Source organism: Pseudophryne corroboree, chromosome 9 (genome assembly GCF_028390025.1).
Source record: "Pseudophryne corroboree isolate aPseCor3 chromosome 9, aPseCor3.hap2, whole genome shotgun sequence".
Lineage (NCBI taxonomy): Eukaryota > Metazoa > Chordata > Amphibia > Anura > Myobatrachidae > Pseudophryne > Pseudophryne corroboree.
The window spans coordinates 441,540,456-441,684,634 of NC_086452.1; the positions used below are offsets into that span (position 1 = coordinate 441,540,456).

The window sequence follows — 144,179 nt, forward strand, 5'->3', positions numbered from 1 at the left end:
CATCCTGCGTGACACTGCAGTGCCACTCCTAGATGGGCCCGGTGTTTGTGTCGGCCACTAGGGTCGCTAATCTTACTCACACAGCTACCTCATTGCGCCTCTTTTTTTCTTTGCGTCATGTGCTGTTTGGGGAGGGTTTTTTGGAAGGGACATCCTGCGTGACACTGCAGTGCCACTCCTAGATGGGCCCGGTGTTTGTGTCGGCCACTAGGGTCGCTAATCTTACTCACACAGTCAGCTACCTCATTGCGCCTCTTTTTTTCTTTGCGTCATGTGCTGTTTGGGGAGGGTTTTTTGGAAGGGCCATCCTGCGTGACACTGCAGTGCCACTCCTAGATGGGCCCGGTGTTTGTGTCGGCCACTAGGGTCGCTAATCTTACTCACACAGCTACCTCATTGCGCCTCTTTTTTTCTTTGCGTCATGTGCTGTTTGGGGAGGGTTTTTTGGAAGGGCCATCCTGCGTGACACTGCAGTGCCACTCCTAGATGGGCCCGGTGTTTGTGTCGGCCACTAGGGTCGCTAATCTTACTCACACAGCTACCTCATTGCGCCTCTTTTTTTCTTTGCGTCATGTGCTGTTTGGGGAGGGTTTTTTGGAAGGGACATCCTGCGTGACACTGCAGTGCCACTCCTAGATGGGCCCGGTGTTTGTGTCGGCCACTAGGGTCGCTTATCTTACTCACACAGCGACCTCGGTGCAAATTTTAGGACTAAAAATAATATTGTGAGGTGTGAGGTATTCAGAATAGACTGAAAATGAGTGTAAATTATGGTTTTTGAGGTTAATAATACTTTGGGATCAAAATGACCCCCAAATTCTATGATTTAAGCTGTTTTTTAGTGTTTTTGGAAAAAAACACCCGAATCCAAAACACACCCGAATCCGACAAAAAAAATTCGGTGAGGTTTTGCCAAAACGCGTTCGAACCCAAAACACGGCCGCGGAACCGAACCCAAAACCAAAACACAAAACCCGAAAAATTTCAGGCGCTCATCTCTAGTAATTATGCCAATGGCTACACCGGTGGCTCATACAAGCAGCAGACTCTTGTATATTGGGCCTAATTCAGTTAGATTTGGGTGGGTTATATTGTTTCTGTGCAGGGTAAATACTGGCTGCTTTATTTTTACACTGCAATTTAGATTTCAGTTTGAACACACCCCACCCAAATCTAACTCTCTCTGCACATGTTACATCTGCCCCACCTGCAGTGCACATGAGGCCTAATTCAGATCTGATCGCTAGGATGCGTTTTTTGCTGCCCTGCGATCAGATAGTCGCCGACTACAGTGGGAGGGTAAAATCACTGTGCAAGTGTGCGTTCCTATGTGTTGCAGAGCTGCTCAAATATCAGTTTGTGCAGCCCAGGACTTACCCAGTGCGATTGAATCCTGCTGATCGGGGGCCGGAGCTGACGTCAGACACCCTCCCTGAAAATGCTTGAGCCCACCTGCGTTTTTCTGGACACTCCCTGTAAACGGTCAGTTGCCACCCACAAACGGCCTCTTCCTGTCAATCACCTTGCGAACGCCCATGCGAATGGATCCTTCGCACCATCCCATCGCTGACCGCCGATATCCCGTTGTAGCCATCCGACGCGCCGGCGCATTGCGGCTCATACGCATGCACAGTTCGGATCTGATCGCCCGCTGTGTGAAAACGCACAGCAGCGATCAGATCTGAATTACCCCCCATGGTTTTGCCCATTAGAGAACAAATTTTCTCCTGCGATCAGATCCGAATAATAAAACTGTTTGTACGTTTCCATATCTGCTAGAAAGTTCCGCACCTCCCTGCTTATGTATAAGGGCAGCACTTGCACTTTCGTGGCTGCAGGTTACAGATTGAGAACAGAATGTTACATGATAATCACAGCTCCTGTACTCGTTCCAAGCAGTCACCGCTCACATCAAACACGGCCCCGCTATTTACACACCAGTGCGTCCCTCGCCCACAGTGTGCACATCCCAGACAGTGCAGCAGCTGATCAAAGAGCACAGTATGTAAGCATGGCCTGCTCCTCTCTCCTGAGGGGGCCTCATCCTCCTGGAGGACGCCCAGAACCTATTCCTATAGACCACACAGAGACAGAGAGGGCCAAACAACCGTATGCTGACAGACACAAGAGACCACTCAGCCAAGGCCTTGCAGCGTGGAGACAGGGGGCTGAGTGTCACAAGGCAGACATGTGGAGAACGACACTGACAGACATACGGGGTCATTTACGCAGTTGGCAATATTCACAAGAGCTGGGCATCTTTTTGGCATCCTGCGCACCCATTTCGAATCTGGGTCGTGCCTCTGTGTGGACGCTTTGCGGGGTTGCAGACGGACTTTTTCATGCTCCTAAATGCTAATTCCGCCCCAAAACTAATTAGGTAACAAAGGGTACGTTTTGCGACCATCAATGCTAATTGCATTGTCCCCAGAGAAGTAGAGAGGCGCAATCGCATGGTTTTATTTTTTGCGTGTAATTCTTTTTTTACTTGTTTGATTATCGTTATATAAGTCTGGTTATTTTGGTGACAATGGGGGAAATGTTTCAAAACTTGGAGAGAGATAAATTGGAGAGAGATAAAGTACCGGTCAGTTTCTAACTGCCATTTTACAGGCGGGATTTGAAAAGTGACATAAGCTGATTGATTGGTACTTTAAGGCTGGGTACACACTTGATGATGCGCATAAGATGTGACATCATCAAGGCAAACGATATCGGGCATACACATTGAACAATGGGGGTCATTCCAAGTTGATCGTAGCTGTGCTAAATTTAGCACAGCTACGATCATGAACTCAGACATGCGGGGGGACGCCCAGCACAGGGCTAGTCCGCCCCGCATGTCAGTGCTGCCCCCCCTAGAAGTGCAAAGGCATCGCACACCGGCGATGCCTTTGCACTTCAAGAGTAGCTCCCGACCAGCGCAGCTTTAGCGTGCTGGCCGGGAGCTACTCTTCGCTCCCTGGCTCGCAGTGACTGCATGTGACGTCAAGCAGCTGCTGCGGGCCACTCCCCGCAAGGTCCGGCCACACCTGCAGTGGCCGGACCTCGCCCATGAAACGGCGGCCAAATGCCGCCATTTCGCCCCCTCCCCCCCATCGACCGCCTCTGCCTGTCAATCAGGCAGAGGCGATCGTACCACAGCGACGGGCGGCCATGCACCGGCGCACTGCGGCGCCGCTGCATGCGCAGTTCTGACCCGATCGCTACGCTGCGACAAACCGCAGCGTGCAATCGGGTCAGAATGACCCCCAATATCGTCACCGATATCGTCAGTGACGGCATCCACCCACATCCAGGTGTATGCGGTCTTGCCCAATATCTTTAGATATCAAAGCTGGAACTGACGATATTGGACATTGGGGGTAATTCAGATCTGATCGCTGGGCTGCTAATTTTGCTGTCCTGCGATCAGATAGTCACCGCCTCCAGGGGGAGTGTAAATCCGCCGTGCAAGTGTGCAATCCCATGTGTACGCCGAGCTGCGAAAATCCACATTGTGAAGTCTCTGCGCATCCCAGGACTTACTCCTACAGTGTGATAATAACAGGCTGATCGGGGCCGGAGCTGACGTCACACACCCTCCCTGAAAATGCTTGGGCACGCCTCCGTTTTTCCGAACACTCCCAGTAAACGGTCAGTTGCCACCCACAAGCGGCTTTCTCCTGTCAATCACCTTGCGAAGGCCCGTGCGATCGGATTTTTCGCACCATCCCGCCACTGACCAGCGATGCCCGTTGTTGTTGTCCGACGCGCGTGCGCATTGCGGTGCATGCGCAGTTGGGACCTGATCACCCACTGTGCAAAAACGCACATCAGCGATCATATTTGAATTACCCCCATTGTTAACGACCCACAGAAGCGTGCATCGTTAACAATATTGTACACACTGAACGATGTGAACGATATATAGTCCAATCTGTCGGATCGGACGATATATCGGCTGCATATCGTCATGTGTGTACCCAGCCTATCTCTCTCCAAGGTTTGGTACATCTCCCCCAATGTCATAATCAGCTCACAATTTGTCTATCCTCGCCTGATATGCCCGCAGGGTGAGATGAAAAATACATGGATCTGATGGTAATGTAAGGACCCTGGCATCTAGTTTTAGTACGCTGCAAAGTCCCCATTTTGTGTCATCTCTTCTAGGGTTGTCTGTTCCACCCAGGGTAACCTATGTAGCGAGCTCAAAATGGCTGCCTCGTCAGGTACCTTTCAGGGGTGGGATGTGCATTCTGTGAAAGTTATTAGCCAAAATGGCTGCACCAACCCTGCGTTATGTTTATTGTGCCAGTTATGTTCATTGTTATTTTGTTCTCTTATTTTATGTAATACTAAAAGTCTGTGCTATGTTTTTTAATTTTGTAAAGCGACTTTGAGTCCTGCGGGGGAAAATCGCTATATAAATAAAATTATTATTCTTATTCTCTACAGCCCCCACCATACACCGCACCGCGCTCCGAGGCCTTGACTTCTGGATGTGACTCGTATTGCAGCTGGTGGCAACAAACACCTGTTTTGACTACGGAGATAAAACACTGCTGATGTGGATGTAAACAGATTAGTTACCTCCATCCCCCCCTTCATCTTCTCAACCACTACAATGAATCCAGAGCAGTGTGATGCAACAGGCAGGTGTCGTGACCATTGTACACGATGATGAAACTGTTGCATTATGGGAGAGACAGAGAGCAGACCGACTGCCGCCCTCTCTTACGGGGACACTGACAGGGGCCACAGGTGGATGTAAGGTTACACCTGTTGTCCAGTGTTTTGCGGAGTGAGAGGGAGTGACAGGCCTAAAGATGGGGGATACAATAACAACGAGGAGAAAAGAAACAGCTGCGTGACTCTATGGCCTGACATCAGTCATTAGGCCTCGGAGGAATGGTTCCTGAAGTACAATAATATCAGCACAGAGCAAATGAAAACACAGGCGCACGCAGAGACGCCTGGGAATATTGCTACACGCACAAGTGCAATTATTTGTCACTTAGCGATGTCATCACTTTTATTTGGTGTCTCTTTTGTCAGATAAGGCAGATCGGACCAGCACATCAGTGATACACGCATTGTCGTTGTCACCAAAATAAACCACAGTCACACACATGTACTATAGCTGCACCCATCCTCCTAATATAGCGTTTTTGTTGTTTATACAGATGTGGCTGTAGGTTTATGAATGAAAGCAATTCCCTTCATAATATAGTTACTTCATTTGTATAAACAGATGTACTAAAGCATACTTCCCAACTGTCCCGATTGTCGCGGGACAGTCCCGTTATTTGGGGACTGTCCTGCTGTCCCACCCGCGGACCGCAGTGTCCCACGGTGGGGGGGGGGGCAGTTGGGAGGCTCCTGCACTCGCTGCCCTGCTTAGCAGAGCGGCGGTGAATAGACGCTGGAGTCAGAGGGAGAGGGGGCATGCCAGCAGCTCACAGAGCACTGGACATGCCACCTCAGTGACTAAAATGGGGGCGTGGCTCGCGATCGTGGGCCCTCTGTGAAGCCACGCCCATTTTACTTAGGTCACGCCCCTTTTTGGGTCAGCACGCGGCTTTGCCGCGCGTGTGTCCCTCTTCATAGACGTTAACAGTTGGGAGGTATAACTAAAGCCTTGGAGAGTGATACAGGGGGGAGAGAGAGATAATGTACCAGCCAATCAGCTCCTAACTGCCACGTTACAGACTGTGCTTGAAAAATTATAGGAGCTGATTGGTTGATACTTTATCTCTCTCCACTTTATCACTCTCCAAGGCTGAGGGGTCTATTCATGAAGCAGTGAAAAGAGTGGAGACGTGAGCCTGTGGAGAAGTTGCCCATGGCAACTAATCAGCTGCTCCGTACAATTGTATAATATAAAAATTAAAAATGTTACTTCAATGCTGATTGGTTGCCATGGGCAACTTCCCCACTAGCTCACTTCTCCACACTTTTCACTGCTTCATGAATAGACCCCTTAGTACATATGCCTCATAGGGTTTGTTCATGTATTACTTAGTGATGAGAGGATTCGGTTTTACTCGGTTTTACTCGGTTCTCAAAACCGAATCTTATTGGCTATCCAAAACACGTGACATCAGTGAGCCAATAAGATTCGGTTTTGAGAACCGAGTAAAACCGAGTATATTACTGCAGTAAGTAGTCTGTGCAAGAGGTACTGTACATGGGTGTAAATAGTGCCCTGAGACTCAGTGATCCTTATGGCACGTGATAATGTGGGTGCCAAGCCAATGTTCCTGTAATGCTGCATGCAGCGTTTTCAGTGTGTTGGATAGTCAAGCACAGAAGCACCTGAGGACACAGCCAGACACAGAAATAATGAGACCTGCGGATGTCCCTTCGGATAACCTCACTGCAAGCACAGTATACTTCTGCTCCGCTGTCTGAATCAACCTTGAACATTTGCTAACCCTATAAGCTGACATTCTTCTTCTTTACTTCTTACATGGAAGAAAGAACACGGAGGGAATGAGATATGACAGTAGTGTCATAAACCTCCCCAGGCCTGTAAACTAGTACTCCGACCGGACACTCAGTGGTTAAGGTTTTTGTGAGGAGGGATTAGTTTTAGATGGTAGGAACTGTTGAGTGGTCCATTAGTTGGGTAAGGCTCTCTTCTCTTCTGGACATTTGCCCTCCTTGTTGTGTTTGTATTGTGGACTTTCAGAGCTGTTCAGTTTGTGTCAGCTTTGTTGGGTGGCCGGTGTCAGAACAGCTGTTGATGGTTCTGGTATAATTTCTGGTTATTTCCCTGGGGGGGCCGTTCTGTCCAGGTGAAGGTTTTAGGCATGGATTTTAGTCTCGGGCAGAGGCCACCGCTGGTCCAGATGGGGCCCTTTCCTTCGCCGTGGATGGGCAATCTCCTCAAGTCGATGGTGATGGGCGGATGGCCTCATTGCTTGGTGATAATGCCCCACAAGGGTTGGGCATTAGGTTCTTCCCTTGCGAGTCGTTGGGGTAAGGATGGTGGCAGAAGGCCTCATCCTTGCTGAGGTGGGCTGTTGGCCTTTGTTCCAATTTCAGTTTAAGTCATTTGTTTACCGCTAGGCCGTTCTTTCCCCCGCCACCAAACTTTAGTTCTTTTACCACTTGCCTGGCATGGTCGCTTCAGATGCGACCACACCAGCAAGTGTTTTATTTGACCTGGTCACACAAGATGCGACCAGTCAGATAAAGTGTGTTAGCAGCGGCAAGGAAGTGAAACTTCCCTCCGCTGCTGCTCTCAGAGGGACCGGAAGGTCCCACTGCCTCCCTGCACCCTCCCCTCAGTGTTGCCGTGCCGCCGATCACTGCTGATCGATCTGCACGACAGGACCCCCCCATCCAGCGCCTGCAGACAATGGCAGCCGCTGGGAAAGTGTAAAACAACCCCCCCAAGTCACCCCCAGATCCCCCACCTGAGTACCTGCCAGCTGTCTTGGGGGTAAAAAGTAACGTTGCGATGGTTGTGATGTTACAGATGTTCCGATGTTACCGATCTTCCTGACTGATGTTCTGATGTTTGAGAAAAAGTTTTTTGTTTTTTTTATTGTTTGTTTTAACTAAAATAATTTTGGATAAGGTTAAATTCATGTTCTTCACCTAATTCACTAATTTAAAACAATTTCAGAGCGTTTTTTTGGGAAAATAATCATCAGTTAAGTGGTTAAAATCATTCTAAAATTAAAATCCCTCTAAATAAAAAGCTGTCCCCTTTCACCGCATATTTAGTTGTCCGTGTCATTATTTTATTTGGTTACGATCGTGTGAATGGAGTGCGAGTGTATATCATTTTTAATAAACACATCTGAGCCCCTGTACAAGAGGGTTTTCTCAGTCCCTGGAAGGGGCTTTGTCTGCACCGTGTCCCGTTGATCTAGAGCGGTTTTAGTGTCACCAGATTATTTCTTATTTTGATGGCCCAATCTGCATGCAACAGTGCCTAACGCAAATGGAGGATATAGGGTCAATGCAACAAATTGTCAGTGTGTACCTGGCCATTGGGAGATGGTGCAGAGCTGTAGCACAAGGGCATAAATTACATGCTGCCCCTCAAACCGCCACATTGACTGCACTATGCCCCATGACATCGCCAACCTGGCTGAACCTATGCATGTGTGCCCACTCAATAGAAGGCATATATGTGTCTTTCTGCAGGTCTGCATGAGCCAGATATGCATAACCATGCCTTAGCCATGTTAGAGAACGCAACTTCCCTTCCCAATTCTGCCTTATTATAGTTATAGATAAAAAAATAAAAACACTAATATATATATATATATATATATATATATCAAAAGATAAAGTACCCCTTTTTTTTGCGCTAATGTACAATAAAGCTCGTACCACTGAGAAATGCCTCCTGTCAGACAAGGCACAGAATTAAGAATAGAAAAAAGAGATTCTCATGGGAGCTAGACCACCTCAGATGTCATAAACAGATGTGTTTATTTTTAAAATTTAACAGTAAAAACTGTAACCATATAAAAAAACATCAGTAAAACATACACATGGCTTTGTACTATAAATGAACAATACAGACTGATAGTTATCTTGATGAATTTTGTATTGGTGATATCCACAATTTAATCCAATATCAATTCTTCCAATAAAGCGTTCAGATGTATGTTCAATTCACAAATGCGTGAATGCCCAACGCGTTTCGTCCATACAGGACTTCATCAGGGGTCGTAATCAATAAGGTCAAAGTTTGTAGGATTCAATATCCCATCCAGCTTTTGCCGTGGGTGTGTGCAATATTCTCAAAGATAGAAGATATTCCAATATTCGTGTCTATCATATAAAGTTCATCAATGTATATAAAAAGAAGAAAAATTGTTGTGACAGTGACCTTTTGGGTGTAAATTGACAAATCCAATTCTGAATGAGTATATTATAGTAGACTCAAACTGAGTCAATATCCCTAGTGCTCTCTCAGGATTCTCATTCACAGCTATACTAGCTGTTCTACCTGTTCTTCGCACAGCAGTTTCTGATTTTCACGGTTGTAAATATAAATGAGTGTTAATAATTTGGTAAATCTATAGAGATGTAAGACTGAGACGCCTTAATGTATGTAAATATTAATCCGTGGTTCTTGCCGTTACCCGAGGAGCACTCTTAGCAGATACGGTACAAAGTGACAGGACCATTTTTGTAGTTTATTAAATTCTACACACTGGAGGCGCAATCCAAATTATGATTGTGATCGTTCACGCAACGCAAGCCACGCATCGGTAATGACGTCATTATGTCAACCCCCTTTTCATACCCTTAGGGGAGGTTTATTCAAATTCTAATTATGTAGTTTTTCTATTTCCCACCTGACGAATACCTATGTTACATTTCAGCTGCCTAACATATATATTTATATAGATTTATATATACACACACACAAACAAACAAACAAACAAACACACAAACACACACTGTGTACATTTGACAAATAGTCATTCTCCATTCTGTAGCGTGTAGAATGTCAGCCCATAGGTCTACTATTTTAGCACCTACTGTAAAAGCAAAGCAGTCATTACTGGTGACCTTGCATTTACAATATTATTAATCAATCGCTATTTTATATAAACCATTGTTTTTGCTTGTTCATTATAGTGCGTGCATGTTTGTGTATATAAAGTCACTATAACAGGATGTATACTGATATGGGTTACAAATCACTGTCACATGATGCATCTTTAAATTAACTAGCAGTAATATCAGTATCCTGTCATTTCTAGTATACTTATAATTTACAGAACGAGCTACTTATAATATACAGCCGGAGATGATGTTCCTTCTATTGTCCATTTCTTCAAAGTCTGGCTCTGCATTTTCCCACACTTTGGAATTTTATTTTGTGTAATGGATAAATGCAATAATATCTATTATTTATATGTGTCAGGATCACATAACGCTGTAGTGCACACAGCTAGCCGTAAGTAGATCCCATGTTATATACAGTATGACAGTGACCCACCACCTGCTGCAGATTATCACAGGCTCCTACCTGACCATAAAATCATTTGTCCTACAACAAAAGGGAAAATCTGTCAGAGGGGTAATTTAATACAGCAAGTATACAGCCCTAGCTATACTTCACACTGGAGGTTGACACCATTGTTAAGGAAGTCTGTATGGTACTAACTGTTGGAACATATCTCCCATATGTTGTCTGTGCTGGAATAACAGCTGTTTTTAGTCAATAAATCAGATAGTGCTCAGTGCATGCTTCCATATTTTTGTGAAACTACTTCACATATAACAAATCACAAGGGTAATTTACCAGGTCACTAGAGTGCAAAATGTACATTTATCTGTATAGGGCAAGTTAGAGAATGAAGTAAAGTGTCTAATTGGTTGCTATGGTTTAGTGAACGCTATGCAACTACATGTAACGTTACTAGCGAGCCCTGCTGACTAGGATCAATAGAGTGCCCTGTTATCAGCAATAATGCTGCAACAATCCTTTTTCTTTGCTTCATTTGCCTGTTTACACACTACACCAGTGGTTTCCAAACTTTTTTGAATCACGGCGCCCTAGAATATCAGAATTTTTTTCACGGCACCCCTAGGCCAAAAATTTCTTATTAAGAAATTTTTAAATAAATATTACATTAAGTAGATCGCGTTTATATGTCATCCTTAGGGTCAGGTGTGTGGTGAGGGACACAATTTGCTTCTGTTTGGCCACATATTTTATGACTGGCAGCCAGAGCCGGCGCTAGCCACTCAGCAAAGGGATGCAGTGCAGGGAGGCTCCAAACTGAAGAGGCGCTCAGCCTCTCCCTGCTCTGCATCCCTTGCTGCTGCCAGCTGCCGCTGCACCTGTCACCCTGGATGACAGGAAGCGGAGCTGGCAGCTTGCAGCGCGGCTCCCCCTCCTCCTCCCCAGAAAGTGTGCACGCAGTGTGTGGCCACCCACAGCCTACACACAGCGCCGCTGCCGCTGCCATCCCGGCCCCAGCTGCCTAGAGGGTTGGGGGCGTGGCCTAATCGCGGGAGCCGAGGCCACGCCCCTTTATGAAAACAAAATCTTTTTTTTTAAAGTGTTTGCTGTTCAGAGCAGGGTAGATGTAGTCTCTGCTCCCTGAGACCCCAGCACTTAGCCCCTGAGCCCTTCAGCCAGGGTCAATTCAACGGGGGACTGTGATCACTGTGATCACAATCCCACCACCCACCCATACAGGAACAATAACATTAGCAGCAGCCTCTCAGCCCCACTGCAGCACAGCACACTGCAGCATGTGCTGTGCTGCCAAGATGAGAGCTGCTGCTGCCCAGTAAGGTGGGAGGGGGTTGGGAGTGCAGGGGACCAGGGTCCCCTCGGGCCCCTTCATCAGTCCCAGGCCCGGGTAATTAGCACCCGCTCCCGCCCCCTCTCGGGGTCACTGACAACATCCTACAGAGCCAGTGGAGTATCGGAGCCTGCGAGAAACCGGAGAAGAAGGGAGAGGAGGAGCAGCGCCCGAACCGGGACCTCCTGCAGGTACCGGGGCCGCACTGTGGAGGGAATGAAGGCTGTACCTGACATAGGGGGTCATTCAGAGATGAACGCAGATCGCTGCATACGCAGCCGGATCTGCGTTCACCTCTGCACATGCTCAAGGCCGACCAGCCGGACACTACTGTGCGGTGTAATGTGACTAACAGACGCAACTGTGCAGTGTAATGTGACTAACGGACACTACTGTGCAGTGTAATGTGACTAGCGGACACTACTGTGCGGTGTAATGTGACTGACGGACACTACTGTGCGGTGTAATGTGACTGACGGACATTATTGTGCGGTGTAATGTGACTAACGGACACTACTGTGCGGTGTAATGTGACTAACGGACATTATTGTGCGGTGTAATGTGACTAATGGACACTACTGCGCGGTGTAATGTGAAGTGGCATGTGTAAGAGGGAACTCTAACTGGCTCAGTGTAAAAGGGAACTCTACCTGGAATAATGTGTGGCTGGCTCTACCTGGTACAATATGTAAAAGGGGGCTGTATCTGGCGTAATGAATATAAAGGGCACTACCTGGTGTAATGTATATAAGTGGTACTATTGTGTGGTGTAATTTTGAATAATGGAGACTACTGTGCAATGCATCATAATTATTTTACGCCCCTATACTTTAGGTAATTTTTTTATGACCATATATTGATGGATCTTGAGTGGGGGGCACCTAAATGTCTAGTGACAGCTCTGAGGATGAGATCGGTCACATTTGTATTTGTAGAAAGGCGCAAAATTGATAGGTTGCAGGAGGGCGCCGAACACCCTAGCACCGGCCCTGCTGGCAGCCACCAGCACTGGTTTTGCCAATTATTGACAACTAGGTGCTTCATCGCGCCCTACGGACGCTCTTCACACCGTCGCAAGGGGCTACGCCCCCTTAACCCTTGCATGCCTTTCTGGGGTTCAATATTTGTATTATATGGAGTATTACCTGCATTCCTTTGTTAGTGGTTAAATATTGCACAATGAAAGTGCGTGCGATGGTGAAGGAGGCGCAGCCCCTTGCGACGGCGTGAACAGCACCTGCAGGGCATGATGTACTAAATGTAGCGGGTGCGGGGGGGACTGCGGATGGGGGAGGGTGTCTGTAGATGCTGCGGGTGGAGGGGGGGCGGAAGCGGGGGGGGGGCCCCGGATGGGGAAGGGTCGGGAGGTGCTGCGGATGGGGGAGGGGCAGAGGAGTGGGGGCTGCAGATGGGAGAGAGGTCCGGAGGCACTGCAGGTGGGGGAGGGGCAGGGGTGCCACGGGTGTGAGAGGGGCAGGTGCGGGTATGTTGCGGATGAGTGAAGGGTTCCGGAGGTGCTGTGGGATGGGAAGGGGCGGGGGTGCCGTGGGTGGGGAAGGGGGTCCGGAGGCACCATGGGTGGGGGAGGAGCAGGTACAGGTGGTGCGGCGGATGGGGAAGGGGGTCTCGAGGCGCTGCAGGTGGTGGAGGGGCATGTGTGGGGGTGCCGTGGGTGGGGGAGGGGTGGGTGAGGGGGGGGACCATGGATTGAGGAGGGTGTCTGCAGATGCTGCGGGTGGAGGGGGGCAGGTGTGGGGGGAGACATATATGGGGGGTGGATGGTGGAGGGGGCCTGGAGGTGCTGTGGGTGGTGGTGGGGCGGGGGAGTGGAAGCCGCAGGTGGTGTAGGGGGTCTGGAGGCACAGCGTGTGGGGGAGGGGAAGGTACGGAGGTGTGGTGTATTGGGGAGGGGTCTGGAGGCGCTGCGGGTTCTGTACCTGCCAAAAAGGTAGTTGGAGGGTATGCAGTAACAGGGCCAGGACAGGGGTGACAGGGTCAGAACAGGGGTGACAGGGTCAGGACAGGGGTGACAGGGTCAGGACAGGGGTGACAGGGTCAGAACAGGGGTGACGGGGCCAGGACAGAAATGATAGGGACAGGATAGGGGTGACATGGCCAGGGTAGGGGCAGCATGACCAGGACAGGGGTGACAGGGCCAGAGTAGGGGCGGCAGGACCAGGACAGGGGTGACAGGGACAGGACAGGGGTGACATGGCCAGGGTAGGGGCGGCAGGACCAAGACAGGGGTGACAGGGCCAGCATAAGGGTGAAAGGGCCAGGATACGGGTGACAGGGCAAGGCCAGGGGTGACAGGGACATGACAGAACACAGGGCACGGGAGAGATTGGTATTAGGGACAGAACAGTGGTGACAAACAGATGTGTATTACTGGAGTCACTGCTGCTGGCTGCTGCTGTTCCACTCCAACCTGTTGGGATCTGCTGCTGGTGGAGACTTGGCATGGCTGACTCTCTCAGGCTGGAGTCCTGCTTCCTCTGCCCGTCCGCATCCCTCCCCCCTCCTCAGTCACACAACGCGGACCTCGCGCAGCTGCCGGGCACTGTGGTAAGGGGAGACTGGGAGTGACTGGTTAGCCCCCAGGAGACGCTGCGGCTGGAGGGAGGAGGGGGTCATAGCATGCACGCGGCATGGACCTCGCGGCTGCCGGGCACTGTGGTAAGGGGAGACTGGGAGTGACTGGTTAGCTCCCCGGAGACGCTGCGGCAGGAGGGAGGAGGGGGTTCGGAGCATGCACGCGGTGCGGACCTCGCAGCTGCCGGGCACTGTGGAAAGGGGAGACTGGGAGTGACTGGTTAGCCCCCAGGAGACACTGCGGCTGGAGGGAGGAGGGGGTCATAGCATGCACGCGGCATGGACCTCGCGGCTGCCGGGCACTGTGGTAAGGGGAGACTGGGAGTGACTGGTTAGCTCCCCGGAGACGCTGCGGCTGGAGGGAGGAGGGGGTCAGAGCCTGCAAACAGCACGGACTTCTGCAGAGCTACCCGCCGGCTAAAGTGTGTGAAGGAGCTGGGCGCACCTCACTGCGGGTGGCAGCGCTGCAGCTAGCGGTGGGGTTGCCGGGGCTGGAGATAACAGAGGCAGTACGGAACCTGCACAGCGGCAGGTGCCCCACAAAACTGCAGCTAAGAAGCGTGGAGTGTGCCAGAAAGTGACGCTCCTCCCCGCCAGAGAGACCCTGCTGAGTTTGCTGATGTGGGGGGTCAAGCACACAGTAAGCCGGTGCCCGTCTGTCTGTACAGCATACCCCCTCACACACCCTCATACCTCCCCACTGTCCCGATTTTCGCGGGACAGTCCCATTTTTTTGAGTCTGTCCCGCTGTCCCACCCGTGGGCCGCAGTGTCCCCCGGTGGGGGGGCAGTTGGGAAGCTCCTGAACTCGCTGTTCTGCTCAGCAGAGCAGCGGTGAATAGATGCACACAGCGTCTATTTAGTGGAGACAGGAGGAGAGGGGGCATCAGGGGGTACGGATTAAGGGGGGGTTCCGGCAGCAGAGCTGGATTAAGGGGGGGGGGGGGTGCAGGGGGTACGTACCGTGGGCCCCACAGTTTTAGGGGCCTCCCCGGCTGGAGTAGCTCTGTCCCAGCTCTGAAGCTCCCCGTCCTGCCAGCAGCAGCATTGTGCTACAGTCAGCACACGCTGCTGCGTGTTGGCAGGTCTGTGGTGTTGCAGGGAGGCAGCAGTCTCCCTGCTTTCTTCTGACTGTGCGAGTGTGTAGGGGGGAGCGACCACCTCCTCTGGATTTACCCCTAGCTGAGAGGCCAAAATCCCATAAAAAAAAAAAAAAAAAAAAAAAAAAAAATCTGGAATTTGCATAAGTGGGCGTGGCCACGCGTCCGCTATTAGGCCACGCCCCTAAACCCACAGCAGGCACAGCAATGAGATAGGGCCCCCCTGTTTCAAGTGCCCTGGGCCCCCCGGACTCATAATCCGCCCCTGGGGGCATGCCAGCAGCTCACAAAGCGCTGGGCATGACCCCTCACTGACGAAAACGGGGTCCCTCCCGTGAAGCCACGCCCCTTTTCGTTGGCCAAGCCCCTTTTTCGCCGCCTGTGTGTCCCTCCTTCTGCCTGAAGAAAGCTGGGAGGTATGCACCCCTGCCTGTGCCATGCCCATACCATCTGCTTCTGCTCCTAGTCTCCTATAGATTTGCCCAGATCTGTGACTCATTTGACTAACTCAGCCCAGTGTTGTGACTCCGCCCAGCGTTAGCAAATGAGTCACAAAGTCACAGATCTGGGCTATTATATAGGAGATGAATAATTTGAATTGATCCTGGACCACCAACCCAGGGCACCCCTGCAAGTGTCCCGAGGCACCCCAGGGAGCCACGGCACACAGTTTGGGAACCTCTGCACTACACTATAAAACAGACAATAGGAGAAAATCACTTACACTTCTAGGGCAAGTTCGACTTTGAAAGCAAGTGTCTCATTGGTTGCTGTGGCTCAATACAAAGTTTGGCCCTAAGTGCAAAATATATTATACACATGGCACATCGGATGAATGAATGTATCCAATATGGCATTCGAAAGTACATAGGCTGCCTCATTTTGGCTCTCTGTGAGGAGACCTGGAAAACATGAACTGCTTGGGGTCCTGAGGACCAGGTTTGAGCACACTTGCCTACTTTTGAAAAAGCATTTCAGGAAGATGTGAAAGTAACAACTATCAGATTCAGCACGGACGTGTACTGCTACATCTGAGAGCCGTCATGAAAATCATATGCTGCGCTATATAAGAAACTGCTAATAATAATAAATACATCCAAATGTAAATGAGTCCCAAAGTTAGTAAGATCTATTTGCAGGATATGTTTGTGTATTGTGTTTTAGAAGAAGTTCCATATACTGTAGGTGGCCACGAGAAACCTTATTTAAAGTGCATGTAGCCATAGGGATAATTTTAACCAATACAACCAATATAACCAATACAGGAATTGGCACAAATTATCCCATGTACTATATATATATATATATATATCTCTGATCAGGGGCGTAGGGAGGGTGGTTCCGGTGGAGCTCGAGCTCCAGGTGTCCAAGACAGTACAGGGCGCCGCAGCTCAACTCCACCGGGACCTCCGTCTGGCTGCACAGAGCTCGCAGCTGTCAGTGACTGACAGCTGCGAGCCGGAGCAGTGTCAGCTCTCTATCTCCCTCCCCTGCTCCGCGCTTGTGATGCACGGGAGGCTGACGTCATGATGTCAGACGCCCGACAGGTGGAGAGTGGAGACGCACCGCAGCCAGACGGGACAGGACTGCGGAGACGGAGCAGCAGCAATGTCAAGCAGGAGTGGGGCAGGTGAGTATTGTTTTTCTGTGAGTGTGTAAGCGGCGCTACCAGGGGGCACAACTACTGGGGTCAAATATACAGGGGGCACAACTACTGGGGTCAAATATACTGGGGGCAAATATACAGGGGTCACTACTACTGTGGGCAAATCTACAGGGGGCACAACTACTGGGGCAAATATAAAGGGGGCACAACTACTGGGGGCAAATATACAGGGGGCACTACTACTGTGGGAAAATATACAGGGGACAAATCTACAGGGGGCACAGCTACAGGGGGCACAACTACTGGGGGCAAATATACAGGGGGCACTACTACTGGGGGCAAATCTACAGGGGGCACAACTACTGGGGGCAAATATACAGGGGGCACTACTACTGTGGGCAAATCTACAGGGGGCACAACTACTGGGGGCAAATCTACAGGGGGCACAGCTACTGAGGGCACAGCTACAGGGGGCACAACTACTGGGGGCAAATCTACAGGGAGCAAATCTACAGGGGGCTCAGCTACAGGGGCACAACTACTGGGGCAAATCTACAGGGGGCACAGCTACTGGGGGCACAACTACTGGGGCAAATCTACAGGGGGCACAGCTATGGGGGAACAACTACTGAGGGCACAACTACTGGGGGCACAAGTACGGGGGGCACAACTACTGGGGGCAAATCTACAGGGAGCAAATCTACAGGGGGCTCAGCTACAGGGGCACAACTACTGGGGGCAAATCTACAGGGGCACAGCTACAGGGAGCACAACTACAGGTGGTAACTCTACTGAGGGCACAACTAAAGGGGGCACAACTACTCCGGGTACAGCTACAGGGGGCCTTTTTTTGCCGCACTATGTTTCACCTGCGGGTGTGTGTGTGGGGGGGGGGGCACCAAAGGAAACTTTCGCTCTGAGTGCCACATGGTCTAGAACCGGCCCAGGTGGCCATGCCTCCAATTCAGTACAGGGGAGGGGGGTGCCGAAACTTACCTTGCTCCAGGCACCATGACACCTTGCTACACCTCTGTCTCTGATTTCTTTCCCCCCCAAGAATATAACAGCTATATAATGGGGGTAAGGTGCAATCAGGGAGATTGCGGGTCTATTCAGGGAGTGAGGGAGATTGCTACTATTTCAGGGAGTATCCTGCAGAATGAGGGAGGGTAGGCAACTATGAGTTTGAGGTAGCTATGGTACATATGAAAAACACTGGCGCACAATCAACATTTTGCATGTGCTACTGTGTTTTTCTAGACATCATAGTATTGCAGCTCTATATTATGTTGGCGCTACATAAGTAGTGGATAATGGGGGTAATTCCAAGTTGATCGCAGCAGGAATTTTGTTAGCAGTTGGGCAAAACCATGTGCACTGCAGGGGAGGCAGATATAACATGTGCAGAAAGAGTTAGATTTGGGTGGGTTATTTTGTTTCTGGGCAGGGTAAATACTGGCTGCTTTATTTCTCTTACGTCCTAGAGGATGCTGGGGACTCCGTAAGGACCATGGGGATAGACGGGCTCCGCAGGAGACATGGGCACTTTAAGAAAGACTTTAGATCTGGGTGTGCACTGGCTCTTCCCTCTATGCACCTCCTCCAGACCTCAGTTTAATGCTGTGCCCAGGGGAGACTGGGTGCTTTTCAGTGAGCTCTCCTGAGCTTGCTGACATAAAGTATTTTGTTAGGTTTTTTATTTTCAGGGAGCCTGCTGGCAACAGACTCCCTGCATCGAGGGACTGAGGGGAGAGAAGCAGCGCTACTCATGTGAGTTGCAAGGTCCTGCTTATTAGGCTACTGGACACCATTAGCTCCAGAGGGATTGGTACGCAGGGCCGGCTCCAGGCACGTTCGACTAGAGCGGCCGCGCGGGGCGCCACCTTAATGGGCGCCGCCATCTTTGTGCCTGGAGCCAGCCTGCAGTGCTTCCTGGCCTGAACTTTAACTCCTGTGTACGCGGCTGTGCGGCCCTGGCGTCTGACGTTAGACGCCGGCGCCGGGCAGCGCACACACAGGAGTTTTAGAAGAGCCGCCCGCGTCCTCGGCGGCACTCACCCTCCCGCCACCACCGCAGGTATAAAGGAGTACTTTATGGATCGGGCACATTGTGGGGGCATATCTTGCACTGTGGGGGCATATCTTGCACTGAGGGGGCATATCTTGCACTGAGGGGGCATATCTTGCACTGTGGGGGCATATCTTGCACTGTGGGGACATATCTTGCACTGTGGGGGCATATCTTGCACTGTGGGGGTATATCTTGCACTGTGGGAGTAATTATGTATCTGGAATTGTGGGTGCATATCTGCACTGTGGGTGCATTTATGTATCTGGCACTGTGGGGGCATTTATGTATCTGGCACTGTGGGGGCATTTATGTATCTGGCACCGTGGGGGCATTTATGTATCTGGCACCGTGGGGGCATTTATGTATCTGGCACAGTGGGGGCATTTATGTATCTGGCACTGTGGGGGCATATATGTATCTGGCACCATGGGGGCATTTATGTATCTGGCACCGTTGGGGCATTTATGTATCTGGCACCGTTGGGGCATTTATGTATCTGGCACCGTTGGGGCATTTATGTATCTGGCACCGTTTGGGCATTTATGTATCTGGCACCGTTGGGACATTTATGTATCTGGCACCGTGGGGGCATTTATGCATCTGGCACTGTGGGGGTATATCTGCACTGTGAGGGCATTAATGTATCTGGCACTGTGGGGGCATATCTGCACTGTGGGGGCATTTATGTATCTGGCATTGTGGGGGCATATCTGGCACTGAGGGGGTGAGTTTTAGAAGAGCCGCCCGCGTACTCGGCGGCACTCCCCCTCCCGCCGCCACCACCGCAGGTATCATGGAGTAATCTTGCACTGTGGGGGTAATTATGTATCTGGAATTTTGGGTGCATATCTGCACTGTGGGGGCATTTATGTATCTGGCACCGTGGGGGCATTTATGTATCTGGCACCGTGGGGGCATTTATGTATCTGGCACCGTTGGGGCATTTATGTATCTGGCACCGTGGGGGCATTTATGTATCTGGCACCGTTTGGGCATTTATGTATCTGGCACCGATTGGGCATTTATGTATCTGGCACCGTTGGGGCATTTATGTATCTGGCACCGTTGGGGCATTTATGTATCTTTCACCGTGGGGGCATTTATGTATCTGGCACTGTGGGGGTATATCTGCACTGTGAGGGCATTAATGTATCTGGCATTGTGGGGGCATATCTGGCACTGAGGGGGTAAGTTTTAGAAGAGCCGCCCGTGTACTCGGCGGCACTCTCCCTCCCACCACCACCACCACCGCAGGTATCATGGAGTAATCTTGCACTGTGGGGGTAATTATGTATCTGGAATTCTGGGTGCATATCTGCACTGTGGGGGCATATCTGCACTGTGGGGGCATTTATGTATTTGGCACTGTGGGGGCATTTATGTATCTGGCACTGTGGGGGCATATCTGCACTGTGAGGACATTAATGTATCTGGCACTGTGGGGGCATATCTGCGCTGTGGGGGCATTTATCCATCTGGAACTGTGTGGCCATTTATGTAGCTGGCACTGCTGGGGGGCATGTTACATGTAGCTGGCACTGCTGGGGGGCATGTTACGTGTAGCTGGCACTGCTGGGGGGCATGTCATGTGTAGCTGGCACTGCTGGGGGGCATATCATGTAGTGTTCCCGCAAGGCGTCTGTGGCTGGGCAGTGTGTCTTAGTGCTCTACCTGGCGCAATGTGTCTAACGTGCTCTGCCTGGCGCAAAGTGTATAGGAGGTTCTACCTGGTGCAATGTGTATTAGCTGCACTACTGTGGGGTGTAATGTGAATTGCCACTATAATGTGGCCACGCACCTTCCCCACGAAGTAACTCCCCTAAATTTTTGCGCACTGTCCATGCTTTAGCGTGTGGAAATGGGAACAACAAGCATTACAGTATGTACATCATTTTGCCCACCTAACTTAAAAATGTGCCCTCCCTGTGATCAGCAACCTGCCCTAAAAAGTGAACACTATCATGTGTAGCTGGCACTGCTGGGAGTCATGTCACGTGTAGCTGGCACTGCTGGGGGGCATGTCATGTGTAGCTGGCACTGCTGGGGGGCATGTCATGTGTAGCTGGCACTGCTGGGGGGCATGTCATGTGTAGCTGGCACTGCTGGGGGGGGCATATCATGTCTATCTGGCACTGCTGGAGGGCATATCATGTCTGTCTGGCACTGCACATTATGTGTATCTGGCACTATACTGGAGACATTGTGTGTATCTGGCACTATACTGGAGAGATTATGTGTAGCTGACACTATACTGGAGACATTGTGTGTAAGGAAGACTACTGTGACTGTTATGTGTAAGGCTGCTAATTGTGTGCGTAGAGGGGGTGTGAAAATATTAGTTTATAGTTTGATGATATGAAGTTACGCCCACTTTTCCAGGAGGCCACGCCCACTTTTCCAGGAGCGTGCGCGCCTTCGGCGCGCGCATGGGGGTTGGGGGGGGGCGCTTTTCCATTTTCTTGCTCAGGGTGCTAGTAGGCCTGGAGCCGGCCCTGTTGGTACACAGGATCTCACCCTCGCCGTCCATCCCAGAGCCGCGCCTCCGCCCCCCTCGCAGAGCCAGAAGATTGAAGCCAGGTGAGTATGAGAAAAAAGAAGACTTCAAAGGCGGCAGAAGACTTTACTGATCTTCACTGAGGTAACGCACAGCACTGCAGCTGTGCGCCATTGCTCCCATACACCTCACATACTCCGGTCACTGTAAGGGTGCAGGGCACAGGGGGGGGGGGGGGGGGGGCGCCCTAGGCAGCAATATAAACCTCTTATTTGGTAAAAGAGAGCATATATACAGCTGGACACTGTGTATATGCATGAGCCCCCGCCAATTTTACACTTTTAGCGGGACTGAAGCCCGCCGCCGAAGGGGCGGGGCTTCTTCCTCAGCACTCACCAGCGCCATGTTTTTCTCCACAGCACCGCTGAGAGGAAGCTCCCCGGACTCTCCCCTGCTTATACCACGGTAGATGAAAGGGTTTTAAAGAAGAGGGGGGGCACATAATTCGGCGCAGATAATAATAACAGCGCTACTGGGTAAACATTAAATTGCTGTGTTTTTTCCTGGGTCATATAGCGCTGGGGTGTGTGCTGGCATACTCTCTCTCTGTCTCTCCAAAGGGCCTTGTGGGGGAACTGTCTTCAGAAAGAGCATTCCCTGAGTGTGTGGTGTGTCGGTACGTGTGTGTCGACATGTCTGAAGTAAAAGGCTCTCCTAAGGAGGAGATGGAGCAAATGTGTGTGTGTGGTGTCTCCGTCGACAACGCCGACACCTGAATGGATATGTGAAATTAAGTGCTAAGGTAAATTTATTGCACAAAAGATTAGAGAACAGACAGGGAATCTACCCATGTCTGTCCCTATGTCGCAGAGACCTTCAGAGTCTCACAAAGCTCACTATCCAAAATAATAGACACTGATATCGACACAGAGTCTGACTCCAGTGTCGACTACGATTATGCAAAGTACAGCCAAAACTGGCAGAAAAGTATTCAATATATGATTATTGTAATAAAAGATGTTTTGCATATCACTGATGACTCATCTGTCCCTGACACGAGGGTACACATGTTTAAGGGGAAGAAAGCTGAGGTAAATTTCCCTCCTCTCATGAAGAAAAAGAGCGGAAATCTCCAGACAAGAAACTGCAGATTCCCACAAAGAATTCTCATGGCGTATCATTCCCTGCTAGGGCCAGGATACGATGGGAATCTTCCCCTAGGGTGGATTGACACGTTTACCCAAAAGGTAGAGCTGACTTAACAGCTATCCTCAGGGATTCTGCAGATAGCATGCAGTAAAAGTACTATGAAGCCCATTTACACACATTCTGGTACACTACTCAGACCGGCAATGGCGTCGGCCTGGGTGTGTAGTGCTGTAGCAGCATGGACGGATACCTTATCAGAGGATCTTGATACCCTAGATAAGGATACTATTTTATTGACCTTAGGGCATATAAAAGATGCTGTCCTGTATATGAGAGATGCTCAAAGAGACATTAGTCTCCACATACAATGCATCCCTTACTTCTGCTCTTGACTCTGTTGCTCCACCAACCACTATTCACCCTCGCAAATTAACACCTCAACCCTGGCACACCAAATGCACCAGATATCTGCAAAAATGCTCACATACTGCTGAGCGACACTGGAGGAAATCACGCTCTAAGGCAGACTTCCTCCATTTCAAACTTATGCTCTCATCCTTCAGTGCTGCCCTTTCTCATGCTAAACAGTCATACTTCAAGAACCTCATCTCCTCCCAGTCTTCCAACCCCCGGCGCCTCTTTGCCACTCTCAACTCACTCCTCTGCCCACCTCCACCTCGTCTCCCTTCCTCACTCTCTGCTCTTGACTTTGCGACTTACTTCACATCCAAAATTGACTCCATACGTCAGGACATCACATCACACCAGACCATCAGTACCCAGCTTTCTCCCATCCCTTACCAACCCTCCCCATCCCTCTCACCTACTCTGAGATCTTTCTCCCATGCATCTGGAGAGGAAGTCATGGCCCTCATTCGTTCCTGTCCCCTCACCACCTCCCCACTTGACCCTATCCCCTCCCGCCTCCTCCGCTACCTCTCTCCTTCTGCTTGTTCCCATCTTTCCCACCTTCTCAATCTGTCCCTCTCATCAGGCACTGTCCCCTCTGCCTTCAAGCATGCACTCATCTCTCCTATTCTTAAAAAACCTACACTTGATCCAAACACTCTCTCCAACTACCGACCCATCACTCTCCTCCCTTTTGCCTCCAAACTCTTTGAGCGTATTGTCTACAACCGCCTTACTTCCTTTCTTTCCTCACACTCACTGCTTGACCCATTCCAGTCTGGCTTCCGTCCTCTCCACTCCACTGAAACTGCCCTTACAAAAGTATGCAATGACCTCCATGCTGCTAAATCTAAGGGACACTACTCTATACTTATTCTACTTGATCTCTCTGCTGCTTTTGACACTGTGGACCATCCTCTCCTACTGCAAATTCTTCACTCCATTGGTCTGCGTGACACTGCCCTCTCTTGGCTGTCCTCCTACCTTTCTGACCGTTCTTTCTCTGTCTCCTATTATGACTCCACCTCCCCCTCACTTCCACTAACTGTAGGGGTACCCCAAGGTTCTGTCCTTGGTCCTCTTCTCTTCTCTCTCTATACGTCCTCACTAGGTAAGCTCATTAGTTATTTTGGTTTCCAATATCATCTCTATGCTGATGACACCCAAATCTATCTTTCCTCTCCAGACCTCTCCCCTGCTCTCCTCACTCGTATCTCCAACTGTCTCTCTGCTACCTCTTCCTGGATGTCCCAGCGCTTTCTTAAATTTAACATGTCTAAGACAGAGCTGATCATCTTTCCTCCCTCCCGCATAACCTCACCTCCTACAATCTCATTATCTATTGATGGCACTACTATCTCCTCTAGCCCCCAAGTGCGCTGTCTTGGAGTAATCCTTGACTCCTCCCTCTCCTTCAAACCACACATTCAGCACCTCTCACAAACCTGCCTTTTTCATCTAAAAAATATTTCCAGGATCAGACCCTTTCTGACCCAGGATGCTACTAAGACTCTTATCCACTCACTGGTCATCTCCAGACTGGACTACTGTAATCTGCTCCTGACTGGCATTCCTGACAAATACCTCTCTCCACTCCAATCTATCCTCAATGCTGCTGCCCAGCTCATCTTCCTCACCAAACGCACTACGCCCACCTCTCCTCTTTTACTAGACCTTCACTGGCTCCCCTTCCCTTTCAGAATCCATTTCAAGCTTCTCACACTCGCTTACAAAGCCCTCACCCACTCCTCTCCCATCTACATCTCTGACCTTATCTCCCTTTACACTCCCACCCGTCCTCTTCGCTCTGCTAATGCACGCCGACTCTCCTGCCTACGGATTACTTCCTCCCACTCCTACCTCCAAGATTTTTCACGTGCTGCACCACTTCTTTGGAATTCCCTACCACTCCCCCTCAGACTCTCCACCTCTCTACAAAACTTCAAACAATCTCTCAAGACCCACTTCTTCACCAAACCCAGCCAAATCTCATCCTAACCCTCTGTTCTACGCTCTCTATGTACCCCATCTGTGTCACCCCTGTCTGTCTACCCCTCCCCTTTAGAATGTAAGCTCTCACGAGCAGGGCCCTCTTCCCTCATGTGCTTATCCTTTCTTACTTTAATAATCTTTAACTGCACCACATCCAGCAGTCTTCTGCCACCTGATACTTATTCCAGTGTCATCTGCTGATGTAACTATGTTTATTTACCCTGTACTTGTCCTATACTGTCATCAACTGTAAGTTGCTATTTTCCTGTTTGATTATTTGTTTATGTATTCTGTAATTGGGCGCTGCGGAACCCTTGTGGCGCCATATAAATAAAGGATAATAATAAATAATAATAATAATTAGTCTTCTGGGTTCTAGAATAAACGCTATGTCGATTTCTGCCAGAAGAGTCCTATAGACACGGCAATGGACAGGTGATGCCGACTCAAAAAGGCATATGGAGGTTTTACCTTACAGGGGTGAGGAATTGTTCGGGGAAGGTCTCTCGGACCTAGTCTCCACAGCTACAGCTGGAAAATCTAATTTTTTGCCTTATATTCCCTCACAGCCTAAGAGAGCACCGCATTATCAAATGCAGTCCTTTCGATCACAAACAAACAAGAAAGTGCGAGGTGCGTCCTTTCTTGCCAGAGGTAGGGGCAGAGGGAAGAAGCTGCACAACACAGCTAGTTCCCAGGAACAGAAGTCCTCCCCAGCCTCTACAAAATCCACCGCATGACGCTGGGGCTCCACTGGCGGAGCCGGGCCCTGTGGGGGCACGTCTTCGGAGTTTCAGCCACATCTGGGTTCACTCCCTGGTGGATCCCTGGGCAATAGAAATTGTTTCTCAGGGTTACAAGCTGGAATTCGGAGAGGTGCATCCTCGACGATTTTTCAAATCGGCCCTACCAGCTTCTCCCCAAGAGAGGGAGATAGTGTTAAATGCAATACAAAAGTTGTATCTCCAACAGGTGGTGGTCCAGGTTCCCATCCTTCAACAAGGAAGGGGTTATTACTCGACCATGTTTGTAGTCCCGAAACCGGACAGTTCGGTCAGACCCATATTAAATTTAAAATCCCTGAACCAATACTTGACAAGGTTCAAGTTCAAGATGGAATCGCTAAGAGCGGTCATCGCAAGCCTGGAAGGGGGGGATTTTATGGTGTCTCTGGACATAAAGGATGCATACCTTCATGTCCCCATTTATCCACCTCATCAGGCCTACCTTAGATTTGCGTACAGGATTGTCATTACCAATTTCAGACGTTGCCGTTTGGTCTCTCCACGGCCCCGAGGGTTTTCACCAAGGTAATGGTGGAAATGATGGTGCTCCTGCGGAAGCAAGGTGTCACAATTATCCCGTACTTGGACGATCTCCTCATAAAAGCGAGATCAAAAGAGCAGTTGCTGAACAGCGTATCACTTTCACTAGAAGTGTTACAGCAACACGGCTGGATTCTCAATATTCCAAAGTCGTAGTTGGTTCCTACGACTCGTCTGCCTTTCTTGGGCATGATTCTGGACACGGACCAGAAGAGGGTTTATCTCCTGATAGAAATGGCCCAGGAACTCATGACTCTGGTCAGGAACCTATTGAAACCAAAACAGGTGTCAGTGCATCCCTGCACTCGAGTCCTGGAAAAGATGGTGGCATCATACAAGGCCATTCCCTTCGGCAGGTACCATGCGAGGACTTTCCAATGGGACCTACTGGACAAGTGGTCCGGGTCACATCTACAGATGCATCGGTTGATCACCCTGTCCCCCAGGGCCAGGGTGTCACTCCTGTGGTGGCTGCAGAGTGCTCACCTTCTCGAGGGCCGCAGATTCGGCATTCAGGACTGGTGACAACGGACGCAAGCCTCCGAGGTTGGGGAGCAGTCACACAGGGAAGAAATTTCCAAGGTCTTTGGTCAAGTCAAGAGACTTGTCTTCACATCAACATCCTGGAGCTAAGGGCCATATACAACGCCCTGCGTCAAGCGGAGACCTTTCTTCGCGACCAACCGGTTCTGATCCAGTCAGACAACATCACCGCAGTGGCGCATGTAAACCGCCAAGGCGGCACAAGGAGCAGAGTGGCGATGACGGAAGCCACCAGAATTCTTCGCTGGACGGAGAATCATGTAAGCGCACTGTCAGCAGTGTTCATTCCGGGAGTGGACAACTGGGAAGCAGACTTCCTCAGCAGACACGACCTACACCCGGGAGAGTGGGGACTTCATCAGGAAGTCTTCGCACAGATTGCAAGTCGGTGGGAACTGCCACAGGTAGACATGATGGCGTCACGCCTCAACAAAAAGCTACAGAGGTATTGCGCCAGGTCAAGAGACCCTCAGGCAGTAGCTGTAGACGCTCTAGTGACACTGTGGGTGTTCCAGTCAGTCTATGTATTTACTCCTCTTCCTCTCATACCCAAGGTGTTGAGAATAGTAAGAAGAAGAGGAGTGAGAACAATCCTCATTGTTCCAGATTGGCCACGAAGGACCTGGTATCCAGATCTGCAGGAAATGCTTACAGAAGATCCGTGGCCGCTTTCTCTAAGACAGGACCTGTTGCAACAGGGACCCTGTCTGTTCCAAGACTTACCGCGGCTGCGTTTGACGACATGGCGGTTGAACACCGGATCCTAGCGGAAAAGGGTATTCCGGATGAGGTCATTCCTACGCTAATAAAGGCTAGGAAGGACGTGACATCTAAACATTATCACCGTATATGGCGAAAATATGTTTCTTGGTGTGAGGCCAGGAATGCTACTACGGAGGAATTCCATCTGGGCCGCTTCCTTCACTCCCTACAAACTGGAGTGAATTTGGGCCTAAAATTAGGCTCTATTAAGGTTCAGATTTCGGCTTTGTCCATTTTCTTTCAGAAGGAGTTGGCTTCTCTCCCTGAAGTACAAACGTTTGTGAAGGGAGTACTGCATATTCAGACTCCTTTTGTACCTCCGGTGGCGCCTTGGGACCTTAACGTGGTGTTAAGTTTCCTTAAGTCACACTGGTTTGAACCACTTAAGACGGTGGAGTTGAAATATGTCACTTGGAAAGTGGTCATGTTATTAGCCTTGGCTTCGGCTAGGCGAGTGTCGGAATTAGCGGCTTTGTCACATAAAAGCCCCTATCTGGTTTTCCATATGGATAGAGCAGAATTGCGGACCCGTCCTCAGTTCCTGCCAAAAGTGGTCTCATCCTTTCATATGAACCAACCTATTGTGGTGCCTGTGGCTACACGTGACTTGGAGGATTCCGAGTCCCTTGATGTGGTCAAGGCTTTGAAAATTTATGTAGCCAGAACGGCTAGAGTCAGAAAAACAGAAGCACTGTTTGTCCTGTATGCAGCCAACAAGCTTGGTGGCCCTGCTTCAAAGCAGACTATTGCTCGCTGGATCTGTAACACAATTCAGCAGGCGCATTCCACGGCAGGATTGCCGTTACCTAAATCGGTCAAGGCCCATTCCACTAGGAAGGTGGGCTTTTCTTGGGCGGCTGCCCGAGGGGTCTCGGCACTACAGCTGTGCCGAGCTGCTACTTGGTCGGGATCAAACACATTTGCAAAGTTCTATAAGTTTGATACCCTGGCTGAGGAGGACCTCCTGTTTGCTCAATCGGTGCTGCAGAGTCATCCGCACTCTCCCGCCCGTTTGGGAGCTTTGGTATAATCCCCATGGTCCTTACGGAGTCCCCAGCATCCTCCAGGACGTAAGAGAAAATAAGATTTTAAACCTACCGGTAAATCTTTTTCTCGTAGTCCGTAGAGGATGCTGGGCGCCCGTCCCAAGTGCGGACTACTTCTGCAAGACTTGTATATAGTTGTTGCTTAAGTAAGGGTTATGTTATAAGTTTTCATCAGTCTTGGACTGATGCTATGTTGGTTTTCATACTGTTAACTGGGTAGTATATCACAAGTTATACGGTGTGATTGGTGTGGCTGGTATGAATCTTGCCCTTGGATTAACAAAAATCCTTTCCTCGTAATGTCCGTCTCCTCTGGGCACAGTTTCTCTAACTGAGGTCTGGAGGAGGGGCATAGAGGGAGGAGCCAATGCACACCCAGATCTAAAGTCTTTCTTTAAAATCTTATTTTTTACACTGCAAATTAGATTGCAGATTGAAAACACCACACCCAAATCTAACTCTTTCTGCACATGTTAAATCTGCCTCCCCTGCAGTGCACATGGTTTTGCCCAACTGCTAACAAAATTCCTGCTACGATCAACTTGGAATTACCCCCTATGTGTCTGCTCTAAACTGGACAAAACACTTGTGTGAATGTAGGCCCTCATTCCGAGTTGTTCGCTCGCTAGCTGCTTTCAGCAGCTTTGCACACGCTAAGCCGCCGCCTACTGGGAGTGAATCTTAGCTTTGCAGAATTGCGAACGAAAGATTAGCAGAATTGCGAATAGAAATTTCTTTGCAGTTTCTGAGTAGCTCGAGACTTACTCCTTCACTGCGATCAGTTCAATCAGTTTCGTTCCTGGTTTGACGTCACAAACACACCCAGCGTTTGCCCAGACACTCCCCCGTTTCTCCAGCCACTCCCGCGTTTTTCCCAGAAACGGCAGTGTTTTTCCGCACACACCCATAAAACGGCCAGTTTCCGCCCAGAAACATCCACTTCCTGTCAATCACACTCTGATCACCAGAACAAAGACATTTCTTCGTTAAGCCGTGAGTAAAATACCAAACTTTTTTGCAAATTTACTTGGCGCAGACGCACTGCGAACATTGCGCATGCGCAGTTTGCAACTAATCGCTCCGTTGTGAAAAACACTAACGAGCGAACAACTCGGAATGAGGGCCACTATCAGGATGCCGTGATGTGGGTTATTTTGCTAGTTTTACTAAAAATCCAAAGATTGCAGCTATTTGCATACAAAGAAATGTGAGAGACTAACATCTTTTAAAAGGAAATAAAGTTACGGAATTGTTTGGGTGTAGAAAGTTCTTACATGAAAACAGGCTGAGACGGAGCAGTGTTTTATGAAATTTCCTGCTTTTGCTGGTGGTCATATTATTATGACGATTGCAATAGAGTATTTTGTGTCATTAGCAGTGTAGCTGATACCAGTGTAAACAATCTCATATGATGGTATCCAGGAGAGTTTGGCTATAAAATTACAGAATCAATCACTTTAACCGTGGAGTGTTTTTTTTCTTTCTGTAATGTATTTTTTGTCTCTGGGCCAACGTTATACATTATAGGACTGAAGGCGACAATATGGATTAGGATTATCTTATTTTTACAGTTTACTTCAAAGAAAAGAAAACCAGACTTCAGCAATAAACTCCGACCGTGTCCCCTACCCCCCACCATTATGTCTCCTACCCCCCCCCACCACCACCACCACCACTATGTCCCCTACCCCCCACCATTATGTCCCCTACCCCCCCATCACTATGTTCTGGGACCTCAGCATCCAGACCCTCCCGCACACACATTCTTATAACCCTCATCCCAACCTAGGATTAAAGTCAACTCTGTATTAATTGAACTACCATTAATCCTAAAATATCCTTAATACTAATCTACCTTTAACCCAGTTTTAATGCTAACTCGACTTTAACAATAACCCAGGGTTTCCCAACTCCAATCCCAAAGAACATTCTGGGATAGATGTATCATCGGTGGAGAGTGATAAAATGGAGTGAGAACAACTACCAGCCAATCAGCTCCTAACTGCCGTGTCACAGGCTGTGTTTGGAAAATGACAGGAGCTGGTTGGCCGGTAGTTTATCACTCCATTTTATCACTCTCCACGCGATGATGCACTTAGCCCTCCATAGCCCAGATTTTAAGGATAACCATGATTTAATTAGTGCCTTATTCATTACTGATTGCTAACACAAGGGTATTCCTCAAACCTGGACTATAAGAGGAGACTGCGAGATGTGAACCATTGCTCTAACCAGAATTTAGCTACAGCTGTGTCCTAATGCAGATTTTCCAAAAGTTAAATTAACCCCATACATCTGGCCACCGTTTCCCCAATCTGACTGGAACTGATAATCTGCCAATCGGAACCAGTGATCAGTAGCCATTGATGATCGCCAATCCATTGGGGAATCGGGGTCATACTTCACGTTAGAAATCCCCGATTTGCCGATCCCGATTATTTTTTGGTTGGGATGGTGGAATCGAGATTCCCCAACCCGGCGTGACATCATGATGTCACAGTCTTAGGGGGGGCGGAGCCCGCATAGGGCTCTCTGGATTACTGTTACGGTGCTGCCAGATGATAGGATGATAATACTCGTGCTTGTGATCACCCAATGGTGTAATGAGTTTGTCACTGATGATATGGCGTGCTCAGTCACCAGATCTGAAGCCAGTTCATCGATTACTGAATATACTGGAATGACATAGGATACATCATTATTTACTGCTATCAACCAGGCATCGGTTGAGTGTCTTCCTTGTGTAAGAATGGCCTGTATCCCTCCTGCACTCATTCAGCCATTGGTAGGCACAGTGCCATTGTACATACATACAGGACATAACTGGTGACCCATTGACCCAGCCTTAACGCCAACCCCATCCCAGGTATTATCTCACCTAAGGGTCTATTCATGAAGCAGTGAAAAAGAGTGGAGAAGTGAGCCAGTGGAGAAGTTGCCCATGGCGATCAATCAGTATGGAAGTAACATTCATAATTTGTATACTATAAAATGATACAGAACAGCTGATTCGTTGCCATGGGCAACTTCTCCACTGGCTCACATCTCCACTCTTTTCACTGCTTCATGAATAGACCCCCTGAACCCTTACCTAGTCCTAATCCTAGCCAAACCCCAACATTAGCCAAGCCTTTACTGAGCTTCATCTATCAGCTTGCTCAGTGGTTCCTAAACTGTGTGCGGTGGCAACCTGGGGCACAGGCAAAGATGCCACGAGTGGCTGTCCTGGTCCCAAATCAAACAATATGGGCAGGCATCTCTGCTGGGGCGCATCTAGAGAGGAGGAGGCTCATGTGCAGCGCTGTAGCTCTGGGCACTAGGGTCACTAGAGGACATATGGAGGTCTTTGGGAAAATGGCGCGATGGCCATTTTGCCAGTGATTTTCCTACTGCACATGCGCAAAACACTTGGAAAATGGCCGCTGTGCCATTTTCCCAGTGATTTCTGCAGTGCTGCTGCTGCGCCGCGGGACTCTGGAGGGTAAGCTTTGAAAGTAATGGGTGCAGGGTGTGTGGTGTGGGACCCCGGGGGCCCGTGTACACCGCACCCATTATAATAAATACGCCAGTGCATCTCTGTAGGCTGGGCAGTGTGCAGTGAATTACATAGCCTGCACTGCTTAATGTGCGCTTCTCCTCCGCCAAAGTGAGGCAGGAGGCGGGGCTATGATGACGTGATTCAGCGCAAAACGTGTCATCGAGACGCCACGGACCACCCCATTCACTCAGGCGTGGGTGGAAGTGGCGGGGTGGCCTGTGGGAGACTTGCCACCTTTTTCCACCTCAGTTTCGGGAGTATCACAGACATTTTGGGAAAGTAGGCAGCTATGTGTAGGGGCCCCAGGGTGACCTCCCCGGCCTCTAATCCGACACTGCAGGGCATGCTGTAACTTGTAGTACTAAAACAGCTGGAGAGCTGCTGGTTTGTTGCCATCCGTGACCTGAGATAGTAAAAGTAGAAACATCTAATAGCGGGATGAAACTAAGGACTGACAGCTGCTTCATGTCCCGGGGCTATTGTTTAATAATACATCTCTATCACTCCTGCTGGTAGTTTTGATGAAGATGACGGGTTTGTGTGCTCGGTAGTAATGAATGTGCAGGTCTGCAAGTCTCCGCGGCAGGACGGGAAAGCTGGATCACAAAGGAAAACGCTCATCGTATCTTTGTAGGTCGTCCCCCTTATTGATACGAGTCCAGATGTTACCCTCATTCCTCAACATGAACGGGCAACGTGTGTCTGGGACTGATGTCATTCGCTTTATAAGGAGCGAAAACACACTTCGTGGCAGACTGAAGAGAGTAACAGCTGCTGCTATTGATGTCTGGAGTGCACGGATGGAAAACAGCCGTACCTGAGCCTGAGCTCTTCCTTCCCATGAGATAAAGTGGTTACACTGCTGCCGGACTGATCTCTCGCAGCCGTCATCCTCTATGATTAGAGAGAAGAATACAATGTATGACTGTCACGTCACCGCCGAGGAACGCCGATAGTGGGAATGCTATATGTGGGAGTTACGCACTCAGAACCGCTACTATTTCTTTATATATAACAGAGGATGATTATTACTGAGCTGAATAAGAGGGGTGTAGTCAAGACGGTGACGATAACAACGTTGACACCACAATGTCCACAATTATGATGCTGAAATTGCCAAAATGTCGACAAGCAACACGTCGATATTCTCAATGTCGACAGATTTAATGTTGACAGCGTTAGGCTGTGGGAGGGTTAGGGTTAGGCTGCAGGGGGAGGTTAGGTTGTGGGGGGGGGGGGTGTTAGTCTGCAGGGGGAGGTTAGGGTTAGGTTGTGGGGGGTTAGATTGTGGGGGGAGGGTAGGCTTAGGTTGTGGGGGGGGGGTTAGGGTTAGGCTGCAGGGGGAGGTTAGGTTGTGGGGGGGGGGGGTTAGTCTGCAGGGGGAGGTTAGGCTTAGGTTGTGGGGGTTAGGGTAAGGCTGCAGGGGGAGGTTAGGGTTAGGTTGTGGGGGGTTAGATTGTGGGGGGAGGGTAGGCTTAGGTTGTGGGGGGGGGTTAGGGTTAGGCTGCAGGGGGAGGTTAGGTTGTGGGGGGGTTTAGGCTGCAGGGGGAGGTTAGTGTTAGGTTGTGGGGGGTTAGGGTAAGGCTGCAGGGGGAGGTTAGGGTTAGTTTGTGCGGGGGGCTAGGTTGTGGGGGGAGAGGAGGGTTAGGGTTAGGCTGCAGGGGTAGGTTAGGCTGTGGGGGGGTTTAGGCTGCAGGGGGAGGTTAGTGTTAGGTTGTGGGGGGTTAGGGTAAGGCTGCAGGGGGAGGTTAGGGTTAGTTTGTGCGGGGGGCTAGGTTGTGGGGGGAGAGGAGGGTTAGGGTTAGGCTGCAGGGGTAGGTTAGGCTGTGGGGGGGTTTAGGCTGCAGGGGGAGGTTAGGATTAGGTTGTGGGGAGAGGGAAAGGTTAGGTTGTGGGGTGGTTAGGGTTAGGCTGCAGGGGGAGGTTAGGGTTAGGTTGTGAGGGTGTTAGGTTGTGAGGGAGGGGAGGGTTAGGCACTAGAGGGGGGTTAGGGATAGAGGTTAGAGATAGGGGAATGCTGGAGGATTAGATGTCTGACCTGGAAGTGTTCGTCACATGACCACTAGGACCCAGAAGAGGCCACTAGAGCCACTGCAGCCATCGGGGGCAGGTTAGTTACCACTGGGCCACCAGTACGAAATGTTGGCATTCTAACAAGTCAACATTCTATCACTGTCTACATGATGAATGTCGAAAAGGTCAACATCAATATTATTATTTATGACCATGTTGACATTCACATGTCGAGATAAATGTTGACATTCTGACTCTCAACATTCCGTACCCAATCCGAATAAGATACATGAAGCCTAAATTATACTTCCCTCGGAATGTCTGGAACCAGAGACGTAACTAGGGTAGGGCGAGTGGGGCACGTGCCCTGGGCGCCTTGGCAGGCCCAGGAGAGGGGGCGCCGCCAGCGGCCAGGGCATCATGCCCCACTCGCCCCCGTCACACCGAAATGTGAGGGGAGGAGAGTGCAGCGTCTCTCCCTCCCCTCACCGCCGCTGCCAGCACTAGCAGCGCTGCGTGTGTCCGGTCTCCGGCGGCGTTAGCCAATCAGAGCTTGCGGACCGGCTCCTGATTGGCTGCCGGTCCACGACCTCTGATTGGCTAGCGAACCGGCGCCACATAGCCGCCGCCGGAGACCTGTAGCGGTGAGGGGCAGGAGAGGCGCTGCGCTGCGCTCTCCTCCCCTCACATAGCAGAGGGAAGCGCCGCAGCGGTGAGTGACTGACGGCCCGACTGAACTCTCCCCCCCCCCCGCCGCTGCCGCTTACTTCAGTGACTGAAGCAAGCGGCAGCGGGGGGGGGGGGGGGAGTCTTGTAACTGGCCCTGTGGGGCATGTATCTGGCACTGTGGGGCATGTAACTGGCACTGTGGGGCAATGTAACTGGCACTGTGGGGCAATGTAACTGGCACTGTGGGGCATGTAACTGGCACTGTGGGGCATGTAACTGGCACTGTGGGGCAATGTAACTGGCACTGTGGGGCATGTATCCGGCACTGAGGGGCATTGTAACTGGCACTGTGAAGCAATGTATCTGGCACTGTGGGGCATGTATCTGGCACTGTGGGGCATTGTATCTGGCACTGTGGGGCATGTATCTGGCACTGTGGGGCATTGTAACTGGCACTGGGGGCAATGTATCTGGTACTGTGGGGCATGTATCTGGCACTGTGGGGCATTGTATCTGGCACTGTGGGGCATGTAACTGGCACTGTGGGGCAATGTAACTGGCACTATGGGGCATGTAACTGGCACTGTGGGGCAATGTAACTGGCACTGTGGGGCATTTTAGGTGGCCACACCCGTTCTGGTGCATGGCCACACCCCTTCTGGTGTGTAGCCACACCCATTTTTTCGCCACACGCGCGCGCGCACATACTTCTTTTGGTGTGTGTTTTTTTTTGTGTGTGTGTGTGTGTGGGGGGGGGGGGGGGCGCCACTCTTAATCTTGTCCTGGGCTCTGAAAACCCTAGTTACGCCTCTGTCTGGGACACTCCCAAATTTCAGCAAACTCTCCTGGTCTGAGAGTTTACCAATTTCTTGGATCCCGCCCACTTCTCAAGTGAGAGCTCCAGGTCTTTCAGCTGTTTGTATTAGTGTTGGGAGGTAGTATTTTGAAAAATGATTCTGAGTCGGACGCAGTTGCGTCAGTCTCTGCGTGTTTTGCGCAGACGCGTCTATGACTTTATACAAATGCCGCTACAAAAGCCCTTCCCCGGTGTATATCTATGCGTCCACATGTGCAAGGGCTGAGATGCCCACTGTCAGCATCGTTCATCGCTGAAAAAGTACAGAAAAAAATCACGTTATAGGAGCAATGCGGAATAGCGATCCAGGATCCGATCTGTGTCTAATTTAATTGTCTCCTAGGTTTCAACACCATGGAATTGTCTACCTTGTTATGGTTTCCATCCTCAGGGAATCCAAAATCTGTGAGGAACCTTTTCCATCGACAAGAATCCCGGGTTGTTGCCTATTCATGGGCAACAACCTGGGATTTGCAAATCGGTGGAAAAGGGGTATTACACTCATTCTAAAATATCCCACCACTATGAATGTAATTGATCGTTTGAGAATTTGGTGGTTTAATCACTGATTGTGCGTCATTATTTGTAGACCCAGTGTGATATCTGACCACAGCGGTGGCTCTTTTTAAATAAACTGGCCCAAAAAAGATATTCTAGAGCCATGATGAGTGGCCACGGAAAATCTGATAAAAGTCTAACAAAATTTCTGAGCAAACCAGTTACCAGAAGCCACACATGATAACGGTGGACAGGTGCTCTGGCATCCAGGACGGTATAATGGTTAGCATTACTGCCTCACAGCACTGAGGTCATGGGTTCAATTCCCACCTTGGCCCTAACTGTGTGGAGTTTGTATATTCTCCCCGTACTTGCGTGGGTTTCCTCCCACAATCCAAAAATATACTGGTAGGTCAAATGGCTCCCAACAAAAATTAACCCTAGTATGAATGTGTCTGTGTGTACATGTGACAGGGAATATATATTGTAAGCTCCACTGGGGCAGGGACTGATGTGAATGGCCAAATATTATCTGTAAAGCGCTGCGGAATATGTGTGTGCTATATAAATAACTGGTAATAATGATATGCTCATGGATGGGGTTTGCTAGTACGTACAGATTGATCCGTCTATTGATGGAACGCACTATCCGTAAAATGATCTTTTCTGGGTGGAAATAGAACTTGAGAATGCGAAGAGAAGTTGATAGGTAAGTACTATTCCTGAGGGGAGGAGGAGCCAACCTCTAGCTGCCAGTGGGGTGACTGCGATGGCAATATACTCCTGTCCAGTAGGTTTAAACTCTCAGGGTGAGGACACCTACATTGTAATGTAAAAAGCCATCCAACTAGATTCACTTCATTTATAGATAAAGACAAATTGACTGATTCAGCACAGTTCCATCATGGGCACTCATTCCGAGTTGTTCGCTCGTTGCCGATTTTCGCTATGCTGCAATTTGTTGCTAATTGCGCATGCGCAAGGCACGCAGGGCGCATGCGCTTAGTTATTTAACTAAAAACCATCAGTTTTGCTGTGGATCCTGCGGCGCTTTTCAGTCGCTCTGCTGACCGGTGAATAATTGACAGGAAAGGGGCGTTTCTGGGTGGTAACTGAGCATTTTCCGGGAGTGTGCTAAAAAACGCAGGCATGTCAGGGAAAAACGCGGGAGTGTCTGGAGAAACGGGGGAGTGGCTGGCCGAACGCAGGGCGTGTTTGTGACGTCAAACCAGGAACTAAACGGACTGAGCTGATCGCAATCTAGAATTAGGTCTGGAGCTACTCAGAAACTGCAAGGAATTATTTAGTAGCAGTTCTGCTAATCTTTCGGTGTTCATTCCGAGTTGTTCGCTCGGTAATTTTCTTCGCATCGCAGCGATTTTCTGCTAATTGCGCATGTGCAATGTTCGCACTGCGACTGCGCCAAGTAAATTTGCTATGCAGTTAGGAATTTTACTCACGGCATTACGAGGTTTTTTCTTCGTTCTGGTGATCGTAATGCGATTGACAGGAAGTGGGTGTTTCTGGGCGGAAACTGGCCGTTTTATGGGAGTGTGTGAAAAAACGCTGCCGTTTCTTGGAAAAACGCGGGAGTGGCTGGAGAAACGGAGGAGTGTCTGGGCGAACGCTGGGTGTGTTTGTGACGTCAAACCAGGAATGACAAGCACTGAACTGATCGCACTGGAAGAGTAAGTCTCGAGCTACTCAGAAACTGCACAGAGAAGTCTTTTCGCAATATTGCAAATCTTTCGTTCGCAATTTTGATAAGCTAAGATTCACTCCCAGTAGGCGGCGGCTTAGCGTGTGCAATGCTGCTAAAAGCAGCTTGCGAGTGAACAACTCGGAATGAGGGCCTTCGTTCGCTATTCTGCTAAGCTAAGATACACTCCCAGAGAGCGGCGGCCTAGCGTGTGCAATGCTGCTAAAAGCAGCTAGCGAGCGAACAACTCGGAATGAGGGCCATAATCAGTTTAGTAGATCAGCTTCAAAACTGACATCTAGTTGTGTGATCATAAGATAAAACTTACAGATGTGTGGCAGTGCCACACCGCGGCAGGAAATGGAAAGCGGCTGATAACAGGGGCTCTTATCTATAGTGATTCCAGGGCACAAGATAACCTTAATCTTCCCCTTTTAGCTGCAGACAAAAATATTGCAAAACTCAGATTACAGGGTCCTGCGATAAACAGTAACGGGAGAATTTTTTTTCTTTTTCTTATTTTAGCTTTGACCCAAAAAGTAAACTAAAAAAAGACCCCGTCAGATGTGTCCATAATCAGAATGAATTTGTCGTTATCTATATCTATCATCAGATGCTAACTGGGACTGTGACAATACTTAGGCACTCTGCAATTTGCAATCAGTTACATCTAAAACAGGCCGATCCGGCGTCAGTTTGGTAGCGTATGTGCGGCGCTTTCGGATTAGATACTGAGAATACTGTAGAGCAGATGGAAGTGACACTTGCCGTATGATGTCTCATATTGCCGTTACCCATGGATGCAGAATAAGCACACATGTGTTTGATTCTATGAGCCTGATTCAGATGTGATCGCTGCTATGCATTTTCCCGCACAGCGGGGGATCCGGTAATAACTGCGCAGGCGTATGCACCGCAATGCGCACGCGCGTCGGCCAACAACAACGGGCATCGCCGGTCAGTGACAGGATGGTACGAACATTTCATTTGCACGGGCGTTCGCAAGGTGATTGACAGGTGGAGGCCATTAGTGGGTGGTAACTAACCGTTTACTGAGAGTGTCAGGAAAAACGCAGACGTTCCCAAGCGTTTTCAGGGAGGGTGTGTGACGTCAGCTCCGGCCCCGATCAGCCTGTTCTCATCGCACGCATGCAGCCATAGGGATCATAGGGCCTAATTCAGACCTGATCGCAGCAGCAATTTTTTTCTCTAATGGCAAAACCATGTGCAGTGCAGGTGGGGCAGATATAACATGTGCAGAGAGAGTCCAATTTGGGTGGGGTGTGTTCAAACTGAAATTTAAATTGCAGAAAATAAAATCTAAATTTTAAAAATAAAGCAGCCAGTATTTACCCTGCACAGAAACAATATAACCCACCCAAATCTAACTCTCTCTGCACATGTTATATCTGCCCCACCTGCAGTGCACATGGTTTTGCCCATTAGAGAAACATTTTTGCTGCTGCGATCAGGTCTGAAATTAGGCCCACTGTGCCTTATAACCAATGCAGGGAAAAGATCCCATTTAAATGTTTATATCTGATTTATTTTTTCCCAAGTATAAAACAGCTACATAATGGGGGAAAGGTGCAATCAGGGTGATTGCAAAACTATTCAGGGAGTGAGGGAGATTGCTACTATTTCAGGGAGTCTCCTGACATTCAGGGAGAGTTAGTAGCATGCCTAATCGCCCCCCATTAGATGACATTCTCTGCCGGAGATTCTGCACCTAGCGTACGGCTGGTGCAAGTTTCGATGGTGCGATTGATGGTTGCATGAAAGACGCACTAAGCAGAATTGTAGCATCTAAGGACGCACGAAGTGGGATGTATACTAAGGAAGGGCTTGTTCTAGTATTTTAGCTTAAAGTCGCAGACGCACACGTAGACGCCGATGCACGACTCAGAATCAGACCCGTAGGGGTAATAACACTACAGACATAATATATAATAACAAGAGTGACGCCGTGCATTTTGTTCTTTTTTAACCTAAAAAATTGGAGAGAAGATGACAGATATTGCTCCGTATAATATGACTCTGACTGTTCTACAGGAGCGAAGGCTGTAATCCAATCAGCAACCAAAATCTCAAAATAATTTGTTCAACGTATTAACTGGGTGGAAGGTTAGTCCATGGTCCTCACGAGTAGCTGAGATGTTCTTGTGACTATATCAGTGAGATCTAAGGCAAGGTACAATCACACCCTCCCCAGGAGTGTACAGGAATCTGTGACAGGGCTGAACTTTAGCCAGTATTACAGGAGAAAGGTCATGCAAACATCAGGTGCAGAGGCGTTCGCCTTAAACCATGAGAGGGATATCAGGAGACTGGGTTAATAAGATGAGCAGTAATCCTGCACAGTTATGTGTGTGAAAGGTGCTCCGCAATCACATCCAGGCCTGCCTCAGTCTAATCACTGCCCCAGTGACACCCACATATAACACTGAATAAAAGCGACTGGCGCCAGACATATGAAAACGTCTTCTATTCTAATAATAATAATTCATTTTAGCTTCCTGTAAAAAATAATATGAAACTTGGTCGTTTTCTGAGCCGTAACAATAGGACTGCAATTATTCCTGGAGCATTTGCCAAACTAGGGTCTGATTCAGGTTGAATCGCAATACGCGAACCAAACGCAAAAGCTACAAAGAGGATGCGGGCGCATGCGCAGGGCACTTTTTCTGCAGGAACGCTCCATTTTCAAGGTGGAGACGGAGCGCTGCGGGGGCGGTGACTGAGAAACAGCGGCGTTGCGGCGCGAATGGGAGGACAGAAACCTCCCGTGGAGCAGAAGGGTGCTCCCGTGGAGCACTCCGAAAGTGCCTCCCATTCTCCCTGTCTCTCCTGGACGGTCTCCTGCCGGCCTCGCTCCGAGTCTGCGCTTCTCTCTTGCCCTGTGAGACTCGACTTCTCTCCCGCGCTCTCTCTCTCTCTCGCTCTGACCTCCATGATCAGGGCAGCCACATCACTAAAATGGCGGTGGGACTTCTGCGGGTACAGCCAAGCTGTACCGGCAGGCGGCTACCCTATTTTTAGCGATCACGCCGAGATTGCGGTGCGACCGCAATTTCAGCGTGGTCAGGGAAGGAAGGGTGGCGGCGGTTAGCATGCTGGACGGCCTTGCCCTGCGATGGGCGGCCCCCCAGCTTGCGATCCAAAGGATTGTGAATTCTGCTACTGAGCAGAATTGCAATCCTTACTGAATGAGGTCCTAATTCTCCTCCTTGTGTTTCATGCGCTGTAAATATGGCGTTCCCGAGCGCCGCAGCAGATGTGATGTGGACAGCGCTGGCAATTCTTTAGCAGGAGAGATGAATTATTATAACCCAGCAAGGTAAATGTTTAGCGGAATTCCTCTTGTGGATGATGCCCCTGTGTAGAGACCGCACAGAGACTACGACAGAGACGGGCGCAGTTCTACGCACTGTACTGTTTTCGCCCTTCGAAATCCATATAGACATTGGCGTAGAGGCCGGGGTGATGCCGGGAAGAACAATGGGTGGGTATGGAATGTGAGCAAAGGCACAGTTGGGGCATCAAAGGCTCCCCGGTCTGTCAGCAGCTGGAGAAAGGGCATTCAGTGGCTCTCTCTGTTTACTATCTGAGGCTCAGCGATAAGCCGCCAGTCCCTGCTTATTTTACTTTGAAGTGTATTTTAGCAGCAGCTTTGGAGGGAAACCAATGCTACCCTTCACCTCTTCCCTCTCCCGCAGCACTATGCACTTTGTAGTGACTGACAGCTTCATACTTACCAGCTGTCCTTCATTTCCAGCGATGAGCGGATTCGGTTTTACTCGGTTCTCAAAACCGAATCTTATTGACTCACTGATGTCACGTGTTTTGGATAGCCAATAAGATTCGGTTTTGAGAACCGAGTAAAACCGAGTAAAACCGAATCCGCTCATCATTAGAAATATCCCTGTTTTTCAATGCTGACCATCTGTATAGTGGAATTCTCCTTATTCTGGGTGCAATTCTGTCCATCTATTCTCATTCAGACGACTTTATTTTAAATATTTAATGAACCTAAAATTTACATGACTGCTGGAGTATAGCCACAGTTTACGGGTAAAGTATACGTGTGACGCTGTAGTGAAGGGACAGTGGTTGGCGCTGTGGTTTTTGCTTTTTGTTGTCACAGTATAGTCACTCCTTTATGTAATAATAATGTACATTCTTCTGGGAATGTTTTTTTAATGTTAATCCTTCGTGTTATGTTATGAAATGTTCTATACTATGTTATATTGTTATTTATGTTATATTATATTATGTTATATTATGTTGTGTTATGTTATGTTTGTTATTTATGTTATATTGCTATGTATTATTTATGTTATGTTTGTTATTTATGTTATTTATGTTTTGTTATATTGTGTTGTTTATGAATTATTATGTTTGTTATTTGTTATGTTATGTTATTTATGTTATATTATGTTTGTTATTTATGTTTTGTTATATTGTGTTGTTTATATTATGTTTGTTATTTACGTTATGTTATGTTATGTTCTTTATTTTATGTTATATTATTTATGTTATGTTATTTCTCATATTATGTTATATTATGTTAGGTTGTATTCTACTATGTTATGGCAGTACAGAGATGCAAAACTGCATTACATTACATTGGAGGCCGTACTCGGATGGAGACTATGCACCTGCTATAGGGCTGACATAGGAGGCCGTACTCAGAGGGAGACTCTGCACCTGCCATAGGGTCACATAGGAGGCCGTACTCAGAGGGAGACTCTGCACCTGCCATAGGGTCACATAGGAGGTTGTACTCAGAGGGAGACTCTGCACCTGCCATAGGACTCACATAGGAGGCCGTACTCAGATGAAGACTCTGCATTCTGCATCTGCCATAGGGCTGACATAGGAGGCCGTACTCAGAAGGAGACTCTGCACCTGCCATAGGGTCACATAGGAAGCCATACTCAGAGGGAGACTCTGCACCTGCCATAGGGTCACATAGGAAGCCATACTCAGAGGGAGACTCTGCACCTGCCATAGGGTCACATAGGAAGCCATACTCAGAGGGAGACTCTGCACCTGCCATAGGGTCACATAGGAAGCCATACTCAGAGGGAGACTCTGCATCTGCCATAGGGTCACATAGGAAGCCATACTCAGAGGGAGACTCTGCATCTGCCATAGGGCTCACATAGGAAGCCATACTCAGAAGGAGACTCTGCACCTGTCATAGGGTCACATAGGAAGCCATACTCAGAGGGAGACTCTGCACCTGCCATAGGGTCACATAGGAAGCCATATTCAGAGGGAGACTCTGCACCTGCCATAGGGTCACATAGGAAGCCATACTCAGAGGGAGACTCTGCACCTGCCATAGGGTCACATAGGAAGCCATACTCAGAGGGAGACTCTGCATCTGCCATAGGGTCACATAGGAAGCCATACTCAGAGGGAGACTCTGCATCTGCCATAGGGCTCACATAGGAAGCCATACTCAAAGGGAGACTCTGCATCTGCCATAGGGTCACATAGGAAGCCATACTCAGAGGGAGACTCTGCATCTACCATAGGGTCACATAGGAAGCCATACTCAGAGGGAGACTCTGCATCTGTCATAGGGTCACATAGGAAGCCATACTCAGAGGGAGACTCTGCATCTGCCATAGGGCTCACATAGGAAGCCATACTCAGAAGGAGACTCTGCATCTGCCATAGGGCTCACATAGGAGGTTGTACTCAGATGGAGACTCTGCACCTGCCATAGGACTGTCAAAGTCAGAAAAATGTCTCAATGAACGTTGCCATATTTGCACCGCACACTGGTCCGCGCTGCGCGTGCATGCGCTCTCCCGTGGATTCGCATACCCGCAATAACGTGCACTCGCAGGCGCGGTATGCGTATTTACGGTAGAGTTTATGTAGTCGTAGCGTGCGACTCATTCGTTACAAATGTTCACAATTAATGTAGTTTATAGATCATGGTCCCTTTGATAGATTCTGAAAGTTTGGTTAAAATACAATGTCCCAGAGCTGAGGAATCCCTCTTTATATCGTACGAAGGGTCTAACAGGAATCATACAGCAGTGTTTGGTACCCATCGGAAGAGTATTTAATTAGCAATATTCCGGTGTTGGTTTGGAGCGTATTAATCGCTCGTGCGAATAGTTATGGACATAAGAAGTTTATGTCCATTTCTATTACTTACACATACTCAGGTATGCGGCGGGAAACCCAGTTTCCCACCCACCTGAGCTGTTGGAAGTCGTCACAGCCCACCTGTATGAATCACCCTATGACCTTTTGTTATGATACAGGGCCGAATTCCTTCGGCCAATGGACAATGGGATTGTAGGACCAGGAGATTGCATTGTGTGTGGGGCATAAATAGGCAGGCCGACCACATCCAGCTCTCACTCTCTCATCAACGGTTATCTGCTGATAGCCGGGAGCTGGATATCGAGGCGCAGGCGATCATACCCTTTGTGCGTAAGTTTCTCTCCGTTATCATTGTCTTTCTGTGAGCCAATTTCTCTCATCTCATCTCTCTCTCTCTCTCTCTCTCTCTCTGTTCTGTTCTCTCATATCTCCCCTAGACTAGGCTAGTATTGTATTGTATTAGATAGTATTGTATTGTATAGCATTTAGGTCAGTGTAGTATTGTCTTTTTGTATTTATTGTTTAGTTCTGTGGTTAGGAAGTCTCTGTTATATTGTAGTGTATCATTTGTACTGTTATCCCCTTTTTACAAGTATATTAGATATAATACAGTTAATAGGCCTTGGAACCTAAACCAGCATCTGTGTATTTTCTATAGTGTTAAGTGTTCACTTGAGCGTCGGTGACGCTCAAGCAGCTTTGTAGTTAGTCAGGTTACACAAGGTTGCACTTACACCCTGTACTCACATTAAGGTATTCAGTGTATTTCATTGGTATAAGGTTTTATCATAAAGGTATAGTGTTGTAAGCGTCTGCATCGCTGGTGACCTCCTCGTGGTCTCGAGCGTATGCTACGCTACAGCGAATCATTCCCCTAGACATAACCAATAACGTGTCCTGTGATCCCTGGGTCGTGAGCGAACGTGACGCTTGAGCGTCTCGCCTACGGCTGAGCGATCGTTACGCAACTAGCGTACCATTACGGTACTTCTTAAGTAAACAGCGTACAGTGTTCTTAGCTTCATAAAGGGTTGTTTATACGACAAAGGAATTTAGCATTGTCAATTGCGGGCTCGTCCTATACTTCTCACATCTGCACTAGGTAGATCAGCAGACATTATCCCTCCAGCAAAGGGTGGGAGGTTGTCTCACAGTGCTGACGGGATAAGCGTCTGCTTCGCTTAGATAAAGAGTGCTGAAGGAACCCGGTAACCGGAAGTAAGAACAAAACGCTTGTGTCTTTTAAAACTTTTATTTCTCTTCTGTCTTGCGTATACACGCACGCATACATATATCTGCATTTTCTGTTTCATTTTCGTATATCACTATTCCTGTTTGCCAATTTTATAGTTGATAGAAAGTGCTAAAAAGAGATTTGCTGTTATTTAATAGTAGAGGTGATAGTTAAAGTATAGAACAAACACACGGTTTGTCTGAGATACAAGGCAGTCAGTGTGGATTGCGGTAGATGATCAGGGATCATTTACATTGATAAAAATATATTGTGTTACGGTGGATCCTTTGCATTGCATACACGTGTCGCTAACAAAGACTAGCGTACGCAATCCAAAAGGCAGACGCACGCAGCGTTCATTACGCAACGTAGCGTCCGGTTACGCCCACGTAGCTCAAGTTGTGATAAAATGAAGTAACGCAAAGGCGATAATTAACGCACAGCGGTAGATAACGCGAAGCGGTAAATAACGCAAATCTATTTTTGGAAAATCTGAAATTTAGTTTAACAGATCCTGCTCCTAATTGGTAACACTTTTGGCCTAAAGACAATTTCTGCGCAGAAATAGATATAGAAACAAAAGTGTACATGTGTTGAGTGAGTGTGTTTTGTATACAAAAGTTTATATAACTTTAAGGTGGAACCAAAAGGAAAGCCGGGTACTCGTCAAGGGACATACGTGTAAGTGACATATACGGTGGCCAGGGAGGCATCCCTGGTTAAATAATATTTGAGCATTAGAGTATAGCGGACCATAAGGTAACAAGACCAGGAGGTCGTAAGGTAAAAGGTCCGCTATAAAAGTCCAGTGGCACAACGCCTGGGGTGTTGGTGCAGAACCCATATAGGCCATACAAGCTCTGGCTGAAGGAATCGCAGCCGGAAACATAGATTCCATTGATCTTTCAGTACATGACAAGTAGTGCTCGTATACTGAACGATTGGACCGCACGTTATTGTGTGCAGTAGTTAGTAATCTGACCTAATACCATTAGAGTAAAGTGGTCACAAACGCTATCTGTACATTCTGACGTGATTTGTGTAATTTTTTATTTTTGGAAGGGAAGTTCGCTGGTCACTCAGGAACTATCTAACAACCCCAACTTTACTGGAAAGAGTAAGTGTCCTGCGGGTAACCCTCATACGTTCCAGTAAACTAAAGGTTCACAGGGGCCCTAGGTTGGGTCCAGCAGCTCTGGCTACAGTGATTGCAGCACAGGCCAACGTGGGCGAGAAGTAAGTGGGGTACTTGATAAACCACCACCGCCGGCCTGCCCAAGGACATCTTGGTTTGTTTGTAAGGGTTCGCTGAAAGCCTTGATATTCAAGGAGGAATAAGCAACGCCTGCAGATTATGGGGGCCATTTGTTCAGGTAGGGGGCGATCAACCCTGGTTCAGGTTGATTCTGTGAACCGACCAGTTGGGTCGGCACGATATGTAATGTGTGAAAAATATGGAATTCACACCGAATCTTTATGTGATGAATGGGAGAGAATGACTGTACAAGACAGGGACAAGTTCCCAAGAATAGGTAGCTTTAGTCCAGAAGTGTTACAAAATTTAAGGAGGAGGATATGTCTCGTAAAATCAGCAAAGAGACGAATTCAACATCATGATTGTTTACAGTTATGGCACCAGGAAGGTGAGATACAGAGAGGTTTGGCTCTGGCGGCAGGATCTGGGGCAGTCAGGAAGTTGATTGCCACAGCTCCTCCTCCACCATACATTGCAGGAGAGAAGTTGATTGCGGAGAGAAACGCACTGGGTTGTAAAACACAAACTCTTAGTAACCCTGTAAATGTTAATGATGTTAACCAAATAACTCATGCAAGTATTAACCCGTGCAAGCTGTACCCTGTTTTGAACCTTCCTCAGGAGTGTGATCAAGAAGACGATTCAGCAACAATTTCAGCTCTCTCTCTTGCAGCCACCATAGCAGAGACCACAGTAGGCACAGCGACACCCACGAGATTAGTGAAAGCCCCTAGCGGAGGGATAGGTGAGGTCGTGTCAACGGGTAAGTACGGCACCATGCACTACACTGAAACAATTGTACCACAACAAGCTGTAGAATCTACACAGGAAGAGGCTGTTAGAATTGCTCCTGTAAGGGTAATAGCAGTTCCCAATGGAAAAACAGATGTGTCTGGAGCCACTCCCATAAGGAACATTGCCATGTACACTCCATTTTCCAGAATGGAATTAAGAACAATAGTGTCCGAATTTCCTGACCCCAGGAAGGATTTAGTTGCTAGCCAAAAATACATCAGGGATCTAGGTAACACTGTAGAACCCAACAACAAGGATTGGCAGATACTGCTAAGAGCTTGTTTACCTTCCAATGTTGATGCAACTCAGTTTTTAGCTGATTGTGCATTGGATAAAGATGTACCGCTTACAGACGTGTACAACAAGGATAATGTAAAAAGGATAAATTTACAGCTAAAAGAGTATTTCCCAGCCGTTGTTAAATGGAATAAAATATTTTCCATTAAGCAAAAGGAGTCCGAAACGGCAACAGAATATTTTCACCGGGCACTATTAGAAATGGCAAAGTACACTGGTATAGAAGACATTAAGACCAACCCAAACCATCGGGAAGTAGCAGTATCCGTACTGATGGATGGTTTAAAGGAAACATTAAAGACTAGGGTTCAGACCACGCAACCGTGCTGGCGAGGTCTGTCAGTGTCCGGCTTGAGAGAGGCTGCTATTGATCACGACAGAAACATCACTAGGCACAGGGAATCGCAAAGTGATAAGTTGATGTCCGTAAGTATACAGGCGCTGACCACAAGGCGGCCTGCGTATGTACCACCGAATCCTGTGGGTAAGGCAAGTGTAATAACATGTTTTTCTTGTAACAGACCGGGACACTTTGCACGAGAATGTAGAACAAAGAATGTACAAAGATCTTTTCAACCCCCTAGACAACAACACAACACACGACATTGGGAGCAGGGTCCACAGAGGCGGAGTTTTGAGCCACATACAGGGGAAACAAAAAGATATCCCCCAAACAGAGACTGGCATGCCTCTGGTAGTTCCCAGCTAACTCCCTCACAAGTAGTTGCTGCCAGCGGGATTCAGGGAGGTCAGCATACCCAATAGGGGTGTGGCCATACCTGTAATCTGCAGCCAGTTAAGTTGATTGCCAGTCTTGGAAGCGAACCAGAGATTGCAATCAATGTGGCTGGTAAAACTTTAAACTTTCTTGTAGACACAGGGGCGGCCAAGTCAGTGATAAATTCGACAGTGGGCATGAGAACCACTGGTAGGACAATTCCAGCCATGGGAGTAACAGGAGTAGTCCAGCACTACCCTGTTAGCAAACCAGCCGAGATTACAATAGGGCCTTTGCATACCAAGCATTCCTTTTTGCTGGCTGCATCGGCACCAACTAATCTCCTGGGGAGAGACTTACTATGTAAAATGGGTTGCGTCATTTATTGTACTCCAGAAGGTGTATTCTTGGACATTCCTGAGAATCACGCTCAGGAAGTACGAGACATGTTAGACTCCCCATCAAAATTAATGTCACATTCCATTATGACAAATAGGAATCCATCCCAAGTAGAAGAGATGATATCTCAGATACCAGAGTCACTTTGGACAAAAGATGGACAGGACACTGGATTAATGGCAAACGTAGCTCCAGTAGTTGTGCAAGTAAAAGATGGTAGGATAGCTCCAAAAATCCCACAGTATCCTCTGAAGCCAGAGGTGGAGCTAGGAGTTTTTCCCGTAATAGAGCGCTTGCTACAACAGGGCATTCTAGTAAGAACGTCCAGCACCGCAAATAGTCCCATCTTCCCTGTTAAAAAGAGTGGGGGGAGGGGTTACAGGCTAGTGCAGGATCTAAGGGGGATTAACAAAATAGTTGAGAGTCAGTTCCCCGTAGTGCCTAATCCAGCTGTCATCCTAATGCAAATTCCTCCCACTGCCAAATTTTTCACTGTTATTGACCTCTGCTCCGCTTTCTTTTCGGTACCTCTGCACCCTGACAGCCAATATTTGTTTGCATTCACATACAGAGGAGTCCAATATACGTGGACTCGGTTACCCCAAGGTTTCATAGATAGTCCAAGTATATTTTCTCAGGCTTTGCATGATTGTTTACAGTCTTTCCAACCAGACAGTGGATCAGTATTGATACAGTATGTGGACGATTTATTACTGTGTTCAGATTCACTGGAAGCATCTCTGAAGGATACGAAACAGCTCCTGTTTCATCTTTCAGACACAGGTCACAAGGTTTCCAAAGACAAGTTGCAATTATGCCAAGCTAAGGTAAAATATTTGGGACACTGTCTAACACAAGGACTGAGACACCTGACCGCTGATAGAATCCAAGCCATTAGAGACATGACACTACCACAAACCCAGCAACAGATCAGGACGTTTTTAGGAATGTGTGGGTATTGCCGTAATTGGATCCCAGGGTTTTCCATATTGGCGCTACCTTTGCAGGAAATGGTCTCTTCAAACAAACCTGATCGGATTTCGCATACAGACGAATCTGAAACAGCATTTGAGAGACTCAAACAGTGCCTAACGCAGGCACCAGCACTAGGTATGCCAGACTATGGGAAACCCTTTGAACTATACGGAACAGAAAGTGCTGGGTGCGCAGCAGGTGTACTAACACAAAAACACGGTGATGCCAGCAGGCCAATTGCATACTACAGCGCCCAGCTAGATACGGTAGCGCGATCCCTCCCCACATGCTTGCGTAGCGTTGCGGCGATAGCATTGCTAGTGACAAAAAGCGAAGATGTCGTGCTAGGCCACAACCTCACAATCCATACACCGCATGCGGTATCTGCCTTATTGAATTCTGCCCAAACCAGACACGTCTCATCAGCAAGGTTTACAAGATGGGAATTGGCATTAATGGCCCCCGTAAACATCACCATAAGGAGATGCAGCGCATTAAATCCTGCAACATTTCTCCCAGGTGTGCCTGGTCAGACACAAAGGGTGGAAGGTGAGAGTGATGGGGAAGGAGGATTTAATGCAAAGGAAGATACACATGATTGTATGGAATATTTGACCCAAAATTTTACCGCAAGGCCTGACATCAGTGACAATCCACTGGAAGATGCAGAACTCACGTTCTACACGGACGGTAGTTGTCACAGACAGTCAGACTCGGGAGACTTGTGTACTGGATACGCAGTCGTAGATGACCAAGACACCATAGAAGCGGAACCGCTAGGCCCACCTCACTCAGCCCAGGTTGCTGAACTGGTCGCCCTAACCAGAGCATGTGAATTGGCTAAGGGTAAGTCAGCCAATATCTACACCGATTCCAGATACGCGTTCGGGGTAGTCCATGATTTCGGAGCCCTATGGCGGCTCAGAAATTTCATGACGGCAGCTGGTACACCGATAGCGCATGCAGCTCACATAAAAAGGCTTCTAACAGCGATACAGGAACCCGACAGAGTGGCTGTTATCAAATGTAAAGCACATACATATAGCCAAGACCCAGTATCCCTTGGTAACAGCCGAGCAGACGAAGCTGCAAAGCTTGCAGCTGCTACCCCCACACGGACAGACACCACACAGTTGATGGTATTTAATACCATCAACACACAGAAGTTGTGTGAGATGCAGAATCTGTGTTCCACACAGGAAAGAGCAGTCTGGAAGGCAAAGGGATATGGCCAGGAGTCCTCAGGGCTCTGGACGGATGGACATGGTAAACCAGTGGCCCCCAGGGCATACCTTCCATGTCTGGCTGAAGCAGCTCACGGGCTGACTCATCTAGGCAAGGAGGGGATGTGCAAATTGGTAAGAGCATACTGGTGCGCCCCAGGATTCTCCTCTCATGCGAGTAAAAGAGCAATGTCATGCCTTACCTGTCTGAGAAAGAATATTGGAAAAGCAATACCTACAGAACCATCCCATATCCCACCTGCCGGCGGCCCTTTCCAGGTAATACAAATTGACTTCATTCAATTACCCCCATGTCGAAATTTGAAATATGTACTTGTCTGTATAGATGTTTTCTCGAATTGGGTCGAGGCTTTTCCAGCAGCTACAAATACCGCTATGTTTACAGCTAAGAAAATTGTGCAGGAATTTGTATGTAGATATGGTATCCCTAGAATCATTGAAAGTGATAGGGGTACCCATTTTACAGGTGATGTCTTTCAAGGAATGTGTAAAGTGATGGGTATTGATAGCAAGCTGCACACTCCGTACCGTCCACAGGCGAGTGCGAAGGTCGAAAGAGTGAACAGCACTATTAAAAATAAATTGAGTAAAGTAATGGCAGAGACAGGATTAACGTGGCCAGAAGCTTTACCCATTGTTTTGTATAGCATCAGAACCACTCCCAGGTCCCCTCTTAATCTGTCTCCTTTTGAAATTCTGTTTGGTCGACAACCGCATGTCATGATTAACCCTCAGGATGATTTGAAATGTAACAATGAAGTAACTGTAAAGTACTTGATTAACATGAGTAAACAGTTGAGGAATCAAAATGATAATCTGAAGTTGGTGATTCCTGATTTACCAGATAGTAATTGTCATGACATTGAACCTGGGGATTATGTAATGATACGAAATTTTCTACGCTCAGGTTGTCTTATTGATAGATGGGAAGGACCATACCAGGTCTTATTGACTAGCACCACAGCATTGAAGGTTGCTGAGAGAGAGACTTGGGTCCATTCATCCCACTGCAAAAAGGTTGCTGATCCAGAGAAGTCCCGCGATAAGGAACAGACGGTAGAGGTTGTATCACTGGAGTGTCTGTTCCAGGAGGATTGAGGCGGCACCTGAGCCTTGAAGACCGAAAGCAGTTGTCGACTCCCTTCTCCCTTTTATTGTTTTTCTCCACTTCCCAGCCCCTCTCCCTTAAAATTTCTTTTTCCCCCTCCTCATTCTTCTCTATTTCCTCCTCAAAGATGGACTTGCCCCAAGAGACTGTGATCCGGATTTTGATGTTAACCATGATGTTGACCAGAGCAGTCTGTTCCGGCGAGAGTACCATAGAGGTCGAAAGAGGTTCTGGAATGGGTTCCGATTATGATGATGGAGGCGTAGTTTTCCAAGATCAACCAAACCAACAAGCAAAGGCGAGTATCAGAAAACGATCCGATAGAAGAAATTGTGATGGATTGTTAGCTGAAGAAAATTGTATCTGTAGGCTCTGTGATAATCTGGTTGAAGATGGATGCATAAAGAAATGCCAATCTAGTTTTAATATCCATATAGACCGGCATCCATTGAGTGACTATCACTCCTTAGTGGGTAACGTGTTAAACCAAACAGATTGTTGGGTATGCTCTCAAGTACCTCAGGGTCACAGCAAATCAGGGCTAGTACCATTTCCTTTAACGTTAGGGGAGGTACTTGAGCTAAGTGGTGGGAGACCGGTGGACCGGAGGTTTAACATCTCCAGCCCTCCTAGTTTGAAGCTCCACCAATACCATGTGGATAGGTCCCTCTTATGTTTTAACATCTCCAATCCCAGAAAACCGGGAAATTGGGAAGTGTCATGGAGCAACCTTACCATGACCTTTTCACACAGAGCAGATAGAATGCCTACAGATACAGAGCTCGTACGCCACATAGCCAGTAGAGGAAAATCTTTCCGGTATCGATATACCTTAGGAAATAGGATTACTAGAGTTGGAGAGGTATCACCAGGATACTGTGCTCATATCGTACAAACCGATACGTGCATTAAGCAGTTGGAAGAATTAGGGTCAGGAGATTTCACCTGGAAGGTTTGTAACATGGTCATGTCCTTCTCCGTCCCTTATGTTCTCCCCGATGATGCATATTTCATATGCGGGAGAAAGGCGTACAAATGGCTTGCCCCAAACTCTGAAGGATTGTGTTATATTGGAAAAGTATTGCCTGAAGTGATGACTGTTACACATGACAAAATGAAGGACATACACCGTGGTGCCCAAGCTCCTTATACTCACACTCACTACGAGCACCGGGTTAAAAGACAACTGTCAGAAAGGTTAGAGCATCCGGCCTCTGATCTTATCCATGAATCCACCGGGATTCAGGTTCTGGTAGCGTTAGATTTCACTCGTACCGCTCGAGGAGTGATGAATTATAAATACATTTCCGCACTCGCCAATTTGTTAGATAATATCACTGAAATGTATGATGACACGTTTAGATACACTGGAAGAGAACTTCAAGCTTACAAAACAGAACTAGTTCAGCATAGGATGGTTCTTAATTATCTTACAGCAGTAACAGGCGGATATTGTGTTACATTGGCAACACAGTACGGCATAAAGTGTTGCACGTATATCACAAATAGCACCGAGGATCCGGTAGAGGTCATAGACCAAAAGATGGACGATATTCTCCAATTGAAGTGGGAATTTCGTCGAAAACACAATCTCACCCTTGCTGCTGTAGGTAATGAGCTGACTGGTTGGGTGTCATGGTTGAACCCGCGAAATTGGTTCTCCGGTTTAGGAGATTGGGCTCAAGGAGTCATAATGGATGTTGGAAAGTTTCTACTATGTATCTTGGGTGTCGTTATATCGATTGGATTGATATTTAGATGCGGGCAGGCTTTAATGAGGTGCAAACAAAGTACAAAAGTGATGAGCTTGAGGAGTGAGGAAACTGTAATTAACCTGGATTTGATTTATGACCCAATGATAGAAACCAGAATGTGATGAAAATGCGATTATACGGTCCGTTTCTTTCACCTGTTTTTCTGCTTTTCTCCCAGATACAAAGACCCCCTTGGACGAGGAAGCTGACGAGACGAGATGTATACAGACAACGGATTGACCAAAGAAGAAGATTTGACAACTTTAAATATGGACACTTGATGAACTTTGCCATAGATCCCCAGTTTCCCTAGTATCTTTAAACTCACGCTAGCCCAACATTTTTGTAAATCTGATGGCTCAGACAAAGCTATTTGCTCATGCCTAAGGAGCAATACAGCGCAAAGAAGACGACTCTCAACAGATACCGAAAACAACTTCGACGACAGATGTACATTTCCCTGACATAGAATATCATTGCATTTTTCGTAAGTGTTCTTTATCTTCATCTCTACAACCCTCAGGTAACGACACACATAGACGATAGGGAATACAGGCACAGATATCAGCAACCACATACCTCCCCCATTCATGTATCATCAACTAAAATGTGCATCCCCACTTTGTTACAACCACAGCCGAAATGAGCTCGGTAGAGTTTGACAGCCCATCCACAGACCTGTACCACAGGATAAGAAGGAATTCAAATGTATACTTCGCAATACCTCGAAGCTTGATTTACCACACGTACGGCACGATGATACATGACCCTCCAAACATGGACTCATACACACATGCTTCTGCTTTCTCACTAGGTCATACCCTCTTCACACCTTCTCCTCTCTCCTCCCCTACCCAACCATGGAAATCAATTAACCCCTGACTTACATTTTTCTCCTTAAATGTTTTGTGGCAGTTATTATTGACTGCCAAAGGGTGGACTGTCAAAGTCAGAAAAATGTCTCAATGCACGTTGCCATATTTGCACCGCACACTGGTCCGCGCTGCGCGTGCATGCGCTCTCCCGTGGATTCGCATACCCGCAATAACGTGCACTCGCAGGCGCGGTATGCGTATTTACGGTAGAGTTTATGTAGTCGTAGCGTGCGACTCATTCGTTACAAATGTTCACAATTAATGTAGTTTATAGATCATGGTCCCTTTGATAGATTCTGAAAGTTTGGTTAAAATACAATGTCCCAGAGCTGAGGAATCCCTCTTTATATCGTACGAAGGGTCTAACAGGAATCATACAGCAGTGTTTGGTACCCATCGGAAGAGTATTTAATTAGCAATATTCCGGTGTTGGTTTGGAGCGTATTAATCGCTCGTGCGAATAGTTATGGACATAAGAAGTTTATGTCCATTTCTATTACTTACACATACTCAGGTATGCGGCGGGAAACCCAGTTTCCCACCCACCTGAGCTGTTGGAAATCGTCACAGCCCACCTGTATGAATCACCCTATGACCTTTTGTTATGATACAGGGCCGAATTCCTTCGGCCAATGGACAATGGGATTGTAGGACCAGGAGATTGCATTGTGTGTGGGGCATAAATAGGCAGGCCGACCACATCCAGCTCTCACTCTCTCATCAACGGTTATCTGCTGATAGCCGGGAGCTGGATATCGAGGCGCAGGCGATCATACCCTTTGTGCGTAAGTTTCTCTCCGTTATCATTGTCTTTCTGTGAGCCAATTTCTCTCATCTCATCTCTCTCTCTCTCTCTCTCTCTCTCTGTTCTGTTCTCTCATATCTCCCCTAGACTAGGCTAGTATTGTATTGTATTAGATAGTATTGTATTGTATAGCATTTAGGTCAGTGTAGTATTGTCTTTTTGTATTTATTGTTTAGTTCTGTGGTTAGGAAGTCTCTGTTATATTGTAGTGTATCATTTGTACTGTTATCCCCTTTTTACAAGTATATTAGATATAATACAGTTAATAGGCCTTGGAACCTAAACCAGCATCTGTGTATTTTCTATAGTGTTAAGTGTTCACTTGAGCGTCGGTGACGCTCAAGCAGCTTTGTAGTTAGTCAGGTTACACAAGGTTGCACTTACACCCTGTACTCACATTAAGGTATTCAGTGTATTTCATTGGTATAAGGTTTTATCATAAAGGTATAGTGTTGTAAGCGTCTGCATCGCTGGTGACCTCCTCGTGGTCTCGAGCGTATGCTACGCTACAGCGAATCATTCCCCTAGACATAACCAATAACGTGTCCTGTGATCCCTGGGTCGTGAGCGAACGTGACGCTTGAGCGTCTCGCCTACGGCTGAGCGATCGTTACGCAACTAGCGTACCATTACGGTACTTCTTAAGTAAACAGCGTACAGTGTTCTTAGCTTCATAAAGGGTTGTTTATACGACAAAGGAATTTAGCATTGTCAGGACTCACATAGGAGGCTGTACTCAGATGGAGACTCTGCACCTGCCATAGGGCTCACATAGGAGGCCATACTCAGATGGAGACTCTGCACCTGCCATAGGACTCACATAGGAGGCCGTACTCAGATGGAGACTCTGCATCTGCCATAGGGCTCACATAGGAGGCTGTACTCAGATGGAGACTCTGCACCTGCCATAGGGTCACTTAGGAAGCCGTACTCAGAAGGAGACTCTGCATCTGCCATAGGGCTCACATAGGAGGCCATACTCAGAGGGAGACTCTGCATCTGCCATAGGACTCACATAGGAGGCCGTACTCAGATGTAGACTCTGCACCTGCCATAGGGTCACATAGGAGGCTGTACACAGAGGGAGACTCTGCACCTGCCATAGGACTCACATAGGAGGCTGTACTCAGATGGAGACTCTGCACCTGCCATAGGGTCACATAGGAGGCTGTACACAGACGGAGACTCTGCACCTGCCATAGGGTCACATAGGAGGCCGTACTCAGAGGGAGACTCTGCACCTGCCATAGGGTCACATAGGAGGCTGTACACAGACGGAGACTCTGCACCTGCCATAGGGTCACATAGGAGGCTGTACACAGATGGAGACTCTGCACCTGCCATAGGGTCACATAGGAGGCCGTACTCAGATGGAGACTCTGCATCTGCCATAGGGTCACATAGGAGGCTGTACACAGATGGAGACTCTGCACCTGCCATAGGGTCACATAGGAAACCATACTCAGATGGAGACTCTGCACCTGCCATAGGGTCACATAGGAGTCCGTACACAGACGGAGACTCTGCACTTGCATTAGGCTGGTGCAAGTTTTGATGGTGTGAGCGATGGTGCTGTCTTAAGACTCACCAAGTGATATTTGACCGTGTATGGACACTGACCACCTAGCTGTTTGCACATTAGGAGGCTGGGATCTCTATTAGTAAGACGCAGATGCTCCCAACTCAGAATCAGACCCTAAATCTTTTATTAGATGTACCCCATGTGTCAATATCAGGCAGCACTAGTGCATCCGCGTGTTGGGGGCCTCAATCAGATGATACACCAGGCTCAGGGTTCTGTAGACACGCCACTGGTGCTTGTAGATCCTTCATGTGTAAACTAAGCAGAGGGCCTAAATCAGGATGCACATAAACCCGATGGTTTACGCACAAATCCGATGTTTAGGGGGTCTGCGCATGTCACCCCTGTTTTGTAGGCGTGCTGGGCACAGGATCCGCGTCATCGGATACAGACCTAGGTGTCCGGATCCTACGGCCAGTCTGAGTAAGCTTCAGTTAAGGCAGACTGACCACGGTCTGCAAACATCGCGAATCGCGACCGATGGTCGCAGGGGGGTGATCTGAGGCTACTTCCTCAGATGCAGCACTCAGATCTCAAAGATGCATGCAGGAGGCGTCTTATATTTGTACAGACGTTCCTCTGCAGCGGTGCAATCGCTTGCAAATATGAATTAGGCCCAAAGTCACTGCAAGCCTATAGAGAGTGTATTCTGAGAGCAATTTCCTTTAAGCATACCTCCCAACATGACCCTCTCCAGGAGGGACAGAATGCTCTGCTCCTGGACTTAATGTATGATTGCCATCACCTGTGCTGAAACACCTTTCTTATCCATTAACCTGTTCAAAACAGGTGCCGGCAATCACAAATTAAGAAGAAAGTCCAGAAGCAGAGCATTCTGTCCCTCCTGGAGAGGGTCATGTTGGGAGGTATGCTTTAAGCAAGATAAAATCTGTGCTCTAAGGGGGTAATTCCAAGTTGATCGCAGCAGGAATTCTGTTTGCAATTGGGCAAAACCATGTGCACTGCAGGGGAGGCAGATATAACATGTGCAGAGAGAGAGAGAGATTTGGGTGGGGTGTGTTCAATCTGCAATCTAAATTGCAGTGTAAAAATAAAGCAGCCAGTATTTACCCTGCACAGAAACAAAATAACCCACCCAAATCTAACTCTCTCTGCACATGTTATATCTGCCACACCTGCACTGCACATGGGGGGTCATTCCGAGTTGTTCGCTCGGTATTTTTTTCTCGCAACGGAGCGATTAGTCGCTAATGCGCATGCGCAATGTCCGCAGTGCGACTGCGCCAAGTAAATTTGCTATGCAGTTAGGTTTTTTACTCACGGCATTACGAGGTTTTTTCTTCGTTCTGGTGATCGGAGTGTGATTGACAGGAAGTGGGTGTTTCTGGGCGGAAACAGGCCGTTTTATGGGTGTGTGCGAAAAACGCTACCGTTTCTGAGAAAAACAAGTGGCTGGAGAAACGGAGGAGAGTCTGGGCGAACGCTGGGTGTGTTTGTGACGTCAAACCAGGAACGACAAGCACTGAACTGATCGCAGATGCCGAGTAAGTCTGGAGCTACTCAGAAACTGCTAAGAGGTGTGTGGTCGCAATTTAGAGAATCTTTCGTTCGCAATTTTAAGAAGCTAAGATTCACTCCCAGTAGGCGGCGGCTTAGCGTGTGTAAAGCTGCTAAAAGCAGCTTGCGTGCGAAAAACTCGGAATGACCCCCATGGGCCCTCATTCCGAGTTGTTCGCTCGCTAGCTGCTTTTAGCAGCATTGCACACGCTAAGCCGCCGCCCTCTGGGAGTGTATCTTTGCTTAGCAGAATTGCGAACGAAAGATTAGCAGATTTGCGAATAGAAATTTCTTAGCAGTTTCTGAGTAGCTCGGGACTTACTCAGCCATTGCGATCAGTTCAGTCAGTTTCGTTCCTGGTTTGACGTCACAAACACACCCAGCGTTCGCCCAAACACTCCCCCGTTTCTTCAGACACTCCCGCGTTTTTCCCAGAAACGCCAGCGTTTTTTCGCACACACCCATAAAACGGCCAGTTTCCGCCCAGAAACACCCACTTCCTGTCAATCACAGTACGATCACCAGAACGATGAAAAATCCTTGTTATGCCGTGAGTAAAATACCTAAACTTTTGTGTAAAATAACTAACCGCATGCACTCTGCGAACCTTGCGCATGCGCAGTAAGCGACTAATCGCAATATAGCGAAAATCGGCAACGAGCGAACAACTCGGAATGAGGGCCATGGTTTTGCCCAACTGCTAAAAAATTTCCTGCTGCGATCAACTTGGAATTACCCCCTAAATGCATTCATTCTTTTTTATGATCATCTTACATCGGCTGCTCTAGCAAAATGGTTAATGCAACTACTTATTCTTTTGATTCACATTACAAAGGAGCATGTGCCAAATGCTTTCTGCCTCCTGTGCACTTTTAAACTCCATCAGCGCTGGAATTGTAGGAAAGAAGATCCTCGAGAGCTGGAGTTAAATACATTTCTTCTGAACTGAGGCCAAACGAGGACAGAGGCGGAAAACGGGAATCACTGCGTCTTCTGCAGGACGCCATGCGGCTTTTGTTTTTATCCCAGCTAGTGACCTGATGAACGAGGTATCAAGAGGTTGTCAAGTGCACATCATCCGTGGGTACATGTACAAATCCGTAGCGCTGTGAGTCAGCTGATGAATGCATTCTGACAGGGGACAGGTTGTACACACTAAAATCTAGTATGCACTCGCCAAAGGACACATTCTTCACACACTTCAAATATTTGGTGGAGGTGGAATGGTGGATGACATATAAAATTAGCTACAAAATATTAAGAGAGCAAATAAACAACCCAAAGATCCCCCTACACTTCCCGTGGAATGCCTTTATATTAAGTACAAATAGTTTGCAGAATTAGTAGCATAGGCCCTCATTCCGAGTTGTTCGCTCGCTAGCTGCTTTTAGCAGCTTTGCACACGCTAAGCCGCCGCCCTCTGGGAGTGTATCTTAGCATAGCAGAATTCCTATGTTTGACGTCACAAACACACCCAGCGTTCGCCCAGACACTCCCCCGTTTCTTCAGACACTCCCGCGTTTTTCCCAGAAACGCCAGCGTTTTTCCGCACACACCCATAAAACGGCCAGTTTCCGCCCAGAAACACCCACTTTTTGTCATTCACAGTACGATCATCAGAACGAAGAAAAATCCTTGTTATGCCGTGAGTAAAATACCTAACTTTTGAGTAAAATAACTAAGTGCATGCGCTCTGCGAACCTTGCGCATGCGCAGTAAGCGACTAATCGCAATATAGCGAAACTCGGCAACGAGCGAACAACTCGGAATGAGGGCCATAGGGGGTAATTCTGAGTTGATCGCAGCAGCAAGTTTGTTAGCAGTTGGGCAAAACCATGTGCACTGCAGGGGGGGCAGATATAACATGTGCAGAGAGAGTTAGATTTGGGTGGGTTATTTTATTTCTGTGCAGGGTAAATAGTTACTGGCTGCTTTATTTTTACACTGCAATTTAGATTGCCGATTGAACACACCACACCCAAATCTAACTCTCTCTGCACATGTTATATCTGTCTCCCCTGCAGTGCACATGGGGGGTCATTCCGAGTTGTTCGCTCGTTGCCGATTTTCGCAATGAAGCGATTAAGGCAAAAATGCGCATGCGCATGGTTCGCAGTGCGCATGCGGTTAGTATTTTAACACAAAACTTAGTAGATTTACTCACGCCCGAACGAAGATTTTTCATCGTTGAAGTGATCGTAGTGTGATTGACAGGAAGTGGGTGTTTCTGGGCGGAAACAGGCCGTTTTATGGGCGTGTGGGAAAAAACGCTACCGTTTCTGGGAAAAACGCAGGAGTGGCTGGAGAAACGGGGGAGTGTCTGGGCGAACGCTGGGTGTGTTTGTGACGTCAAACCAGGAACGACAAGCACTGAACTGATCGCACTGGCAGAGTAAGTCTCGAGCTACTCAGAAACTGCACAGAGATGTCTTTTCGCAATATTGCGAATCTTTCGTTCGCAATTTTAAGAAGCTAAGATTCACTCCCAGTAGGCGGCGGCTTAGCGTGTGTAAAGCTGCTAAAAGCAGCTTGCGAGCGAACAACTCGGAATGAGGGCCCATGTGCACTGCAGGGGAGACAGATATAACATGTGCAGAGAGAGTTAGATTTGGGTGTGGTGTGTTCAATCTGCAATCTAATTTGCAGTGTAAAAATAAAGCAGCCAGTATTTACCCTGCACAGAAATAAAATAACCCACCCAAATCTAACTCTCTCTGCAAATGTTACATCTTTGTGAGTAAGTCTCGAGCTACTCAGAAACTGCTAAGAAATGTCTATTCGCAATTCTGCTAATCTTTCGTTCGCAATTCTGCTAAGCTAAGATACACTCCCAGAGGGCGGCGGCCTAGCATGTGCAATGCTGCTAAAAGCAGCGAGCGAACAACTCGGAATCAACCCCATGGTTTTGTCCAACTGCTAACATATTTGCTGCTGCGATCAACTCAGAATTAGGCCCATAGTAACAGTTTCTGAGGTTGAAAAAAGACAATTTGTCCATCGAGTTCAACCTGTTAGTGATCTCCTATACTGTGATATTTTAAAACTAATATTAACTGTGGTGAATGTTTAGCCGTTTTGCCATTCCTTTTTTATTTAATGTTTGTTTTTTACTTTAGTGCATGATTTACCCCCCATGACCCTGTATATCCTTATCCGTTAGGAATTTATCAATCCCATTCTTAAAAGTAACGATCGGGGGCCTGATTCAGAGTTGATCGCAGCAGCAAATTTGTTAGCAGTTGGGCAAAACCATGGGGGGTCATTCCGAGTTGATCGCACGCTGCCGATTTTCGCAGCGCAGCCATCAGGTAAAAAAACAGCAAAACTGCGCATGTGTATGTACCGCAATGCGCACGTGCATCATACGGGTACAAACAGCATCGTTGTTGTGCACTGCTTCTAGCGACGATTCCATTCGCACAGCCGATCGCAAGGAGATTGACAGGAAGAGGGCGTTTATGGGTGTCAACTGACCGTTTTCTGGGAGTGGTAGGGAAAATGCAGGCGTGTCCAAGAGTTTGCAGGGCGGGTGTCTGACGTCAATTCCAGGACCTCAGTCGCTGGAATCATCGCACAGGATAAGTAACTACAGGGCTGGTCTTGTTTTGCACAAAATGTTTTTGTACCGCTCGGCTGCACATGCGATCGCACACTTGCAAAGCGAAAATACACTCCCCCGTGAGCGGCGACTATGCGTTTGCACGGCTGCTAAAAGTAGCTAGTGAGCGAACAATTCAGAATGAGGGCCCATGTGCACTGCAGGTGGGGTAGATATAACATGTGCAGAGAGAGTTAGATTTGGGTGGGATGTGTTCAAACTGAAATCTAAATTGCAGTGTAAAAATAAAGCAGCCAGTATTTATCCTGCACAGAAACAATATAACCCACCCAAATCTAACTCTCCCTGCAAATGTTATATCTACCCCACGTGCAGTGCACTGCACATGGGGGGTCATTCCGAGATGTTCGCTCGTTGCCGATTTTCGCAACGGAGCGATTAAGGTGAAAAATGCGCATGCGCATGGTACGCAGTGCGCATGCGCTAAGTATTTTAGCTCAAAACTTAGTCGATTTACTCACGTCCGACCAAAGAATTTTCATCATTGAAGTGATCGTAGTGTGATTGACAGGAAGTGGGTGTTTCTGGGCGGAAACTGGCCGTTTTCTGGGAGTGTGCGAAAAAACGCAGGCGTGCCTGGAGTGGCTGGAGAAACGGGGGAGTGGCTGGCCAAACGCAGGGCGTGTTTGTGACGTCAAAGCAGGAACGAAACGGCCTGAGCTGATCGCAGTGAAGGAGTAGGTCTCGAGCTACTCAGAAACTGCTAAGAATTTTCTATTCGCAATTCTGCTAATCTTTCGTTCGCAATTCTGATAAGCTAAGATACACTCCCAGAGGGCGGCGGCCTAGCGTGTGCAATGCTGCTAAAATCTGCTAGCGAGCGAACAACTCGGAATGACCCCCATGGGTTTGTTCAACTGCTAACAAATTTGCTGCTGCGATCAACTCTGAATTACCCCCCGAGTCCGTCATTACTACACTCTCAGGCTGGGAATTCCAAATACGTATTGTCCTTACTGTGAAGAAACCTTTCCGTCTCAGGCTGCAAAATCTTCTTTCCTCCAACCTAAGCGTGTATCCGCGTGTCCTTTGTGTTGATCTTAACAAAAACAAGTCCCCCGCTGTTACCACTCTGTGATGTCTGACGCTCATGTTCGTGCAGCACTGTTCAGGGCCGGCTCGAGGCATGTTCGACTCGAGCGGCCGCGCAGGGCGCCACCCTTAAAGGGCGCCGCGCACTGGCGCCGCCATGTCAGAGCCTGGAGCCGGCCCTGATCTCCCCTGCTGTCCTCCCAGCTCCCGCTGTGTGCGCCACCGCTGTGTGCGCTATGCGGCGCCGGCGTCTGATGTCAGACACCGGCGCCGCACAGCGCGCACAGACAGCGGCAGACAGCACAGACAGCGGCCGCAGAGGCGCGCACAGCAGCACTCCCCCTCCCTCGGCACAGCAGGTACTGGGGGCATATGTGGCACTGTGGGGGGCATTTATCTGGCACTGTGGGGGGCATTCATTTATCTGGCACTGTGGGGGGCATTCATTTATCTGGCACTGTGGGGGGGGACATTTATCTGTGCACTGTGAGGGGGCATTAATGTATCTGGCACTGTGGGGGCATTTATGTATCTGCACTGTGGGGGCATTTCTGTATCTGGCACTGTGGGGGCATTTCTGTATCTGGCACTGTGGGGGCATTTATGTATCTGGCACTGTGGGGGCATTTATTTATCTGGCACTGTGGGGGCATTTATTTATCTGGCACTGTGAGGGGCATTTATTTATCTGGCACTGTGAGGGGCATTTATTTATCTGGCACTGTGGGGGGCATTTATTTATCTGGCACTGTGGGGGCATATCTGGCACTGGGGGCATTTAATGTATCTGGCACTGTGGGGGCATATCTGGCACTGGGGGCATTAAGGTATCTCTCACTGTGGGGGCATATCTGGCACTGGGGGCATTAAGGTATCTGGCACTGTGGGGGCATATCTGGCACTGGGGGCATTAATGTATCTGACACTGTGGTGGGCAATAATGTATCTGGCACTGTGTGGGCACTTATGCATCTGGCACTGGGGGTATTTATGCATCTGGCAATGTGTGGGCATTTATGTATCTGGCACTGGGGGCATTTATGTATCTGGCCCTGTGGGGGCATATCTGGCACTGTGGGGGCATTTTTATATCTGGCACTGTGGGGACATATCTGGCACTGTGTGGGCATTTTTATATCTGGCACTGTGGGGACATATCTGGCACTGTGGGGGCACTTATGTATCTGGCACTGTGTGGGCACTTATGTATCTGGCACTGTGGGGGCATTTATGTATCTGGCACTGTGGGGGGCATAGCTGCACTGTGGGGGCATTTATGTATCTGGCACTTTGGGGGCATTTATGTATCTGAACTGTGGGTGCATAACTGGCACTGTGTGGCCATTTATGTAGCTGGCACTGCTGGGGGGCATGTCACGTGTAGCTGGCACTGCTGGGGGGGCATGTCACGTGTAGCTGGCACTGCTGGGGGGGCATGTCACGTTTAGCTGGCACTGCTGGGGGGCATGTCACGTGTAGCTGGCACTGCTGAGGAGCATGTCACGTGTAGCTGGCACTGCTGGGGGGCATGTCACGTGTAGCTGGCACTGCTGGGGGGCATGTCATGTAATGTTCCCGCTAGGCGTCTGTGGCTAGGCAATGTGTCTCAGTGCTCTCCCTGGTGCAATGTGTCTCAGTGCTGTGCCTGGCGCAAAGTGTATAGGAGGTTCTACCTGGTGCAGTGTGTATTAGCTGCACTACTGTGTGGTGTAATGCAAATTGCCACTATTATGTGGCCACGTACCTTCCCCACGAAGCAACTCCCCTTAATTTTTGCTGCGCGCCTTCGGCGCGCACTGTCCATGCTTTGACATGTAGGTATGGGAACAACAAGCAGTATGTACATCATTTTGCCCTCCTAACTTAAAAATGTGCCCTCCCTGTGATCAGCAACCTGCCCTAAAAAGTGAACACTATCATGTGTAGCTGGCACTTCTGGGGGGCATGTCATGTGTAGCTGGCACTGCTGGGGGGCATGTCATGTGTAGCTGGTACTGCTGCGGGGCATGTCATGTGTAGCTGGCACTGCTGCGGGGCATGTCATGTGTAGCTGGCACTGCTGGGGGGCATGTCATGTCTATCTGGCACTGCACATTATGTGTATCTGGCACTATACTGGGGGGGGGGGCGCTTTTACATTTTCTCGCTCAGGGTGCTAGTAGGCCTGGAGCCGGCCCTGGCATTGTTAGCGCTCTGATGTCAGGTGCTCATGTTCGTGCAGCACTGTTACCACTCTGTAATGTCAGATGCCCATGTTGTGCTGCACTGTTACCTCTCTGTAATGTCAGATGCTCATGTTTGTGCAGCACTGTTACCACTCTGTGATGTCAGGCGCCCATGTTTCTGCAGCACTGTTACTGCTCTGTGATGTCAGGTGTCCATGTTTGTGCAGCACTATTACCGCTCTGTGATGTAAGGTGCCCATGTTTGTGCAGCACTGTTACCGCTCTGTGATGTCAGGTGCTCATGTTTGTGCAGCACTGTTACCACTCTGTGATGTCAGGCGCCCATGTTTCTGCAGCACTGTTACTGCTCTGTGATGTCAGGTGCTCATGTTCGTGCAGCACTGTTACCGCTCTGTGATGTCAGGCGCCCATGTTTGAGCAGCACTGTTACCACTCTGTGATGTCAGGTGCTCATGTTCGTGCAGCACTGTTAGCGCTCTGTGATGTCAGGTGCCCATGTTTGAGCAGCACTGTTACCACTCTGTAATGTCAGGTGCTCATGTTTGTGCAGCACTGTTACCGCTCTGATGTCAGGTGCTCATGTTCGTGCAGCACTGTTACTGCTCTGTGATGTCAGGCGCCCATGTTGTGCAGCACTGTTACCTCTCTGTAATGTCAGATGCTCATGTTTGTGCAGCACTGTTACCACTCTGTGATGTCAGGCGCCCATGTTTCTGCAGCACTGTTACTGCTCTGTGATGTAAGGTGCCCATGTTTGTGCAGCACTATTACCGCTCTGTGATGTAAGGTGCCCATGTTTGTGCAGCACTGTTACCGCTCTGTGATATCATGTGCTCATGTTCGTGCAGCACTGTTACTGCTCTGTGATGTCAGGTGTCCATGTTTGAGCAGCACTGTTACCACTCTGTAATGTCAGGTGCTCATGTTTGTGCCGCACTGTTACCACTCTGTGATGTCAAGTGCTCATGATCGTGCAGCACTGTTACCGCTCTGTGATGTCAGGCGCCCATGTTTGAGCAGCACTGTTACCACTCTGTAATGTCAGGTGCTCATGTTTGTGCAGCATTGTTACCACTCTGTGATGTCAGGTGCTCATGTTCGTGCAGCACTGTAACCGCTCTGTGATGTCAGGTGCCCATGTTTGTGCAGCACTGATACCACTCTGTAATGTCAGATGCTCATGTTTGTGCAGCACTGTTACCACTCTGTGATGTAAGGCGCCCATGTTTCTTCAGCACTGTTACCGCTCTGTGATGTAAGGTGCCCATGTTTGTGCAGCACTGTTACCACTCTGTGATGTCAGGTATCCATGTTTGTGCAGCACTATTACCGCTCTGTGATGTCAGGTGCCCATGTTTGTGCAGCACTATTACCGCTCTGTGATGTAAGGTGCCCATGTTTGTGCAGCACTGTTACCGCTCTGTGATGTCAGGTGCTCATGTTCGTTCAGCACTGTTACCGCTCTGTAATGTCAGATGATCATGTTTGTGCAGCACTGTTACCACTCTGTAAAGTAAGGCGCCCATGTTTCTGCAGCACTGTTACTGCTCTGTGATGTAAGGTGCTCATGTTCGTGCAGCACTGTTACCGCTCTGTAATGTCAGATGCCCATGTTGTGCAGCACTGCTACCTCTCTGTAATGTCAGATGCTCATGTTTGTGCAGCATTGTTACCACTCTGTGATGTCAGGTGCTCATGTTCGTGCAGCACTGTAACCGCTCTGTGATGTCAGGTGCCCATGTTTGTGCAGCACTGTTACCACTCTGTGATGTCAGGCGCCCATGTTTCTGCAGCACTGTTACTGCTCTGTGATGTCAGGTGCTCATGTTCGTGCAGCACTGTTACCACTCTGTAATGTCAGATGCTCATGTTTGTGCAGCACTGTTACCACTCTGTGATGTAAGGAGCCCATGTTTCTTCAGCACTGTTACCGCTCTGTGATGTAAGGTGCCCATGTTTGTGCAGCACTGTTACCACTCTGTGATGTCAGGTATCCATGTTTGTGCAGCACTATTACCGCTCTGTGATGTCAGGTGCCCATGTTTGTGCAGCACTATTACCGCTCTGTGATGTAAGGTGCCCATGTTTGTGCAGCACTGTTACCGCTCTGTGATGTCAGGTGCTCATGTTCTTTCAGCACTGTTACCGCTCTGTAATGTCAGATGATCATGTTTGTGCAGCACTGTTACCACTCTGTAAAGTAAGGCGCCCATGTTTCTGCAGCACTGTTACTGCTCTGTGATGTAAGGTGCTCATGTTCGTGCAGCACTGTTACCGCTCTGTAATGTCAGATGCCCATGTTGTGCAGCACTGCTACCTCTCTGTAATGTCAGATGCTCATGTTTGTGCAGCATTGTTACCACTCTGTGATGTCAGGTGCTCATGTTCGTGCAGCACTGTAACCGCTCTGTGATGTCAGGTGCCCATGTTTGTGCAGCACTGTTACCACTCTGTGATGTCAGGCGCCCATGTTTCTGCAGCACTGTTACTGCTCTGTGATGTCAGGTGTCCATGTTTGTGCAGCACTATTACCGCTCTGTGATGTAAGGTGCCCATGTTTGTGCAGCACTGTTACCGCTCTGTGATGTCAGGTGCTCATGTTTGTGCAGCACTGTTACCACTCTGTGATGTCAGGCGCCCATGTTTCTGCAGCACTGTTACTGCTCTGTGATGTCAGGTGCTCATGTTTGTGCAGCACTGTTACCGCTCAGTGATGTCAGGCGCCCATGTTTGTGCAGCACTGTTACCACTCTGTAATGTCAGGTGCTCATGTTTGTTCAGCACTGTTACCACTCTGATGTCAGGTGCTCATGTTCGTGCAGCACTGTTACTGCTCTGTGATGTCAGGTGCCCATGTTGTGCAGCACTGTTACCACTCTGTAATGTCAGGTGCTCATGTTTGTGCCGCACTGTTACCACTCTGTGATGTCAAGTGCTCATGTTCGTGCAGCACTGTTACCGCTCTGTGATGTCAGGCGCCCATGTTTGAGCAGCACTGTTACCACTCTGTAATGTCAGGTGCTCATGTTTGTGCAGCACTGTTACCACTCTGTGATGTCAGGTGCTCATGTTCGTGCAGCACTGTAACCGCTCTGTGATGTCAGGTGCCCATGTTTGTGCAGCACTGTTACCACTCTGTAATGTCAGATGCTCATGTTTGTGCAGCACTGTTACCACTCTGTGATGTAAGGCGCCCATGTTTCTTCAGCTCTGTTACCGCTCTGTGATGTAAGGTGCCCATGTTTGTGCAGCACTGTTACCGCTCTGTGATATCATGTGCTCATGTTTGTGCAGCACTGTTACCGCTCTGTGATGTCAGGTGTCCATGTTTGTGCAGCACTGTTACTGCTCTGTGATGTCAGGCGCCCATGTTTGAGCAGCACTGTTACCACTCTGTAATGTCAGGTGCTCATGTTTGTGCCGCACTGTTACCACTCTGTGATGTCAAGTGCTCATGTTCGTGCAGCACTGTTACCGCTCTGTGATGTCAGGCGCCCATGTTTGAGCAGCACTGTTACCACTCTGTAATGTCAGGTGCTCATGTTTGTGCAGCACTGTTACCACTCTGTGATGTCAAGTGCTCATGTTCGTGCAGCACTGTTACCGCTCTGTGATGTCAGGCGCCCATGTTTGAGCAGCACTGTTACCACTCTGTAATGTCAGATGCTCATGTTTGTACAGCACTGTTACCACTCTGTGATGTAAGGCGCCCATGTTTCTTCAGCACTGTTACCGCTCTGTGATGTAAGGTGCCCATGTTTGTGCAGCACTATTACCGCTCTGTGATGTCAGGTGCCCATGTTTGTGCAGCACTATTACCGCTCTGTGATGTAAGGTGCCCATGTTTGTGCAGCACTATTACCGCTCTGTGATGTCAGGTGCCCATGTTTGTGCAGCACTATTACCGCTCTGTGATGTAAGGTGCCCATGTTTGTGCAGCACTGTTACTGCTCTGTGATGTCAGGCGCCCGTGTTTGAGCAGCACTGTTACCACTCTGTAATGTCAGGTGCTCATGTTTGTGCCGCACTGTTACCACTCTGTGATGTCAGGTGCCCATGTTTGTGCAGCACTATTACCGCTCTGTGATGTAAGGTGCCCATGTTTGTGCAGCAATATTACCGCTCTGTGATGTAAGGTGCCCATGTTTGTGCAGCACTGTTACCGCTCTGTGATGTCAGGTGCTCATGTTCGTTCAGCACTGTTACCGCTCTGTAATGTCAGATGATCATGTTTGTGCAGCACTGTTACCACTCTGTAAAGTAAGGCGCCCATGTTTCTGCAGCACTGTTACTGCTCTGTGATGTAAGGTGCTCATGTTCGTGCAGCACTGTTACCGCTCTGTGATGTAAGGTGCCCAAGTTTGTGCAGCACTGTTACCACTCTGTGATATCAGGTGTCCATGTTTGTGCAGCACTATTACCGCTCTGTGATGTCAGGTGCCCATGTTTGTGCAGCACTGTTACCGCTCTGTGATGTAAGGTGCCCATGTTTGTGCAGCACTATTACCGCTCTGTGATGTCAGGTGCCCATGTTTGTGCAGCACTGTTACCACTCTGTGATGTCAGGTGTCCATGTTTGTGCAGCACTGTTACCGCTCTGTGATGTCAGGTGCCCATGTTTGTGCAGCACTATTACCGCTCTGTGATGTCAGGTGTCCATGTTTGTGCAGCACTGTTACCGCTCTGTGATGTCAGGTGCCCATGTTTGTGCAGCATTATTACCGCTCTGTGATGTCAGGTGCTCATGTTTGTGCAGCACTGTTACCGCTCTGTGATGTAAGGTGCCCATGTTTGTGCAGCACTGTTACCACTCTGTGATGTCAGGTGTCCATGTTTAAGCAGCACTGTTACCACTCTGAAATGTCAGGTGCTCATGTTTGTGCAGCACTGTTACCGCTCTGTGATGTCAGGTGCTCATGTTCGTGCAGCACTGTTACAGGTAAAAAAACAGCAAAACTGCGCATGTGTATGTACCGCAATGCGCACGTGCATCGTACGGGTACAAACAGCATCGTTGTTGTGCACTGCTTCTAGCGACGATTCCATTCGCACAGCCGATCGCAAGGAGATTGACAGGAAGAGGGCGTTTATGGGTGTCAACTGACCGTTTTCTGGGAGTGGTAGGGAAAATGCAGGCGTGTCCAAGAGTTTGCAGGGCGGGTGTCTGACGTCAATTCCAGGACCTCAGTCGCTGGAATCATCGCACAGGATAAGTAACTACAGGGGTGGTCTTGTTTTGCACAAAATGTTTTTGTACCGCTCGGCTGCACATGCGATCGCACACTTGCAAAGCGAAAATACACTCCCCCGTGAGCGGCGACTATGCGTTTGCACGGCTGCTAAAAGTAGCTAGTGAGCGAACAATTCAGAATGAGGGCCCATGTGCACTGCAGGTGGGGTAGATATAACATGTGCAGAGAGAGTTAGATTTGGGTGGGATGTGTTCAAACTGAAATCTAAATTGCAGTGTAAAAATAAAGCAGCCAGTATTTATCCTGCACAGAAACAATATAACCCACCCAAATCTAACTCTCCCTGCAAATGTTATATCTACCCCACGTGCAGTGCACTGCACATGGGGGGTCATTCCGAGATGTTCGCTCGTTGCCGATTTTTGCAACGGAGCGATTAAGGTGAAAAATGCGCATGCGCATGGTACGCAGTGCGCATGCGCTAAGTATTTTAGCTCAAAACTTAGTCGATTTACTCACGTCCGACCAAAGAATTTTCATCGTTGAAGTGATCGTAGTGTGATTGACAGGAAGTGGGTGTTTCTGGGCGGAAACTGGCCGTTTTCTGGGAGTGTGCGAAAAAACGCAGGCGTGCCTGGAGTGGCTGGAGAAACGGGGGAGTGGCTGGCCAAACGCAGGGCGTGTTTGTGACGTCAAAGCAGGAACGAAACGGCCTGAGCTGATCGCAGTGAAGGAGTAGGTCTCGAGCTACTCAGAAACTGCTAAGAATTTTCTATTCGCAATTCTGCTAATCTTTCGTTCGCAATTCTGATAAGCTAAGATACACTCCCAGAGGGCGGCGGCCTAGCGTGTGCAATGCTGCTAAAATCTGCTAGCGAGCGAACAACTCGGAATGACCCCCATGGGTTTGTTCAACTGCTAACAAATTTGCTGCTGCGATCAACTCTGAATTACCCTCCGAGTCCGTCATTACTACACTCTCAGGCTGGGAATTCCAAATACGTATTGTCCTTACTGTGAAGAAACCTTTCCGTCTCAGGCTGCAAAATCTTCTTTCCTCCAACCTAAGCGTGTATCCGCGTGTCCTTTGTGTTGATCTTAACAAAAACAAGTCCCCCGCTGTTACCACTCTGTGATGTCTGACGCTCATGTTCGTGCAGCACTGTTCAGGGCCGGCTCGAGGCATGTTCGACTCGAGCGGCCGCGCAGGGCGCCACCCTTAAAGGGCGCCGCGCACTGGCGCCGCCATGTCAGAGCCTGGAGCCGGCCCTGATCTTCCCTGCTGTCCTCCCAGCTCCCGCTGTGTGCGCCGCCGCTGTGTGCGCTATGCGGCGCCGGCGTCTGATGTCAGACACCGGCGCCGCACAGCGCGCACAGACAGCGGCAGACAGCACAGACAGCGGCCGCAGAGGCGCGCACAGCAGCACTCCCAGCAGCACTCCCCCTCCCTCGGCACAGCAGGTACTGGGGGCATATGTGGCACTGTGGGGGGCATTTATCTGGCACTGTGGGGGGCATTCATTTATCTGGCACTGTGGGGGGCATTCATTTATCTGGCACTGTGGGGGGGGGACATTTATCTGTGCACTGTGAGGGGGCATTAATGTATCTGGCACTGTGGGGGCATTTATGTATCTGCACTGTGGGGGCATTTCTGTATCTGGCACTGTGGGGGCATTTCTGTATCTGGCACTGTGGGGGCATTTATGTATCTGGCACTGTGGGGGTATATCTGCACTGTGGGGGCACTTATTTATCTGGCACTGTGGGGGCATTTATTTATCTGGCACTGTGAGGGGCATTTATTTATCTGGCACTGTGGGGGGCATTTATTTATCTGGCACTGTGGGGGCATATCTGGCACTGGGGGCATTTAATGTATCTGTCACTGTGGGGGCATATCTGGCACTGGGGGCATTAAGGTATCTCTCACTGTGGGGGCATATCTGGCACTGGGGGCATTAAGGTATCTGGCACTGTGGGGGCATATCTGGCACTGGGGGCATTAATGTATCTGACACTGTGGTGGGCAATAATGTATCTGGCACTGTCAAGTGCTCATGTTCGTGCAGCACTGTTACCGCTCTGTGATGTCAGGCGCCCATGTTTGAGCAGCACTGTTACCACTCTGTAATGTCAGGTGCTCATGTTTGTGCAGCACTGTTACCACTCTGTGACGTCAGGTGCTCATGTTCGTGCAGCACTGTAACCGCTCTGTGATGTCAGGTGCCCATGTTTGTGCAGCACTGTTACCACTCTGTAATGTCAGATGCTCATGTTTGTGCAGCACTGTTACCACTCTGTGATGTCAGGTGCCCATGTTTGAGCAGCACTGTTACCACTCTGTGATGTCAGGCGCCCATGTTTCTGCAGCACTGTTACTGCTCTGTGATGTAAGGTGCCCATGTTTGAGCAGCACTGTTTCCACTCTGTAATGTCAGGTGCTCATGTTTGTCCCGCACTGTTACCACTCTGTGATGTCAAGTGCTCATGATCGTGCAGCACTGTTACCGCTCTGTGATGTAAGGTGCCCATGTTTGTGCAGCACTGTTACCGCTCTGTGATGTCAGGTGCTCATGTTTGTGCAGCACTGTTACCGCTCTGTGATGTCAGGTGCTCATGTTTGTGCAGCACTGTTACCGCTCTGTGATGTAAAGTGCCCATGTTTGTGCAGCACTGTTACCACTCTGTGATGTCAGGTGTCCATGTTTGTGCAGCACTGTTACCACTCTGTGATGTAAGGCGCCCATGTTTCTTCAGCACTGTTACCGCTCTGTGATGTAAGGTGCCCATGTTTGTGCAGCACTGTTACCACTCTGTGATGTCAGGTGTCCATGTTTGTGCAGCACTGTTACCGCTCTGTAATGTCAGATGCCCATGTTGTGCTGCACTGTTACCTCTCTGTAATGTCAGATGCTCATGTTTGTGCAGCACTGTTACCACTCTGTGATGTCAGGCGCCCATGTTTCTGCAGCACTGTTACTGCTCTGTGATGTCAGGTGTCCATGTTTGTGCAGCACTATTACCGCTCTGTGATGTAAGGTGCCCATGTTTGTGCAGCACTGTTACCGCTCTGTGATGTCAGGTGCTCATGTTTGTGCAGCACTGTTACCACTCTGTGATGTCAGGCGCCCATGTTTCTGCAGCACTGTTACTGCTCTGTGATGTCAGGTGCTCATGTTCGTGCAGCACTGTTACCGCTCTGTGATGTCAGGCGCCCATGTTTGAGCAGCACTGTTACCACTCTGTGATGTCAGGTGCTCATGTTCGTGCAGCACTGTTAGCGCTCTGTGATGTCAGGCGCCCATGTTTGAGCAGCACTGTTACCACTCTGTAATGTCAGGTGCTCATGTTTGTGCAGCACTGTTACCGCTCTGATGTCAGGTGCTCATGTTCGTGCAGCACTGTTACTGCTCTGTGATGTCAGGCGCCCATGTTGTGCAGCACTGTTACCTCTCTGTAATGTCAGATGCTCATGTTTGAGCAGCACTGTTACCACTCTGTGATGTCAGGCGCCCATGTTTCTGCAGCACTGTTACTGCTCTGTGATGTAAGGTGCCCATGTTTGTGCAGCACTATTACCGCTCTGTGATGTAAGGTGCCCATGTTTGTGCAGCACTGTTACCGCTCTGTGATATCATGTGCTCATGTTTGTGCAGCACTGTTACTGCTCTGTGATGTCAGGTGTCCATGTTTGAGCAGCACTGTTACCACTCTGTAATGTCAGGTGCTCATGTTTGTTCCGCACTGTTACCACTCTGTGATGTCAAGTGCTCATGATCGTGCAGTACTGTTACCGCTCTGTGATGTCAGGCGCCCATGTTTGAGCAGCACTGTTACCACTCTGTAATGTCAGGTGCTCATGTTTGTGCAGCATTGTTACCACTCTGTGATGTCAGGTGCTCATGTTCGTGCAGCACTGTAACCGCTCTGTGATGTCAGGTGCCCATGTTTGTGCAGCACTGTTACCACTCTGTAATGTCAGATGCTCATGTTTGTGCAGCACTGTTACCACTCTGTGATGTAAGGCGCCCATGTTTCTTCAGCACTGTTACCGCTCTGTGATGTAAGGTGCCCATGTTTGTGCAGCACTGTTACCACTCTGTGATGTCAGGTATCCATGTTTGTGCAGCACTATTACCGCTCTGTGATGTCAGGTGCCCATGTTTGTGCAGCACTATTACCGCTCTGTGATGTAAGGTGCCCATGTTTGTGCAGCACTATTACCGCTCTGTGATGTCAGGTGCTCATGTTCGTTCAGCACTGTTACCGCTCTGTAATGTCAGATGATCATGTTTGTGCAGCACTGTTACCACTCTGTAAAGTAAGGCGCCCATGTTTCTGCAGCACTGTTACTGCTCTGTGATGTAAGGTGCTCATGTTCGTGCAGCACTGTTACCGCTCTGTAATGTCAGATGCCCATGTTGTGCAGCACTGCTACCTCTCTGTAATGTCAGATGCTCATGTTTGTGCAGCATTGTTACCACTCTGTGATGTCAGGTGCTCATGTTCGTGCAGCACTGTAACCGCTCTGTGATGTCAGGTGCCCATGTTTGTGCAGCACTGTTACCACTCTGTGATGTCAGGCGCCCATGTTTCTGCAGCACTGTTACTGCTCTGTGATGTCAGGTGTCCATGTTTGTGCAGCACTATTACCGCTCTGTGATGTAAGGTGCCCATGTTTGTGCAGCACTGTTACCGCTCTGTGATGTCAGGTGCTCATGTTTGTGCAGCACTGTTACCACTCTGTGATGTCAGGCGCCCATGTTTCTGCAGCACTGTTACTGCTCTGTGATGTCAGGTGCTCATGTTCGTGCAGCACTGTTACCGCTCAGTGATGTCAGGCGCCCATGTTTGTGCAGCACTGTTACCACTCTGTAATGTCAGGTGCTCATGTTTGTGCAGCACTGTTACCACTCTGTGATGTCAGGTGCTCATGTTCGTGCAGCACTGTTAGCGCTCTGTGATGTCAGGCGCCCATGTTTGAGCAGCACTGTTACCACTCTGTAATGTCAGGTGCTCATGTTTGTGCAGCACTGTTACCGCTCTGATGTCAGGTGCTCATGTTCGTGCAGCACTGTTACTGCTCTGTGATGTCAGGCGCCCATGTTGTGCAGCACTGTTACCACTCTGTAATGTCAGGTGCTCATGTTTGTGCCGCACTGTTACCACTCTGTGATGTCAAGTGCTCATGTTCGTGCAGCACTGTTACCGCTCTGTGATGTCAGGCGCCCATGTTTGAGCAGCACTGTTACCACTCTGTAATGTCAGGTGCTCATGTTTGTGCAGCACTGTTACCACTCTGTGATGTCAGGTGCTCATGTTCGTGCAGCACTGTAACCGCTCTGTGATGTCAGGTGCCCATGTTTGTGCAGCACTGTTACCACTCTGTAATGTCAGATGCTCATGTTTGTGCAGCACTGTTACCACTCTGTGATGTAAGGCGCCCATGTTTCTTCAGCACTGTTACCGCTCTGTGATGTAAGGTGCCCATGTTTGTGCAGCACTGTTACCGCTCTGTGATATCATGTGCTCATGTTTGTGCAGCACTGTTACCGCTCTGTGATGTCAGGTGTCCATGTTTGTGCAGCACTGTTACTGCTCTGTGATGTCAGGCGCCCATGTTTGAGCAGCACTGTTACCACTCTGTAATGTCAAGTGCTCATGTTTGTGCCGCACTGTTACCACTCTGTGATGTCAAGTGCTCATGTTCGTGCAGCACTGTTACCGCTCTGTGATGTCAGGCGCCCATGTTTGAGCAGCACTGTTACCACTCTGTAATGTCAGGTGCTCATGTTTGTGCAGCACTGTTACCACTCTGTGATGTCAAGTGCTCATGTTCGTGCAGCACTGTTACCGCTCTGTGATGTAAGGTGCCCATGTTTGTGCAGCACTGTTACTGCTCTGTGATGTCAGGCGCCCATGTTTGAGCAGCACTGTTACCACTCTGTAATGTCAGGTGCTCATGTTTGTGCCGCACTGTTACCACTCTGTGATGTCAGGTGCCCATGTTTCTTCAGCACTGTTACCGCTCTGTGATGTAAGGTGCCCATGTTTGTGCAGCACTATTACCGCTCTGTGATGTCAGGTGCCCATGTTTGTGCAGCACTATTACCGCTCTGTGATGTAAGGTGCCCATGTTTGTGCAGCACTATTACCGCTCTGTGATGTCAGGTGCCCATGTTTGTGCAGCACTATTACCGCTCTGTGATGTAAGGTGCCCATGTTTGTGCAGCACTGTTACTGCTCTGTGATGTCAGGCGCCCATGTTTGAGCAGCACTGTTACCACTCTGTAATGTCAGGTGCTCATGTTTGTGCCGCACTGTTACCACTCTGTGATGTCAGGTGCCCATGTTTGTCAGCACTATTACCGCTCTGTGATGTAAGGTGCCCATGTTTGTGCAGCAATATTACCGCTCTGTGATGTAAGGTGCCCATGTTTGTGCAGCACTGTTACCGCTCTGTGATGTCAGGTGCTCATGCTCGTTCAGCACTGTTACCGCTCTGTAATGTCAGATGATCATGTTTGTGCAGCACTGTTACCACTCTGTAAAGTAAGGCGCCCATGTTTCTGCAGCACTGTTACTGCTCTGTGATGTAAGGTGCTCATGTGCGTGCAGCACTGTTACCGCTCTATGATGTAAGGTGCCCAAGTTTGTGCAGCACTGTTACCACTCTGTGATATCAGGTGTCCATGTTTGTGCAGCACTATTACCGCTCTGTGATGTCAGGTGCCCATGTTTGTGCAGCACTGTTACCGCTCTGTGATGTAAGGTGCCCATGTTTGTGCAGCACTATTACCGCTCTGTGATGTCAGGTGCCCATGTTTGTGCAGCACTATTACCGCTCTGTGATGTAAGGTGCCCATGTTTGTGCAGCACTGTTACCGCTCTGTGATGTCAGGTGCTCATGTTCGTGCAGCACTGTTACCGCTCTGTAATGTCAGATGATCATGTTTGTGCAGCACTGTTACCACTCTGTAAAGTAAGGCGCCCATGTTTCTGCAGCACTGTTACTGCTCTGTGATGTAAGGTGTCCATGTTTGTGCAGCACTATTACCGCTCTGTGATGTCAGGTGCCCATGTTTGTGCAGCACTATTACCGCTCTGTGATGTAAGGTGCCCATGTTTGTGCAGCACTGTTACCGCCCTGTGATATCATGTGCTCATGTTTGTGCAGCACTGTTACCGCTCTGTGATGTCAGGTGTTCATGTTTGCGCAGCACTGTTAGCGCTCTGTTATGTCAGGCGCCCATGTTTGAGCAGCACTGTTACCACTCAGTAATGTCAGGTGCTCATGTTTGTGCCGCACTGTTACCACTCTGTGATGTCAGGTGCTCATGTTCGTGCAGCACTGTTACCACTCTGTGATGTCAGGTGCCCATGTTTGTGCAGCACTGTTACCACTCTGTAATGTCAGATGCTGATGTTTGTGCAGCACGGTTACCACTCTGTAATGTCAGGTGCTCATGTTTGTGCAGCACTGTTACCGCTCTGTAATGTCAGGTGCTCATGTTCGTGCAGCACTGTTACCGCTCTGTAATGTCAGGTGCTCATGTTCGTGCAGCACTGTTACCACTCTGTGATGTCAGGTGCCCATGTTTGTGCAGCACTGTTACCACTCTGTGATGTCAGGCGCCCATGTTTCTGCAGCACTGTTACTGCTCTGTGATGTAAGGTGCCCATGTTTGTGCAGCACTGTTACCACTCTGTGATGTCAGGTGTCCATGTTTGTGCAGCACTATTACCGCTCTGTGATGTCAGGTGCCCATGTTTGTGCAGCACTATTACCGCTCTGTGATGTAAGGTGCCCATGTTTGTGCAGCACTGTTACCGCTCTGTGATGTCAGGTGCTCATGTTTGTGCAGCACTGTTACTGCTCTGTGATGTCAGGTGCCCATGTTTGTGCAGCACTGTTAGCGCTCTGTGATGTCAGGTGCCCATGTTTGTTCAGCAATGTTACCACTCAGTGATATTAGACGCCCATGTTTGTGCAGCACTGTTACCGCTCTGTGAGGTCAGGTGCACCTGTTTGTGCAGCACTGTTACCGCTCTGTGAGGTCAGGTGCCCATGTTTGAGCAGCACAGTTACCACTCTGTGATGTCAGGTGTCCTTGTTTGTGCAGCACTGTTACCGCTCTGTGATGTAAGGTGCCCATGTTTGTGCAGCACTGTTACCACTCTGTTATGTCAGGTGTCCATGTTTGTGCAGCACTGTTACTGCTCTGTGCTGTCAGGCGCTCATGTTTGTGCAGCGCTGTTACCACTCTGTGATGTCAGACGCCCATGTTTGTGCAGCACTGTTACTGCTCTGTGATGTCAGGCGCCCATGTTTGAGCAGCACTGTTACCACTCTGTAATGTCAGGTGCTCATGTTTGTGCTGCACTGTTACCGCTCTGATGTCAGGTGCTCATGTTCGTGCAGCACTGTTACTGCTCTGTGATGTCAGGCGCCCATGTTGTGCAGCACGGTTACCTCTCTTTAATGTCAGATGCTCATGTTTGTGCAGCACTGTTACCACTCTGTGATGTCAGGCGCCCATGTTTCTGCAGCACTGTTACTGCTCTGTGATGTAAGGTGCCCATGTTTGTGCAGCACTATTACCGCTCTGTGATGTAAGGTGCCCATGTTTGTGCAGCACTATTACCGCTCTGTGATGTCAGGTGCCCATGTTTGTGCAGCACTATTACCGCTCTGTGATGTAAGGTGCCCATGTTTGTGCAGCACTGTTACTGCTCTGTGATATCAGGCGCCCATGTTTGAGCAGCACTGTTACCACTCTGTAATGTCAGGTGCTCATGTTTGTGCCGCACTGTTACCACTCTGTGATGTCAGGTGCCCATGTTTGTGCAGCACTATTAACGCTCTGTGATGTAAGGTGCCCATGTTTGTGCAGCACTATTACCGCTCTGTGATGTAAGGTGCCCAAGTTTGTGCAGCACTGTTACCACTCTGTGATACCAGGTGTCCATGTTTGTGCAGCACTATTACCGCTCTGTGATGTCAGGTGCCCATGTTTGTGCAGCACTATTACCGCTCTGTGATGTAAAGTGCCCATGTTTGTGCAGCACTATTACCGCTCTGTGATGTCAGGTGCCCATGTTTGTGCAGCACTATTACCGCTCTGTGATGTAAGGTGCCCATGTTTGTGCAGCACTGTTACCACTCTGTGATGTCAGGTGCTCATGTTCGTGCAGCACTGTTACCGCTCTGTAATGTCAGATGATCATGTTTGTGCAGCACTGTTACCACTCTGTAAAGTAAGGCGCCCATGTTTCTGCAGCACTGTTACTGCTCTGTGATGTAAGGTGTCCATGTTTGTGCAGCACTATTACCGCTCTGTGATGTCAGGTGCCCATGTTTGTGCAGCACTATTACCGCTCTGTGATGTAAGGTGCCAATGTTTGTGCAGCACTGTTACCGCTCTGTGATATCATGTGCTCATGTTTGTGCAGCACTGTTACCGCTCTGTGATGTCAGGTGTCCATGTTTGTGCAGCACTGTTACTGCTCTGTGATGTCAGGCACCCATGTTTGAGCAGCACTGTTACCACTCAGTAATGTCAGGTGCTCATGTTTGTGCCGCACTGTTACCACTCTGTGATGTCAGGTGCTCATGTTCGTGCAGCACTGTTACCACTCTGTGATGTCAGGTGCCCATGTTTGTGCAGCACTGTTACCACTCTGTAATGTCAGATGCTGATGTTTGTGCAGCACTGTTACCACTCTGTGATGTAAGGCGCCCATGTTTCTTCAGCACTGTTACCGCTCTGTGATGTCAGGTGTCCATGTTTGTGCAGCACTGTTACTGCTCTGTGATGTCAGGCGCCCATGTTTGAGCAGCACTGTTACCACTCTGTAATGTCAGGTGGTCATGTTTGTGCCGCACTGTTACCACTCTGTGATGTCAAGTGCTCATGTTCGTGCAGCACTGTTACCGCTCTGTGATGTCAGGCGCCCATGTTTGAGCAGCACTGTTACCACTCTGTAATGTCAGGTGCTCATGTTTGTGCAGCACTGTTACCACTCTGTGATGTCAGATGATCATGTTTGTGCAGCACTGTAACCGCTCTGTGATGTCAGGTGCCCATGTTTCTGCAGCACTGTTACTGCTCTGTGATGTAAGGTGCCCAAGTTTGTGCAGCACTGTTACCACTCTGTGATGTCAGGTGCTCATGTTCGTGCAGCACTGTTACCACTCTGTGATGTCAGGGGCCCATGTTTCTGCAGCACTGTTACTGCTCTGTGATGTAAGGTGCCCATGTTTGTGCAGCACTGTTACCGCTCTGTGATGTCAGGTGCTCATGTTTGTGCAGCACTGTTACCACTCTGTGATGTCAGGTGTCCATGTTTGTGCAGCACTGTTACTGCTCTGTGATGTCAGGCACCCATGTTTCTGCAGCACTGTTACCACTCTGTAATGTCAGGTGCTCATGTTTGTGCAGCACTGTTACCGCTCTGTAATGTCAGGTGCTCATGTTCGTGCAGCACTGTTACCATTCTGTGATGTCAGGTGCCCATGTTTGTGCAGCACTGTTACCACTCTGTGATGTCAGGCGCCCATGTTTCTGCCGCACTGTTACTGCTCTGTGATGTAAGGTGCCCATGTTTGTGCAGCACTGTTACCACTCTGTGATGTCAGGTGTCCATGTTTGTGCAGCACTATTACCGCTCTGTGATGTCAGGTGCCCATGTTTGTGCAGCACTATTACCGCTCTGTGATGTAAGGTGCCCATGTTTGTGCAGCACTGTTACCGCTCTGTGATGTCAGGTGCTCATGTTTGTGCAGCACTGTTACTGCTCTGTGATGTCAGGTGCCCATGTTTGTGCAGCACTGTTAGCGCTCTGTGATGTCAGGTGCCCATGTTTGTTCAGCAATGTTACCACTCAGTGATATTAGACGCCCATGTTTGTGCAGCACTGTTACCGCTCTGTGAGGTCAGGTGCACCTGTTTGTGCAGCACTGTTACCGCTCTGTGAGGTCAGGTGCCCATGTTTGAGCAGCACAGTTACCACTCTGTGATGTCAGGTGTCCTTGTTTGTGCAGCACTGTTACCGCTCTGTGATGTAAGGTGCCCATGTTTGTGCAGCACTGTTACCACTCTGTGATGTCAGGTGTCCATGTTTGTGCAGCACTGTTACTGCTCTGTGCTGTCAGGCGCTCATGTTTGTGCAGCGCTGTTACCACTCTGTGATGTCAGACGCCCATGTTTGTGCAGCACTGTTACTGCTCTGTGATGTCAGGCGCCCATGTTTGAGCAGCACTGTTACCACTCTGTAATGTCAGGTGCTCATGTTTGTGCTGCACTGTTACCGCTCTGATGTCAGGTGCTCATGTTCGTGCAGCACTGTTACTGCTCTGTGATGTCAGGCGCCCATGTTGTGCAGCACTGTTACCTCTCTTTAATGTCAGATGCTCATGTTTGTGCCGCACTGTTACCACTCTGTGATGTCAGGCGCCCATGTTTCTGCAGCACTGTTACTGCTCTGTGATGTAAGGTGCCCATGTTTGTGCAGCACTATTACCGCTCTGTGATGTAAGGTGCCCATGTTTGTGCAGCACTGTTACCGCTCTGTGATATCATGTGTTCATGTTTGTGCAGCACTGTTACCGCTCTGTGATGTCAGGTGTCCATGTTTGTGCAGCACTGTTACTGCTCTATGATGTCAGGCGCCCATGTTTGAGCAGCACTGTTACCACTCTGTAATGTCAGGTGCTCATGTTTGTGCCGCACTGTTACCACTCTGTGATGTCAAGTGCTCATGTTCGTGCAGCACTGTTACCGCTCTGTGATGTCAGGCGCCCATGTTTGAGCAGCACTGTTACCACTCTGTAATGTCAGGTGCTCATGTTTGTGCAGCACTGTTACCACTCTGTGATGTCAGGTGCTCATGTTCGTGCAGCACTGTAACCGCTCTGTGATGTCAGGTGCCCATGTTTGTGCAGCACTGTTACCACTCTGTAATGTCAGATGCTCATGTTTGTGCAGCACTGTTACCACTCTGTGATGTAAGGCGCCCATGTTTCTTCAGCACTGTTACCGCTCTGTGATGTAAGGTGCCCATGTTTGTGCAGCACTGTTACCACTCTGTGATGTCAGGTGTCCATGTTTGTGCAGCACTATTACCGCTCTGTGATGTCAGGTGCCCATGTTTGTGCAGCACTATTACCGCTCTGTGATGTAAGGTGCCCATGTTTGTGCAGCACTGTTACCGCTCTGTAATGTCAGATGATCATGTTTGTGCAGCACTGTTACCACTCTGTAAAGTAAGGCGCCCATGTTTCTGCAGCACTGTTACTGCTCTGTGATGTAAGGTGCCCAAGTTTGTGCAGCACTGTTAGCACTCTGTGATATCAGGTGTCCATGTTTGTGCAGCACTATTACCGCTCTGTGATGTCAGGTGCCCATGTTTGTGCAGCACTATTACCACTCTGTGATGTAAGGTGCCCATGTTTGTGCAGCACTGTTACCGCTCTGTGATGTCAGGTGCTCATGTTTGTGCAGCACTGTTACCACTCTGTGATGTCAGGTGTCCATGTTTGTGCAGCACTGTTACTGCTCTGTGATGTCAGGCACCCATGTTTGAGCAGCACTGTTACCACTCTGTAATGTCAGGTGCTCATGTTTGTGCAGCACTGTTACCACTCTGTGATGTCAGATGCTCATGTTTGTGCAGCACTGTTACCACTCTGTGATGTAAGGCGCCCATGTTTCTTCAGCACTGTTACCGCTCTGTGATGTAAGGTGCCCATGTTTGTGCAGCACTGTTACCACTCTGTGATGTCAGGTGTCCATGTTTGTGCAGCACTATTACCGCTCTGTGATGTCAGGTGCTCATGTTCGTGCAGCACTGTTACCACTTTGTGATGTCAGGTGCCCATGTTTGTGCAGCGCTGTTACCACTCTGTGATGTCAGGCGCCCATGTTTCTGCAGCACTGTTACTGCTCTGTGATGTAAGGTGCCCATGTTTGTGCAGCACTGTTACCGCTCTGTGATGTCAGGTGCTCATGTTTGTGCAGCACTGTTACCACTCTGTGATGTCAGGTGTCCATGTTTGTGCAGCACTGTTACTGCTCTGTGATGTCAGGCACCCATGTTTGATCAGCACTGTTACCACTCTGTAATGTCAGGTGCTCATGTTTGTGCAGCACTGTTACCGCTCTGTGATGTCAGATGCTCATGTTTGTGCAGCACTGTTACCGCTCTGTGATGTAAGGTGCCCATGTTTGTGCAGCACTGTTACCACTCTGCGATGTCAGGTGTCCATGTTTGTGCAGCACTATTACCGCTCTGTGATGTCAGGTGCCCATGTTTGTGCAGCACTATTACCGCTCTGTGATGTAAGGTGCCCATGTTTGTGCAGCACTGTTACCGCTCTGTGATGTCAGGTGCCCATGTTCGTGCAGCACTGTTACCGCTCTGTAATGTCAGATGATCATGTTTGTGCAGCACTGTTACCACTCTGTAAAGTAAGGCGCCCATGTTTCTGCAGCACTGTTACTGCTCTGTGATGTAAGGTGCCCAAGTTTGTGCAGCACTGTTACCACTCTGTGATATCAGGTGTCCATGTTTGTGCAGCACTATTACCGCTCTGTGATGTCAGGTGCCCATCTTTGTGCAGCACTATTACCACTCTGTGATGTAAGGTGCCCATGTTTGTGCAGCACTGTTACCGCTCTGTGATGTCAGGTGCTCATGTTTGTGCAGCACTGTTACCACTCTGTGATGTCAGGTGTCCATGTTTGTGCAGCACTGTTACTGCTCTGTGATGTCAGGCACCCATGTTTGAGCAGCACTGTTACCACTCTAATGTCAGGTGCTCATGTTTGTGCAGCACTGTTACCGCTCTGATGTCAGGTGCTCATGTTCGTGCAGCACTGTTACCACTCTGTGATGTCAGGTGCCCATGTTTGTGCAGCGCTGTTACCACTCTGTGATGTCAAGCACCCATGTTTCTGCAGCACTGTTACTGCTCTGTGATGTAAGGTGCCCATGTTTGTGCAGCACTGTTACCGCTCTGTGATGTCAGGTGCTCATGTTTGTGCAGCACTGTTACCACTCTGTGATGTCAGGTGTCCATGGTTGTGCAGCACTGTTACTGCTCTGTGATGTCAGGCACCCATGGTTGAGCAGCACTGTTACCACTCTGTAATGTCAGGTGCTCATGTTTGTGCAGCACTGTTACCGCTCTGTGATGTCAGGTGCTCATGTTCGTCCAGCACTGTTACCACTCTGTGATGTCAGGTGCCCATGTTTGAGCAGCACTGTTACCACTCTGTGATGTCAGGCGCCCATGTTTCTGCAGCACTGTTACTGCTCTGTGATGTAAGGTGCCCATGTTTGTGCAGCACTGTTACCACTCTGTGATGTCAGGTATCCATGTTTGTGCAGCACTATTACCGCTCTGTGATGTCAGGTGCCCATGTTTGTGCAGCACTATTACCGCTCTGTGATGTAAGGTGCCCATGTTTGTGCAGCACTGTTACCGCTCTGTGATGTCAGGTGCTCATGTTTGTGCAGCACTGTTACCGCTCTGTGATGTCAGGTGCTCATGTTTGTGCAGCACTGTTACCGCTCTGTGATGTAAGGTGCCCATGTTTGTGCAGCACTGTTACCACTCTGTGATGTCAGGTGTCCATGTTTGTGCAGCACTGTTACTGCTCTGTGCTGTCAGGCGCTCATGTTTGTGCAGCGGTGTTACCACTCTGTGATGTCAGACGCCCATGTTTGTGCAGCACTGTTACCGCTCTGTGATGTAAGGTGCCCATGTTTGTACAGCCCTGTTACCACTCTGTGATGTCAGGTGTCCATGTTTGTGCAGCACTGTTACCGCTCTGTGATGTCAGGTGCCCATGTTTGTGCAGCATTATTACCGCTCTGTGATGTCAGGTGCTCATGTTTGTGCAGCACTGTTACCACTCTGTGATGTCAGGTGTCCATGTTTGTGCAGCACTGTTACTGCTCTGTGATGTCAGGCACCCATGTTTGAGCAGCACTGTTACCACTCTGTAATGTCAGGTGCTCATGTTTGTGCAGCACTGTTACCGCTCTGTAATGTCAGGTGCTCATGTTCGTGCAGCACTGTTACCACTCTGTGATGTCAGGTGCCCATGTTTGTGCAGCACTGTTACCACTCTGTGATGTCAGGCGCCCATGTTTCTGCAGCACTGTTACTGCTCTGTGATGTAAGGTGCCCATGTTTGTGCAGCACTGTTACCACTCTGTGATGTCAGGTGTCCATGTTTGTGCAGCACTATTACCGCTCTGTGATGTCAGGTGCCCATGTTTGTGCAGCACTATTACCGCTCTGTGATGTAAGGTGCCCATGTTTGTGCAGCACTGTTACTGCTCTGTGATGTCAGGTGCCCATGTTTGTGCAGCACTGTTAGCGCTCTGTGATGTCAGGTGCCCATGTTTGTTCAGCAATGTTACCACTCAGTGATATTAGACGCCCATGTTTGTGCAGCACTGTTACCGCTCTGTGAGGTCAGGTGCACCTGTTTGTGCAGCACTGTTACCGCTCTGTGAGGTCAGGTGCCCATGTTTGAGCAGCACAGTTACCACTCTGTGATGTCAGGTGTCCTTGTTTGTGCAGCACTGTTACCGCTCTGTGATGTAAGGTGCCCATGTTTGTGCAGCACTGTTACCACTCTGTGATGTCAGGTGTCCATGTTTGTGCAGCACTGTTACTGCTCTGTGCTGTCAGGCGCTCATGTTTGTGCAGCGCTGTTACCACTCTGTGATGTCAGACGCCCATGTTTGTGCAGCACTGTTACTGCTCTGTGATGTCAGGCGCCCATGTTTGAGCAGCACTGTTACCACTCTGTAATGTCAGGTGCTCATGTTTGTGCTGCACTGTTACCGCTCTGATGTCAGGTGCTCATGTTCGTGCAGCACTGTTACTGCTCTGTGATGTCAGGCGCCCATGTTGTGTAGCACTGTTACCTCTCTTTAATGTCAGATGCTCATGTTTGTGCAGCACTGTTACCACTCTGTGATGTCAGGCGCCCATGTTTCTGCAGCACTGTTACTGCTCTGTGATGTAAGGTGCCCATGTTTGTGCAGCACTATTACCGCTCTGTTATGTAAGGTGCCCATGTTTGTGCAGCACTATTACCGCTCTGTGATGTCAGGTGCCCATGTTTGTGCAGCACTATTACCGCTCTGTGATGTAAGGTGCCCATGTTTGTGCAGCACTGTTACTGCTCTGTGATATCAGGCGCCCATGTTTGAGCAGCACTGTTACCACTCTGTAATGTCAGATGATCATGTTTGTGCAGCACTGTAACCGCTCTGTGATGTCAGGTGCCCATGTTTCTGCAGCACTGTTACTGCTCTGTGATGTAAGGTGCCCAAGTTTGTGCAGCACTGTTACCACTCTGTGATGTCAGGTGCTCATGTTCGTGCAGCACTGTTACCACTCTGTGATGTCAGGGGCCCATGTTTCTGCAGCACTGTTACTGCTCTGTGATGTAAGGTGCCCATGTTTGTGCAGCACTGTTACCGCTCTGTGATGTCAGGTGCTCATGTTTGTGCAGCACTGTTACCACTCTGTGATGTCAGGTGTCCATGTTTGTGCAGCACTGTTACTGCTCTGTGATGTCAGGCACCCATGTTTCTGCAGCACTGTTACCACTCTGTAATGTCAGGTGCTCATGTTTGTGCAGCACTGTTACCGCTCTGTAATGTCAGGTGCTCATGTTCGTGCAGCACTGTTACCATTCTGTGATGTCAGGTGCCCATGTTTGTGCAGCACTGTTACCACTCTGTGATGTCAGGCGCCCATGTTTCTGCCGCACTGTTACTGCTCTGTGATGTAAGGTGCCCATGTTTGTGCAGCACTGTTACCACTCTGTGATGTCAGGTGTCCATGTTTGTGCAGCACTATTACCGCTCTGTGATGTCAGGTGCCCATGTTTGTGCAGCACTATTACCGCTCTGTGATGTAAGGTGCCCATGTTTGTGCAGCACTGTTACCGCTCTGTGATGTCAGGTGCTCATGTTTGTGCAGCACTGTTACTGCTCTGTGATGTCAGGTGCCCATGTTTGTGCAGCACTGTTAGCGCTCTGTGATGTCAGGTGCCCATGTTTGTTCAGCAATGTTACCACTCAGTGATATTAGACGCCCATGTTTGTGCAGCACTGTTACCGCTCTGTGAGGTCAGGTGCACCTGTTTGTGCAGCACTGTTACCGCTCTGTGAGGTCAGGTGCCCATGTTTGAGCAGCACAGTTACCACTCTGTGATGTCAGGTGTCCTTGTTTGTGCAGCACTGTTACCGCTCTGTGATGTAAGGTGCCCATGTTTGTGCAGCACTGTTACCACTCTGTGATGTCAGGTGTCCATGTTTGTGCAGCACTGTTACTGCTCTGTGCTGTCAGGCGCTCATGTTTGTGCAGCGCTGTTACCACTCTGTGATGTCAGACGCCCATGTTTGTGCAGCACTGTTACTGCTCTGTGATGTCAGGCGCCCATGTTTGAGCAGCACTGTTACCACTCTGTAATGTCAGGTGCTCATGTTTGTGCTGCACTGTTACCGCTCTGATGTCAGGTGCTCATGTTCGTGCAGCACTGTTACTGCTCTGTGATGTCAGGCGCCCATGTTGTGCAGCACTGTTACCTCTCTTTAATGTCAGATGCTCATGTTTGTGCCGCACTGTTACCACTCTGTGATGTCAGGCGCCCATGTTTCTGCAGCACTGTTACTGCTCTGTGATGTAAGGTGCCCATGTTTGTGCAGCACTATTACCGCTCTGTGATGTAAGGTGCCCATGTTTGTGCAGCACTGTTACCGCTCTGTGATATCATGTGTTCATGTTTGTGCAGCACTGTTACCGCTCTGTGATGTCAGGTGTCCATGTTTGTGCAGCACTGTTACTGCTCTATGATGTCAGGCGCCCATGTTTGAGCAGCACTGTTACCACTCTGTAATGTCAGGTGCTCATGTTTGTGCCGCACTGTTACCACTCTGTGATGTCAAGTGCTCATGTTCGTGCAGCACTGTTACCGCTCTGTGATGTCAGGCGCCCATGTTTGAGCAGCACTGTTACCACTCTGTAATGTCAGGTGCTCATGTTTGTGCAGCACTGTTACCACTCTGTGATGTCAGGTGCTCATGTTCGTGCAGCACTGTAACCGCTCTGTGATGTCAGGTGCCCATGTTTGTGCAGCACTGTTACCACTCTGTAATGTCAGATGCTCATGTTTGTGCAGCACTGTTACCACTCTGTGATGTAAGGCGCCCATGTTTCTTCAGCACTGTTACCGCTCTGTGATGTAAGGTGCCCATGTTTGTGCAGCACTGTTACCACTCTGTGATGTCAGGTGTCCATGTTTGTGCAGCACTATTACCGCTCTGTGATGTCAGGTGCCCATGTTTGTGCAGCACTATTACCGCTCTGTGATGTAAGGTGCCCATGTTTGTGCAGCACTGTTACCGCTCTGTAATGTCAGATGATCATGTTTGTGCAGCACTGTTACCACTCTGTAAAGTAAGGCGCCCATGTTTCTGCAGCACTGTTACTGCTCTGTGATGTAAGGTGCCCAAGTTTGTGCAGCACTGTTAGCACTCTGTGATATCAGGTGTCCATGTTTGTGCAGCACTATTACCGCTCTGTGATGTCAGGTGCCCATGTTTGTGCAGCACTATTACCACTCTGTGATGTAAGGTGCCCATGTTTGTGCAGCACTGTTACCGCTCTGTGATGTCAGGTGCTCATGTTTGTGCAGCACTGTTACCACTCTGTGATGTCAGGTGTCCATGTTTGTGCAGCACTGTTACTGCTCTGTGATGTCAGGCACCCATGTTTGAGCAGCACTGTTACCACTCTGTAATGTCAGGTGCTCATGTTTGTGCAGCACTGTTACCGCTCTGTGATGTCAGATGCTCATGTTTGTGCAGCACTGTTACCACTCTGTGATGTAAGGCGCCCATGTTTCTTCAGCACTGTTACCGCTCTGTGATGTAAGGTGCCCATGTTTGTGCAGCACTGTTACCACTCTGTGATGTCAGGTGTCCATGTTTGTGCAGCACTATTACCGCTCTGTGATGTCAGGTGCTCATGTTCGTGCAGCACTGTTACCACTTTGTGATGTCAGGTGCCCATGTTTGTGCAGCGCTGTTACCACTCTGTGATGTCAGGCGCCCATGTTTCTGCAGCACTGTTACTGCTCTGTGATGTAAGGTGCCCATGTTTGTGCAGCACTGTTACCGCTCTGTGATGTCAGGTGCTCATGTTTGTGCAGCACTGTTACCACTCTGTGATGTCAGGTGTCCATGTTTGTGCAGCACTGTTACTGCTCTGTGATGTCAGGCACCCATGTTTGATCAGCACTGTTACCACTCTGTAATGTCAGGTGCTCATGTTTGTGCAGCACTGTTACCGCTCTGTGATGTCAGATGCTCATGTTTGTGCAGCACTGTTACCGCTCTGTGATGTAAGGTGCCCATGTTTGTGCAGCACTGTTACCACTCTGCGATGTCAGGTGTCCATGTTTGTGCAGCACTATTACCGCTCTGTGATGTCAGGTGCCCATGTTTGTGCAGCACTATTACCGCTCTGTGATGTAAGGTGCCCATGTTTGTGCAGCACTGTTACCGCTCTGTGATGTCAGGTGCCCATGTTCGTGCAGCACTGTTACCGCTCTGTAATGTCAGATGATCATGTTTGTGCAGCACTGTTACCACTCTGTAAAGTAAGGCGCCCATGTTTCTGCAGCACTGTTACTGCTCTGTGATGTAAGGTGCCCAAGTTTGTGCAGCACTGTTACCACTCTGTGATATCAGGTGTCCATGTTTGTGCAGCACTATTACCGCTCTGTGATGTCAGGTGCCCATCTTTGTGCAGCACTATTACCACTCTGTGATGTAAGGTGCCCATGTTTGTGCAGCACTGTTACCGCTCTGTGATGTCAGGTGCTCATGTTTGTGCAGCACTGTTACCACTCTGTGATGTCAGGTGTCCATGTTTGTGCAGCACTGTTACTGCTCTGTGATGTCAGGCACCCATGTTTGAGCAGCACTGTTACCACTCTAATGTCAGGTGCTCATGTTTGTGCAGCACTGTTACCGCTCTGATGTCAGGTGCTCATGTTCGTGCAGCACTGTTACCACTCTGTGATGTCAGGTGCCCATGTTTGTGCAGCGCTGTTACCACTCTGTGATGTCAAGCACCCATGTTTCTGCAGCACTGTTACTGCTCTGTGATGTAAGGTGCCCATGTTTGTGCAGCACTGTTACCGCTCTGTGATGTCAGGTGCTCATGTTTGTGCAGCACTGTTACCACTCTGTGATGTCAGGTGTCCATGGTTGTGCAGCACTGTTACTGCTCTGTGATGTCAGGCACCCATGGTTGAGCAGCACTGTTACCACTCTGTAATGTCAGGTGCTCATGTTTGTGCAGCACTGTTACCGCTCTGTGATGTCAGGTGCTCATGTTCGTCCAGCACTGTTACCACTCTGTGATGTCAGGTGCCCATGTTTGAGCAGCACTGTTACCACTCTGTGATGTCAGGCGCCCATGTTTCTGCAGCACTGTTACTGCTCTGTGATGTAAGGTGCCCATGTTTGTGCAGCACTGTTACCACTCTGTGATGTCAGGTATCCATGTTTGTGCAGCACTATTACCGCTCTGTGATGTCAGGTGCCCATGTTTGTGCAGCACTATTACCGCTCTGTGATGTAAGGTGCCCATGTTTGTGCAGCACTGTTACCGCTCTGTGATGTCAGGTGCTCATGTTTGTGCAGCACTGTTACCGCTCTGTGATGTCAGGTGCTCATGTTTGTGCAGCACTGTTACCGCTCTGTGATGTAAGGTGCCCATGTTTGTGCAGCACTGTTACCACTCTGTGATGTCAGGTGTCCATGTTTGTGCAGCACTGTTACTGCTCTGTGCTGTCAGGCGCTCATGTTTGTGCAGCGGTGTTACCACTCTGTGATGTCAGACGCCCATGTTTGTGCAGCACTGTTACCGCTCTGTGATGTAAGGTGCCCATGTTTGTACAGCCCTGTTACCACTCTGTGATGTCAGGTGTCCATGTTTGTGCAGCACTGTTACCGCTCTGTGATGTCAGGTGCCCATGTTTGTGCAGCATTATTACCGCTCTGTGATGTCAGGTGCTCATGTTTGTGCAGCACTGTTACCACTCTGTGATGTCAGGTGTCCATGTTTGTGCAGCACTGTTACTGCTCTGTGATGTCAGGCACCCATGTTTGAGCAGCACTGTTACCACTCTGTAATGTCAGGTGCTCATGTTTGTGCAGCACTGTTACCGCTCTGTAATGTCAGGTGCTCATGTTCGTGCAGCACTGTTACCACTCTGTGATGTCAGGTGCCCATGTTTGTGCAGCACTGTTACCACTCTGTGATGTCAGGCGCCCATGTTTCTGCAGCACTGTTACTGCTCTGTGATGTAAGGTGCCCATGTTTGTGCAGCACTGTTACCACTCTGTGATGTCAGGTGTCCATGTTTGTGCAGCACTATTACCGCTCTGTGATGTCAGGTGCCCATGTTTGTGCAGCACTATTACCGCTCTGTGATGTAAGGTGCCCATGTTTGTGCAGCACTGTTACTGCTCTGTGATGTCAGGTGCCCATGTTTGTGCAGCACTGTTAGCGCTCTGTGATGTCAGGTGCCCATGTTTGTTCAGCAATGTTACCACTCAGTGATATTAGACGCCCATGTTTGTGCAGCACTGTTACCGCTCTGTGAGGTCAGGTGCACCTGTTTGTGCAGCACTGTTACCGCTCTGTGAGGTCAGGTGCCCATGTTTGAGCAGCACAGTTACCACTCTGTGATGTCAGGTGTCCTTGTTTGTGCAGCACTGTTACCGCTCTGTGATGTAAGGTGCCCATGTTTGTGCAGCACTGTTACCACTCTGTGATGTCAGGTGTCCATGTTTGTGCAGCACTGTTACTGCTCTGTGCTGTCAGGCGCTCATGTTTGTGCAGCGCTGTTACCACTCTGTGATGTCAGACGCCCATGTTTGTGCAGCACTGTTACTGCTCTGTGATGTCAGGCGCCCATGTTTGAGCAGCACTGTTACCACTCTGTAATGTCAGGTGCTCATGTTTGTGCTGCACTGTTACCGCTCTGATGTCAGGTGCTCATGTTCGTGCAGCACTGTTACTGCTCTGTGATGTCAGGCGCCCATGTTGTGTAGCACTGTTACCTCTCTTTAATGTCAGATGCTCATGTTTGTGCAGCACTGTTACCACTCTGTGATGTCAGGCGCCCATGTTTCTGCAGCACTGTTACTGCTCTGTGATGTAAGGTGCCCATGTTTGTGCAGCACTATTACCGCTCTGTTATGTAAGGTGCCCATGTTTGTGCAGCACTATTACCGCTCTGTGATGTCAGGTGCCCATGTTTGTGCAGCACTATTACCGCTCTGTGATGTAAGGTGCCCATGTTTGTGCAGCACTGTTACTGCTCTGTGATATCAGGCGCCCATGTTTGAGCAGCACTGTTACCACTCTGTAATGTCAGGTGCTCATGTTTGTGCCGCACTGTTACCACTCTGTGATGTCAGGTGCCCATGTTTGTGCAGCACTATTAACGCTCTGTGATGTAAGGTGCCCATGTTTGTGCAGCACTATTACCGCTCTGTGATGTAAGGTGCCCAAGTTTGTGCAGCACTGTTACCACTCTGTGATACCAGGTGTCCATGTTTGTGCAGCACTATTACCGCTCTGTGATGTCAGGTGCCCATGTTTGTGCAGCACTATTACCGCTCTGTGATGTAAGGTGCCCATGTTTGTGCTGCACTATTACCGCTCTGTGATGTCAGGTGCCCATGTTTGTGCAGCACTATTACCGCTCTGTGATGTAAGGTGCCCATGTTTGTGCAGCACTGTTACCGCTCTGTGATGTCAGGTGCTCATGTTCGTGCAGCACTGTTACCGCTCTGTAATGTCAGATGATCATGTTTGTGCAGCACTGTTACCACTCTGTAAAGTAAGGCGCCCATGTTTCTTCAGCACTGTTACTGCTCTGTGATGTAAGGTGTCCATGTTTGTGCAGCACTATTACCGCTCTGTGATGTCAGGTGCCCATGTTTGTGCAGCACTATTACCGCTCTGTGATGTAAGGTGCCAATGTTTGTGCAGCACTGTTACCGCTCTGTGATATCATGTGCTCATGTTTGTGCAGCACTGTTACCGCTCTGTGATGTCAGGTGTCCATGTTTGTGCAGCACTGTTACTGCTCTGTGATGTCAGGCACACATGTTTGAGCAGCACTGTTACCACTCAGTAATGTCAGGTGCTCATGTTTGTGCCGCACTGTTACCACTCTGTGATGTCAGGTGCTCATGTTCGTGCAGCACTGTTACCACTCTGTGATGTCAGGTGCCCATGTTTGTGCAGCACTGTTACCACTCTGTAATGTCAGATGCTGATGTTTGTGCAGCACTGTTACCACTCTGTGATGTAAGGCGCCCATGTTTCTCAGCACTGTTACCGCTCTGTGATGTCAGGTGTCCATGTTTGTTCAGCACTGTTACTGCTCTGTGATGTCAGGCGCCCATGTTTGAGCAGCACTGTTACCACTCTGTAATGTCAGGTGGTCATGTTTGTGCCGCACTGTTACCACTCTGTGATGTCAAGTGCTCATGTTCGTGCAGCACTGTTACCGCTCTGTGATGTCAGGCGCCCATGTTTGAGCAGCACTGTTACCACTCTGTAATGTCAGGTGCTCATGTTTGTGCAGCACTGTTACCACTCTGTGATGTCAGATGATCATGTTTGTGCAGCACTGTTACCACTCTGTGATGTCAGGTGCCCATGTTTCTGCAGCACTGTTACTGCTCTGTGATGTAAGGTGCCCAAGTTTGTGCAGCACTGTTACCACTCTGTGATGTCAGGTGCTCATGTTCGTGCAGCACTGTTACCACTCTGTGATGTCAGGGGCCCATGTTTCTGCAGCACTGTTACTGCTCTGTGATGTAAGGTGCCCATGTTTGTGCAGCACTGTTACCGCTCTGTGATGTCAGGTGCTCATGTTTGTGCAGCACTGTTACCACTCTGTGATGTCAGGTGTCCATGTTTGTGCAGCACTGTTACTGCTCTGTGATGTCAGGCACCCATGTTTCTGCAGCACTGTTACCACTCTATAATGTCAGGTGCTCATGTTTGTGCAGCACTGTTACCGCTCTGTAATGTCAGGTGCTCATGTTCGTGCAGCACTGTTACCACTCTGTGATGTCAGGTGCCCATGTTTGTGCAGCACTGTTACCACTCTGTGATGTCAGGCGCCCATGTTTCTTCAGCACTGTTACTGCTCTGTGATGTAAGGTGCCCATGTTTGTGCAGCACTGTTACCACTCTGTGATGTCAGGTGTCCATGTTTGTGCAGCACTGTTACCGCTCTGTGAGGTCAGGTGCCCATGTTTGAGCAGCACAGTTACCACTCTGTGATGTCAGGTGTCCTTGTTTGTGCAGCACTGTTACTGCTCTGTGATGTCAGGCGCCCATGTTTGAGCAGCACTGTTACCACTCTGTAATGTCAGGTGCTCATGTTTGTGCCGCACTGTTACCGCTCTGATGTCAGGTGCTCATGTTCGTGCAGCACTGTTACTGCTCTGTGATGTCAGGCGCCCATGTTGTGCAGCACTGTTACCTCTCTTTAATGTCAGATGCTCATGTTTGTGCAGCACTGTTACCACTCTGTGATGTCAGGCGCCCATGTTTCTGCAGCACTGTTACTGCTCTGTGATGTAAGGTGCCCATGTTTGTGCAGCACTATTACCGCTCTGTGATGTAAGGTGCCCATGTTTGTGCAGCACTGTTACCGCTCTGTGATATCATGTGTTCATGTTTGTGCAGCACTGTTACCGCTCTGTGATGTCAGGTGTCCATGTTTGTTCAGCACTGTTACTGCTCTATGATGTCAGGCGCCCATATTTGAGCAGCACTGTTACCACTCTGTAATGTCAGGTGCTCATGTTTGTGCCACACTGTTACCACTCTGTGATGTCAAGTGCTCATGTTCGTGCAGCACTGTTACCGCTCTGTGATGTCAGGCGCCCATGTTTGAGCAGCACTGTTACCACTCTGTAATGTCAGGTGCTCATGTTTGTGCAGCACTGTTACCACTCTGTGATGTCAGGTGCTCATGTTCGTGCAGCACTGTAACCGCTCTGTGATGTCAGGTGCCCATGTTTGTGCAGCACTGTTACCACTCTGTAATGTCAGATGCTCATGTTTGTGCAGCACTGTTACCACTCTGTGATGTAAGGCGCCCATGTTTCTTCAGCACTGTTACCGCTCTGTGATGTAAGGTGCCCATGTTTGTGCAGCACTGTTACCACTCTGTGATGTCAGGTGTCCATGTTTGTGCAGCACTATTACCGCTCTGTGATGTCAGGTGCCCATGTTTGTGCAGCACTATTACCGCTCTGTGATGTAAGGTGCCCATGTTTGTGCAGCACTGTTACCGCTCTGTAATGTCAGATGATCATGTTTGTGCAGCACTGTTACCACTCTGTAAAGTAAGGCGCCCATGTTTCTGCAGCACTGTTACTGCTCTGTGATGTAAGGTGCCCAAGTTTGTGCAGCACTGTTAGCACTCTGTGATATCAGGTGTCCATGTTTGTGCAGCACTATTACCGCTCTGTGATGTCAGGTGCCCATGTTTGTGCAGCACTATTACCACTCTGTGATGTAAGGTGCCCATGTTTGTTCAGCACTGTTACCGCTCTGTGATGTCAGGTGCTCATGTTTGTGCAGCACTGTTACCACTCTGTGATGTCAGGTGTCCATGTTTGTGCAGCACTGTTACTGCTCTGTGATGTCAGGCACCCATGTTTGAGCAGCACTGTTACCAATCTGTAATGTCAGGTGCTCATGTTTGTGCAGCACTGTTACCGCTCTGTGATGTCAGATGCTCATGTTTGTGCAGCACTGTTACCACTCTGTGATGTAAGGCGCCCATGTTTCTTCAGCACTGTTACCGCTCTGTGATGTAAGGTGCCCATGTTTGTGCAGCACTGTTACCACTCTGTGATGTCAGGTGTCCATGTTTGTGCAGCACTATTACCGCTCTGTGATGTCAGGTGCTCATGTTCGTGCAGCACTGTTACCACTTTGTGATGTCAGGTGCCCATGTTTGTGCAGCGCTGTTACCACTCTGTGATGTCAGGCGCCCATGTTTCTGCAGCACTGTTACTGCTCTGTGATGTAAGGTGCCCATGTTTGTGCAGCACTGTTACCGCTCTGTGATGTCAGGTGCTCATGTTTGTGCAGCACTGTTACCACTCTGTGATGTCAGGTGTCCATGTTTGTGCAGCACTGTTACTGCTCTGTGATGTCAGGCACCCATGTTTGATCAGCACTGTTACCACTCTGTAATGTCAGGTGCTCATGTTTGTGCAGCACTGTTACCGCTCTGTGATGTCAGATGCTCATGTTTGTGCAGCACTGTTACCGCTCTGTGATGTAAGGTGCCCATGTTTGTGCAGCACTGTTACCACTCTGTGATGTCAGGTGTCCATGTTTGTGCAGCACTATTACCGCTCTGTGATGTCAGGTGCCCATGTTTGTGCAGCACTATTACCGCTCTGTGATGTAAGGTGCCCATGTTTGTGCAGCACTGTTACCGCTCTGTGATGTCAGGTGCCCATGTTCGTGCAGCACTGTTACCGCTCTGTAATGTCAGATGATCATGTTTGTGCAGCACTGTTACCACTCTGTAAAGTAAGGCGCCCATGTTTCTGCAGCACTGTTACTGCTCTGTGATGTAAGGTGCCCAAGTTTGTGCAGCACTGTTACCACTCTGTGATATCAGGTGTCCATGTTTGTGCAGCACTATTACCGCTCTGTGATGTCAGGTGCCCATCTTTGTGCAGCACTATTACCACTCTGTGATGTAAGGTGCCCATGTTTGTGCAGCACTGTTACCGCTCTGTGATGTCAGGTGCTCATGTTTGTGCAGCACTGTTACCACTCTGTGATGTCAGGTGTCCATGTTTGTGCAGCACTGTTACTGCTCTGTGATGTCAGGCACCCATGTTTGAGCAGCACTGTTACCACTCTAATGTCAGGTGCTCATGTTTGTTCAGCACTGTTACCGCTCTGTGATGTCAGGTGCTCATGTTCGTGCAGCACTGTTACCACTCTGTGATGTCAGGTGCCCATGTTTGTGCAGCGCTGTTACCACTCTGTGATGTCAGGCGCCCATGTTTCTGCAGCACTGTTACTGCTCTGTGATGTAAGGTGCCCATGTTTGTGCAGCACTGTTACCGCTCTGTGATGTCAGGTGCTCATGTTTGTGCAGCACTGTTACCACTCTGTGATGTCAGGTGTCCATGGTTGTGCAGCACTGTTACTGCTCTGTGATGTCAGGCACCCATGGTTGAGCAGCACTGTTACCACTCTGTAATGTCAGGTGCTCATGTTTGTGCAGCACTGTTACCGCTCTGTGATGTCAGGTGCTCATGTTCGTGCAGCACTGTTACCACTCTGTGTTGTCAGGTGCCCATGTTTGAGCAGCACTGTTACCACTCTGTGATGTCAGGCGCCCATGTTTCTGCAGCACTGTTACCGCTCTGTGATGTAAGGTGCCCATGTTTGTGCAGCACTGTTACCACTCTGTGATGTCAGGTGTCCATGTTTGTGCAGCACTATTACCGCTCTGTGATGTCAGGTGCCCATGTTTGTGCAGCACTATTACCGCTCTGTGATGTAAGGTGCCCATGTTTGTGCAGCACTGTTACCGCTCTGTGATGTCAGGTGCTCATGTTTGTGCAGCACTGTTACCGCTCTGTGATGTCAGGTGCTCATGTTTGTGCAGCACTGTTACCGCTCTGTGATGTAAGGTGCCCATGTTTGTGCAGCACTGTTACCGCTCTGTGATGTCAGGTGCTCATGTTTGTGCAGCACTGTTACTGCTCTGTGATGTCAGGTGCCCATGTTTGTGCAGCACTGTTAGCGCTCTGTGATGTCAGGTGCCCATGTTTGTTCAGCAATGTTACCACTCAGTGATATTAGACGCCCATGTTTGTGCAGCACTGTTACCGCTCTGTGAGGTCAGGTGCACCTGTTTGTGCAGCACTGTTACCGCTCTGTGAGGTCAGGTGCCCATGTGTGAGCAGCACAGTTACCACTCTGTGATGTCAGGTGTCCTTGTTTGTGCAGCACTGTTACCGCTCTGTGATGTAAGGTGCCCATGTTTGTGCAGCACTGTTACCACTCTGTGATGTCAGGTGTCCATGTTTGTGCAGCACTGTTACTGCTCTGTGCTGTCAGGCGCTCATGTTTGTGCAGCGCTGTTACCACTCTGTGATGTCAGACGCCCATGTTTGTGCAGCACTGTTACTGCTCTGTGATGTCAGGCGCCCATGTTTGAGCAGCACTGTTACCACTCTGTAATGTCAGGTGCTCATGTTTGTTCCGCACTGTTACCGCTCTGATGTCAGGTGCTCATGTTCGTGCAGCACTGTTACTGCTCTGTGATGTCAGGCGCCCATGTTGTGCAGCACTGTTACCTCTCTTTAATGTCAGATGCTCATTTTTGTGCAGCACTGTTACCACTCTGTGATGTCAGGCGCCCATGTTTCTGCAGCACTGTTACTGCTCTGTGATGTAAGGTGCCCATGTTTGTGCAGCACTATTACCGCTCTGTGATGTAAGGTGCCCATGTTTGTGCAGCACTGTTACCGCTCTGTGATATCATGTGTTCATTTTTGTCCAGCACTGTTACCGCTCTGTGATGTCAGGTGTCCATGTTTGTGCAGCACTGTTACTGCTCTGTGATGTCAGGCGCCCATGTTTGAGCAGCACTGTTACCACTCTGTAATGTCAGGTGCTCATGTTTGTGCCGCACTGTTACCACTCTGTGATGTCAAGTGCTCATGTTCGTGCAGCACTGTTACCGCTCTGTGATGTCAGGCGCCCATGTTTGAGCAGCACTGTTACCACTCTGTAATGTCAGGTGCTCATGTTTGTGTAGCACTGTTACCACTCTGTGATGTCAGGTGCTCATGTTCGTGCAGCACTGTAACCGCTCTGTGATGTCAGGTGCCCATGTTTGTGCAGCACTGTTACCACTCTGTAATGTCAGATGCTCATGTTTGTGCAGCACTGTTACCACTCTGTGATGTAAGGCGCCCATGTTTCTTCAGCACTGTTACCGCTCTGTGATGTAAGGTGCCCATGTTTGTGCAGCACTGTTACCACTCTGTGATGTCAGGTGTCCATGTTTGTGCAGCACTATTACCGCTCTGTGATGTCAGGTGCCCATGTTTGTGCAGCACTATTACCGCTCTGTGATGTAAGGTGCCCATGTTTGTGCAGCACTGTTACCGCTCTGTACTGTCAGATGATCATGTTTGTGCAGCACTGTTACCACTCTGTAAAGTAAGGCGCCCATGTTTCTGCAGCACTGTTACTGCTCTGTGATGTAAGGTGCCCAAGTTTGTGCAGCACTGTTAGCACTCTGTGATATCAGGTGTCCATGTTTGTGCAGCACTATTACCGCTCTGTGATGTCAGGTGCCCATGTTTGTGCAGCACTATTACCACTCTGTGATGTAAGGTGCCCATGTTTGTGCAGCACTGTTACCGCTCTGTGATGTCAGGTGCTCATGTTTATGCAGCACTGTTACCACTCTGTGATGTCAGGTGTCCATGTTTGTGCAGCACTGTTACTGCTCTGTGATGTCAGGCACCCATGTTTGAGCAGCACTGTTACCACTCTGTAATGTCAGGTGCTCATGTTTGTGCAGCACTGTTACCGCTCTGTGATGTCAGATGCTCATGTTTGTGCAGCACTGTTACCACTCTGTGATGTAAGGCGCCCATGTTTCTTCAGCACTGTTACCGCTCTGTGATGTAAGGTGCCCATGTTTGTGCAGCACTGTTACCACTCTGTGATGTCAGGTGTCCATGTTTGTGCAGCACTATTACCGCTCTGTGATGTCAGGTGCTCATGTTCGTGCAGCACTGTTACCACTTTGTGATGTCAGGTGCCCATGTTTGTGCAGCGCTGTTACCACTCTGTGATGTCAGGCGCCCATGTTTCTGCAGCACTGTTACTGCTCTGTGATGTAAGGTGCCCATGTTTGTGCAGCACTGTTACCGCTCTGTGATGTCAGGTGCTCATGTTTGTGCAGCACTGTTACCACTCTGTGATGTCAGGTGTCCATGTTTGTGCAGCACTGTTACTGCTCTGTGATGTCAGGCACCCATGTTTGATCAGCACTGTTACCACTCTGTAATGTCAGGTGCTCATGTTTGTGCAGCACTGTTACCGCTCTGTGATGTCAGATGCTCATGTTTGTGCAGCACTGTTACCGCTCTGTGATGTAAGGTGCCCATGTTTGTGCAGCACTGTTACCACTCTGTGATGTCAGGTGTCCATGTTTGTGCAGCACTATTACCGCTCTGTGATGTCAGGTGCCCATGTTTGTGCAGCACTATTACCGCTCTGTGATGTAAGGTGCCCATGTTTGTGCAGCACTGTTACCGCTCTGTGATGTCAGGTGCCCATGTTCGTGCAGCACTGTTACCGCTCTGTAATGTCAGATGATCATGTTTGTGCAGCACTGTTACCACTCTGTAAAGTAAGGCGCCCATGTTTCTGCAGCACTGTTACTACTCTGTGATGTAAGGTGCCCAAGTTTGTGCAGCACTGTTACCACTCTGTGATATCAGGTGTCCATGTTTGTGCAGCACTATTACCGCTCTGTGATGTCAGGTGCCCATCTTTGTGCAGCACTATTACCACTCTGTGATGTAAGGTGCCCATGTTTGTGCAGCACTGTTACCGCTCTGTGATGTCAGGTGCTCATGTTTGTGCAGCACTGTTACCACTCTGTGATGTCAGGTGTCCATGTTTGTGCAGCACTGTTACTGCTCTGTGATGTCAGACACCCATGTTTGAGCAGCACTGTTACCACTCTAATGTCAGGTGCTCATGTTTGTGCAGCACTGTTACCGCTCTGTGATGTCAGGTGCTCATGTTCGTGCAGCACTGTTACCACTCTGTGATGTCAGGTGCCCATGTTTGTGCAGCGCTGTTACCACTCTGTGATGTCAGGCGCCCATGTTTCTGCAGCACTGTTACTGCTCTGTGATGTAAGGTGCCCATGTTTGTGCAGCACTGTTACCGCTCTGTGATGTCAGGTGCTCATGTTTGTGCAGCACTGTTACCACTCTGTGATGTCAGGTGTCCATGGTTGTGCAGCACTGTTACTGCTCTGTGATGTCAGGCACCCATGGTTGAGCAGCACTGTTACCACTCTGTAATGTCAGGTGCTCATGTTTGTGCAGCACTGTTACCGCTCTGTGATGTCAGGTGCTCATGTTCGTGCAGCACTGTTACCACTCTGTGTTGTCAGGTGCCCATGTTTGAGCAGCACTGTTACCACTCTGTGATGTCAGGCGCCCATGTTTCTGCAGCACTGTTACTGCTCTGTGATGTAAGGTGCCCATGTTTGTGCAGCACTGTTACCACTCTGTGATGTCAGGTGTCCATGTTTGTGCAGCACTATTACCGCTCTGTGATGTCAGGTGCCCATGTTTGTGCAGCACTATTACCGCTCTGTGATGTAAGGTGCCCATGTTTGTGCAGCACTGTTACCGCTCTGTGATGTCAGGTGCTCATGTTTGTGCAGCACTGTTACCGCTCTGTGATGTCAGGTGCTCATGTTTGTGCAGCACTGTTACCGCTCTGTGATGTAAGGTGCCCATGTTTGTGCAGCACTGTTACCACTCTGTGATGTCAGGTGCTCATGTTTGTGCAGCACTGTTACTGCTCTGTGCTGTCAGGCGCTCATGTTTGTGCAGCGGTGTTACCACTCTGTGATGTCAGACGCCCATGTTTGTGCAGCACTGTTACCGCTCTGTGATGTAAGGTGCCCATGTTTGTACAGCCCTGTTACCACTCTGTGATGTCAGGTGTCCATGTTTGTGCAGCACTGTTACCGCTCTGTGATGTCAGGTGCCCATGTTTGTGCAGCATTATTACCGCTCTGTGATGTCAGGTGCTCATGTTTGTGCAGCACTGTTACCACTCTGTGATGTCAGGTGTCCATGTTTGTGCAGCACTGTTACTGCTCTGTGATGTCAGGCACCCATGTTTGAGCAGCACTGTTACCACTCTGTAATGTCAGGTGCTCATGTTTGTGCAGCACTGTTACCGCTCTATGATGTCAGGTGCTCATGTTCGTGCAGCACTGTTACCACTCTGTGATGTCAGGTGCCCATGTTTGTGCAGCGCTGTTACCACTCTGTGATGTCAGGCGCCCATGTTTCTGCAGCACTGTTACTGCTCTGTGATGTAAGGTGCCCATGTTTGTGCAGCACTGTTACCGCTCTGTGATGTCAGGTGCTCATGTTTGTGCAGCACTGTTACCACTCTGTGATGTCAGGTGCCCATGTTTGAGCAGCACTGTTACCACTCTGTGATGTCAGGCGCCCATGTTTCTGCAGCACTGTTACTGCTCTGTGATGTAAGGTGCCCATGTTTGTGCAGCACTGTTACCACTCTGTGATGTCAGGTGTCCATGTTTGTGCAGCACTATTACCGCTCTGTGATGTCAGGTGCCCATGTTTGTGTGGCACTATTACCGCTCTGTGATGTCAGATGCTCATGTTTGTGCGGCACTATTACCGCTCTGTGATGTCAGACGCTCATGTTTGTGCAGCACTGTTACCGCTCTGTGATGTCAGACGCTCATGTTTGTGCAGTACTGTTACCGCTCTGTGATGTCAGGTGCCCATGTTTGTTCAGCACTATTACCGCTCTGTGATGTCAGACGCTCATGTTTGTGCAGCACTGTTACCGCTCTGTGATGTCAGGTGCCCATGTTTGTGCAGCACCGTTACCGCTCTGTGATGTCAGGTGCCCATGTTTGTGCAGCACTATTACCGCTCTGTGATGTCAGGCAGTCATGTTTGTGCAGCACTGTTACCGCTCTGCGATGTCAGGAGGCCATGTTTGTGCAGCACTGTTACCGCTCTGTGATGTCAGGCGCCCATGTTTGTGCAGCACTGTTACCATACTTGCCTACCCTCCCGGAATGGCCAGGAGGCTACCAAAAATGGGGTGCACCTCCCGGCTCCCGGAAAGGTGGGCAAGTCTCCAGCAGCACCGCAGCTCCCCCTTGGCCGCCCACTTGCAGAGTACAATTGGGCATTCCAAGGGACCCGATAACGCAATTCCTGCTGAATCGCGTCATAATAGCCCCGCCCCTCATTGTACTATCGCCACTGTATAGCGGGGGTGTGGCCACAGTGACGTGACCACAAGCTCCATGTCCCCAATGCTGCCTCAGCTACTTAGCCATGCCCCAGACCTGTCCCATGCGACGTCACGCCCGCCCCCTTCTGCACCGAGCTGGCTGTCTTCTCCCGGAGGGGGCAACCAGAAAGTCTGCAACCCTGACTGTTACCACTCTGTGATGTCAGGCCCCCATCTTTGTGCAGCACTATTACCGCTCTGTGATGTCAGGTACCCATGTTTGTGCAGCACTGTTACCTGTCTGTGATGTCAGGTGCCCATGTTTGTGCAGCACTGTTAACACTCTGTGATGTCAGGCGCCCATCTTTGTGCAGCACTGTTACTGCTCTATGATGTCATGCGCCCATGTTTGTGCAGCACTGTTACCATTCTGTGATGTCAGGTGCCCATGTTTGTGCAGCACTGTTACGGCTCTGTGTGTCAGTCACCCATGCTTGTTCAGCGCTGTTTCTGCTCTGTGATGTCAGATGCTCATGTCTGTGCAGCACTGTTACCGCTCTGTGATGTCAGTCACCCATGTTAGTGCAGCACTGTTACCATTCTGTGACATCATGAATGGCAGAGGAGCCGCTAAGAGAAGCAGCAGAAGACAGAGGTAAGTGTGAGATTGAGCTGGAGAGACTTGGGGTGGAGGTGGTGTGGGGGTTGCTGGAGCCAGAGAGACACGGGGATGCTAGAGCCAGAGAGATAGAGGAGGGATGAGGCTGGAGCCAGGGAAAGCGAGTGTGGGTGCTGGAGATGAAAAAACAGAGAGGGGGATGAGGCTGGAGCTTGAGAGATGTATAGGGGGATAAGGCTAGAGCCTGAAAGCAGAGGCGGAACTACCGGCAGGGCAAGCAGTGCGTTGCACTGGGGCCTGCCTCTGTCCAGGGGCCCAAGCATGTAATGAGTCAAACTGACTCATTACATGCCGCTGTGCGCTGCGGGCAACCGCTGCCCGCAGCGCACAGCCGCCCACAGAGGAGAAGAGCAGCGGCGAGGTGAAAGAGGGAGCCGCAGCAGCGCTTTGTTACTGGTGGAGGCGCTGCTGCTGCTGCCCCTCTGCTTCACTATAGGCTGTCTTCCGAGAACAGCCTATAGTGAAGCAGGGGGGCAGCAGCAGCAGCGCCTCCACCAATAACACAGCGCTGCTGCAGCTCCCTCCTCCACCTCGTCTACTGCCCGGGAATCGTCAAGCTGCACGAGGAGCCTGAGCCAGCGGAGAGGGTAAGTATGATTCTACTTTCTTTCTTTCTCTTTATTTCTTTCTTTCTTTCTGTCTCTTTCTTTCTTTATTTCTTTCTGTCTCTTTCTTTATTTGTTGGGACTGCCTGCCGCTATGTGTAAAAATGGGGGACTGCCTACCGCAATGTGTAAAAAGGGTGGACTGCCTGCCGCTATGTGTAAAAATGGGGGACTGCCTGCCGCAATGTGTAAAAAGGGGGGACTGCCTGCCGCAATGTGTAAAAATGGGGAATCTGCCTGCCGCAATGTGTAAAAATGGGGAATCTGCCTGCCGCTATGTGTAAAAAGGGAGAATCTGCCTGCCGCAATGTGTAAAAACGGTGGACTGCCTGCCGCAACGTGTAAAAAGGGGGAATCTGCCTGCCGTAATGTGTAACAAGGGCACGCTGTCTGCCGTAATGTGTAACAAGGGCACGCTGTCTGCCGTAATGTGTAACAAGGGCACGCTGTCTGCTGCTATGTGTAAAAAGTGTACGTTGTCTGCCGTTATGTGTAAATAGTGTACGCTGTCTGCCGTAATGTGTAAAAAGGGGACGCTGTCTGCCGTAATGTGTAAAAAGGGGGACGCTGTCTGCCGTTATGTGTAAAAAGTGTACGCTGTCTGCCGCTATGTTTAACAAGGGCACGCTGTCTGCCGTTATGTGTAAAAAGTGTACGATGTCTGCCGTAATGTGTAAAAAGTGCACGCTGTCTGCCGCTATGTGTAACAAGGGCACGCTGTCTGCCGTTATGTGTAAAAAGGGGACGCTGTCTGCCGTAATGTATAAAAAGGGGGACGCTGTCTGCCGTAATGTGTAAAAAGTGCACGCTGTCTGCCGTAATGTGTAACAAGGGCACGCTGTCTGCCGTTATGTGTAAAAAGTGCACGCTGTCTGCCGTAATGTGTAAAAAGTGCACGCTGTCTGCCGTAATGTGTAAAAAGGGGGACGTTCTCTGCCGTAATGTGTAAAAAGGGGACGCTGTCTGCCGTAATGTGTAAAAAGAGGAATATGTTCGCTGTAAGGTGTAAAAGGGTCTCTACCTGGTGTAGTGGTGCTACTGTGCGGCGTAATTTGAAGAATGGAGACTACTGTGCACTGTTTTAGGAATTGGTATTATTTTGTGGCCACACCCCTTCCCCGCGAAGCCACGCCACTATGTATTTTTGCGCGCGCCTACGGTGCGCACTGCCCCTGTTTTGCATGCAGGGGTGGGGCTCCGATGCCGTTTCTTGCACACAGTGCTAAAATGTCCAGTTACGGCACTGTTGCTAGGTATCCATTTCTCTGGCCCTGAGCAGGTCCCCCTCACCAGATCCTCTCAAGGGGTGAGGGGGTGGACTTGGATGGGATGGGGGAGGGGGGGGGGCAAAGCATTTTGTCGCACCTGGGCCCACCGCTTGCTAGTTCCGCCACTGCCTGAAAGACAAAGAGGGGGATGAGGCTGGAGCTTGAGAGATGGAGAGGGGGATGAGGATAGAGCCTGAAAGACAGAAAGAGGTAATAAGCTGGAGTCAGAGAGACAGAGAGGTGGATGAGGCTGGAGATGGAGAGGGGGATAGAAACAAAGAAACATAGAATTTGACGGCAGATAAGAACCACTTGGCCCATCTAGTCTGCCCTTTTTTTTTTTCTTTTTTTTTACCATATTTTAGCTCAATCCTTATTTGATCCTTATTTCTTTGTAAGGATATCCTTATGTCTATCCCATGCATGTTTAAATTGCTCTACTGTCTTAGCCTCTACCACCTCTGATGGGAGGCTATTCCACTTGTCCACTACCCTTTCTGTGAAGTAATTTTTCCTCAAATTTCCCCTGAACCCTCCCCCCCTCCAGTCTCAGTGCATGTCCTTGTGTCCTATTGCTTCTCCTCATTTGGAGAATGTTTCCCTCCTGGACTTTGTTAAAACCCTTGATATATTTGTAAGTTTCTATCATGTCCCCCCTTTCCCTTCTCTGCTCCAAGCTATACATATTGAGATTTCTTAGTCTTTATGGGTATGTTTTGTGATGTAGGCCATGCACCATTTTAGTTGCCCTTCTCTGTAGAGTCTCTAATGTATTAATATCCTTTTGAACATATGGCCTCTCCCAATGCAGCCAAGTATCTGACTTGCCTTCCTCATTGCTGTTACATTGCTTACCTGCCTTTAAGTCACCTAATATAGTGGCTCCTAGATCCCTTTCCTCCTGAGTAGTTTCCAGTATAGTGCCATTAATACTATATTTAGCCTTTGGATTTTTGGGATGAAGCTGGAGCCAAGGAGACAGAGAGGGAGATGATGCTAGAGCCGGAGAGATAGAGAGGTGGATGAGGCTGTAGAGGGAGTGAAGCTAGAGACAAGGAGGAGGAGAGGGGGATGAGGCTGGAGCCGGAAAGACAGAGATGGATCAAGCTGGAGACAGAGAGGGGGATGAGGCTGGAGCTGGAAAGACAGAGAGGTGGATCAAGCTGGAGACTGAGAGGGGGAGGAGGTTGGGGCTGGAGAGCCAGAGAAGGGGATGTGGTTGGAACTGGAGAGACCAAGAGTGGTATGAGGCTGGAGCTGGAAAGACAGAGAGGTGGATCAAGCTGGAGACTGAGAGGGGGAGGAGGTTGGGGCTGGAGAGCCAGAGAAGGGGATGTGGTTGGAACTGGAGAGACCAAGAGTGGTATGAGGCTGGAGCTGGAGAGCTTCCGAGGGGGATGACACTGGAGCTGGAGACGAGAATGAGGTTGGAAAGATGGAGAGGGGGATGAGGCTGGAGAGATAGAGAGTTTAATGGTAGTGGACTGACAGAAAACGGGGGATGAGGCTGTAAAGACTTAGAGGGAGATGGGTCTGGAGAAAGAGCCAATGGCTGACCGACCTGCACCTACTGAGGACTGAGGGGGAGGGCCAAAAAGCACAAGTATACAAGGCCCAAAGATTTCTGTTACCGGCCCTGCTACTATTGCTACTGCAGTCCACAACCCAGAGGCTTCGCGGTGCATGTCCCATTCACAGAAGAACAGAGCACGGCCCCGCAACATGGGTAATCCAAAACTACGGGGCCCTCACAAAAGACTTGCAGTGGGGCCATATTCTGTGTCCCCCTTACAGCCTATGCACCTGTTTTCCAGCTCAGCATATAAGTCAGGGTGTGAAGATGGCGTCCGTTACAGGGGCAAGGTTTCGTTTGCTCATACTGAAAGGAGCAACTTATACACAGTGGCAATCATTTATATGGCAAAACCAGGTTGATTTTGTCATGTAAATGTTTACCACTTTAAAAAAAAAAACAGGAGAATGTTACCAAAATCTCTCACTTTCTGATTCTCACACCCTATTACATTTCCCCCCAAGACTGCTAAAAGTTGCACACTCCCCGCAGGTAGAAAATTGAAACATGGACTTTTTAACCCCCACGCCCCCCCCCAAACACACACACACACACACACATACACACACACACACAGACTTCATGAGGCACGCTTCATAAATGTATCTGCTTTTTCTCTCCTTTCTCAGATTTTACTTCAGAGTGACCGATGGCTGTACAGGCCCTACACCCTTCCTAACAGGTATTCTGCGGAACAGGGATCGATCTATTTTCTGCTGTGTGCGGCTTCTGTTTGCTTATCTAACATGCATCAGAGATGAAAGTCACTCAGTGATGTTATCTATCTTACATGAGTCATCTACAGCCTTCATCTACAGCCTTGTGCAAGCCTACTGCACCTCATCTGGTGGCGTTCAGTATGATTTCCCGATGGACAGGATTCCGGAGGTCAGAATACCAACAGCAGCATCCCATCCATGAGAATCCCGACAGCCCCCCATTAAGCCCCCTAACCCTCCCCTGTTCCCTTACCTAACCCTCCCTTGTGGGTGCATAACCCTAACCCTCCCTGATGGTGCATAACCCTTACCCTTCCCGCTTGGTGCCTAACCCTGACCCTCCCTTGTAGTGCATAATCCTTCCCGCTTGGTGCCTAACCCTAACCCTTTCCTGGTGGTGCCTAAGCCTAACCCTCCCTGGTGGTGCCTAACCCTAACCCTTTCTGGTGGTGCATAACCCTAGCCATGCCCGCTTGGTGAATAACCCTAACCCTTTTCGCTTGGTGCCTAACCCTAACCCTCCCCGCTTGGTGAATAACCCTAACCCTTTTCTCTTGGTGCCTAACCCTAACCCTCTCTGATGGTGCATAGCCCTAACCCTTCCCGTTTGGTGCCTAACCCTAACACTCCCCGGTGGTGCATAACCCTAACCCTCCCCGTTTGGTGACTAACCCTACCTACCCTGCTGCCTAAACCTGACCCTTCCCGCTTGGTGCCTAACTCTAACTCTTCCCACTTGGTGCATAACTCTAACCCTCCCCGCTTGGTGCCTAATCCTAGCTTCCCTGCTGCCTAAACCTGACCCTCCCTGCTTGGTGCCTAACCTCCCCTGCTAAGAGCCTAACTTTAACCCTCCCTCCCCGGTACCTAACCCTAACCTTCCCATCCCTGAACCCTAACCCTAAACACCTGTCTGATGGCGAAACCTAACCCCCTCTTCCGCGCATCCCTCTGAAAGGAGGATCGGGATTCCAGGCGTCGGTATCTAGACGCCAGGATCCCAAGTCCGGTTGGGATTTAGACGCCGGTGTTCCTTCTGCGGACGGGATTCCAGCATCGGTATTTTGAGCGGCGGGATCCCGTTCATCGGGAAGCTGACTGCATTCCACCCATAATCTGATTGGTTGCTATGGGCTACATCACCACTTTTCATTTTTAATACATTTAGTAAATTTACCCCTATGTGTCCAATAATAACCCATCTCACACCAGTGATGAAACAGTGAGGTTACTGGTATAAGTGCTACACCTCCTGACAGGCATGTTTTCTCACCCAATACTGTAAACATTTAGCTGTGTGCAAAGATTCCCATCACTGGCAGGAATGTAATAAGTTACTCATTGCTAATGCACAACAAATAGATAATTGGGCTTACACATCCAACTGTGCAAGTCACTGCTGTTTGGAGAATGTTATTGTCCTATGTACGGCAGGGACCCTGCCCTAACCTCAGGATCTAGGGCCATCTATAAGTTCAGCCACTGTCCACCAGTTCTCTTGTCTCTCCTACCTCTTTTACCCTGCAAGGACGCCTTGCTGACTCCGCAGAGGGCTATTGTGCAGACGCCCATACCTACTGAACTGAACATAAGAGGTCATTCAGACCTGGTCGCTGCTGTGCATTTTCGCACAGCGGGTGATCAGCGATTAACTGCGCATGCTTATGAACCGCAATGCACACGCGCGCCGGACAACAACAACAGGCATCGCCGGTCAGCGACAGGCTGGTGCGAAAATTCTAATTGCACAGCCATTCGCATGCTGATTGACAAGAGGAAGCCGTTTGTGGGTGGTAACTGACCGTGTTCTGGGAGTGTCAGGCAAAACGCAGGCGTGCCCAAGTGTTTTCAGGGAGGGTGTGTGACGTCAGCTCCGGCCCCCGAACAGACAAGTAAGTCCTGGGCTGCGCAGAGACGGCCCACACATGTTAATACCAGCCACCAGGTGAGTGAGGTGCGAACGGATTTGCAGCTGTCCGCTGACTGAGGGTTTTTTTAGCAGCTCGGCGTACACATGCGTTCGCACACTTGCATGGCGAATATACACTCCCCTTGGGCGGCGACTATCTGATCACAGGGCTACAATTTTAGTAGCCCAGCGATCAAGTCTAAATGACTCCCATAGTTTGCCCGCCATGTATTGTAGCATGGCAAACTACCCCTATGAGTTCCGCAGAGGATGGCATGGAAAATATCCTCATCATCTTATCCTTTGGGTTTTCTAGAACTCCTTTCCTTTTCTTCTGTTGGTGAAAGTAGAAAGCAGATAGTCATTTAACAGTCTATTTCTCAAGCCTAACACCATGAGGAATAGCTGTTTATACATAATTCGGTCAATATATAATATATCTGACAGCTGATAAAAAGTACGTCATAGGGCGGGCACTCACCGTAGCCAGCGTCTGGTCTGGCAAAAGGATGAAGACTGGCACGCAAAGAAGGAGGTACTGTGAGGCCTAAAAATAAAGGACATAGAGAGGATGAAGAGCAAGAAACAAAGGGGCAGGAGAGAGAGGGTGGGATGTACTAACCTATGGTGGTACATCCCGCCACACTTCGCATTGATACTAATCGCATATGTACTAACAAATGCAATTAGTATCGCAAATCTTTGTCTTTTGCAATGCCAGCAATTCTGTGTTTCGGCCCAAGGTGGTAAGAAGCCCATAGGCTTCTATAGGGTAATGCCACCCAAAGATGGCGTAACCCACTGCATCAAAGCGCTTGGTATATATGGGACGGGCGGAAAGAATCATCGATGACCACTCCCACGCTGCTCATGACCTGTTCCAGCGGCTGCCATCTGGAAGACGGTACAGCCTGCGGCTCGTGAGAACTGCTAGACACAGGAACAGTTTCTTTCCCCAAGCGACTATCTTGGTTAACTCGACACTTGCTTAGTCTATTCATTTTCGCACTCGGACCATGTATTCAAGCATCCATTATGTTCCCTTCTCTATGTTTATGTCACGTTGTTGTTTTCTTTTTTTCTTCTTTTCTCTTTTCTTTTTTCTTTTTTCTTTCTGAGAGCTGTGGTTATTGGAAACAATTTCCTTGTGTATTATGTACTGATATACTTGGCAATAAAGATGATTCTGATTCTGAAATGCGGCTTACTTAAGTATGCATTTTCCCTTTAGTACATCTTGCCCAGCGAGAGAGAGACTGAGGAACAAGAGAGGGAGGGGCAGGAGAGAGAGAGAGAAACGCTGAGGAGAGAGAGACACACAGGGACAAAGAAGAGAGAGAAAACAAATGTTGGACAGGAGAGATACAGGGGGACAGGAGCAGTAGCGGATCTTGCCATGGGCAGAAATTATTCTTTGAAGAAGCCGCCGATCTGCACACAGGCGGAGAAACGCGTAGAGGAGTGCCATCCACGGCGTTGATCTGTTGCATCCCGCACCTATACGTGAGGACAAGAGTGGTAACTATCAAGAGTGAGACGTCACTTCTTTAATCAGTTACCTGGTCTGAAGACACGTTGTGTCGGGTTCTATTTAATAGCGTGGCCACGCTGGACTTTGCAGTTGAATTATTCTATGGACAAAAATCCTGAGTATTAACATTCAAACAGCTATTCCATTAAGCAATTGTTTGCATGCTTTGAATCATTTCGGAAAGTTACGAACTAACAGTTGAAGATTCTTGCATGATATTAAGTGAGCCTGTCTAACATCACTGAGCTTGGTTCCGTCTGGCTAAAAATTATGAACTGTTAGTAACTAATTGTTCTAAACGAACAGCTTCTAACATCTCCAAGCTTTGCTCTATCTATATCTTTGCAAATATAAATATGTGGATTTATGCTGATTTATACTGCAGTAAATAAGTTGATCAACTAATAAGTGGCCACAGGGTGAAATTATAAGCCGTGTTATGAATGTTGTTTGTATAAATGTCTAATAAATGTTATATGTTTTAATTTATACTGATCAGGATAGCGCTTCATTTTATCTTTTGTGGTTTTTACATTTTTTGAGAGGTAACAGTGACCTCTTAGGTGAAGCAGCAATCCCAGATCAGGTGTATTGTTAGTTACATCCCAGATCTTTTAACTATTTGCGCCCAGGTGTTATCTTTCTTTTTCTTTCTTTCCCCAAGCGACTATCTTGGTTAACTCGACACTTGCTTAGTCTATTCATTTTCGCACTCGGACCATGTATTCAAGCATCCATTATGTTCCCTTCTCTATGTTTATGTCACGTTGTTGTTTTCTTTTTTTCTTCTTTTCTCTTTTCTTTTTTCTTTTTTCTTTCTGAGAGCTGTGGTTATTGGAAACAATTTCCTTGTGTATTATGTACTGATATACTTGGCAATAAAGATGATTCTGATTCTGAAATGCGGCTTACTTAAGTATGCATTTTCCCTTTAGTACATCTTGCCCAGCGAGAGAGAGACTGAGGAACAAGAGAGGGAGGGGCAGGAGAGAGAGAGAGAAACGCTGAGGAGAGAGAGACACACAGGGACAAAGAAGAGAGAGAAAACAAATGTTGGACAGGAGAGATACAGGGGGACAGGAGCAGTAGCGGATCTTGCCACGGGCAAGCAGGACTTTTGCCCGGGGCGCCGCCTTCCGGAGGGCGCCGCACCAGGGCAAGATCCGTTGCTGCTGTGCCCCCCCCCCCCCCGCTGCCCGCTGTGTCCCGCTGCCCGCTGTGAAGGGAAACTAGACACTACGCGTCGTTTCCCTACGTGGAGAAGACCTTTGCAGTGCGGTGCGCGATGACGTCATTGCACACCGCACATCATTTCAGTGGCGCTACTACTGTACAGGGGGCCGCCTCCTGTATGAAGCCACACACCCTATTGCCACCCGGGGCGCAAAAAGCCCCTGAACCGGCCCTGGACAGGAGAGTGAAAGCAGGTAAAAGGGCAAGACGGCTTGGGGCATGCAGTTATCTCCTGCATGTAGACCGCAGTTATAAAGTGGTCTATTTGCAAATCACCACGACATCCCCCGAATGGGGAACGCCCAGAAAATGTATAGTGACCAGTGCCGGGATACCAACAGCCAACATCCCAAAGGTAAGTATTATTGTTTTGGTTAAGTTAGGGTTAGGCACTAGGAGGGGTTAGGGTTGGGAACTAGGTGGGGTGGTTAGCCCTAGTCGACAACCCCCTAGGGTTAGGATAGGGGAGGGTAAAAATAATTACCCCCTCCTATGTTGGGATCTCCAGTATTGGGATGCCGCAGTCAGTCATGTGACCACCGGTCATACCGAACCTGGCCCAGAGACCTTGATTGCAGGAATTGTTCAAGGAACTTAACAAAACCTGAAATCCCAATGATAATTGCTGCTGCAGGAAAGATCACAGGATCCTAGCACTGCAGAGTAAATGTAATGGCCTACAACTTCCCAACAAGTCGGCCCAATGTATTTAAAGGGGACAATCATTTAAAAGGATGGTTTTGCCTTTGAAATAATTTCCCCTTTAAAACATTGATCAGACTTACCCTTACAGTGGCAGCGACGAGGGTATGAGCACCCTATAGATTACTCCTGGCAAATGTGGCATAAGGTTCTAGCTGTTACGCATAGGCAAACGCAGGGGGGGGGGGGGGGGGGGTTCTGGTTGCCCGGAAACCCCCCTCCCTAGGCAAGTTGCAAATGATGACAACAATAGTAATGGTATATAATATGCCGCCGTATCATGCAGAGCTGCTGTACATGCCCAGTAGCAGCTTTTTCTACAAAGTTTGCTGTGTGTGTGGTTCGGTTTCGGTATGAATGGTCGACCATGTTATGGTCGACAGTCATTAGGTCGACCACTATTGGTCGACATTGACATGGTCGACATGGACACATGGTCGACACATGAAAATGGTTGACACATGAAAGGTCGACATATGAAAAGGTCGACATGAGTTTTTTAACTTTTTTGTGTAATTTTTTGCGTAAAGTGACTGGGAACCCCAATTAGTGCACCGCGTCCCCTCGCATGGCTCGCTTCGCTCGCCATGCTTCGGGCATGGTGCCTTCGCTCCGCTGCCGCTTCGCTCGGCACACTTTACCGCTCCAATCGTAGTCCATGTGGATCGTAAAGTATGGAAAAGTTCCCCAAAAGAAAAAAAAGTTAAAAAACTCATGTCGACCTTTTCATGTGTCGACCTTTCATGTGTCGACCATTTTCATGTGTCGACCATGTGTCCATGTCGACCATGTCAATGTCGACCAATAGTGGTCGACCTAATGACTGTCGACCATAACATGGTCGACCATGTGAACGGATACCGTGTGGTTCTGAGCCCTCATTCAGTGCACTGGATCAAAAAGAGTAGCTACCAGAAAGAAGAGACAGGAGCCTTACCATGAGGTGGGAGAATGTGTGCTTAGAAAGTGCAGTACTAGTTCCATAATGTTTGTGCCTTTATTATAGTATGTTTAACCTTTTCCTGACCACTTATATTATTTATATCATTTAAATATGTTTATTACAGCCTATACTATAGATCGTCTATAATGTTCCACAGAGTGGGATATTTGGAGATTGCATTTGGAAACCCCCATTTACAAATCCTGCCTTTGCCTCTGTTACTCTAGGCAAGTAAGTCAGCATCTGGCCCAATAATCCGTAACTGTACATATATTTTTCAACGTCATTTTTATATTTGAAGTCATTTTTAACTACAGCAGTTATAATGAAGCAATGATAAAAAAAAAACTGTCTTCCCTGACCTTGTAAAAGCCTAATTAATTCAGATAACAGTTTTCTGTGAATCGACCACATAGAGGAAAAAAAACAACTAATCACCCAGCCAATGGCCTGTGGTTCCCTGCCGCTGACGCCTGATATGCAGCCACGTGAGATAAGCAGACATAGGGAGCAGTGACGACAGCAGGGCAGGCTCCTTTGTATATCTCGCAGCAGCAGGGCACCCGGCGCAAGTGACATCTCATCCCTGCAGTCTCCAACAATTCCAGCACACGTCAATCAAAGCCTTCGCCCGTCAGCGTGAGTCAGCACATGGATTTCCTGACTCATCCTATTTACACAAATGGCCAGAAAAAGATGGATTGAATCAGAAGCTAATCACATGCTCCCCTGCTACAAAAGCAGCATTATCTCTCAACCCAAAAATAGGGATTTCACCTTCCTTCTGGGAATTGAGGTCACTTTGGCGCACTGTGCATCCGACTTCGGGTTTCTCCATACATTAGTACATACATACGTTGATTAAAGGCCTTCAATCTGAATTTTGAAGAATCATTACCCTGGCCTATTTTGCAGAGAAAAACCGATGTGCTCCTTTGCTGATTTATACAGATGATGAAAAAATATTTTCACCCCTTACTAAGATGATTGGTAGGCGATACCGCAACATAAAACTCAGGGCAGGGTTTACAAATTGCGCATGTGCCTGACTGTGAATACGCACAAGCGCAGATGGATTGATCCATGCATCGACGGATCACTCTTTCCGTGAAAGGGGCGTTTGTGGGCGGCTACCCTTGACTGTGCACGGAACTGATCCATCTCCGGGAAGGGTCATGGGCTGGCCAGCCAACTTCCAAGCTAATTTGTGGCATGAGGATGAGGGCGTGTCGCAAGTCATGGGGGTGTGGCTTTGAGGTGCCAGTTGCCAGAAGTGCCAAATGGCCAGTAGGTCATTGGCGTTAGCCCACGCATACAAGATACAAACAACTCAGATACTTCCTGATTGGACCCCAGCCGGACAATTGTGCATGGACATCTATCCAGCTGCACACGTGCAAAGTGAAAATATCATAGTTAGCATCACAAACAATTCCAGCGCACTGGAGAGAGATCGCTATTTGCGGCGAAATGAACATTTGTGAGTTAGGCAGGAAAGCAATGTAACAAAGCAATGAGGAAGGCTAGTCAGATGCTTGGCTGCATTGGGAGAGGAATCAGCAGCAGAAAGAAAGAAGTAATAATGCCACTGTATAGGTCATTGGTACGGCCTCATCTAGAATACTGTGTTCAATTCTGGAGGCCATATCTTCAAAAGGATATTAATACATTAGAAACTGTACAAAGAAGGGCAACTAAAATGGTGCATGGCCTACATCACAAAACATACCCAGAAAGCAGAGCCGGCCATAGGCATAGGCAAACTAGGCAATTGCCTAGGGCATTTGATATGCCTAGGGGCATCAGCAGCTTCTGCTGATTAAAATGATATGCGGCATGCCTATATTCTGTATGTAGCATTTCATATGCAGATACAGCCACAGTCTCACACAGTATATAGGCATGCCGCATATCATTTTAATCAGCAGAAGCTGCTTGTGCATCCTAGCCACATAGCAATGAAATAAGATGCATTTTCATAAAAAAAAAAAAGGTGCCCAAAGTTAGCATTGATGCAAAATTTGTGAGGACACATCTGTATCCAAGCAGAGGCAGAGGTCACAGTGTTAGTGGAAGTGTGAGTGCTGTGTGCATGTGAGTGGGTTGGTTGTGCAGTAGTGTTCGGAATATGTGTACGAAGCATTATGTGTGTCATGTAAAAATGCATTAATAATGTGCAACATATGTGTAAAGGGCCACTATATGTGTCATTATGTGTATAAGGGCATTAATAATGTGCGGCATATGTGTAACAGGGTACTACTGTATGTGTGTCATTATGTGTATAGGGGCACTAATAATGTGCAGCAAATGTGTAGGGTGCACTATGTGTGTCATTATGTGTATAAGGGCATTAATAATGTGTGCCATATGTGTAAGGGACATTACGTGTAAAAGGGCATTAATAAAGGTTGTCATAATGTGTAAGGCGCATTATGTTTATAAGGACATTAATGTGTCTCATGTGTAAGGGGCATTACTGTGTGGAATTGTGTATAAATGCATTACTAATGTGTGGCATTATGTGTATAAGGTGCTCTACTATGTGGCGTTGCAGATAGAAAGGGCACTACTGTGTTGTCTAATGTGAATAAAGAGCAATAAGGTGTGGTGTAATGTGAATAAGGAGCAATTCAGTGTGATGTAATGTGAATAAGGGGCTCTACTGTGAGGAGTAACGTTTATAAGGTAAAGTGATACTACTGTGGGATGTAATATGAATTATGGACACTATCGCAAGATAAAATGTGAATAAAGTTGCAGTACTGTGTGGCGTAATTGGAATTGGGGTTACTATTGTGTGGCCATGCCCCTACCCAGCAAGAAGATGCCCCTTTTTGGGCTGTGCGTCAAATGTGCAAACTGTTCCTATTTAAAATATAGAGGGTACAAGGACTGCTATGGGTGAGGGGTGATGGTGCTGGGAAAGAGGTGCAAGGTCAGAGGCAGAACCAGCGGTGGTGCTAGGGGGCACCAGCCAAAATCTTGCCTAGGGCATCATATTGGTTAGGGCCGGCTCTGCCAGAAAGACTAAGAAATCTCAATATGTATAGTTTGGAGCAGAGAAGGGAAAGGGGGACATGATAGAAACTTTCAAATATATCATGGGTTTTAACAAAGTCCAGGAGGGAAACATTCTCCAAATGAAGAGAAGCAATAGGACGCGAGGACATGCACTGAGACTGGAGGGGGGAGGTTCAGGGGAAATTTGCGGAAAAATTACTTTACCCAAAGGGTAGTGGACAAGTGGAATAGCCTCCCATCGGAGGTGGTAGAGGCTAAGACAGTAGAGCAATTTAAACATGCATGGGAGAGACATAAGGATATCCTTACAAAGAAATAAGGATCAATTAAGGTTAGAGATAAAGATAATGTAAAAAGAAAAAAAAAAGGTTCAGACTAGATGGGCCTAGTGGTTCTTATCTGCCGACAAATTCTATGTTTCTATGAGTTGTATAAAACATAAAAATAAAAACATGCAGGGACAGGGATCTAAAAGAAGCTCTTCTCTGCTTCGTATACCAAGTCGTGATCGCTAACCACTTTTATATTGGGATCCCACTGCACAACAGCGCAGTTGGCTGATCATGCACGTGCGTCGACCATTGCCTGGGAGGGTCAGGGAGTCTAGCCCATAGGCTGCATCATCTTAAGCCATCTTCAGATGACGCTAGCTGCTGAGGCCAAACTCCAGAATGCTCTGCATTGTTTGGGGACTGCGGCCCCTGGCGGAAATAGAGGAGATATCTGCTGCTTCATACAATAGGCATTCCGCCCAACGTTGTGCCAATTGAAAAAAGGACTGATGCGCGCGGCTTAGGTGCGTGCCTGAGATTAGGGGGCGTGGTCTCACAGTCAGGGGATGTGGCCTCACAGGACTGTCGCGATCTCGGGACACACATCCGTTATCGTCACTGTGGGGACATACCCAGCGCTCTGTGGGTTGCTGCCTATGTTCCTAGTCCCTCACTCCTGATGAATAGACGCTGTGCATCTATTCACCAGTTCAGCTAGTGAGAAGGGTTCTCCCAACGTCCCCCCCCACCCTCCTCCCCGACGTGGAACACTGTGTACAGAGCACAAGCCTCCAGTCTAATGCACAGAGGTGCCTTTAATCAACTAAAGCCACATTTTTTTTTTCCATCAGTAGACAAGAGAAAGACACAGGGTTGTCACGGGCAGGGCAGCCGTCAGGGGGGGGGGGACTGTGGGGACTGGTGTCCCGGGCCCTTAAAGAGAGGGGGCCCACCCCAGGCTCTTAGCACCAATACCTGGAGAGCTGCACCAGGCTGTGAAACAACAGTGCACAGGGAGGACTTCTTAAAACAAACCTTCAACTGCGCTTCAGCTCTCTGTGAACCGTTCCTGTGGGTCCATCTATATGTAATAGCACAATGTATAACATCACATAGGGGTGGAGCGGTGCGGCAGAATCTTTTTTGAAGGGGCTGAGGGGCCCTGTCTCTTTTGTCAGTCCCAGGCCCCACAATTTCTGATGGCAGCCCTGGTCACACCGGTACCCTGCGAATCAGGGTCGGACTGGCCCACAGGGGTACCAGGGAAACCACCAGGCCCCACTGCCTGAGGGCCCACTTCTTCCTCTAGGGATCAGGTTCCAGACTGTGCACTTGTATTATACATGGTAGATATGTTGCATTACACTGCACTAGACTATTGTGCATTTCAACCTCTGTGGAGGCTGGCCACACCCCCTTTGTAGGCTGGCCACACCCCTAAGTATGGGCCCCTATAGCTGCATTGCCCCGGTGGGCCCTTCATGTCCCAGTCCGACACTGCTGCGAATAATAGATAAGGACAAGGAAAAGAGGCATGATGATTATTTCACATTCAATTGCGTCCGGCGTTAATGGCGCTAACTGTTCCATGGTGCAAGAATCCCGTGTGACAGAGGCTCTCATCATTCTCCTGGCAGCCGTACAGGTGTATTCAGTTTGTCTGTGAGCACTTGACCTGTGTAGCACTGTTTTACTTAAAAAAAATAATTAAAAAAAAAACCACACCCTACTGTAGATGTGAAGGTCTACAACAAGAGTATTCAACTTGCAGCCCACCCTGTGGAGCTACACATCCCTGCAAGCCCTGCCACAGCCTTAGCATGCTTTAACAGCAAAACAGTGGCAGGGCATGCTGACATGTGCAGTTCCACATCAGCTGGGTGAGTCAATAACTCATTGACCATCTAGATAGTTGGACTGATCTAAACCTGGACATCAGCGATGCTAACCTTGTCCGTCCTCCCCCACACTCCGTAAATAGCAAATTTATTTTCAGACGAGGCAAGTTAAAAAGACGGGGAAATGTCCGAACAGCAGATTGTGAACCTGAGTAAATATTATTCAGGATCCTGGGGCTCTGGGAGAGATGTAATTAGCAACAGACATTCACAATTCGCATAAGACACAGATAAGTGCTGATGGGAAGGGGGTGTTATTGTGCGGCTACGAATCAGCTGTTACCTATATAGGATTATCAACTTGTTTTTCTGCAAAATATTATGCGCTGGACTGAACAGACAAAGTCCAGCAAAGAGAGTGTACCAGGTGCATATAAGCCAGACGTTTATACCCAGGGAACACGGGAAGAGGTGGTACATCAGATCATTATATGAACCGTGGCAATAGCTTATGTACATTGCGTTATTTTTTAATTGTAATTAACATTTATTCATATAGCGCCGGTATATTTCGGTAGCACTTCACCATCAGGAACACACAGTAATTAGACAAGACTGGGAAGTAACAGACAGCAGGGGAGGCAATGTAATAGCCCCTGGCACGATTCCGGCACAGTTCTGGTGATTTTCAAGTCGCCGCATGTGATAGAATGCGAAACTGGACAGAATCAGTCTCGATATAGCACAAAACAGAGTTGTTCTGCCGGGAGCAGTAGGATTTGCCGGCGCATGGGATTCCGGCGCTCGTAATACCGACGCCGGGATCACAATTTGTAAGAAGCTGACAGGGGAGAGTATCGGGTGTTCCCTCCCTCTCCCAAACCCCATAACCCTAACCCTCCCCCGCAGCCTAACCCTAACCTCCCCCCTTGGTGCCTAACCCTAAACACCCCCCCGTAGGTGCCTAACCCTAACCCCCCATTGCCACTGCCGAAACCTAACCCTCCCCCTCCCACAGACTAACCCTCCGAGGGGGTGCCTAACCTTAACCCCTCCTCCCCGCAGCCTAACCCTAACCCCCCCTCCCCGCAGCCTAACCCTAACCTCCCATCTTGGTGCCTAACCCTAACCACTCCTCATCCCCTCTGCCGAAACCTAACCCTCCCCCTCCCACAGCCTAACCCTGCGAGGGGGGTGCCTAACCCCCCCTTCCGCAGCCTAACCCTAACCCCCCCGGTACGCAACCTAACCCTAACCTCCCCCTCGGCGCCGGGTTGGTGTACCTTTCTGGATGCCGGTGTCGTCGTTCAGAATAGGGTCGGTATTCCGGCGTCGGTACTCTGACTGCCAGGATACCAACAGCCAGGGTCCTAACTGCTTACCATTCTGCCATGTGTGCTTCCTATGTTTATTGTAATATTATATTTACAGGTACATTTCAGGTATGTGTGGGCACTATCTGCAGGACATGCTGGCACTTGTGGTTCTCCAAGTGCCAGCATGCCCTAAGAGCCATTAAAATTGGGCATAACAGGCTTGGCTGTAACCTGCAGCATGACAGTAATATAGAATATTAATTACTTTATTTACACAGTATTAGCACCGCATACCCACTGCCCGGGGTGCAGGGAATAGCATTAGTGCACAGGGCTGTTTATTTCACTGGGGGAAGAGAGTCACATTCCAGGATATCACTAACCTACAGTTTGGAGGCCAAAGTCGCCACAATCTCTGCAAAAATTCACCCTGCATTAGATTTTCTCCAAGGTGTGAAGCGGGCCACATGCTTACACTCTAAAGCCAAACAGGAGCAAGTGCCGCAGATTGCACATTGATGCAGCCAGATATCAAGAGGAAAAACTTAGCGCTAAACTCCACACTCAACATTCATCATGTTGATTACAACAAAAAAGAGAAGGAGGCTGCGCTTTGAGAGGAAATGAACAATATCCACTATAATGTGTAAAATTTATAACAATTTATTAAAAACACTACCTAATTAAAAAACAGTATTATTCTGTGCAATTATATTGTGCCATATTGATCTGCTATTTAAGGATGACCAATGTTACCATGACGACGGAGGCGCTTATGGATACACTCCTCCCGTACGATATATCCGGGGGAGGCGCTACAGAGGGATTACCCTAACCCGATCCCCGTCATCATGACGTTGGCCGGGGAAAACATGTCTCCCCTACTTGACTTACTCAGGAAACACGTCATCAGAGGGGATTGCTTCACCTGAGCCCCGTCTCTATGACGACGGCCGGGGAATTTTTACAGGCGACCTAATAACGACACGTCACTTCCGGTTTCCGTTACCCAGGCAACGGCCCGGGAGCGAATGTGAAGCCTCCGCAAATAAATAAATACATATAGCGGCTCATAAGAATAAGAAGGTCTGGAATAAGACACCAGTAATGGTCACCCTTAAATAGCAGATCAATATGGGTCTGATTACCTCCATAAAGTTAAGTATATAATAATAGGCCGTTCCTATCTGGATCATGTGACACTAAGCACATGACCAATACTAATCACATGACCTTTCATTCAACCTATGAAATCCTTCTGCTGACAGTTTCCATGACTACATATTAGTAAACAAAAGTATTGATTGGACAAAACATATCTCTAAGTATGAGTTAGATGTATAATAAACATTTATTAGGACTAGAAATAAAAGTATAATATTACTAGAAGCTTTTATCCACAAGAAGGTCTGTCTCCTATACCTATTTTAATTGTTTTTGTTACTGTAAATAGAGTTGTGTATGATTAACAGGAAATGTGCATCCAGGTGCCAATTAAGCCACCATTTTGTCTAGGGTATATAAAGCCCAAACCCAGGCATTATTGTATACCTTTGAAAAAGCTGCAAGGCATACGCAGCGAAACGCGTCAGGTTTCTGCATGTTCTGAGCACGACTCTCTCCAATTGGATCTGAACCAGCCCACAACATTTTCCAGCCACCCAGAGGAATCCCAGAGAGGCACCATCCAACCACCGCACTGCATGAGGTACCCACAGCTTTTGGGACATTTACTCCATCCAAAATCCTCTAGCGGTCTATGGAAACTATAAAGGACTCTCCTGGTACCATCTAAATGGGACTTATATAGTGGAAAACCACTGGATATATACCACCTATGGGCAATACTTGGAACGGATCCTCTAGAGCTCATATGACACATGTCCGGAATTAACATTTTGGGTAAAAATTTACTTTTCTAAAGCATGCATATGGCACAATAGAATTGCACAGAATAATACTGTTTTTTAATTAGGTAGTGTTTTTAATAAATTGTTATAAATTTTACACATTATAGTGGATATTGTTCATTTCCTCTCAAAGCGCAGCCTCCTTCTCTTTTTTGTTGTAATTGTATGTATATTGGGAGTGACTTCCCTCTTAAACATTGGCTGCCGCTTAGCTGAGCTCCTCATCTCACAGCGCCCGAATACCCCAGGGTATTTTTTACCTTTCTTATGCATTTATCATGTTGACACTGATGAAATGTCGACAAGATTAGCATATCTACAAAACGTTCCTGGTGGTCTAGTGGTGGCTAACCCACTATAGTGCGTCCAGCAGTTCCATTGGTATCTTCAGGGTCTGGTGATGACATCAGAATGTCTTCTGACGAATCCTGTAAGTATGTATAACTCTAATTCCTATCCCCCCCAACAGTGCCTTCCCCTAACCCTTCCATAGCCTAACCCTCCCAACCCCACCACTCCCATAGCCTAACCGTAACCCTGAGGGCAGTCGAGAGCTGGGCCCAGCTACTTTTCAAGGGGTGTGGCCTAATCACAGGAGGTGTGGTCATGTACCCTTAGACAAAAAAAACTGGAAAAAAAATTGTATTTTAACTCCATGGCCACACTGCAGCCCAGTACACAGCAGAGTGTGCTGGGCCGAGGAGAAGAGCTTTAGCTGCTGCTGCCAGGTAAGGGGGAGGGGGCCTGGGCCCCTACTGGACCCTCACTGGGCCCCTCCTTCAGACCTGGGCCAGGGTAATTTGTACCCTCTCCCCCCCTCTCTCGACACCACTGGTAACCCTCCCATAGCCTAACCCTCCCAAATTCTAACCCGAACCCTCCCATTATTATTATTATTATCCTTTATTTATATGGCGCCACAAGGGTTCCGCAGCGCCCAATTACAGAGTACATAAACAAATAATCAAAACAGGAAAACAGCATCTTACAGTTGATGACCGTATAGGACAAGTACAGGGTAAATGAACATAGCTACATCAGCAGATGACACTGGAATAGGTATCAGGTGGCAGAAGACTGCTGGATGTGGTACAGTTGAAGATTATTAAAGTAAGAAAAGGATAAGCACATGAGGGAAGAGAGCCCTGCTCGTGAGAGCTTACATTCTAAAGGGGCGGGGTAGACAGACAGGGGTGACACAGACGGGGTACATGGAGAGTGTAGAACAGAGGGTTAGGATGAGATTTGGCTGGGTTTGGTAAAGAAGTGGGTCTTGAGAACCCGTTTGAAGTTTTGTAGAGAGATGGAGAATCTGAGGGGGAGCGGTAGGGAATTCCAGAGAATTGGAGCAGCACGTGAAAAATCTTGGAGGTAGGAGTGGGAAGAAGTAATAAGTAGGCAGGAGAGTCGGCGTGCATTAGCAGAGCGAAGAGGACGGGTGGGAGTGTAAGGGGAGATAAGGTCAGAGATGTAGATGGGAGAGGAGTGGGTGAGGGCTTTGTAAGCGAGTGTGAGAAGCTTGAAATGGATTCTGAAAGGGAAGGGGAGCCAGTGAAGGTCTAGTAAGAGAGGGGAGGTGGACGTAGTGCGTTTGGTGAGGAAAATGAGCCGGGCAGCAGCATTGAGGATAGATTGGAGTGGAGAGAGGTATTTGTCAGGGAGGCCAGTCAGGAGGAGATTACAGTAGTCCAGTCTGGAGATGACCAGTGAGTGGATAAGGGTCTTAGTAGCATCCTGGGTCAGAAAGGGTCTGATCCTGGAAATATTTTTTCGATGAAAACGGCAGGTTTGTGAAAGGTGTTGAACGTGTGGTTTTAAGGAGAGGAAAGAGTAAAGGATTACTCCAAGACAGCGTGTAGTAGTGCCATCAATAGATAATGAGATTGTAAGCGGTGAGGTTATGCGGGAGGAAGGGAAGATGATCAGCTCAGTTTTAGACATGTTAAGTTTAACAAAAGTGCTGGGACATCCAAACAGAGATAGCAGAGAAACAGTTGGAGATACGAGTGAGGAGAGCAGGGGAGAGGTCTGGAGAGGAAAGATAGATTTGAATGTCATCAGCATAGAGATGATATTGGAAATCAAAAGAGCTAATGAGCTTTACTAGTGAGGATGTATAGAGAGAAAAAGAAGAGGACCAAGGACAGAGCCTTGGGGTACACCTACAGTTAGTGGAAGTGAGGGGGAGGTGGAGTCATGAGAGGAGACAGAGAATGTACGGTAAGAGAAATAGGAAGAAAGCCAAGAGAGGGCAGTATCACGCAGACCAATGGAGTGAAGGATTTACAGTAGAAGAGGGTGGTCCACAGTGTCAAAAGTAGCAGAGAGATCAAGAAGAATAAGTAGAGAGTAGTGGACCTTAGATTTAGCAGCATGGAGGTCAATGCAAACTTTTGTAAGGGCAGTTTCAGTGGAGTGGAGAGGACGGAAGCCAGACTGGAATGGGTCAAGCATGAGTGTTAGGAAAGAAAGGAAGTAAGGCGGTTGTATACAATACGCTCAAGGAATTTGGAGGCAAAAGGGGAAGAGAGATGGGTCGGTAGTTGGAGAGAGTGTTTGGATCAAGTGTAAGTTTTTTAAGAATAGGAGAGATGAGTGCATGCTTGAAGGCAGAGGGGACAGTGCCTGATGAGAGGGATAGATTGAGAAGGTGGGAAAAATAGGAACAAGCAGAAGGAGAGAGGTAGCGGAGGAGGCAGGAGGGGATAGAGTCAAGTGGGGAGGTGGTGAGGGGACAGGAACGAATGAGGGCCATGACTTCCTCTCCAGATGCATGGGAGAAAGATGTCAGAGTAGGTGCAAGGGATGTGGAGGGTTGGTAAGGGATGGGAGAAAGCTGGTTACTGATGGGCTGGTGTGATGTGATGTCCTGACGTATGGAGTCAATTTTGGATGTGAAGTAAGTGGCAAAGTCAAGAGCAGAGAGTGAGGAAGGGAGACGAGGTGGAGGTGGGCAGAGGAGTGAGTTGAGAGTGGCAAAGAGGCGCCGGGGGTTGGAAGACTGGGAGGAGATGAGGTTCTTGAAGTATGACTATTTAGCAAGAGAAAGGGCAGTACTGAAGGATGAGAGCATAAGTTTGAAATGGAGGAAGTCTGCCTTAGAGCGTGATTTCCGCCAGTGTCGCTCAGCAGTACGTGAGCATTTTTGCAGATATCTGGTGCATTTGGTGTGCAAGGGTTGAGGTGTTAATTTGCGAGGGTGAATAGTGGTTGGTGGAGCAACAGAGTCAAGAGCAGAAGTAAGGGATGCATTGTATATGGAAGTGGCTTGCTCAGGGCATGAGAGAGAGAGAGAATAGGAGAGAGAAGTGAGTCAAACAGGGAGTAAAGGAATGTGGTGTCAATAGCCTCAATGTTACGCTTAGTGATGGTAGCCTTAGTAGGTAGAGATGAGGAAGCAGAGAGAGATAGGTTAAAGGAGAGCAGGTGGTGGTCAGAGAGGGGAATTTGGGAGTTGGAAAAATCAGAAATATCACAGCGGTGAGTGAAGACCAGATCCAGTGAGCTCCCATTCACATGGGAGGGTGAGGAGGTCCACTGGGAGAGACCAAGTGAAGAGGTGAGGTTAAGGAGTTTAGAGGCAGGGGATTGTGTGGGGATATCGATAGGGATGTTGAAATCACCTAGGATAATGGAGGAAATGTCAGAAGATAGAAAGTGAGGAAGCCAGGAAGCAAAGTTGTCGATTAATTTGGAGGCAATGCCAGGGGGGGCGGTAAATGACAGCTACTCTAAGATGGACTGGTTGGAAGAGGCGTATAGCATGGACCTCAAATATAGAGAATGTAAGGGATGGTTCTGGTGGTATGAGTTGGTAGGAGTAACTAGAAGGTAAAAGGATCCCAACACAACCCCCATGGCAACCCCCAGGTCGGGGTGTGTGTGAGAATGTGAGGCCCTAAGCAGAGAGAGCAGCAGGAGTAGTGTCAGAGAGCGTAATCCAGGTTTCAGTAATGGCTAGGAGATGTTGGGAGTTGGAAATGAAAAGGTCATGAGTGGGGACCAGTTTGTTACAAACAGATCTGGAATTCCAGAGGGCACAGGATAGGGGGTAGGAGTTTGTGGGAGAGATGTGAATGAGATTATCAGGGTTGCTGTAGCGATGAGGTGAGATTAACTTTGAGGGCAAGGATGATGAGAGAGTAGTGATGGTGCGGGTGCCTGAGCTAGGAGGGGAAACTGCAGGAGGTGGGAAGGTGAGGGAGTTCAGTGTGATGTGGATTGGGGTGTGGGGAGATGACAGGGAAGGGAGGTAAGGGGCAGGGCTGAGTTGTGGGGTAGCAGGACCATGGAGCAGAGGCGAATGAAAGTGGGGTAACAGCCTAACCCTCCCAAAGTCTAACCCTAACCCCAGTGCCGTAACTAGACATTTTAGCGCTGTGAGCAAGAAATGGCATCGGCGCCCCCCCCCCCCTTAACGTAAGCCGGCGGCAGTGTGCGCCGTAGGCGCGCGCAAAAAATATAATACCAATTCCTAAAACGGTGCACAGTAGTCTCCATTATTCAAATTACGCGCACAGTAGCGCCACTACACCAGGTAGAGCCCCTTTTTCACATTACGGCGGACAGATTCCCTTTTTTACACATTACAGCAGACAGCGCCCTTTTTTTACACATTACGGCAGACAGCGTCCCCTTTTTTACACATTACAGCAGACAGCACCCCTTTTTTTACACATTACAGCAGACAGCGCCCTTTTTTTACACATTACGGCAGACAGCGTCCCCTTTTTTACACATTACAGCAGACAGCGCCCTTTTTTTACACATTACAGCAGACAGCGTCACCTTTTTACACATTTCGGCAGACAGCGTCCCCTATTTTACACATTACGGCAGACAGCGTCCCCTTTTTTACACATACCTAGTTACGGCACTGGAAATACCGCATATATAGCCTGCATCCCCCTGCAAAAAAAATAAATAAATAATATGTATGTATATATATATATATATATATACACTCACACAAACATCTACTCTAATATACAGAGACATACATATATGAACACATCCACTATATACAAATATGTATGAAAGTATGTATATATATATATATATATATATATATATATAATAATACCTAGAGTAGGTTAACGTCAGCCTTCCTGGACCTGTGGTGAAACAGTAAGCAGCAAGAAGCTCGGGAGGTGGGAGAGATTGTCAGTCCCGCTGTTTCTTCAGTCACTCACAGACCCGCGGTGCATCATGGGAGTTGTAGTTTGCTGGGAGCGCTGGAACTACAAATCCCGAGGAGCTATACTACAGGGGAGCCGGGACTCGAGGAAGGTATAGTGGACTTGCAGCGAGCCTGCAGCAACAGATTACGGCGGCGAAAGCGGCCGGTAACGGCAGCTTCCCACTGTGGGGCAAAATTATAGTGGACGGCAGCAGGTGCAAAAGAGGGTTCTGTGGGACAGCAAGAGTGCCGCCTACAGAGATCTGCGCTGTGTGCGGTGCCCCCTTTGCCCACACGTAGTTACGGCACTGTCTAACCCTCCCATAGACTAAGCCTAACCCTCCCTTATCCTAACCCTCCCAAAGCCTAACCCTCCCATAGCCTAACCCTAACCCTCCCTTATCCTAACCTTAACCCTCCCATGGCCTAACCCTAACCTTCCCATAGCCTAACCCTAACCCAGGGGTGTATCTACCCATTGGCCAGGATGGCACTCACCAGGGGCGCCAGCCAAGGAAGGTGCACCCCCCGGCTGTGCCACCCTCGGCCAATGGGTGTAATCACTTAGTAGTGGCATCGCCTGGGCTGGAGGATCTCACAGTAGGCAGGAACAGGCGCCGGTGTTCGGCACCGCAATGCACTAGTGAAGAACGTGAAAGTAAACTACAGTTCCAGGCAGCCCTTGGTGTCGGGAGCTCCTGGCAGCAAGGATTGCTGGGAGCTGTAGTTTACTTTCACTTTCTTCACGAAGTGTGGTGCGGTGCCGAAGTGTGGTGTTCCTGACTACTGTGCAATCCTCCAGCCCAGGCAATGCCCAGCTCATCACACAAGGTACTGCAACATATTAATTGATATATGCTTTGAGGGGGGAGGACTATATGCTGTGAGGGAAGAGGACTATATGCAGGGAGTGGGGAGAGTATGTACTGGGAGGGGAGAGGACTATATGCAGGGAGGGGAAAGGACTACATGCAGGGAGGGGGGAGACTGTGGGGTATATTCAATTGAAGTCGAAAGCTGCCATCTGTCGGAAAGACGGCAGTTTTCTACTTTTTTAGGTCGGAAGGGGTTCTGACCTATTCAATATACCCCAAAATTATCCGACGAGTCAGGGAATTCGACTTGTCGGAAAGCACGTGGATCGGCGGAATAGCAGCCGATCCGCGTGCTTCTGTCGGAAACGGGGCCAAATCCCTTTCTGACCATCACAATCCGACTTTACAAAAAGTCGGATTGAGATAAGGGACATTGAGGGAGCTGAGAGGAGGAGACGGAGGAGAGCTGCGGGGACCCGGGGGAGAGCAGCGGCTACAGCACAGCATATGCAGGAGGATGTGTCACAGCCGCCGCTCATGGCAGCGTCCACCTGGCTCCAGCAAGCGAGGTCCCGCTTGCTGTAGCCGGGTGGACACTGTGGTGGGGTCTGGCGGCTATGCCCCAACCTCCGGATAAACTGCTGTAGCCACTGCTCTCCCCCGTCTCCCCACTGCTCACCGCCATCTCCCCCTTCTCACCGCCATCTCTGTGCTGCTCTCCCCGTCTCCCCGCTGCTCACCGCCGTCTCCCCCCTTCTCACCGCCATCTCCGTGCTGCTCACCGCCGTCTCCCCCCTTCTCACCGCCATCTCCGTGCTGCTCACCGCCGTCTCCCTCCTGCTCACCGCCATCCTGTGCTGCTCACCGCCATCTCCATGCTGCTCACCGTCATCTCCCTCCTGCTCACCGCCATCTCTGTGCTGCTCAGCGCCGTCTCCCTCCTGCTCACCGCCATCTCCGTGCTGCTTACTGCCGTCTCCCTCCTGCTTACTCCCGTCTCCCCACTGCTCTCCCTCAGCACCCTCATCTCAATCCGACTTTTTTTTAAATCGGATTGAGATGTCAGGAACGGTTGGCCGCATTGAATAGGTTCTGCCGAAACCATTCCAACAAATCATGTCGGAATGGATCCGGTTTGAAATGAATGTACCCCATGAGCTGGGAGGGGAGAAGACTGTATGCTGGGAGGGGGGAGGACTATGTACTGGGAGGGGAGAGGACTATATGCAGGGAGGGGAGAGGCTATGTGCTGGGAGGGGAGAGGCTATGTGCTGGGAGGGGAGAGGACTATATGCAGGGAGGGGGGAGACTATGTGCTGGGAGAGGACTATATGCAGGGGGGGAGACTCTGTGCTGGGAGGGGAGAGGACTATATGCAGGGAGGGGAGAGGCTATGTGCTGGGAGGGGAGAGGCTATGTGCTGGGAGGGGAGAGGACTATATGCAGGGAGGAGAGAGGCTATGTGCTGGGAGGGGAGAGGACTATATGCAGGGAGGAGAGAGGCTATGTGCTGGGAGGGGAGAGGCTATGTACTGGGAGGGGAGAGGACTATATGCAGGGAGGGGGAGACTATGTGCTGGGAGAGGACTATATGCAGGGGGGGAGACTCTGTGCTGGGAGGGGAGAGGACTATATGCAGGGAGGGGAGAGGCTATGTGCTGGGAGGGGAGAGGCTATGTGCTGGGAGGGGAGAGGACTATATGCAGGGAGGGGGGAGACTATGTGCTGGGAGAGGACTATATGCAGGGGGGGAGACTCTGTGCTGGGAGGGGAGAGGACTATATGCAGGGAGGGGGGAGACCATGGCTATGTGCTGGAAGGAGGAGGGGGACTACAGCTATGTGCTGGGAGTGGGATGGAGACTACGGCTATGTGTTGGGAGGGGTATGGGGGCTAAGGCTATGTGCTGGGAGGGGAATGGAGATTACGGCTATGTGCTGGGAGGAGGAGGGGGACTACGGCTATGTGCTGGGAGTGGGATGGAGACTACGGCTATGTGCTGGGAGGAGGAGGGGGACTACGGCTATGTGCTGGGAGTGGGATGGAGACTACGGCTATGTGCTGGGGGGGATGGGAGCTAAGGCTATGTGCTGGGAGGAGGAGGGGCACTACGACTATGTGCTGTGAGCGGGATGGGGACTACTTCTATGTGCTGGGAGGGGGTGGGGACTACGGCTATGTGCTGGGGACAGGAGGTTGTCTACCCATTGACCAGGATGGCACTCACCAGGTGCACTGGCCGAGGAGGGGGTACTGCCTGGTGGTGCCACCCTTGGCCAGGGAGTGGAATCACTTAGTAGTGGCAGTGCCTGGGCTGGTGGATCGCACAGCAGCCTAGAGCTGGCGCTGGTGTTCGGCACCACAATGCACCCCAGTGAAGAAACACAAAATAAGAATGCTATTCTTAATATATCACTACATCACCACTACTAGGTAGTGCACAGAGAGACCGTTTCACTGCCATTAATATTCAATTATACCCCCTGAGTGCGGGTGGCATCGCTGGGCAGTGCAGGATTACTGTGTGGGCATGATGTGTAAGGAGCACTAGTGTGTGACGTAATGTGTATTAGGAGTACTGCTGTGTAATATAATTTGAATTGGGAGTACAATTCCCACAAGATCGTGCCCCTTTTTTGCCCATGCACCTTCCCTATTTCAAATATGGGGGGGCACCAGTCCCTTACTTTGCCAGGGGCACCTGGTCCCCTAGATACACCTCTGCCCTCCTGTATCCTAACCCTAACACTCCCCTCCTGTATCCTAACCCTCCCATAGCCGAACCCTAACCCTCCCATAGCTTAACCCTAACACTCCCATAGCCTAACCCTAACACTCCCATAGCCTAACCCTAACCCTTCCATAGCCTAACCCTAACCCTCCCGTATCCTAACCCTCCCATAGCCTAACCCTAACACTCCCATAGCCTAACCCTAACCCTTCCATAGCCTAACCCTAACCCGCCCGTATCCTAACCCTCCCATAGCCTAACCCTAACACTTCCATAGCCTAACCCTAACCCTCCCGTATCCTAACCCTAACCCTCCCATAGCCTAACCCTAACACTCCCATAGCCTAACCCTAACCCTCCCATAGCCTAACCCTAACTCTCCCGTATCCTAACCCTAACCCTCCTATAGCCTAACCCTAACACTCCCATAGCCTAACCCTAACCCTCCCATAGCCTAACCCTAACCCTCCCATAGCCTAACCCTCCCGTAGCCTAACCCTAATACTCCCTGAGGGCTGAGTGGAAACATAGAGCAGTACAGGAAGCAGTAATTACTAAAACAAAAGTGCACATAAAAATGGATTATATTCAGAGCGGAGCACATCGTGAGGGCCTAGCTTCTTAGCAGGCATCTTAACCACTTCCCGACTTCCGAGCATCTGAGATGGATAAATGGGAACCTGAGGTTGTCACCTAAAATGCCAAAATTCTGCACCTGGGAATGTTACCAGGAATGTAATATTGGGTTGCCTGATAAACGTCCCATGCCTGGTGACCAGTGTAGTATTTAGGATCACCAAGTCTACATGCAGCATACAAGCAGTTTTCAGTTATTTACCAGCCATGATAATAATATTAGTCATCACTTTACTATAATAACAGTCTGGGAGCGTTGCCAAGCAAATAGCTTTTGAACTAATTTAACTACAACAATGGAGAAAAACATACGTCTGTTTTGGCTCTTGTTTTGTTTTTGTTTTCATTACTCTAATAATGCTATGTAACAGCGGAGAGGCATTGAACAAGCCAACAGGCCGCACACAAAGGTACATAGAATGAACACAATGGTAGCCGCCGTTATGTGGACTGGACAAATATTCGGTGATGTCACTGGTTCCTAGGGAGCGGTCAGAGTGCTGAGAAAAAGTCACCTCTTAGTCTAATCCAACCCCCCAGGCACAGGTGACTGTCAGGTCTCCTGGTGTCCCTTTACGCTGCCCCAAAAACACATTGGTAGGTTATTGTGTGCACGTTCTTGTGATAGACTATTTATCCCCAATCTGAATGCTAATAATAATCTGTGTTTGGAAATGACAGGTAGGAGCTGATTGGTTGGTACTTTATCTCTCTCTGTGTTATCTCTCGCCAAGGTTTGATACATTTCCCCCCTTAGACTGTAATCTCTACTGATGTGAATGATTATATAAGAAGAGAGTATTGACTGCATAGGAGAGAAAAGAGTTAAACATCTGGGGAGGGGTGGACCTAGCTGTGAGGAAAGTACAGCCTTCTTTAAGGGGAGGGCTTGATATATATAGGGAAGGTGAAGCCATCTTAAGTCTCTTGGTGATCTGGTTTTGGTGAGTGCTGCAGTGCCAGCAAAACTTGTTTATTAGGTATTCGTGCTGTGTCACCAGGATATACTGTCCCCTCTCTTTTGTACTCTCCTCTCCAGCATCCCAGGGTGTCCCTCACTGTTTTGATCGAAACTAAAATATTGTGGCTGCTGTTATGTCCGCTCGCCCCCAGCGCGTGCTAAGGGCCCCGGCTCGGTTCCGTGGGTCGGACGGCCGAGCGGGCCCTGAGGCGGCGGTGGGCGGTGTGGGGGACGGGGCTCCGTCCCCTAGGGCCTTATCAGATGCGCCCACAGGCAGCGCTGGCGGGGCCCGGGCGGACTCGCCGCCGGGTGCCGAGTTGGGCACTCCGGCCAGATGTGGGCGGCGTGGGGGACCAGGGGTCCCTGCAGGCCGCTCGAGTGTCGGTGGGCGGCGGCCGTCCCCGCCGGGAGCCACCGAGCCCGGGGTCATGGCGGGCGCCCGCGGGCGCGCGCGTGCGCGCCGCGGGGGGCGCCAGTGTGCAGCAGGCTCAGTCTCTCCTTCCCCGCCGCGGTCGGCTGTTCGGGCCGGGCGGGGGGAGAGGAGGTCTCAGGGAGCTGGCGGTCGCCGCGCGGGGACTATTCAGGAGCCTCGCGCGGCGGCTGAGCAGGGGGAGCAGTCCGGGAGGCCGTTGGCTGGTGGACGTGGGGCGCGCGCGCCCACGCTCGCTCCGGGTGCCGCTGGCCGCGCACGTGCGCGCGCAGCGGCGCCAGCAGTGCACGGATCAACCTCTTCTTCTCCCCGGATGCCGGAGTTCGGCAGGGGGAGAGACAGGTTGAGGGGGGTGCAGCGTGTGCCTCAGGGAGGCAGCGCTGGGAGCATGGTTAGTAATATGAATGATGGGGGCACAGCAGGAACGACAAGGGGTGGCCGCCAGCAACATGCGGGTGCACCCTCCGCTGGTCAGGTGACACGCGGGGGAGCACGCGCGGGAGGGCAGCAGGTCCCTGTCACCGTCGCAGGACGCAGCGGGGCCCGCGGCAGGAGGGGTGACAGGGAATGGGTCAGCGGCCGCAGGGCCGCGGCCCGGGCAGCTGCGCGCGTCAGCAGGTCCTCCCCAGGATCAGGGGATTCTTCTCCTTCCCTGGATAGGGAAGGGGAAGGATCGGAGGGGGAGAGCCACTGGGCCGGCCGGGGGGCTCTTGCCTTCGGGTTGGAGCATGAAGGGCGGGACCCCCGGGGCGCGTCGGGCGGTCAGGGGGCGCGGGCTCGCGCCCAACCAAGGACCGGTCGTCCTTTGGGCGGCGTTTCCGGGGCTCGTGCCGCATGGGATCCTCCTGGGGCCATAGCGTCGGCTCTGGCCACGGTGGTGCAGGCTCTTGGGCCATTGGCTTCAGTGGCCTCCCCCAGGGCAACGGCGGATTCCGGCCAAGCTGCGGGACGCAGGGGGTTAGGCAATGTCAGGGCATCAGCGGCGCAGCGAGTGGCACGAGCCTGCCGAGAGCTGGGGGCTGCCGCGGCGGAGCTGGAGCTAGGATCAGAACGTGAGCGGCAGGGAGGCTCGGCCACTGCGCATTCCACACGGGGTGCCCGGCGTGCGCCGCATGCGCGGACCGGGCCCTCTTTTGTTTTGTCTTCCACAGAGGACCAAGGTGAAAGGGACTCGGCAGGCTTCGCGGTGGACGATGATTGGAATGAAGACGACGAACAATCCGAGTCGGAGAGGTCGACGGCATCCGGTGAGTTGGTGCAGTCTTTATCAAATTCCACCGCGAGCTCGAGTTCGCGTAGCTCTTCGTCCTCCTCCTCATCCTCCTCTTTGGCGTCGCAAACGTCCGACGCTGATAGTACTGCTAGGGCAAGGAAGGAGGCTGAGAAACTTGCCAAAAGGGCGGCAAAGCAACAGAAGAGGCGTAAGCGGCGCAGGCGACTTAGTGAAGAGGAGCGTAGGGTAAAGAAGAGGCGAGATCTGCCGGGGTTAGTGCGCTGCGAGTACACGGCAGTGATGCGGGGCCTGCGAGATAGCTGCCGCAAAAAGATACGTAGGGGTGACTTTGTTGACTTATTTGGTTTGACTAAGGCCATGAAGAAGGATTACAAAGCGGCGGCCGCTACGAAGGGCATGGGGGCGGAAGCTTTCAGGTCTTTTGATAACTGGCTGGCCGGATTTTGGGTGTTTGCGGCTTGCTATTTGGAGGACAGGCCGGAAGAGCACATGAATATCATCCGGTACCTTCATCTCGTGCACGACATGCAGCGCACATCCTCGGGTTCGGAATGGCGGCGATATGACCAAGAGTTTCGGGAGAAGCAGGACGGGTTACGGGTCATGGACTTCGGGTTCAAAGACGTGGAGGTCTGGCTCAAAGTGACCCGGGCATCCCAGCGGGAGGACGAGACCCAGAAACAGGGAACGGGGGGGCGCCGCGGGGGGTCGTCAGCGCGGGGAGCGGGCGCGGACGGGGGATTTGCCAAGACAGGCGGATTGGCCGTTCGCATGGGCGGGCGGTCTGCCCCTCGGGGGAAATGCTTCGCTTTTAACAGCGGAACATGTTCATTTGGCAAACAGTGCCGTTTTCGCCACTCTTGCCAGCAGTGCGGTGGAACCCACCCAGCCTCCTCTTGTTTCAAAGGGGGACGACAAGGCAATCGGGGGAAACAACCCTACCCTAAGCAGGCCGCGAGCGGGACCGCTCAGCAGGGCACCAACGCCAGTTAAGTTGGAAACTATGGGTAAATGGTTGGGTCTTTATCCTAATAAAAGGGATGCAAAGTTTTTGTTAGATGGTTTTAAGTTCGGTTTCCGCTTGCCTGTTGCAAGCGAAGTGTCCGTGCGTGCGCACAGGAACCTTCAATCCGCCCGAGCCTTGCCGACTGTGTTACGGGAAAAAGTAGATAAGGAGGTCAGGTTGGGCAGGATGGAGGGGCCGTTTAAGTCAACCCCGGTGGATGACTTGGTCATCTCCCCGGTTGGGGTGGTACCAAAGAAGACTCCGGGCGCCTTCCGGCTAATTCAGCATCTTTCTTACCCGCCAGGGGCGTCGGTCAACGACGCAATACCACCGGCTCATTGCTCGGTGGTGTATCAGTCATTTGACGAGGCGCTAGGTATGGTCCGCAGCTACGGGAGCGGGGCCCTCATGGCTAAGATCGATGTTGAGTCAGCTTTTAGATTACTGCCATTGCACCCGGACTCATTTCGTTTTATGGGTTTCCGGATTGGGGCGGAGTATTTCATCGACAAATGTCTGCCGATGGGATGTTCCGTTTCATGCTCGTTTTTCGAGCGCTTTAGCACTTTTCTTCATTGGTGCGTGGAGTCTGCGTCAGGCGGCCACGGGGTTGCGCATTACCTCGATGATTTCCTGTGCGCGGGGCCGGCTACTGGCACAAGATGCGGCGACTTGCTGTTTAGCACACGAGCCCTTTTTTACCACTTCGGTGTCCCGGTAGCCAGGGATAAAACGGAGGGTCCGGCCTCCTGTCTATCAATTTTGGGGATTGAAATCGACACCGTGGCGGGAGAGTGTCGCCTGCCCCAGGACAAAGTGTCAAAGCTCCGCGAAACTATTTGCCGTTTCAACGGCTCGCGTAAAGTCACGCTGCGGCAGGCTCAGTCCTTGCTGGGCATGCTGAACTTTGCTTGTCGGGTGATACCGATGGGCAGGGTTTTCTGCCGGAAGCTCGAAAGGGCGACAGCGGGGTGTGCCAGGCCGCATCATTTCGTTCGATTGTCCTCTGAGTTAAAAAGGGATTTGGCCGTCTGGGCTTCATTCCTGGAGGATTTCAACGGGGTGAGCATATGGCAAGCGCCAGCCGTTGACAGCGAGAGTTTGCAGCTTTTTACCGATGCTGCAGGTTCCTCTGGATTCGGCTGTTTTCTGGAGGGATCGTGGTGTGCGGCATCTTGGCCGGCGAATTGGCATAGCGAGGGTCTTACAAGGGATCTGGTGCTGCTGGAGCTTTTTCCCATTATGGTAGCGCTGGAAGTTTGGGGCGATCGGTTGGCTAACCGCAGCATAGTGTTCAGGTGCGATAATCTGGGCGTGGTACATGCGATTAATAACCAAAGGGCGAAATCGCTGGTGGTAATACGGGTTCTTGGACAATTGCTTTTGACTTGCTTGCGTAGGAACCTATGGTTCCGGGAGCAGCACGTGCCCGGGTTGGAAAACGAAATCGCAGACGCGTTGTCGCGTGGACAGTGGGAGAGATTTTGGGGTTTGGCTCCCGAGGCCGAAGAGCAAGGTTTTCACTGTCCCGGTTATGTTTGGCAGGTGATCGGACCGGACTGGAGGGTTTAGCGTTGCGGTCAATCGCGCCGGCCACGCTCAAGGCGTACGGACAAGCTTGGAGTGAATGGGAGGAGTTTGTCCGGGGGCGTCAGCATCAAGGTAAGAGTAGGCATCGGCTGATGCTTTCTTTTATGTGGCAGCTTTACGTCTCCGGTAGGTCACGAGCAGTGGTGTCGCGGTATTTAGCAGGCATTTCGTTTTTCTGCAAGCTGCGAGGCGTCTCTGACGTAACAAAAAGCGAAGTTCTGCGGAAAGCAATGAAAGGGTGGGCGCGAGTTGCGCCGTCGCCACCAGATAGGAGGCGGCCCATCGATGCGGCGTTGTTGCCGGCCGTAATCGAGGCAGTAGGGCGAGTCGCGTCGTCCAGGTTTGAAACGCTTTTGTTTAGTTTGGCGTTCTCAATGGCTTTCCACGGAGCCTTTCGAGTTTCTGAGTTGGTAGCGCCTTCCAAGAGAGCGGACTCGCGTATGTTGGTCGGAGACGTGGTAGTGGGTGAGAGGTCCTTGCTGTGCAGGTTACGACGCTCCAAAACGGATCAAGTGGGGAGAGGGCGCTGGGTTACAATGGTTCCAGCGCTGGAGGAGAGCGTTTGCCCGGTGAGGCTGGCAATGCAATACGTGGTGGTGCGACCCGTTAAGGAGGGGTCTTGGCTGTTGCATTATGATGGGCTGCCAGTCACGAAATACCAGTTTCGATGGATGCTGAGTCGCTGTTTGGCGGGCCTGGGCCTCCCACCCACTGCTTTTGGTATCCATTCCTTTCGCATAGGCGCAGCGACGTCGGCTGCTGCGGCGGGTTGCTCCAGAACTGAAATACAGGCGGTGGGGCGATGGAAATCAGCAAGTTATAGACGATATATTCGCCCCGTCACATGAGAGGTCGGTTTGCGCTTGGTGCTTTGTTTAGATTGCAATATATCATGTTGTTACAGTTCTGTAAATTTATGGTGTTGTGCGTCTGTTGGTGTTACCCCTTTTTTTCTCCTACTCAGGGATTAGCTACTCGCCGTTGCTGGCATGAGTCGGCAGCGGGGGTCTGGAGTTATTTGCGATTTTTTGCCTGACTTGACGGACTGAATTCTAATCCATAATTCGGCTAATTTGGTCTAATCAGAGTCCCTCAGCAGGTCTTTACGTTTCACCTCCAGCTGAGTTATTACATGTGTTTCCCATTTTATACCCCCCCCCTTTTTTATTTCGTGTACTTTTATTTGATCTTCCCCCCTTGTGTCTTTAATTGCACTTCTAAATTGGCGACGAAACATGGTGCAGTCGGCTAGGCCGTGACTGCTGCATTAGCGAGTCCTAAAGTTTTCTTTTTTGGCAGATCCTTCAGTGTAAACAATTAATAAGCCTCTTAGTAATCAATTCTACCCCTCTTTTTCCCTTCAGGATGGTTTGAAGACAATTTGACCATTTGGGTGGTTGGCCACTCTTACATTTACTGGGCGGCCAGGTTTGTGGCATCGGAAGGGTCTCAGGCATTGTTTGGAAAACAGGGTGTCAGATGGCTTGGCTGGCGCGGAATGATGTGGGGTGAGCTAAGGAGTAGGTTAGTGAGTCAGGCCAGCAAGCATGGAGTCCCTAAGGTTTTGGTTGTCCATCTAGGTGGCAACGACTTGGGGAAGAGGACATCCTTGGATCTGCGGTGGGCCATGATACAGGATCTGGCAGGTGTGACCGCGGCATGGAACAACTGTGTGTTGGTTTTTTCCATGATGGTGCCAAGATTGTGTTGGAGGGGTGTGGCGGATGGTCGCCAGATTGATGAGGCCCGGAAAAAGGTGAACGGAGCGATGGCAAAGTGGGTGCTGTCCCACAGTGGGAGGGTGGTTCGCCACCCGAGGAGTCGGTTAAAAGACAGCCACCTTTTCCGGCGCGATGGAGTACATCTATCCAATGAGGGGATGATGTTTTTTCTGGAGGATCTAGGTTTCGCTTTGCAGGAGTTAGGGTAGGTTTATGGTGGCGGTGCGAAAGACTGTGAGGATGAGTCTTTCGCTGTTGGCGGAAAAGAACGGCAGTTTCGTATTGTAGAGAAAACTGTAGTGTTTTACAGTTTGTTGTGGTTTAGGTGCACTCACCTCCATCGACTTATGGCCGCTTGACCACCCGTCCGGGAAGGCAGCGGCAGGGCACCCAGGAGCGGTGGGTAGTCACTGTGGGGGTTGAGTTGTCACCTATTACCGGTTTATGGTAAGTTTTTAGTAATTTTATAGGGTTGAGTTATTTAAGTTTAATTTAGATTAAGTGAGCCGTTCTTTTGGGCCGCCACCATATGCCAGCTGGAGCGGCATATTAAATTAATCTCTTTATTACAGGTTTCCTAATGGTTAGGGACAAATAAATAGCTATCAATTTTCTGCCAAAATTCAAGTCTCAGTGTCGTTATTTCTGGTTATGGTTATGAATGCTTTACTTTCAAAGAAAGGGGTCCACCAAATATCACTAAGATGTTTAGAAGAGAGTATTGACTGCATAGGAGAGAAAAGAGTTAAACATCTGGGGAGGGGTGGACCTAGCTGTGAGGAAAGTACAGCCTTCTTTAAGGGGAGGGCTTGATATATATAGGGAAGGTGAAGCCATCTTAAGTCTCTTGGTGATCTGGTTTCCCACCCTCCCGCCCTGGTAGTTGGAAATTGTGGCACGTGGTGCTTTGGCTCTAAATTGTTGGCTGTTTTCGTTGGCTATTTATTGGCGGAAAAGAACGGCAGTTTCGTATTGTAGAGAAAACTGTAGTGTTTTACAGTTTGTTGTGGTTTAGGTGCACTCACCTCCATCGACTTATGGCCGCTTGACCACCCGTCCGGGAAGGCAGCGGCAGGGCACCCAGGAGCGGTGGGTAGTCACTGTGGGGGTTGAGTTGTCACCTATTACCGGTTTATGGTAAGTTTTTAGTAATTTTATAGGGTTGAGTTATTTAAGTTTAATTTAGATTAAGTGAGCCGTTCTTTTGGGCCGCCACCATATGCCAGCTGGAGCGGCATATTAAATTAATCTCTTTATTACAGGTTTCCTAATGGTTAGGGACAAATAAATAGCTAGCAATTTTCTGCCAAAATTCAAGTCTCAGTGTCGTTATTTCTGGTTATGGTTATGAATGCTTTACTTTCAAAGAAAGGGGTCCACCAAATATCACTAAGATGTTTAATAAAGTTTAAGCATAAAAATCTATGGAGAGGAAAACTCAACCTTACATTCTTGGTTTTGTGACATCTATTGGTGTCATTCCTGTCAATAAATTACGGTACAGTAAATTGCACTGATCTGCCAGCCTGCCCATAGGTACTCAATAAACAATCACCACTTTAAAACGTGTTCCGTAGTGGAATGGAATGCACAGCTCAAATGAATTGCAAAACAAAAACACATAGGAGGATCTACCAATACAATACACTGAAAGAAACCTCAAAATAACTCAAATGTTTTATTTTGCAACCTCGCTGAGTGACACCAACGTCTCTTCCACTAAAGAGTCCACGTTGAGAACACGTGTGATTCTTGTGTAAAGATTCCCGCTCGTACATTTCCGAGAAGTGTTTCATTGTGGGTTACGGCAAGACTTGGTTCTCTCTTTCTAATCTAAATGAAGCTATCAGTGGGTTTCAACACTGACCAGCGTATTGTTTACTGCACTACATTTCCAGTAAAGAGGACTTGCGGTTAGTATGGCGGGAGGCCAAGAGGAAGTGTTTCAGAAGGTCATCTTCCACCACCAGGAAGTTGAGGGTTTTCCTGTTTTTCATCTGTGTCTCCATATGTTACGAGACACAAGGAAGCTGCAACAATGACAGAACATCTGTCCAGTGCTAGCCCGGCTGGGGGAGCATTCAAACAGCGGCCCATCCTTGGACAGACGCCTGTCTTCCGCTCATCCCTGGCTTTCCATCTCCGTTCCCTATTCTGGGTTTTTCTGAAAAGTCAAAGGTCCTATATCATCATATGTAGCTCAATACTGGCCAGAAAATGTAATTAGTCATGGCCATCCTACTCATATGTGATTATGGGCAAGGAGCCCAAATGTACAGACCTCTTAAGGCATACAGTACCTTTAAGAAATCTTTGCCCAAAGCCCCCAAAGCTACTCTACAAGGTTCTATGGGGTCTATTCATGAAGTAGTGAAAAGTGCGGAGAAGTGAGTCAGTGGAGAAGTTGCTCATGGCAACCAATCAGCATTGAAGTAACAGTTATAATTTGCAAACTATACAATTGTACAGAGCAGCTGATTGGTTGCCATGGGCAACTTCTACACAGGCTCACTTCTCCACTCTTTTCACTGCTTCATGAATAGACCCCATAACTCCCACAATGGGACATAGACAAAGAGAATGGAGAATTATACTTGTCTCATGTACAAACATATCGAGTATGCTGCTACAAGACAAAACACAATAATAGAAGCAAATAATTGTAATACAGGAGGATAACATCAAATTCAAAACAAACTTTCCCTTTCTCCTTTTGTGTACATGGAAACAAAATATTTCCACCACTTTAACACATCTTTACTCAAGGCAAGTTCGTCAGAGATGAATAATAAGTTTACGTTGGACTGACACTCAGCTATTGTAAGTGGCTTCTCAGGAAGTTATTTAAAGAATGATACTGCCTAAAATAGCAGCAGAAGAAGATGGAATGCAGCCAATATCAGAGTTCAAGACATGGCTTGATGAGGACTCATACTCAGCCTCCAGCCCATGATGTCACTCTGCAGGAAGGGCACAAGGTCCCCTCGTTCGTCCAACATCTCCCAGACTCCTTTAAGTGCTAAGAGGGACGTGACAAAGTGGCACAAACCTCGGTGGCATTATAGGGCACCAGTGCAACATCAAAGGCATTAAGACAATGAGAGCAGCCCAATGGACGTCTAAGACTTTCCCAAATGACTTTTTTATGTAAGTCAGTGCCACCCAGACAGCTTGAGGAGACTTACTGACGTATTTCTTCGTCCTTAGAGCAGATGGTTTTCCCATTAAACAATATCCATAATGTCCTTTACTACGTGTCGGTTGCCACTGCCGCAGATATTTGACAGACCCTCCTGTCTAGTAATGTAAGCGTTTATGGGATAAAAGATCAAATAGAACTTTAAGGGTGAGACATTTATCAAAGCTTGGAGACCGATTAAATGGAGAGAGAGAAAGTACCAGCCGATCAGCTCCTAACTGCCATGTTACAGGCTGTGTTTGAAAAAATGACAGTTAGGAGCTGATTGGTTGGTACTTTATCACCATCCACTTTATTTCTCTCCAAAGCTTAGTCCATAGACCCTTACTCTCTTCAAGCTTTGATAAATCTCCCCCACAGTTAGTAAGAGTAATTTATTCCTAAAACAGAACTATATACAGGTTGAGTATCCCTTATCCAAAATGCTTGGGACCAGAGGTATTTTGGATATCGGATTTTTCCGTATTTTGGAATAATTAGATACCATAAATAATGAGATATCATGGTGATGGGACCTAAATCTAAGCACAGAATGCATTTATGTTACATATACACCTTATACACACAGCCTGAAGGTAATTTTAGCCAATCTTTTTTATAACTTTGTGCATTAAACAAAGTGTGTGTACATTCACACAATTCATTTGTGTTTCATATACACCTTATACACACAGCCTGAAGGTCATTTAATACGATATTATTAATAACTTTGTGTATTAAACAAAGTTTGTGTACATTGAGCCATCAAAAAACAAAGGTTTCACTATCTCACTCTCACTCAAAAAAGTCCGTATTTCAGAATATTCCATATTTCGGAATATATGGATATGGGATACTCAACCTGTATTAATTTGAATTCCATAGTCTGACAGTGAGGAGCCTGTCTCCATGGTGAGGGTGAAGTAGAGTGACCAACCTTCCCAGTTTACCAGGGACAGTCCCAGTTTAACACATTCAGTCCAGAGGCCTGGGCAAACACTCCCACAATCTTTGCGACGAGCAATTCACAATGTAACGGATCCTCCATTGTTGCATCAGGCTTTTCTTTGAAAGTAAGAACATAGATATCGTGGGCCTACGACCGTTAACAAACAGTCTTTGGGGACTATTTACCATCATTTAAAGTCATGGAAATCTTACTTTGTGTGGGTGACATGTATCAAACCATAGAGAGAGAGAGAGAGAGAGAGAGAGGAGATTCCCATAGCAACCACTCATATTCTTACTGTCATTTTATAGACTATGTTAGATAAATGATAGCTAGAATATGATTGGTTGTTATGGGCAACTTCTGTCTCTCTAGGGTATCATACATATCGCCCTGTGTCATTTACACAAGTTGAAGTAAAGGTCCAATTCATTGTGTAGGTTATCCAGGAGAAGTGGATCGCAGTCCCCATGCACTAGAGTACAATAGCTGCCACTAAGGCACCTTTATACAACATAAACTGAACCAAAACTATATTCAGAATATGCGCTGACTGATGATTTATATACCAAATAAACATATATGCAGATGGCGGCACTCACTGGTCTGTTATGGTAAAGAATCACACGACTGCCGATAGGCGCTTGTTTCCCGGGAGGGCACCGTGGCAAGTATTTACCTATATCTGCAGTG

At 49.1% G+C, this 144,179-nt stretch overlaps 1 long non-coding RNA gene across 1 annotated transcript; it reads left to right on the forward strand.

Annotated features, from left to right (window-relative positions):
- The first annotated feature begins 33,922 nt into the window (after positions 1–33,922).
- Positions 33,923–112,643, forward strand: LOC134957122 (uncharacterized). The gene is made up of 3 exons (XR_010186478.1): positions 33,923–34,011; positions 108,289–108,341; positions 111,519–112,643. It is a non-coding gene; the product is annotated as an uncharacterized LOC134957122 (long non-coding RNA).
- The last annotated feature ends 31,536 nt before the right edge of the window (positions 112,644–144,179 follow it).